Source organism: Ceratotherium simum, chromosome 25, assembly GCF_057802395.1.
Source record: "Ceratotherium simum simum isolate JZ-2026a chromosome 25, ASM5780239v1, whole genome shotgun sequence".
NCBI lineage: Eukaryota > Metazoa > Chordata > Mammalia > Perissodactyla > Rhinocerotidae > Ceratotherium > Ceratotherium simum.
The window spans coordinates 6,168,662-6,286,949 of NC_141924.1; the positions used below are offsets into that span (position 1 = coordinate 6,168,662).

Consider the following 118,288-nt stretch of genomic DNA (forward strand, 5'->3'; position numbering starts at 1 on the left):
TCTTCCTCAGCAAAAAAGAGGAGGATTAGCACGGATGTTAGCTCAGGGCTGATCTTCCTCAAAAAAAAAAAAAAACCCACCAACAGCTTCCAATAGCTCTTAAAATAATGCCCAGCCTGCCCGGCCCAGCCGGTAAGTCCCGATGTGACCTGCCGGCTACGTCTCCATCCTCATCTCCTAACCTCTCCTGCCTTCATGTCCTCCCACGTACACTGACCGCCTTTCTGTTCCCTGGAAGTGCCACCTGCCTTCCTGACTCACTGTTCCCTCTGCCTAGAAGCCCCTGCCCCAGCTTTTAAAATGGCTCAGTCCTCATCCTTATCATTGGCTTAAATGCCTCCTCCATCAGGAAGCCTTCCCTAACTGCCTTATCTAAAGTAGATCCTCTCTATGATACTTTACCACAGGCCCTGAAGGTTTCCTTTGTCCCAGTGCCTAGAACAATGCCTGGCACAAAGTGAGCTCAATAGATAAATGTTGATGGCTGTTGTTGCCCAGGAGATCAGGAAGTTTCTCCAGAGAAGTGGGCTTTGATGGGTGAATAGGAGTTTGCCAGTTGAAGAAGATGGGTGAGTACATTCCAGGTGGAGGGAACAGCCTGTGCAAAGGCCTAGAGGAGTTCAAGAAGGAGCGACCGCAGGACAGCAGGATGGTCACAGAACATCTCAGACCCAAGCTGGTCTCTGAAGCTCGAATCTTCATGAGCCCGGCTGAAACTGATTTTTCGTAGCAACAGGTGACAGTGCTGGGTGACCAGGAAGCTAACCACCTTTCTGTGCTGACAGATCAGGCAGGAAAGGGGCCAGGGCAGGTGGGAAGCAGGAACAAGGGGTGTGTGCCAGCGGGCAAGTGCGGTTGTTCACGGGAAGCTGTGAAAATGACAAAAAGCATTACTGATATTACTGCTAACATTTATTAACTGATGAGGAAGCAAACATAATTTTAAGGGCTTCAATTCTACTGGAACCCGGGCTCTCAGGCAGGTACTATTATCTCCCCACGTACAGAGGGAGATACAGAGGCACGTGGTGTGGTCTCTGCCATTTGGACACCCCGTGCAGGACTGGGGTTTATGCCGAAGTGGACGAGGAGCAGCTGTGCCCGGATCTCCGTTTTGCTGGGGGCGGTGTGCGAGCACGGCTCTGGAGCCCGTGGTTCTGGGGGCGGCTTCTGCACCCCGGGCCGCAGCCGAGCAGGTGCATCGCCCGGAGTCCCGGCAGCAAGGGATGGCACCCTCAAATGCAGAAGCTGAAGAGCGTTTAATAAAGGGACCAGCGGGGCAGGGCTAAGGGGGCCTGGAAGAGACGGTGCTGCCCTCCGAGGCTGGCGACACGCAGGGGCTGTCGCAACCCCAAAGCCTAGAGGGGCAGAGGGGGAGCAGATTCCAGAGCCCAGGAAGAGGATGACCGAAGCTCTGAGACGGACCACGGCTGGGGGCTGTGGCTGCTGGTAAGGGACTCAGCCACGGTGGCCCCACAGAGGGGCAGAGCCGGAGGAGTAAAGACCCTGACCCCGCTCTCCTCCACACTCCTTTTTCCCGCCCGGGCCTCCTCTTGGCGGAATCCGAATGGACGCCAGAGGCAAGCAAGCCCGTTTGCAGTCCACAGAGGTCAGGATGGAAAACTGGGAGAGTGGATCTAAAGAGGTGAATGAAAATATCGTGCCCAAAATTTATGCTTCTGGAGCCACAGTCATTCAGCAGCTCTGCGGACGTGGCGGAGGCAGCCAGCCCCGCAGTGTTAGTCTGAGAGTCGTGGCTGGAGGACCCATGTCCAGCCTGCTCTCCAGGCTTCCCATGGCTCCGTGATCACCTAATTTCCTGTGTCAGGTTCCTTTCTGCTTCAGCAACTGAAGTGGTTCCAGTTATTTGCAACTGAATCCCGATTAATATAGGGTTTGTTACTAGACATCATTGCGGGCGACATATCCTTAAGGATGGGAAGCTGGGATTGGTTACGTGTCCTGGTTGGCTTAAAGGCAGCAAGGATCTAGTAATCACTCGAGAATGGAATTCAAGTGGACCCTGGTGCATGGTGGCAAAGCAATGACCTGTGACCACCCAGAACCAAGTCCCTGTTAAATCCCCAGCTTTGTAGACTGAGCCGTGGCTTCCACACACGGTGTGAGGAGCCTGGTTTATTCCAGGGCTCCGGCTGAGTTTGCTTTTTATTGTCGCACCAAAGAGTTTTGAAAAGAAAAGAACAGTCTCCGGGCTTTCGATCCTCCGTTCAAGGTACGTTAGAGTTCCAGGGAGTTCCTGTGGTGGCCCTAAAAGAACCCCTCATCTCTTGGGGCTGCAGGGCTGACAGAGCTGCTGTTGATGCAGAATCTAATCCTGTGTGATGCAGAATTACAACACAGACTAAACCCACAGCCTCACCAGGTTTCCCATGGGAAAGGCAGGGCCTCGTCTGGGGGAAGAGAGGGATCTAAGAAAGGAATAGCAGATAAGACCAAGTACCCCAAGCCCCGGTGTGAGTCCTGGCAGCAGAAGCAGCCCTGCCCGCCACGTCTGACGGGAGAGGCTCTCCCCTGCCAGGGCACACTGGAGTGACCTCATCCGACGTGTCTGCCTTGCAAATGCATCCAATTCCTCTCATTCCCCTCCCCATCACCCCTCCTGACCCCCAGATGTGTAATGAAATTGGAGGAAGAGAGTTATAAATACAGTTACAGGCTCGTGACCCGTCGCAGAAACAAGACCTGTAATAATTACCCATCTTTTCTTCCTTGCTGAGGTACGTACATGTACATACAAACATGCACATACATACGTGGACATGCAATTGCACATACATGTATACATATCCTCAGAACATCTCCTGGGTTCATATTTTGCTTGTAACACCTCAGTTTTTAATACCCAAACTCACAGAACGCATATATCTCTAATACAATGTTTTTTTTATTCAAAGTTTATATAGGAAACTATATATTACATAACTATATTATAGTTATATATCAGAGTTTAATTATATTTACATAACTATATAAAGTGTGTAAATTATATTTACATCCCAAAATCTCAATACAGGTTTGTTTGTTTGTTTAACATTTTCCCACATTTGCTTTCTCTCTCACTCTTGCTCTGAACCATTTAAAAACAAAGTGCAGGGATCATATCGCCTCATCTCTGAACACTTCAGAAGGTATCTCCTAGAAACAAGGACATTCTTCTACATAACATAGTCCCATTATGATGCCCAAGGCAATTAACACTGATATGATATTTTCTAATATTTCATCCATATTCAAATTTCCCCGACTATTATTATGCTATTTACAGCTTTTGTTTGTTTTATTTTTTTACTTTGAGACCCAATCAGGATCATATATTCCACCTGGTTGCATTTGGCTGTCATGTCTTTTTAGAGTCCTTTAATCTAGAACAGTCTTCCATGACATTAACATTTTTAAAGAGCCCAGGTCAGTTGTCTTGTAGAACGCTGATTCCATCATCTCTGTCATTCCTGGGTGTGTTTCTATTGGCTGATTTTTCTCCTGACTATGGGTCACATTTTTCTGCCCTAGATGCCTAGTAACTTTTTCTTGAATGCTAGAGATTATGGATTTTATATTGTTGGCCGAATTTTGTTGCATTCCTTTAAAGAGTGTTGACATTTTTCTGGCAGGGAGTTAATTGTGGATTACTCTGATCCTTTTGAAGTTTGTTTTTAACCTTAACCTCCTCAAACTCTGATCTCTGTCTCCCCAATTAAGTCAGACCACTGGGCTCTATGTGAGCTCCCCCTACCTGCCCCCTAGGCCAGGATTCATGTCCAGGTAGAAAGCCTAGACAATGGCAGGGCTTACCTTTTGTGTGTGTGTGTGTCTGTGTGTGTCTGTGTGTGTGTGTGTGTGTGTGTGTGTGTGTGTGTGTGAGGAGGACTAGCCCTGAGCTAACATCCGATACCAACCCTCCTCTTTTTTGTTGAGGAAGACTGGCCCTCGGCTAACATCCATGCCCATCTTCCTCTACTTTATATGGAACACCGCCACAGCATGGCTTGACAAGCGGTGCATCGGTGCTCGCCTGGGATCCGAACCTGCGAACCCTGGGCCGCCAAAGTGGAGCCCGTGCACTTAACTGCCGTGCCACCGGGCCAGCCCTGGGGGCTTACCTTTTTTTTAAGAATCACAGACCCGCCCTGACTCTTGTCTGATGTCTGAAATAGTTGCTTCCTATATTTTGCCCAGTTTCCTAGTTATTTGTGGTGGAAAGGTGACTCCAAACACAGAAATCCTTTCCCTATGAGATACTTATTAATTACAAGGAAGAGTTAACATTTTCAGTGGACAAAATGATAAACATCCTCTTAACTAAGTGATCAAAATTAATATCCCAAGAAATGGGGCAAATCAACATGATATGTCTGCTGATAAGATGAGCTAGAAGAACACACAGCTTCTGCCAAAAATGCACAAGCTGAATCTAATCAGGAGGAAAACGCCAGACAAATGCCAGCTGAGAGACACTGTAGAAAACAACTGCCTGTGTTCTTCAGCGTCAGAGTCATGGAGCATAGACAAAGATTGAAGAACTGTTCCAGATTAAAGGAGGCTGGAGAGACGTGACGAGATTGCAATGCATTTCTTTTGGTAAAAGGACATCATTGGGACAACTGGAAAAATATAATTAAGGTCTGTAGATTAGACAATGCTATTGTATTAATGTCATTTCCCGGTAATGACACTTGTGCTGAGATTATGTAAAAGAATGTTCTTCTCTTTAGGAAACACACACTGAAGTATTCAGAGATAAAAGAGCATGATGGGGGCCAGCCCCGTGGCTTAGCGGTTAAGTGCGTGCGCTCCGCTGCTGGCGGCCCGGGGTTCGGATCCCAGGCGCGCACCGACGCACCACTTCTCCGGCCATGCTGAGGCCGCGTCCCACAACAGCAACTAGAAGGATGTGCAGCTATGACATAGAACTATCTACGGGGGCTTTGGGGGAAAAAAAGGAGGAGGATGGGCAATAGATGTTAGCTCAGGGCTGATCTTCCTCACCAAAAAAAAAAAAAAAAACAAAGAGCATGATGTATGCAACTTACTCTCGAAGACTCAGGAAAGACAGCGAGAGAGAGAGAGAGAGAGAGAGAGAGAGAGATACTTCATCCCCGCAGGCAGATCGATCTCTATTTACATGTATAGAGAGAGATCAATCTAATGGATCGATCTATACCTCTCCATACAGAGAAAGTAGAAAAGATAAAGGAAACGTGGTAAAAGGTTAACATTTATGGAATCTGGGTAAATATAGGAACTCTGTGCTACTCTTGCAACTTTTCTCCAAGTCTGAAATTATATAAATATAAAATGTTATAAGAAAAAAGAGGTCCTCAACTCCATCCTTGTGTAGAATCACTACAAACACATGGATACTTTGAACTCGACGTGCTCTTCTTGTCACGCTCCAGCTGTCCACGATACGCACGCCCTTTAAGAAAGTTCCTGTGTCCTTTTCACGCGTCCCCACCATTCTTTGCACACTTCTTCCCGGCATCTGGCACAATGTTTCCGGCCCAGCTTGTGAGGACGCTTAACAACTGATGTGGGAAAATTCTAGAGCTACATTCCAGATACGTCTGGTCGGACATCAGAACGCCGTGGAGGTGTTTGGAAGAGCACGCCGCGTGTGGACAAAGGAGACGGGGACTTAAATGTGGCGACGTGACTTAAATGTCGTACTTTTGTGATGCTGTCACCACGGCTCACAGCCCATTGCTGGAGTGAGCCCCGGGCCCTCCTAAGTCCGAGGGGACAGAGGGCTGTGTGAACCGTGGGTCTCAGCTCAAATCCCTCCAGTCTCCCCACACGCCTCCAGTTCACTAGCACATCATGGTCTTATTTTCTCTCCAGAACTTGCCGTCTGCATTTCTCTCGTCCACCTTACCGTGTTCTCTCTCTGCCCCTCCACTCTCCAGTTCCCGAGGCAGCGCTGTGTCTGCCTTGCTCCTGGCGGCATCCCTGGACCTAGCCTGGCACACAGTAGGCCCTCAGCAAGTATTTACTAAACGAATGTCCAGGTTCCTACTGCGTTGGGCTCAGGGGAGTCCCCACACCCCCACCCCAGGGCAAAGCCTAACCCTGCAGCCGGTGAGGATAATAACAATTTATTGAATCAAATCATACCCCAAAGAGTAGATTTCCACTTAAAAGGAAACCCAACAAAATCTGAGATTCCCAACCGCAAGACGCTGTCCTTGCCGAAGGAGAAGCGAGTCCCCGCCCCTGCAGTGGCCGTGGCCCCCTGTGAGCGCCACGCTGGCTCCTCCCTGGGAAGGCTGAAACGGAATGACCTCAGAAATTCTCAGATTCTGCCAATTCTGCTGAGGGCAAGTGGCCATGTAATGTCACAGCTCCCCAGAGACCGGCCGCGAGGAAGGGACACTGACCGAAGCAGAGATGCCCCGCGCCCAGCAGAGGCGCAGGGGAGGGATGGCTGAATCTGGGGGCTTTCCTGAGGGCGTGCCGCTCACACCGGGGGGGACAGTCGCTCACATGGGGGGTTTCAACAGGAAGAATGGAGACAAAGCAAATTTTATAAAGTCCCAGGATTGGAGCGCGCAGGGCCGGCCTCGCCCTCCGTGTCCACCTGAAGCACTCGTTCTCATTCCTTCTCCAGAAGGCCCTGGTCCCTCCCCAGACAGCTTTAACCTCTCCGTCACACCCTGGACCCGTCCTTCATTCTAGTTCTCCCTGGGAATTATCTACATGCTTCTCTCTCTCCACGGCTCACGGGCAGTGGCCGGGCTGTGCCACCAGCCACTTGGACGAACCAGACCCTCACTGAACATCCCCTGAACAGGACCAACCAGAAGACCCTGGGAGCTTAGGCACCACGGCTGGCCTGAAAGAACGGACGTCACAGGGGACGATGCTTTCTTCTCATCAATATTAACGGACAATCTCGCCCAACGAAACCACAGGCTGAGACAGGCTGGTCAAGAACTGGCGATTACAGCAGCGCTTCTCGACCTCAGCACAGTGGACGTTTGCGGCCGGGGGGTTCTTGGTTCAGGGAGGGGAGCCTGTCCTGTGTACCGTGGGATCTTAGCAGCCACCCAGGACTCCCCATCTCCGTGCCAGCAGCACCCCCTCCCCCGTGGGACAACCCAAACCATCTCCCGACAATGCCCAATGTGTGGGGGCGGGGGGGCAGAACCACCCCTGTCGAGGACGGCTGATTTTAAGGGAGGGATGAATCTGGTGAGGGGTCACTGGAAAGTGTGGGTTCATTAACTCACCAGCAGTCACACGAGAACAGAGCACGATTTGAACCCACGCATTTCTCCAAAGCGCAGGTTTTTTCCAGCAAGTTTGTAATTTTTGGTATTTTTTTTTTTATAGCATTGTTGCCTTGCTCTCCAGGCCAGCCATATTTTAATAATCACAATCTCAACATTTCGTAGAGAAAAGTTCGATACACCTGAAGCATCCCATGACTTCTGCAAGGAAGGTCTACAGCAGGGCCAGCACGGAGCGTGGAGATTTGGCCACCATCGAGGGCCACCTAGGGGTCCCTTGGCCCCAAAGTGTAAGGAGGGGACCATCTGGCTGTGGCAGCACCAGCTCGTGCTGCTGGCCCGCCGGTGTCTCCCCGTTCTGGTCTGGAATCAGGCGAGTGGGCTGACTCGTCCTGCTCTGGTCTTTATTCCTCGCCCTCAGCTGTGGCTCCTGCCTACGAAACCCTCAGCCTCAGCCCATCCGGGGCCCCATTCCCACACAGGCCCGAGAGCTGGCTCCTTCGCCGCCTCCTCATCCGACTGGCAGCTCCTGGGGAGCAGGGCTGTTCTCGAGTCATGTGGCCCCAGCACCGAGCGCTGGGCTGGCACAACCAATGACCGCCAAACGCACGACAGAAGAAACAGCAGCCAAACAGAGGCCGCAGACAGCTGAATGCTCATGAGTTCTTTATTGCAATAAATAACAGCACACTGTTCACACCACACGGTATCTTCCTAACTCGAGGCCCCAGCTTAGGCAACGTCCGGTCTGCAGCACAGCATGCTAGCCCACAGCACACGGGAACAGTGTCACCTTCCCGCCGTCAGCAGGGCGGCTGGGACAACAACACGGCCAGGGTTTTAGTGGCTTTTATTCAATAGCCATAAATCCAAAGTAAACACTGCTTAAAACGATTAAAAAGACAATATAATACTGGCACACGAAGCGGGTGGAAGAAGGATTCAGTTGCTTTAAAACAACACAACTCTTTGTCACATCCAATTAGGACAACAGGATACACGGGGCTCTGGGCTCAGCGCTTGCATAACAACCTGCGGTTGTTAAAGAGGAACCAGGGCTGCAAGCAGGTTCCCCAAGGCCAGTGGGGGGCAGGGGGCTTCAACGACGTGCCACACGGAGAAGCACACAAGGAAGTCAACATCTCCCGCCCTCGCCCAGGCGTCCACGCAGGCCTCGCAGACCCCGAGGCTTCCGTGCGCCAGGCCCGGGGCTGCATGGGCGCAAATGATCCTGCTTTCATTTAGTTCCTGTAGATGAGGGTCCTTCTTCAGGGAAGGACAATTCACTGAAAATGTGGGTCAGTTGAGGGAAGAGGGTTCCAGAACTTTCCTCAATTAAGGACTAACTGGGAAGTGCTTACATTCCAAGGAGCCCCCAGTGAGCGTCAAAGGAAAGTTGTCTCTGCTGCCCAAGCGGCCCCAAGAAGATGCCCCAGCACGCGGCACCCTACAGAGGAGACATCCCAGACCCTGAGACTCATGTCCAGAGAATCATTGTCCCCAAGACAGTGGGGACGATGGGTTCATCACAAGAGGAGGAATCATCGCCCACAGCAGAGCTCATCCTGACTTCTGCCTTGGAAATGGCCCATCGATGGATCCGTCCAGGCCATGCTTCAAATTCTGATTCAAACTGGACAGGGCGGAGTGGGGGGGGGAATGAGATGCATACAGCCTGAGGGGGAGGCAGAAGTGCCCGAGTACAGTTTCCGTGTATCTTATTATTCCTTTAACTCTCCTGCTGGAAACACAGAGGGCTTGAAGTGGGCTCGCTGCCTGAGGAAGCTGAGCCCCCCCTCTCCCCATAACCACTTCCTCCCCTTGTTGGCAGGGAACTGTGGCGGCTGCCCGCCCGCGCTGAAAACCCCCAGGCTGTGCTCTTTCCAAATCCCGACCTCACGTCCTTTGTCCCCCCGTGGCCCCCAGGGAGCCACATCGCTCTCGCCCAGCCCACCTGTGAGCGAGGCAGGTGGACGGGCCCCCGCTGGCTCCGCTGGCTGTGATTCTGTGCGTGTAATGAAGGCGGCACAGAACGTTCCAGCCCCAGCTGTTCTGTCACCGTGGTTCTGTAATGTCACTGCATCCCGCAGGAGACACTGTAATGCCGTTTTAATTATTTCTTTCGCCTGCTGGGAAACCACCTCCTTCAGAACGGCTATTCTGAACCCATCCCCAGGCTGGGAGCAGCCGGAGCTGAGACAGAATATTAAACTGTTTTCTAAATCTTAAACGTTGGTATTCAATTTAATATCAACGACGCACTCAACAGCTCTGATCTACGGCAGGAAGGCGGAAATCAAAGAGATGAGAAAGGCTCTTCTTGCTACCATGGTGAATGCTGAGGAGGAGGAAGGAGGCTGACTTGCAGGGGGCTCCCGAGGGGGTTGGCGTGTCATAAACCCCAGCCCAGGAGGCGGGGGGTTGTAACACAGTGCAGGACCCGCCTGAGACCCAGCCGACGGATCCCCATTTCCCTCCTGAGCCACGGTGAGTGGGGGGTGAGCAGCACGTACATGAAGAGTCAGCATTTCCTTTTACAGGGCTCCCCAAGGAGAGAGCCAACAGGGCTCCAGAAAGCTAGCACTCCAGGAGGAGTGAGAGGAACACTTCATATCCCCTGTTATGGGCTGGATTGTGCCCCCCTGAAATTCATAAATTGAAGTTCTAACCCCCAGGACCTCAGAACGTGACTGTATCTGGAGACAGTCTTTAAAGAGGTACTCAAGTTAAAATGAGGTCATCGGGGTGGCCCTAACCCAATATGACTGGCGTTCTTATAAGAAGAGGACATTTGGACATGGGTACAGAGGAATGACCACGTGAAGACACAGGGAGATGACGGCCACCTACAAGCCAAGGAGAGAGGCCGCAGGGGAAATAACCCTGCCCACACCTTGATCTTGGACCTCCAGCCTCCAGGACTGTGAGAACACAAATTTCTGTTTAAGCCCCCAAGGCTGTGGCACTTTGTCATAGCAGCCCTAGCAGACTAATACACCCCCGTTATTAACTTCTAAAAATGCATCCATTCCCAAACAGGGCCTCTGGGATGGAAAGTTCTGGCCCGACTGTCTCAAGCAGCATTTCGGAGCCGGCCCCCGACCCAGCCCACTCGGCCGGAGCAAGAAATAAAGAAATGCCCTCAGCAAATCCTTCCTTCCTTCGGCCAGGTCAGCCAGGTCATCCGGGTCACAGATGTTTGTGCAAAACCCAAATGAAAAAAAAACTGAGAGGGCAAGAAATAAAAGGAACGAGGGGTGGACACTCTGGTCGCATCAAAAGCTTCTGGGACTTCAGAGGGAAGTTTTTAAAACTGCAAAATGCTTTTTACTAAAAACGCCTCACTTGGAGGAGAGCCCCGCCCAGGAGATTCCCCCAGAACAGCAGAGCTGACAGCGTTTCTGATCGCCTGTGATCGCTAATTGCTCCATCACACGGCACGCAGGGCACCCCTCCCACGGGCTGAGGAGTTGGAGTCTGGCTTTTCTTTTTCATCTTCTGATCAAGGCGGACGACGGACTCAGCACCCTGCAGACCCCCAGGTGAAGCAATGGTGTTTGAACCCTGCATTTCGAAGGATCCCGCCCACTGTAGAGGGAGGGGGGCTGGGAGCGGTCGGGGGGGGTAACCACGTGCTCGGAGGGGAAGTGAGGGCGCCTCTGGCCAGGGCAGCACACAGGGCCGCCGGCCGCTGTCTCCGCGCTCCCCGCCGTCACTCCAGGTTCTTGTACTTGGTGAACAGGTTGTAAAGCACCCGCAGAGTAGATTTGAGGTCCAGGTTCACCACATCTGCAGAAGGAAACAGAGATGCTGTTGGCGGGATGAGGGCAGCCCGCGCCCTGGTGCCGACCCTCGGGAGACAGGGGCGACGTCTGCCGTGTCCACAGCAGGGTGGTTCGGTTTAAAGAATGACGGCCACACACCCAGCACGCTCTGGCAGTGCCACCCCCGGGCCACCACCCACGGGAGGAGCACCTGGGATGGCCAGGACAAGGCTGCTCCTTCATCCCGTCTGGGATTTGCATCGGGACAAGTCCGGGGACCGACACTGTCTGCGTGGTGTGGGGTCTACGACAGTCAGGGACATTTACTGGGGGCCAAACACCCACAAGCCAACCTGTGCAGGGCTGATGACCCACAGCCTGGCCGGGCCTCCTGGGCAGGGCAGGGTGAGAGCTGCTGCTCCGTGCTGCCCCCTCAAGGTCGGGCACCAGCTACTCGGTGCGGCCCACAGCAGGACATTCACGGGACCCGACAGCTCCCTCAGGGCCCCCTAAGTCCAGGCTGCCTTTTTTGGTGGGAAGGGGACCTGTCCTCCTGGGAGTCGGGCCCCCAGGTCTTCTCACTTGCCCTGTGACCTCAGACAAGTGAGTTCCCTGCTCTGCGCCTCAGTCTCTTCATCCGTAAAATGGGCCTGTTGGACCAGCTGATGCTAAAGGCCCTTTGAGCTCTGACTCCCTGGGGTTCAAAGGCGGCCACAGGATGATCACCTCACTTTCCCCCTTCAGGTAATTAATCACAGAGCAAGAACTGGCATCTCTTAGGGAGGAACGCGGGCTGAGTGGCTGCCATGAATCAGCAGCTGTCTTTATAACCGCTCCACGTTCCTCAGCTTGTCGGGCGGGCAAGAAGCAGAGAGCTGGCACAAAGCTCTCTTCTGCCTCCCTATTTTGCAATGGAGGAGACCAAGGCTCACAGAGGAGAAATGGCTGGCCCACCAGCTCACCATCAGAGGCAAAATCAAGTTGGCGGGCTCACGCACACACCCAGGGCTCTCAGGGGCTCCCAGGGGCTCCCCGGCCTGAGGTGTGGGCCCCAGCTCCCGGGCAGGCCAACACAGCAGTGGGAGGCAGAGGTCAGAGCAACCGAGCTGGAGGCGGCAAACAGACCTCGTACCCTCTGCGGATGGGCAGGTCTGCAGGGGCTGAGCCAGGCCTGCCCCTGGTCCCCAGACTCCCAGCTCTGGCAATCACCTCCGTTCCCTGGAGGACGGGCCTGGGAGAGACTCTAGTGGAGGTCCCCTGACACCTGCCCTGCAGGAGGGCCCTCCGCTGGGAGACAGCTGGGCAGGTAACTCGAAGGTCATGGAGCTCAGTGCCAGAGCCAGATGGCAGGCAGGGGTTTGGGGAGCACAGAGGGGCACCCAGGGCATGTGGGGAGGGACTGAGGTTCACGGGTTACAGGATGGAATTCCTGCCCCTGGATGGGCCTGAAACGGTGGCCGCTGAGCCTCCCAGGTTGTGTGTGTGGAGGGTAATAGAGACATCCCGCCCGGAATTCATGCTGTCGCTGTAGGGCAGTGATTCTCAAAGAGGGGTCCCTGGACCAGAAGCATCAGCATCACCAGGAAACTTGTTAGAAACAGGAATTGTCGTCCCATCCCACAGCCTCTGAAGCAGAGTCTGTGCTTTAAGAAGCCCTCCGGGGACCCTGGTGCTCATCCCGGCTAGAGATCCTGATGTAGATCGTCTAACACGGGAGCCAGGTAGGGATGGTGAAGTGGCCCCTCGCCCCCGCTCCCTGGCCTCCTCACTGTCGCTCAGACCCACAGGGGCACGAACGTGCCGTGTCCCTGCTCGCGAGCATCGCCCTTCACTGGGCATCAGGGACATCAGCCCGACAGTCATTAAATTGCAAGAAGCCTTTACTATCCTTTCAAGGCACGAAACAGCATCTCCTGCCTGAGCGCTGGCACCTGGAGAGGAACTTAATCCTGAGGCCGCGGGCAGAGGCCACATCCTCCAAGTCAACTGGTTACTAAAGAACTGGCATTGTGGCTCTGCCAGCATGGTCTTCCTGGTCCCCGAAACCAGGAGCACAGGGGCGGGGGGCACAGGGAGCTGGGGCACGGGGAGCTGGAGTCGGCAGAGCCCGGCCTGCAAGCCGCACAGTCGGGGCCTAATCGAGAGAGACACGTCGGCCTTCCAGCCACTTCTAAGACCTGTCTTACTTCCCTTCCGTGCCCCTGACTCTTCCCGAGGGCACCTGGGCAGGGCATTACCTTCAGGGCGAGCCTTGGGTTTCTTGAGCCCTCCATCCAGCATCAGCTCGAAGGCAAACGCCACATTGTGGACCTGCCAAGGAAGCAAGAGTGAGCGCCGGGGCCCGCAGCTGTTCCCAGGCCGGCCCGCCGCGCACTGCTCTCCTTCTGCAAGGACGGGATGGGAGCAAGTGTGGACAGAATGAGCCTCTGGAATTACTATATCCACAGGAGCCGGCGCACCCAGGGCAGGGCCTGGGGTGGGCAGAGGGAGGGCGAAGACGTCTGCTGAGGGCATCACACATTCACTAGATGGTCCTCACCCCCTCCCCAGTGATCTGGGGGTGGCTGGGAGAGGCAGGGCTGAAGGCACAAAGCCTGACCTAGAGGGCTCAGTCCCCAAGTACCCTCCCTGCCCCCGGCCCTGGCACAGCCACACGATGAGAAGTGACAGTGACCCATTTTACAGATGAGGAAACTGAGGCTCAAAGAGGATGAGTCACCTCCCAAAGGCACCCAGCCCTGTGCACCATCCCCACCACAGAGCTGCTGGAAGGGCCTCAAAGAGCTGAGTGTGCAAGCCGTGTTCTCGGCAGGACACGGTGCTCCGGGGGCAGAGGCGGCCTGGGCACCGGGCAGGCACCGTGGACCCTGCTGGCACTGAAGTCAGACCCCTGGTGGCTGCAAGTGTCAGGCAGCAGGTCCGTGGTCCCAGCCCTCGAACTGCTAGATGCCACAGAAAGGCAGACACCTCCCTGCCCCACACGACTTCTCCCTGAAATGAAAGGGTCTGGTACACTCGGCCCACAAGGATGCTTGAGGCTTGTGCTCTGCTAATGACCGCCAAAGAGGTCTCACATAAAGCCTTCTCTGTGCGTTTCAAGTCCATCTGAATCACAGGGAGGCAGGGCGATCAGCCAAATCACAGCCAGCAGGCATCTGCTGCCAGCAAAGGCTGTCAGGGGTGGGCTGGGGGGGCACAAAAATAAAATAAATAATCAGAGATGTCAGAGCTAGAAAGGACCCTAGGGCTCTTAGTAATCCAATGCCCTTCAAACAATAATATTTTCATGACTTCAGTGTAAATGAATCAGAAACATGATCATTTTACTTGCGATGCAGTTTAACAATTAACCAGGAAAAAGACGTTTGACAAAACAACCCTCAGTTAGTGAAACCCACTACAGCTTGGGTACTGTGGAGAAGCTTCCAGGGCCCACAGCGGCCCCGGGCAGGGGCGCTCGGAGAAGCAAAGGAGGCAACCGTCTGCCAGGCAGCAACCAGGAGCACAGGGGCGATAGACCACTGTGGGGACAAGCCATTCACACCCAGGGCTGGGCGGGGCTGCAAATGACCAGATGAGGCCACCTTGGAAAATACCAAATGGGAACACGAGGCAGGGAGTCAGCTACCCAGCCCGGAGTGGGCCTGAAGGAAGGGCCATGGGGAGGGCTGCACCTGGGCTGGGCCTAGGAGGTGGGACCAACACAGGAAACGGAGAGGATGGTCTGTAATCTCCCCCTTTACAGAGGAGGCCCCAGGGCTGAGACGGGTCAGGATGTCTGTGCCAAGCAAGGTGCGGGGCTCGAAGAGACGGCACCAGGATTCAACCCACTCACGTCTGGATCCTGTCCCTTTCTCCAAGAGCATCCGCCTCCCCAGCCGACAGCTGACCGCCTTCCAGGTCACCTAACTCACACGCACACAACAGGCTCTGAGTCAAGATGGAGACAGGACGGCAAGGAGGGAGAAACAGGAAGAAGACTCAGGTTGAGAAGACCTTCCCGACGTAAAACTCGATCAGCCCAACCTGGGGAGAATTCTCAGTGCCTCCAGGCCTCAAAGATCCCCCCCTGGCACAGACAGGGCATCAGCGGGAGGAATGTCTGTGTTTGACACACAGCGAGATTGCGCCCGAGACCCTCAGAGGAGAGATAGTTCCTCGAAACAGCTCGGTGCTGAGCGTGGTCAAGTTCACAAAACCCCACCCTTGCTCTGGTGCAGAGAACAGCTCGGGGGGTCACTCCCTTCCAAGCCCCACTTCTCTGCAGCACTCAACACTGACGGGTTTCGAAGCAAGATTTCCCTTCTGCTTCTTCTCAGTCTGAGGAAGCTGCCAGACAGGAAATTACCACCACCCTCCGACTGTTATCCCTCAGGGTCATGCAGTTGCCCCCATAACGTTTCATGCACTAGCAGAGAAGCTTCTCCTGAGCCCGGGCCCCCCGACAGATTAGACAGAACAGCAAACAGCTCCTGATGAGGCTTTGGGACCACGCTCCCTGACCATGACCATTGAGTGTGACCTCCAGGTCTGTGGGGACCAGGCCACACACCGTGCCCCAGAGCCCCACGCTGCCACTGGCAGCCAGACACACAGGCAGGACACCAGAAGTCCTTTTTCTCCGCAATTCAAAGGATTTTTGAAAACCTGGCCAGGTGACAGAATAGAGGGTTCCGGAAAAGCAGTGGGCTCTTCTGGCTCTGCCCTGCTGACTCTGACCTTGGGCTGTCTCTCAGCCTCCTGAGATTCCGTTTCCTCGTCGGGGAGAGGGAATCATGAGGGGAGAGAGGGGAAGGCACCCTGACACTGCAAAGTCCTTTGTGGTATTTGCTTCTAGGAACAACCTCCAAGTCTCCAGGACACGGTCCACTCCACAGAGAGAGGGACGCTGTGGAATCTTCCAGAAAGATGATTGACAGGCACAAGTACTCAGCAAAGTGGCCAGCACAGAGTAAGACTCAAACGGTGGCTCTAAAACAAGAAGCCGTGGGTGGTGCCTGTGCCTCTGAGATAGTTCAAAGGGCACCGTTCATTTGATGGAAGGAACCTACGGGTCTGAGCTCTCCAGTCTCATTTTCTTAAATCCCACGCAATTGTTTAAAAACACAAGCCCAAGATGCCTCTCCGATTTTGCTCACTGAACCTTAGTCTCCTCCTCCAGGAAATGCAGAGCTGCTGCAAAGATTCCCGGTGCCAGAGCAAAGGCGCCTCGCAGAGTTTGGGCCCCAGGAAATGCTGAGCGAGTGGTCCCTCTGTGCCGTGTCACCACCACCCTGCCACATCTGCACACAGTGCCTGAGAGCTCGCGTTCAGGTCTACACAGTGGAGAAACACCACCAGCTGCCCTTGTAGCCGCCACCAGAGATTCCCCTTCACGAGGGTGGATGGACCAACAGTGTGCTGGACGCTGTCCCCCAGAACAGCCCTCCCTTCATGGCTCCCATGCAGAGGTGAAGGCGGGTTGAACAGCCTCACCCCTCCCAGGCCAGGGCAGCGACTGAAGAAGACTCACGCCCGTCTCAAAGGGAAGAAGGCCGGGGCCAGGGAGATGGCGCCCCTGCCATGTGCACACAGCCTCGTCTCAGAAAGAAACCCAGCTCCAGAAGGGCTAAATTCACCCTTCTCGCCAGTTCTTATTAACTTGAACAAAGAAAAGATCTCTCCAAAACAATGCCTCTGCAGCCAGCCACGTCGGGCCTGGAGCTGCACAAGCCTCTTCACCAGACTGTCTTCTTCTCGTTTCCAGAAGGAGAGCACAGGCACCCTCGTGTCCTGACCGGCCCCACGCAGCCTCGCTCCTTCCTCTGCTCGCGCTTGCTCGCACTCGCCACTCACCATGGACGCCGGCGGGCCAGGACCTCTCTAATCTGCTCGGATTCTGTCTCAGCAGGCCAGACGGGGACGACATTTGGCCACAAGCAAACAGCCTGCCGGGTGCCAGAAGTGGGCAGACTGATAAACATTGGCCCCGTTTCCGGATGGTTCTCTGGCTGCCACCTCCTGCCTGCATTGTCTGCCTCTCTGACTCGTGGGTCTAGCACTTTGGGAAAATAAAACCACAGGCACCCGTGAGTCCACAGCAGCACGGACAGTCCATACGCCAAGTTTCTAAAGGCGACGCACTAAATACGGCCGGGACGGCTTAACTCCGGGAAGCCCTGGGCAGAGACGAGCCCAGTCACAAAGGTGGTGGCAGTGAAACCATCAACCCACATTTAAAGGTCAAGCCCTTTGACCCAAACAATCCCATTTGAGGAATTTTCCTAGAAAACAATCCATAGAAATGAAAAGTATACATATTCAAGAAGCTGTCCTATTGTTTTTTTAATAGGAAAAAAAATAGAAACGAGTTGATTGCCCCAGAACAGGAAGAGGGCGACACCGGGGCCAGAGCCTCCCCATGGACTCTGTGAACATGGCATTTGGGAAACTCGTGAAGCAGCAAAGAAAACCAGACGTGCCGTCCACGTGGCATCGACAGGGGAAGGATCTGCAATCCTACTCACATTTGACCACAATTATTAAAAGCAATACTGTCCCAGGGAAAGACCCCGCAGAGAACCCAGCACACAACCCTTGGACATGTCAGGTACTGCCGACAGGTTGTTTTTTTTTTTTACTGAAGGTTATGTCTAATTGCAATACCATTTCTTGGGCAGTTTTCATTTTTTGAAGACTGCAGCTAGACCCCAGAAAGAGGGGTTGGGGAGTATCCTACGCCGTGCGCGCCCATGAGCACGTCTGGGGCTCTCAGAGGATGGAGACCACGCACGTACCTTCTGATCGAAGCTCTCAGGGGTCAGGTAGAAGTTGTGCAGGGGGACGAAGTAGTCTTCCAGGAGGCCCATGAGCAGGACCAGGTACACACCATCTGCAAACTATAGAGAAACACTCGTGACGTTCCTGGGCCTCGCACAGAGCAGGCGAATGCTCTGCATCCACTCAAAAGGGGCAAATGTTTTAAGGTGAAATAACCCGTCCTTCGTTCAGGCACGAGAACAGCAATCAGGCGAAGGGCCCGGTGCAGAGCGCCGTGCTCGGGACCCGATGTGACTAAGTGCGTGTCTGGAGCTGGGGCGCAGCCGCGTGGACAGGACCACAGCCCTGGGACCAGACACAAGGCCTGTCCCCCCACTACTGACCTTGGGGTAACACTGGCTCCCATCTCTCAGGGTTGGTGTGAGGATCCAGCGAGAGGGTGGGCAGGGAGCACCGAGCACACAGTGAGCGCTCCATTGGTGTCAGCTGCTGGCATGACTAACCCATAACTGGAGGGTGCCCTATGCCTGGGTTTGGGGTTTGCTTGCTCACTTTGTCAGCTGCCTGAGTGCCTTCCTCTAGCTGTGCTCTTGGTGAAGGACAAGACTTCCCTGTGCTCCAGCCTTGGTGACATGAGCCTTTGGGTGTACCCCACACGTAGTGTCCATCTCGGCCGGCACCGGCGGAAAGCCCTGCAGACTGCAGCCCCAGCCCAGCACCGCCTCCCACCCACGGAGGGCGACCTAGGATCTAGAACAAAAGACTCTGCTCTTTGGCAGACAGCACCCCTCCCCCCAGCCGAGTAAGCCAGGCCAGGGAGCAATCACCCTTTTAGAGATAAAGCAGTGAGGACCAGCGAGGGCAGAACAACTCGCCCGAGGGGAAGAGAGAACCAAGGGTCAGGAGGCACCACCCCGCCTCGAGGGCACGGACCAGCTGAGGGAAGGCAGGCCTCGCCCACCCTCACAGGGGACAGCGATGGCGTCTCTGAGGGGCCGAGACCGACCGGCTTGGTCCCCCGCAGAGCGTGTACGTGTGAGGCCCCCAGCCTGCAGATGTCTGGAGCTGTGCTGTCCACTACGGTAGCCACTGGCACGTGCACCCACAGAAATTAAAATCTTCTTTGTTTGAATGTTGCTGACTTACTCTTTTTAAGTGCAGAAAAATATACATAATGTGAAATTTACCATTTTAACCATTTTTAAGTATATATACAGTTCAGCGGCATTAAGTCCTTTCACACTGTTGTACAACCATCACTCCATCCATCTCCAGGACATTTTCATCTTGCAAAACGGAAACTCCAGGCCCATCACACACTAACTCCCTCCGATCCTCCAGCCCCAGCACCCACCATCCTGCTTGCTGCCTCTGTGAATTTGACTCCTCTAGGAATCTCATGTAAGAGAAACCACACAATATCTGTCCTTTTGCGACGGGCTTATGCTTTTTTTTTAAAGTTTAATTGTGATAAATTTTATGTTGTGTATATTTTACCATATTAACCATTTTTAAGTGTACAGTTCAGTCTTGCTAAGTACATTCACCCTACTGTGCAACCAATCTCTAGAACTCTGAAATTTTAAATTTTTTTTAATTAATTAAAACATAGAATTCAGCTCCTGAGTCACACCGGCCACATTTCAAGTGCTCGACAGCCACACGTGGCCAGTGGCTACTATACCCGACGGTGCAGAGACAGAACATTTCCATCATTAAAGAAAGTTCTATTGGTCAGCACTGGCCTAGACAACTGTCATGCAGGACAAGTAGACGGCTGTGAGGAGCTGGACACCCAGGAGGCCTTCAGCTTTATCAACTTGAAATGAGTCAAATGAGAACTTGCAGAAGGGAGGATGTTTTTATTTAAAACCAACGACAGCTCCCTGCACCATCCTGGGCAGGCCGCCAAGGCCCCCAACTTGAAGATCAAAATCACCAACATCCACTACCAGGAAACCTGTCCTTCGGAGGGAGAAGTGGAAGCTAAGAGACCAGCTCAGGGCAGAGGGACGTGATCAGCAACGGGGGAACGGGCACGGTCCTTCCAGAGGCGAGCATTCCGGGGGCCGGTTCAAAGCGATCTGACTGATAAATGACCCTTTGCCTGAGTGTCACAAGTCTCCTGCTTCCACACCGTGAAGAAATCGCTTACTCATCTCCTTAAGGAGATCAGAAGGGTTTTTTTTTTTTTAAAAACGTCCGTGCACCTCGATGCCACAGCTTCTGCCGACAGCGCTCTGCTGAAGGCGCTGGCAGCTTCCCCCAGCGACACCAAGCCAGCACGCCCCAAGACGCCGGCCCTCTCCTCAGCACTGACCCACTTCCAGGCAAACAGAAGCTGTCTGTGAAGGAAGATACCTGCCCGGGGGCGCAGGGAGCGCGTGCTGCTGCGCCCACAGCCTGGACAGGCAGGGTCCTCGCTTACTTCCACGGCATCTCCTAACCCCTGCCTGGCCCCCGAGTCCCAGGAAGCTGGGAGAGATAACCGCAGAAGGAAAGCACGGGAAGGGAAAGGGGCACCTAGGAGGTGACAGCCAGGCACGGCACGGCATGGCAGCTTATCAGCAAATGGGTGGGACCCTCTGTTTTCACATCCCCAGAGCAGGGAGCCTGAAGTGGGGTGTGCCCTAGCTCAAAAATACACCACGCATCTCTGCAGGGAATGGAAATCCCCACGGACACCCCAAGATACCATCATCGCTGTCTTCGTGTCTTCATCATCACTACCAACCTTTCAAGTGCATTATCTCCATTAGCCTCACGGTATCTACTGTCTGCAGTTGAAACTTATGGAGAGAAGCTCAGAGAGGCTGAGTAACGGGCTCAATATCACAGAGCTAGGAAGCAGCCCACAATAGAAAAGTGGCTTTAGGGCCGGCCCTGTGGCTTAGCGGTTAAGTGCGCGCGCTCTGCTGCTGGCGGCCCGGGTTCGGATCCCGGGCGCGCACCGAGGCACCGCTTCTCCGGCCATGCTGAGGCCGCGTCCCACATACAGCAACTAGAAGGACGTGCAACTATGACGTACAACTATCTACTGGGGCTTTGGCGGGGGGGGAAGGAGGAGGATTGGCAATAGATGTTAGCTCAGAGCTGGTCTTCTTCAGCAAAAAGGAAGATTAGCATGGATATTAGCTCAGGGCTGATCTTTCTCACAAAAAAAAAAAAAGGAAAAGTGGCTTTAAAACGGACGGGGAAACACACACATACACACACACGCACACCCTGAGCAGGAATTTGAACCCGTCTCTCTGACTCCCGGGGCATCCAGACTTTAATGATGAACGTATTTATGAAAGTATTCAGATTCTTTTCCAATAAAAGAGAAAAGTTCTTGGCATCTCTGTGGCCAGCGATCTTTCCTGGTGGACCAGTGGTTAAAAATATTTTTAAAATATTACTTTATACAGTGTGGTGACAGAAAAAAAATGGAGATATTGAGCAAATAAAGATCAATGAAAATTTAAGTTTAGAATCTTAGTCTAAGATGTCTGGCTACTAATATTGGCGTGCAGGCCCATCCGGGCAGTGACAGTCGGGAACCACTGACAAGGGTGTGGGAAAAGGAGTTCTCACCATTGCCGATGAGAGTTTTAGGTGGTCAAACCTCCCTGGGCCCTAGTGTTACCACCTCTGGTCTAACGATTCCATTTCTAGGAGTTTGTCCTGAGGAAACAGACGAGGGCACACAAGGCTGTATGCAAAGATGCTCACTGTACTGCTATTTGCAAGAGCAGGAAACGCCCCATTGTAAGGGACTGGTTTAATGAAGTGCAGCAAAGACTTAGAAGGGAATAGAAGGCAGCTATTAAAGATGACGAATATAAACAGACCAGGCAACAGAGAAAAGATTCGACAGAAACACAGGCACTCACATAAAAAGATGCCCATAATAGATTTAGTAACAAAACACACATGACAAACAGCTACACAGTACAGTATGCTCCACTGTCATCTAAAAAATACATTTATGGGGCCAGCCTGGTGGCATAGCAGTTAAGCTCACATGTTCTGCTTCAGTGGCCCGGGGTTCACTGGTTCAGATCCTGGGCACGGACCTACTCACCGCTCATCAAGCTATGCTGAGGCGGCATCCCACATAGAAGAATTAGAAGGACCTACAACTAGAATATACAACATGTACTGGGGCTTTGGGGAGAAAAAAGAAAAAAGAGGAAGATTGGCAACAGATGTTAGCTCAGGGCCAATCTTCCTCAAAAAAAAAAAATCTATGCATATAAAATATCTAGAAAAATACACATCCTACCATTAACTGTAGTTGGTTACCTCTGGAGAGGATGATGGGGAGGGAGAAAGGAGGATTTTGGCTTTTCAATTAGGCTACTTCTGGACTGCTAATATACCAAACAGCAAATAATCAGAGGCTGAGTGCACAATATTAGTGAACTGCTAACAATAATGAATGTATTTGCAAACAATGCACAAATAAATATACCCATTGAAGACGGACCGTTCGGCTTTCAAATACAGACCCACGCTGTCCACGATTAGCTCGCCACGTAGAGAAAGCGTCTGGAACAAAAACCCTCAGCGCAGTTATCTCTGGTGATGGGATTATGAATCATTTTTATTTGTTTTACTTATCTGCATTTTCAGACATTTCTACAATGAACCTGAATTACTTTTTTAATTAGAAAAGCAAATGAGAAAAGTTAAAGAAAGAGAAAGGAACGGATGCAATCACCCGGGGGTTTAAGAAGGATCAGCTGTGCGTTAGAGAAATCTGCACCAAGAACTCAAAAGACTCCAGATTCGAGCACCCAGCTAATCCTGGGAAAATTATATTTTGTCTTTAATCCTGCCGAGTGCTCAAAACATATTTTTTCACGAAGCTACTTTAGCTCTGAGTAGGGGTGGGGGAATATGCTTTACATACTTACTGTGCGTATTCATCAGAGGGATATTTAACGGGCATTAGCTCAGGGCCAGCCACAGCACCAAGTGGGAGAACAGCGACGGAGAGAGGCAGAGGGGGTAGAACATTCTAGAACATCTAGACTGAGGGACCTGCACATGCAGAGGCCCTTTGGTGGGGCTGGTGTGGCACCTTGGAGTGTGTTAGGAGTTAAATTGTGTCCCCCAAAAAAGATGTGTTGGAGTCCTAACCCCAGCACTTGTGAGTGCGACCTTATTTGGAAATAGGGTCTTCACTGAAGTGATCAGGTTAAGATGAGGTCAGTAGGGTGGGCCCTAACCCACATGACTGCCATTTTTACAAAGAGGGGAGATGTGGACACAGACATGCACACGGGAGAACATCATATGAGGATGAAGGCAGAGATCGGAGTGATGCATCTACAAGCCAGTGACACCAAAGATCCCAGGAAACCACCAGAAGCTGGGGAAGGTCTGGCACAGATCCCCCCTCTCAGCCTCAGAAGGAACCAGCCCTGCCAACACCTTATCTGGGACTTCCGGCCTCCAGAACTGTGAGGACATCAATTTCTGTTGTGGAGGCCAGTCAGTTTGTGGTCCGTTGTTCCGCCGGCCCCAGGAAACCAGGACAGGGGGTCTGAGGGAAGGCCGGAGCGGCTGGACTGGAGCTGTTTCGGGGGCAGGATGGGCATCCTTGTTACACCAACAAGACGGCGCCTGCTTTGCTCGCACGCCCGCCTGGGATCAGAAGGCTGGCTGACGACACAGGACGAAGGACCTGTCAACCCAGAGCCCCGCCTACCTGCGTCTCCAGTTCCGTCACCTCCAGATTCAGCTTGTTCAGATGCTTGTTCACAAACGTGATGAGAGACTGTCAAGGCAAAGAGACACGGACCACATGAGTGAGGGATTCGGCCCCCAGCTGCTGGGAGGGAGTCGACAACTGCCATCAGGGACTGTGTGAAACGCTTCCAGAATCTCCTGTCTGCTAAAATAAAAGCCTCCTGTTTAAAATGAAACGTTCTGACAGTAACCCTTCGTTTTAATGGGATAATGCCTAAATCTACTCCAGCTGGAGAAGAAAACACATCTCCATTCACCAACCCATGTGCACACGTGCTTATTCACACATGGGTACCGTATTTAACAATCCTACAGAAGAATGATCAGTGCCCTTAAGGACAAAACTGTCGGGAAGACAATTAAATTTTTAAATGTATCCTAGATGTAACCTTGAACGACAAAGGCTGCCTCGGGCCACACCCGTCACAGTTCCAGTAAATGGAGAGATTCCACGCAGGGCTTTCTCTCAGGGAAGCTGGGGTTTTCTGAGCCCTGTTACGTACACAGCAAAAGCCACTGGCTTCTCCTCTCGAGCAAAAGTTTAAAACTTGTCACCTGTAGCTTTTCCCAGCGATCAAACCCAACTTCAATGGAAACTCACTACCAGCCCCAGCCCTCCCTACCCCTGGACATGCTGTCACTTCCTTGTTCATTCTACCCAAATTTAGGGAGCAGCTGCTATCTATGAGCCAGGCACCCTGCTTGGTGCTGGAGCCATGAAGACAGTAGGACAGAGCCCCAGCCTGGAGAGCCTGCGGCATAATTCTCCATACACACACCTAGTGGAGGCGGCAGAGAAATCAAGAGATACAGTGAAGCATGTGAAACGTGGAACAGAGGGAGGTTTGATGAGTGCACAAGGGGAGGTGTGCGGGCCCCTGGAAGATGTCGAGGGAGGGAGCGTTTGAGCTGGCCCTGGGGGTGGGCCAAGTGGGAGATGGGCAGGGGGGGAAGCGGCCAGAGAGGCACCCAGGCCACGTACATGTGTATGATCCCTTTGGGATCTTCCAGCTGTGGCTGGGTGTGGGTGGGGAGGGAGAGAGTAGGAGGGGTGACCCAGGAGAGACCTGGAGAGGTGGTGGGCAGGGGCCCCCTTTTCTTCTGGGGTCTGGGGAGCCACTAACACAGCAACTCTCAATGTGGGGTGGGGAAGGGCCAGGCTGGAAGCAGGACGCTGTCAGGCAAACAGAAGGACTGTGTCCTGTTCATTGCTGGGGTCCCCAGTCCCAAAATACGTTTTTTCAAAGAATGAATTAACATCATATCCACTGAAAGACAAAAGCTAACCTTACGCCATCATATTCAACACTCTCTGGTGACCACGTGCTGCGTGCTGGGCCTTTGCACAGACGTGACTGCATTTTACTCTCACAGCATCCCTGAGAGGTGGGGACTGCCTCTGTCCCTCCTTGACAGATGGGGAAACTGAGGCAGTGGTTATAATCTGCCTCAGGTCACACAGCTGGTAAGTGGGAAGCAGGATTTGAATCTCCTTGTGCATCCACCAAACGGGTTCTGTCAGGGTCCCTGGGGGCCAGATGTGGCCGGGGTGGGGGTGGAGGACAGGGCTTTGATGCTTTGATGCTCCAGGGTGTCACTCATGACCAAGGATGCTAAGAAGGCTCTGCCCCAGAGGGACCATTGGGATGGTTCCACCGGCCCTTTGCAACGTGCCTCCAAGAACTAACAATCTCATTGTCCCAGCCTGGACCAGCATCTTCCAAATGCAGGGTCTATGGGAATTCAATGTATTCCAACCCAAAATAGATAAACAAATCAATCTCATTATCGACAAACAAGTTTGGAAAACGCTTCCTACTAAGCCCCCTCTTGGAGAATTACAACGCGTGTCTGAATCTTAACGGCTCTGAGAAGTCCTGCGTTATGAAACCTGTATGGGAAAATTATCTTAGACAGAGAACTCTCTCCCCCAGGTCACGGGCAGAAATGATCGCTCCTCCGATTCTACAGGAGGGTGGGAAGCACACCCATCCCACCGCTGCCTCCCCAAATGGGAGGCCTGCAGGCACTCAGATAAACTCGATGTGCAGTGAGGGAAGGCTCAATTCCCTCTGGGGGGCAATAAGCCTTTCCGGCAGATCCCCCTGGAAGCTCATCACTCCCCAGCCCCTGACTCAAGAGCTTCGGGTGCACACGGGTTTTTCCATCCATAGATTAGCCAGCAGGCCGCCTGGGCCGCGATGAAGAGCTGGCTTTTGTGCTCCTGTCTGGAGGGGAAATGGTCCAAATGCACGCACGGAACAGCTCTGCTGGCAAAGCCCTGTTTGCCGGGCAGGTTGTGAATGCGCTTCGTGGTGATGAGGCCGGCAGGAGCCAGCAGGTTGACACGCTTAAAAACATTTCCACATTAAAAAAAAAGACCTTCAGTGGGAATGAACCGCCATGCGCGCGCTGGCTGGCTAATTCACTCAACGGGAGCGGGCGGGCGGGCTGGCGGATACCCAGGGAGCGGAGATGTCGAGTTAAAAGGTGCTAATTTTATGCACTGCAGTTATGTTTTTGACTATAATTACACTTCAATCCAGGTGGCAAACATTTCAGAGATTTTAAACATCTCCCACCTTCTTCCCAGCACGGAGTTCAGGCTGTGAAAAAGCCCGGAGACGAGGGACACACAATCCGATCGAGCGCTTACCTTCTTCACCACGCTGAGCTTGTCTGGGGCGTGGTCGAAGAGGGTGTCGAAGGCGTCCCGTTCTGCGTGGACACGGGGAGACACGGGGAGAAAGAGGGGTTTATGGAGACACACGGTGCGGCTCTAGTCCCCGCCCATCCCGAGGAGGAGGCAGCTTCTGCTCCCTCGGGATGCTCAGCCCTCCTGGAATCCTTTTAATTCCTGCCAGAACCCGAAGGGCGGGCGCTGACGAGGAGCCAAACCAGGAAAGGAGGCTTCTAGACTCCTTCTAACTCAGCTTCTATCTTTTAACGGGAAATACAGGGGTAGCACACGGACAGCTGCCCCAGCGCATCCTAGGACTCGAAGTGTCCCTGCCTCTCCATCTTCCGCGCTCCCTATCCACAAGTGGATCTTGTCGGTATACCCGACCACCTCTCTCGCCCGTCACGGCTGCAGCCCCCATTCAGGCCCCATCGCCCCTCACCTGGGGGCAGCTACAGCCTCCTGCTTAATCCGTCTCCCTCCTCCACTCCCGGCCCCTCCGATCCATTCTCCCTAGCAGGCAAAGTGAGCCCTTTAAAGTGTAAACTGGATCATTTCTTCCCCCCTCCCCATCCCTGCCCTGACTAAAACTCTCGGACAGCTTCTCATCATTCAGAACAAAATGTATTCTCTCTCCCGGGGGGATCCAACGGGCTCAGAGTGATCCGCCAACACCCTCACTCTCCCTGACTTCCCCCCACCAACCAGCTTCCCAGCTGCTCCTTCACCACACGCTCACCACAGGGGCTTTGCACCTGCTGTTCACCGGCCTCACTTCCTTCAGGTTGCTATCAGATGTCACCTCCTCTGAGGGGCCTTCCATGACCATCCCCGTCTCAAAGAGCAACCCACCCGCTCCCACTCTGTCTTCTTATCCTGGTGCACTTTTCATAGCACTTAATCACTACTCGAGTATTTTGTGTGTATATGATTTTGTGTGTATATGCCTGCTGTGTATTATCTGCTGGGGTGTCAGCTCCTCCAGGCCTGAGACCGCTGTCTCCCTTGATCCCTGCACCGTCTCTGGCTCCCAGAGCAGTGAAGGGTCCACGGCTCGTGCTCAGAATGAATGAACGAACTAGAAGACCCTGTGCCAGAATCTCTACAGCAATTCTCTCGGGAGTGTCCGCCTCTGTGGGAACACCCGCAGCCCGTTCCCGCCGTGTCCCATCCGTCTTCCTCTCCCAGGCGAGCCCTAACCCGCTCTAACTGCCACTCCTGGGCCCCACCGTGCCCTCCAAATTAACACAGAATCAATCTTTTCCCTCTCCAACGAGGGGCCCCCCGGAGGCCAAGTCAACACGGCTCTCGGTGGACAAGAACGGAGCAGGGCTGGGGGGCCTGGCGCCTGGTTCTAGCCTGATGCTGCCGTGGCCACATGGAGGCAGGACAGAGCCTGCTGCAGCCTGGACCCCAGGCAGGAGGGCTGAGGCTGCCAGGGTGGACACAGGGCTGTGGGGAGTCGCTGCCAGGGCAGAGGGGAGGGGAGGAGGGCACCTGGAAGGTCCTGGGCCCCGACTCCTGTCCTCAAGGAGCCACTCACGCCCCCAAGATTCCCAGGGGCAGTGTATGACCCTGGCCAGCAGAGACGGCTTGTGCCAACCCCCAACGTGGAGCCCTGGGGGGCTGGGGAGCCCAGTCAGATGTGGGGAGATGGGGGTAGGATGTCTCCTCCACTTGTCTGGAGATGGCCGGGAACCCACAACCAGAGCCGACCAAGGGGCTGCTTCAGGACAGCCAGGCCTGACCCAGGGAGGAGGAGGGAGGCAGCAACGAGAAAGAAGGCAGGACCCCTCCTCGCTGGCCCGCCTGGTCCCGAAAGGAAGGTTCTCCGGGTTCACTGACAGGGCCCCAGAGGCAGCTCACACCCTCAGCCCAGCCCAGCCCAGCCCAGGTAGCCTCCTCCTTGGCCCTGGTGGTGGGGGAGGGAAGGAAGGTGAGAGGCAGAGAGGAAGCGAGAGGAGGACTGGGTGTGCGTGTGTGTGTGTGTACATACAAGTGCACATGCGGGGCGGGGGGGGGGGGTGCGTGTGTGTGTGTGTGTGTGTCTGGGGGGAGGGCCGCCCCACTTCATTCACCTGAAGTCCACCAGGGACCCAAAAGCCCAGCCCGTGGAATACCCTTCTCCAGCCTTTCTACCGCGGCAGCTGTAAATTGTTTTTATAGTCATCTAAGAGCGCTCTCGATGAGACAGTCTGCTACAGGAAAAAAGCTAAATCTTTACAAAGCAAAATACGAACTTGAAATGCAGCTTGAGAAGAACTCCAGGAGCAGAGGAGCGCCTGACGTCAGCGGGTATATTTAGCCAGGCCACCGCTGGGCTGCAGGCACGGGGACGGGGGCAGTGTCACCCGCCCGGGCAAGCCTTCGCCGCGCCCCTGCCGTGCCGGCCTCGGGGATGAAAACAGATCCGGGTTCAAATCCCGGCTGTGCCACTTCAAAGTCCCACAGAGTAAAAATAGTCCCCACCTCGCCGTTGGTGTAGGAATTAAAGCAACGGTGTACAGGGACGAGAGAGCGCACGGCCTGGCAGCCTGTCGTGGGCGCTCCGCGCACTAGGCGTCCTCTCTCCTGCCCCCACCCCAATCTCCCTCCCAGCTCTGGGGACGGTCCCCGAGATAACCAGGGAGCAGCCCTGCCCCGGGGAGGGGACAGGCTGGGGAAGCGGATGGGTAAACCGAGGTGGTACAAGAGGTCAGGTGACAAAAAAGGCCAGAAAGGATGCAGAAGAGGGCCGAGTGAACCAGGGCGCCAGTGTCGGCCGCGATCAGCCTTCAGAGATGGTAAGTCTAGCACGTATAAAGTTGTTTTTGTTTGAGTCTACATTTTTTAAATTGGAAGATTTGTCTAAAAGTTCTGAGTTTCCGGCTTCTCTGAAGAACCGGAAGCTGTGGCCACAGTGAGCCTACATGCCCCCTGGTGTCAACGTGCCTCCCAGGGAGTGGGGTACGGACTCTCCAGTTTGCCCCAGGCCCCACCACTCCCCACTGCCACCCCACACAGAGGCTGAGGGGCAGCTGCTGTTTGATATTCCAGCCCCTTCCCTCTTTCACGTTACCAGCCTGGTCCCTGCAGACACCCGAGTCTGCGGCCCATGGACAGAGGGCGGGCGGACGAGGAAAGCCTCACGTGCAGAGCCTTGACGTCTGAGTCAGGGCCTGATGGGGCAAGAAGAGGAGGAAGGGCATTCCAGGCAGAGGGAACAGAAAGCACAGAGAGGCACAAGAAAGTCAGAGTGGGTCCAGACACTGTGGCCTGTGAGGGGGGCTAAGTGGGGGTGGGTCCAGCAGGGTGAGGAGCCATGGAGGGTGGCGACCACGAGCGGTGTGATCCAGCTGCAGTGTTCAAACAAGCTCTGTTGGCACAAAGAGGGAGACGTGCGTGGGAGAGCCCGGGGTTATAAGGAGACCAGGAGGGGAAGAGGAGGAAAGCTTCTCCCTTCTCCCCCACGGCCAGTCGAAGCCCAGGGAGGGGGAGGCGCCGCCTGCAGAGCAGAGGCAGCCAGCAAACCCGTTGCCATGGAGACCAGGCTGCCGCTCTCCAGCTACCCTGGGGAGAGAGGGGCCTCCATTACACCTGGGCCAGGACAGTGATGCCCTGGGGGGGTGAGGGGGCAGGTAGGGGAGGCCCCTGGAGGGGGCAGGGTGGGTCCCTCCCTTCCCGGCTCAGACTGCTCATGGGAGAAACCGCAGCTGAGAACACAGCTCCCTGTGAATCCCGGCGGGCAGACATTAGCCAAGGAGGGTCTGCCTGGTATTCTGGAAGCTCCTGGAATGTCTGTGGCCCAGGGCTGGCTGCTGCAGGGGATGCAGGCTGAGGAAGACACGGTCTAGCCCACAGGACGCTTACAGTTCAAGAAATCATGTGTGAAGGGAAAGAGGGCCGGGCCAGGGTCCCTGGATTGACCCGCACCCTGCGTCTGCCAGGCACGTGGCCAGGCAGGTGGCAGAGAGGGCCTCCCTAACAAGTGATGTTTGAGTGAGTACTGGAGGAGCTGAGAGTGAGCCATGGGGGATTCTAGAGGGAGAGCATTTCGGGCTGAGGGTACTACAAGTGCAGAAGCTGGAGGGGGGGCGTCTGGGGTGCTCTCAGAGCAGCGAGGGAGCCACAGGCGGGGCCAGACATGCAGGGGGAGTGAGGAGGCCAGAGAGGAGGGCAGGGGCCTCCAGAGGGGTGGTCTGAGAGGGCCTTGGAGGCCACTGTGGCTTTAGCTTAAACCAAGGTGGAGAGGGGTGTGAGGAGAAGAGTAGGGGGCTCGGGGTGCTCGAGGAAGCCTGACCCCCACAACGTGCAGAGGAACCAACTCGAGGGGTGAGCCAGGGACCAGCGCCCAGGGAGGTAACAAAGTCTGACCTCGGTGGGGCCGTGGGGCGGTGGGGACCAATGGCTCCCCCGGGGAGAAGGGCCGGCAGCAGCCCCACGGTACCCAGGCTGCCAGGTGGGGTCAGCAGGACCTGGCAGCTGCGTCAGCAGGGGCGCTGGGGGCAGAGGTCATTGCCTGTCACCCACTAATAGCCTGTTTGCATTTCACGAGTGTGGGGCAGCCAATACAGGAGGAAGAACAACCCCACCGGCTTCTCGGGGTTCCAGGGCCCCCACCCCCGAATGCTCAACCATCTCCCGTGTTCACCAGCACGGTGGCTGAGTCCATTTTCCAAACTGCGACAACTGATCTCCCCAGGGAGTCACCACCCCGGACACGAGACCCTAAAGGCCCGCTCACACGGCTGCTGGGGGCTCCTGCCTCTGCCACCGGGTGCCGCATACAGCCCCCAGCTGAACCCATTCTCCCTGAGTTCCCCAAACCCCAGACTAGGCCCATCCCAAACACAGGAGTGACAACTCCCAGAAAACCACAGGCCACACTTAACAGTGCTCCAAGGGCCCCACTCTCGTCACCTCTGCGCGTCCACAATCCCATGGGGGTCAGAGCCCCTCCGTGCAGAAAGGACAGGACAGAAGGGTGCACTGCACCCCCAAATGGGCCTCCACCCAGACCCAGGGTGGGGCCAGGCTGCCCACACGCAGGTCCACTCAGGGCGCCCACCTGGCCCTGTGAGCCGCACCCCCACTGCTATTCTGCGCCCTCACCAACTCCACACGGGAGGGTTCCCATTTCTCTCCTATTTTTTTTTTAATAAAAAAGACAAAAAAAAGTAGCTGAATGGCTACTTAAAAAAAAAAAAAAAAGTTTAGGGGCTGGCCCGGTGGCGCAAGCGGTTAAGTGCGCGCACTCCACTGCGGCGGCCTGGGGTTCGCCGGTTCGGATCCCGGGCATGCACCGACCCACCGCTTGTCAGGCCATGCTGTAGCGGCGTCGCATATAAAGTGGAGGAAGATGGGCACGGATGTTAGCCCAGGGCCAGTCTTCCTCGGCAAAAAAAGAGGAGGATTGGCAGATGTTAGCACAGGGCTGATCTCCTCATAAAAAAAAAAAAAATAGTGAAGACTGAATTTCCCCAGCACAGCTTAAGAAAGCTAAGCATATATAATTGCTGCATTTTCTCTCGTCCAAGACCTTTGAGAATTTAAGCGCCACCTCCCTTCTTCACACAAGCAGCAGTGTGCCATGGGTCCCCAGATAACCCTGAGGTTACAGAGCCCTGTGGCAAAGCCCGTGGACAACTCCCCCGTAGCTATAGAACCAGCTCTGGGCCCGCAGCCTTGCAAGGCATGCAGGGAAACTTCTATATGGTCCCCACTTTTCCTTCTAACAGCTCTGCCCTGCTCACTGGAGAACGTGATATTTGGGGGTCCAGGGCTTTCTGGTTTGAAAAACAGCCCCCCAAGCAGTGAGCCTGGCTCAGGCTGCCTCTGGCTGCGGGTGAGAGCTGGGGGCTTCCCATCCCTGAGGGTTTAAAGGCTGCCACAGCTGTCCCTTTATCTGCCATCCTCCCTGAGACGAAGATGGGGTCCTGAGGCTGTAGCGGGGCAGGGAACAGCTCTTTGGGAACAGCCACCAAAAACTAACAGTAACAACCACCCAACAGAAAGAGAGCCGGGCCCTGGGCCAAGCAGAGCGCACATTTACTATCTCACGCTATCCTCTCAGCAACCCCGAGGTCCCATTTCACAGATGAGGCACAGGGAGGTGAAGGAGCAGGCCAGAGGTCGCCAGTTGGGACCAGAGCCAAGGCTGCCTGACTCTAGGGAGGTCGGCCAGGCTGGAGATTTTAAGGTGGAAAAACTATAAATGAAAGTACATCCCGTAAGGAAGCTCTCTCCCGGCTGGCTAACTATGCTCTGTACTCAAGCCGACACCTCCGTCCTCCTGTGTATCCTGGTTCCACCGCCTGCTCCAGGCCCCGCCGGAGGGAGCCCGCGCCACGTCCCAGACACTTCCCCAGTCCCCTGCTTCACGCCAGCCTCCCACCACACTCTCCTTGTCACCACCCGGCCTCTCGCAGCTCTGAGAAGCAGGGCCCACGGGGGAACTGCACACTTTCTCTAAGATTCCAGAACTGCTGGGAGCAGAGAAACCCACCCACGGTCCTGCTGCCCCTGCATGACTGCGTGAACCCTGGGAGCTTCTGGGACAGCCCCAGAGCACCCCACGGCCTCAGACCCCCCATCCCCACCCCCGGGGTTACTTACCAAACCGACCCATCATCATCCTGCAAACAAGAACAGAGAGGGAGCCATGAGATGGGTCGCTCAGAGCACAGTTTAACTGTCAGCATGAGGGGGGGCACTGGAGGGAACCCAAGAGTCAGAGCCCCAAACTGCCCAGTTGAGGGGCTTTGTATAAAAATGTAAGTCACATTTTGATAAATTCTGCCCCGCTCTAATTACAGACTAGAAGTGCTCCTGGATACTAAATGCTTGCACAAGATACGCAGCAAATCACCATCTCTATTTAAACCACCCCTTTAATGCCATTTGGGGGGTATTTAAATCATGGGCTAACATGGAAAACATTCCAGCAGAAAACGGGTCTTCCGTCAGCCGCTGAATGGTGAACTTTAAAATGCAAGGGTGCAGATTACCCAAGGGTCACATTTCGGCGAGTAAGCACGATGCACATTCAGGGAATCAGGAAACTAAAGGATCCTGAAGAACCACAGGCTGGGCCCCGATTGCAAGCTGGCGAAAGCTGAACTCATGCAGGACAGAGGGCAGTTCCTCCTTGAGGACCTCAAGGGCACGAGCGCACAGTTCCTCTCCGCACGCTCCCTTCCTGAGAGGCTGGGAGATCTTCCCTTCGTCCCCCGATCCCTCTAGACTCAAGTCCTCTGGCTCCATCTTATTTAACAAACATTCTCTTGAGTACCTACTATGCGCAGGCTGTGGAGACGCAGAAATCAATACCCTATGGCCCTGTCCTCCTGACAGCCAGCGGTGAGAGAAATCCATAAGCCCCCATTTCCACCCACCCCAAAGCGGACAAGCAGGAGATGTCACGGGAACTGAAAGGAAGCCAGCCACTCCTGCTTGGCAAACAGGGAGGGCTTCCTGGAGGAGGTGACCTCAGAGCTGCCTCTAGAAAGAGAGAAATGGGAGGATGTTGAGGCTAGACGGGAGGCAGGGAGGACACCTTAAGAAACTAGAGGTGGATCATCAGTACCGCAGAAGGGCGAGCTGCGAGGGGACTGAGGTCAGATGGAGCCGGAAGGCAGGGGGGCAGCACTATGTGGTCTTTGGCAGACATCTGATGATTTAGACACTCTATCCGATCCACTGGGACACGCAGAGGGGAAGGAACAGGAGAGAGCAAACCCAGAGTCAAGGAGACTGGGCAGGAGGCTGGGCGGCCTTTCTGGAAGTCTCTCCCCACCCTGATGTGGGGCACTCCCTTCCTCCTGAAAGTCCCTTATGGCCACAGAGCACTTCCCAGGAGCTCCTGGGCTGGCTTTCTCATTTCTACAGACATGTCCGTTCTCGCCAGCTAGACCCCCAGCCCTGGAGGAGAGGAACCATGTGCGAAACACCTCTCAGCCCCTCGGTGCCCCACACGGTGCCCGGCGCAGAGTAGGCCCTCTGTGAGCTGGTCACCACTGTGAACTGTTGGGGCCATTTCCCCACCCGCCAGCTCTGACCACAGAGCTCCCAGCTCCCCCTGTGGCCCTCTCCCAGGTCCCCCTCACACCGGGGCGACTGGAAAAGACAGCCCAGCTTCTTCCCACTGCCGCACGCCCACCCACAGCCATGCGCCTGGCTGCTCCTCCCGTGGGCAGGGAACCTGTCTCCCCCCCGATCCAGGATGACACTGAGACTCTGACCCTCAGAATGCGAGGACACAGCGTGCGGGGGCTCAAGGGGCCTGCGGCTGCCCTCTCATTCTCTTGGAACCCTGAGGACACCCTGGGGGGACGCCCGGCTCAGCGAGGATGAGAGACACGTGGAGGGACAGAGGCCCATCCCCGGCCAGCACCAACCACCAGACCAGCGGAGAGCCGCCCGGCCGAGGCCGGCCCAGACCTCTGGCCCACAGGACTGTGAGCGAATAAAGCGGCTGTCGTACGGCCACTGGGCTTTGGGTGGTGTGTTACACAATAATGGATAACCGAGACACTACCCCACTCCTAATCCCTCTCACGCTGCCCTCCTCCTGCTCCTGAGCAGGCCCAGCAGGCTCCAAGGCCCCGGGCCAGGCTCAGCACCCGTCCCTCGTGCTCCCTCCCCACTCTCCCGCCCCGATTCCCCCCACGGGCTGGAACAGCCGTTCACACACATCAGCGCCTCTCCGCTTCACCTGACAGCTCCCGCGCCGGGAGTGGTTCCTGTGTCCGCCCCGATTTCTGAAAGACCATACACGGATGCATGACACAGTAATTAATCACTCCGCGACCCGAGCGGTGGGTTAGCTGAGACGATCGATTTTTAAATGTTCTGTTTCATCCGAAACAGATTTAGTCGAGAGGCACAAATGCCATGAATTTTAAAGATCCTTAACAGGGCGTCGTACAGCTCCTACAAACCGTACGCGAGATATACCATTTGATTTGCTATTTTTCGTAGATTTGAAGCCTTTTAGACTTCTTAAAAATTTCTCTCTGGCTTTCTCTAAGAGACCACAGTGCCTCAGCATTGCCAAAGGAAAGTTCTAGTTTAGACGCGTGGCTCCCTCCCTCTACGGATGGATAAATGAACCAGGACAACGGGCCCCTCTGAACACCTCCTCTGTCTCAACATTCCTAAAGGTTGCCTTCTAAAACAAGGAATGAAAAGTCCAAAGGCTTTGGAAAATAGCTCAGTTCTAACCTTACAAGCTTTGAAGAAAGTGGGTTTTTGAAGGAAAGAGAGGGCGGACGCTCGCATGAAAATCGCATCCTAGGGTTAAGGGATCTCGAGTGGAAATCGGCCCCCACGTATGTCCGGGTGCCTGGCTGAAGCAGCCTGGGGCCCGGCTCACGCAGAGGGACGGGGCAGGGCGGCAGGTCCACTTACTCTGTGGTTGTGGTCAGCTCCTCCGTGACGTGGCTGGAATGCAGCAGGCCTTCCCTCTTCTGAAACCCCAAAATGAACAAATCAATACGTACACCTCTGGGCCGGCAGAGAGGACAGGAGGAAGGACGTCACTGTGGGGGGGGTGAAGCCGGGGGCAGGTGGCCCCAGGGCCAGGAGACCACCTCAGGAACAACAAAAGAATGGAGTGATGCCCGGGTGGGTGGGCCGCACGTGACCACAGGGGGTGACCCTTTTGGTGGCTGGAACCTGCCCCCAGCCTTCCCCCCACCCTCTCTTCTCCACATCGCTCGGCGAGCTGGCAGCTGTGGGGTCTCAGGAGAAACACCCAGCTCCCCAAGGATCCTCTGCGGCCTGCAGTGGAGAGCGAGGAGCACGAAGGAACATAACCACAGGGAGCTCCCAGTGAAGAGACCACGTACACTGGGCTGAATAGGGTCCCCCAGAAGTCAGGTCCATTCAGAACCTCAGAATGTGACCCTACTTGGAAACAGGGTCTTTGCAGGTATAATTAGATAAGATGAGGCCATGATGGATTAGGGTGTGTCCTATATCCAATAGGACCGGTGTCCTTACACGAAGAGAAAATAGAGACACAGAAACACAGAAATAGGGCACAGGGGGAAGAGGCCACGTGACAAGGAGGCAGAGACTGGAGGGATGTGTCTACAAGCCAAGGACTGCCGGCAGCCGCCAGAAGCCAGAAGAGGGAAGGAAGGATTTCCCGTAGAGCCTTTGGAGGAAGCGAGGCCCTGCCAACTCCTTGAACCCAACTCCCTCCCTCCTCCGTAATTATGAGGAAATAAATGCCTGTCGCTTTAAGCCACCCAGTTTGTGATATTTTGTTACAGCAGCCTCAGGACATTACATGGTATGTGGCACGTCTCCCAGAGCCTGGCAGGTACGAAGAGGCCACACGGTGGGGGAAGGGGAGTGGGGTGGTGGCGGCGGTGCTGGGGGCAGCCTGTATGTCCCAGGACCTCAGGGTGGAGCTCAGTGGTCAGCTAACCCAATCACCACCGCCAGCCCCAACTTGAACCCCTCGAGGGACGGCGAACTCACTTCCTGTTGGGCAGCCCTCTGTGGACACCTCTCGAGATCCGAGCTTCCCCACCTCTCCTCAGCTAGGCCTCTGCTGGTTCTTGTGAATGAAGAGTAACCACCGTCGGTGGGAGACAAGCAACTTTCTGAGTGATTCTCAGGAGAGCCCACTGAGGGAGGCCCAGAGACATCATATGCACTTATCACACAGCAAATGTGCATCAGGCACCTCCTGGGTGCTGGGCCCAGGGCTCGGTATTGACATACAAAGCTGAATATTTTCAAGGTTTGCAGTATAATCTCAATTTTATGGGGACATCATTGCAGCTGGGATCAATAAGTGATGTCCCAAGGCCTCACTGGTAGGTGGCAAATGGGGCCCGTGCCCTCATTCCTTCCCTCCATGAACTGCCACAGTCCTTGCATCTCCCCGTCTCAGACTGGAAAACTGGAGGCAGGGGGAGAGGCCAGGGGCCCACGGGGAAGGCAGGGGCAGCTCTAAGGTCTGGGAGGAGGGCTTTGAGGCCTGAGGCCGGCCAGGTCCCGGGACCTCCTCTCCCCGATTCATTCCACCATGGCTGTGGCCCCAAGAATCCTTCTGTGACCCTGCTCAAGGCAGGCAGCGCCAGCAAGGGCTGGCCCCAAAAGATTTTCCTGGACCGAAGTGCAGGCCTGAAAGGAAATACCCTGATTATCAAGCTGCACGGGGCTCAGGGGGCCCCGAGGCTGACGTCCATGGTTTGGGAACCACGTTTCCACGTGTCCTCAGGAAGGCTGGCTGCCTCAAGTGAGCATCCAAGACCAGGGCGGCAGGAACGGTCCCTTGTCCCCATCACCACTGCTGCCAACCACAAACATTCCTCCTTAGGAAGCAAATGAGCCAAAGGGCAGGTACCCCTCACCCGGTGCCAGAAAGGGGCACTCCTGCCCGTCGGGCCAAGGCCGAGCTCCCGGGGTAATGGAGGGGTCAGACGGCTTCGGAAAACGCAGGATCAGCCAGACCCTGTGGACCGCAGAGACCACGGGGCTGATAAGTTTAAAAACCAGAGGAGAGGGTGGACCTGGCCGTCTCAAGTCAGACAAGCACGCGAGACATCAGTCCAAGAGTCACCTCAACGCTCTGGCAGGAGCAGCTGCTCCTTCCAGACCCCAGTGTGTTTTCTTCATTAGTGTCCCCAGGGCCAGTGCTGAGTGCCAAGTACACAGTAGGTGCTTAATACACGTTTACCGGACAAAGCCACAAACAGAAAGCCAGGGCAGGGTCTGTCCCCATCAATGCAGGGGAAACGGCCAGGAAAGGCTGCCCCACCTCCCACAGAAGGACCCCAGCTCCTGGTTACATTTCTCCAAGCGCAGCCAGAGAAACGTCCCTAAGAAAGCAATCATGAGGAATGATGGCTATAATGCGGAGCAAAGTCAGGGAAGCTGTAATTGGGGTATCTGTTTCCTACCGCCGGACTCAACCCTCTCCAGTGAGCAATCAGCTCATTCAAGAGGACTGAATTCCAACTACTTGGCTTTGCAGAGAAATGAATGTTCTTTTCAAAAATGTGGAAAATTAAACCTCAACTCCCTCACGCCTTTGAAACCGCCTCTCTTCCAATCAATGCCATTGTTCCCACTCCAATCGTTTATCTCGAAGCCAGGGCGAGGCGCACATCTTGTCAAGAGGGAAAAAGAGAAGGTAGCCACTTGGGGAGGAAAAAAAAAAGAAACAAGCAAGAAAACCACAGGAGGAAAAAGTCCCGGTGTGTCTCTCGCAGAGTCACGAGCAGGCCGACAGCTCGGGGTACTCACCCGCACGACCACCACTTGCACGGAGACATGCTCTGGGAGGCGGATCGGGGCCCGGAAGTGCACGGCCAGGGACACGAGGAGGTGGAGGATGGCCACCAGGTTCTTCCCGTGAATCGCTTGTCGAGGAGGGAAGAGGGAGCCGCTTTAGATCAGGTGGTGTAGGAACCCCGAGCCCACGTCCGAAAGGCAATAAAGATACTGCGTCTAAATGAGACCTCAGAGAAAAACCACGGAAAAAACCACAGGCCACGGAAAAATGAAGAGAGTTGATGAGCATCCTGTGCGAATTTAGTTCTAGTTTCTGTCTTTCCTGTTGGCCCAAGGTGACTTGCGCAACCACTTTCAAAAGCAGGATGTTTTTAAAAGGAGTAAATTGGGTGGTGACAGGAGAAAGAACGGGCAGGAGGGGAAAATTAGCATGAGAAGGGAAAAGATGGTGAAAAATGGGTCATCCTGGCCACTCACCCACCACAATCCTGCACATTACTCTCTCTCGCTCTTAAAAAGTTTTCCCTCTGTGCACTCAGCTGGCTCCAGAGAGCAGGCTCTCAAGAGCAAACGGTGCTTTGGGGATGTTGGACGTGATGCCTGCTCTGCCTGAGTCGCAGGTTGCCATCACCAACTCCACTAGCTCTTCTCCAGTACACGGACCAAGGTGTGGTTATCATCACCACTTCTGTGCGGGGCTTTACAGTTTATAGAGCACTGGATTCCCCACCCACAGCCCCGCAGCCCATGAGGTAGGCGTGGGTCTGTCCTAGGTCTCGAGGCCTGGAAACCAGGGGCGAATCTCACCACAGCCGCAGCCAAGGGCTGTCTCACCAAAGCACAGGGGCCTCTCCTGGCCCTGACTGCCCGTCGGTCAGGATGAGGGCTGGGGGGAGGGGCGGCGGGAACAGAGAACTTCCCAGCTTCCCTGGTTTAGTTCTGCACCTTTCCGGCGTCATGTCTTTGCTGGAAATACTGTGCTATCACGTATTCCCAATGCCAGCGCGCTCTGAGACGTGTTCCAGAGGCCGGCATGAATGTTTCTGAGGCCCTGCTTTGGTGGGTCATCAGTAAAACAGCTCATTTGGGCACTGGTGCTATGAGTACCTGGGTAAAGGCAGAGCTGCTTCTGTCTTATAATCCAAACTCCCACCCTTCCTCTGGAAGTCTCCCTTGATCCACCCAACCAGAAACAACGCCTCTCTCCTCTGAAGCATGGGAAAAACAGAGAACGGTGGGCGTGACTTAGTCCCTTCTCTAACAGCTCCCGAGAGTGGGGGACTGGCTTTCTCCTCTCCCAGCTGCCTCTCACCGAGCAGGAGCAGGAACCAGTTTTAAAAATGCAAGGCCGCATGTGATGACGAGAGTGACAGCGTGTGGAGAGCCGAGAGGACCGGCTCCCTCTCCCCAGCGGCTACTCACAGTCCACGTTCCACTGGAGCGCCCGGCCGTGGAGCCGCAGCACGTCGTGCACCGCTTCCAGAACCGTCTGCAGCTTCTGCTTCTGCCCAATTTCGGACTGTGTCACCTCGGCCACATTCAGCTTGCAGCCCGCCAGTTTTTCTGCGACGAGAAGGACAAGAGCCAGAGGCAGAGTGAGGAAGAGCTGGAGGGACTCGGGCTGCCTGGCCAACCGGCTGCAAAGAGCTCCCTCCCCCGCCAGGTCTGAGGGGGAGCAGATCTTCATGCGACAACGGCGAGTTTTCAGGATGCTGAGCCACAGAACTCTGAACTGTCGAGTCATTCACATTCCTTAGAAAAATGCTCCAGCATGAAAAGAGAGAGGGGGGTTCAAGGACGAACCGTGGGCAGCCCACCTGGGAACATTCTATGCACATGAAATGGACAAAATGATTCAAGGTGCAGTTGGGAGGCAGAGAGGTGCCCTGCAGGGACGGGCGGAGGTGAGGAAGCTGTGCCCGTGGTCGTTCCCAGAGGGAAGGGGACTTGGATAAGAAAATAAAACAGGTCTCGGATGCTGCCTTCTGCCTCCCTGCACTCCTACGCTCCCATCCTAGTTTCTCTAACCTTTGGACACCACGTTAAGACGGTTTATTAGATATTCACAGATACCTGCGACTATTTTATCACCAAGAGCAGGCAGGAAGCAATCTGCAGGAGCCAGACAGGACTGTCACACCTGCTCAAGATTCAATTACTGAGACCAAGACCCAGCCACGGCCCGTGCACCTTCATCTCCCTCCCGAGCGGAGCAGTAGCTGATGCCTGACCCCACACCTGCTAAGGGGCAAGGAAGGTTCCCCAAGTTTCCCTCCTATTCATTTATTCCAAGATTCGGGTGTTTCCTGATAGATCTCCTCTGAAAAACAACAGAAGCACATCGCAGGATGCTGCGAGATCATTAACCGAGGGTGATTACAAAGCGCTGGCCCCAGAGCCTGACCTGCTGGGAGCCTTCAGCACAGAGCTGCTGTCCGCGCGGTTGGTGGGCGGGAGACCACAGAGGCAGTCGAGGCCAGGCTGCTCACAAGTGGGGTTTCCATTTGGCAAGTGGTCCCCAGCAAAGTTCTGTTTAAGGCATTTTCGCTGGAGGCCCCTGTTACTTAAATATTCTCTCCCCACATCCTCTCCTCCCTCGATTAGAACAACACGCAGTTCTGATATTCCCATCAGGGTAATGTAATTATTCAGCAATGCCTGCTGGGCTCAGGATACTCATTCATTCATTCATTCACTCACTCGGTCACAAAATAGTTACTGAGCACCTACTGTGGGCCAGGCACCGTCCTAGGGCTGGACGCAGCACAGACAAGAGAGGTCTCGAGTGGGAAGACAGCCATACCTAAATAACATCGAGTCGGGGAGCGGTGAGTGACGGGGGCTAAACAAAGCAGCTCAAAGAGATGCATTCTGCAGGGGATGGAAATGATTCCCGTTTATACATTTTGATTTCCCTCCATCTCCATTTAATGGGTCCTAGCTGAATAATCCACAGCTGTCTGTCTATACGAACACCTGAAAATACACAGCAGGTACCCAGGTGCTCAACAACCAGGGACAGGGCAGAGCAGGGGCCCCTGGGGAAGGAAGGAGGGTCACGGAGAGCTGGGTGGTCCGAGAGCCTCGCCCACTGAGAGATGGGGAGCCCAGCACGCCTCTGCGGTCCCCCTCCACCAGCCAACCTGCAGACTGAACGTGGCCGTGATAGCCGGGGTGGAGGAGGAGGAGTCGATGGAGGAGGGAAGGAAGCTGCTGGGGCTGCAGTAACACATACCGCAGACGGGGGCTTCAACAATGGAAATTCACTTCCTCCCAGTCCTGGAGGCCAGAAGTGCGAGATCAAGGTGTCAGTAGGGTTGGTTTCTCCTGAGGCCTCTCTCCTTGGCTTGCAGACTTCCATCTTCTCCCTGTGTCCTCACATGGTCTTCCCTCTGGGTGTCTGTCTTAACCTCTTCTTATAAGGACATCAGTCCTATTGGTTTAGGGTCCACCCATACGACCTCATTTTAACTTAATCACCTCTTTAAAGACCGTATCTCCAAATGCAGTCACATTCTGAGGTCCTAGCAGTGAGACTTCAACAAAGGAATTTTAAGGGGACACAATTCACTCCGCAAACGAAGCCAAGGTGCCACCTGAGGGGTCTTGGGTGACTCCCGTGTGGAAGAGGATCAGGTCCTTGGCTGCCCGCATTACCAGGCATCACTCTGTCCGCTGATGAGGCTGCAGGAGCAACTCAGGGCTTTGCCATGGCCGGGACCCCCAACTTCCCAGCACTGACAGAGTCAGAGGAAGACGGGGCGGATTCGCAGGCGTGGCAGGCAAACACGGGTGATGGCGAATGTGGGGCTGTGAACACTTACTATGCGAGGAAGGGCCTGACTTTTGTGAGGGGCAGGGTGTGCCGTGAGTTGGAAGAAGACAACAGCCAGCTGGGGAGCCCTCTGCACTCCAGCGTGGGCACTCTCCTCGTGTCCACAAACGGTCTACCTCGAGAGTAACAGACCCACAGGACCCGCCGCGGGAGAGTCCAGCAGCTGCTTCTGGAATCTGCTGTCACGAAGGGACACATCCGGGGTCTGGATGGTGACTCACTCGGCAACGCCACACGGCCAAATCCAGAGGTCCATTCTCGGTCCTCATCTCCCTCCCTCCTGCCTCCTGGAACACCTTCTCCTCTCTCCCTCCCGAGTGCAGCGCTCCCCCGGCTCCTCGCCCTCACGGCTGAAGCCTTCAGACTCCTCCGCCGGCTCGTCCTCTTCCTGAACACCAATGGCTGACGGCACAGGGCCCAGTCCTCAGACCTCTTCTCTCTACAGAAGTCAGCTTCGGCCTTGGCATTCAGCCAAATCGCCTACCTGACTTGGGCTTCTGCCTTTGGAAAGTCAAGAGCCGAATGCCTACATTGGTGTCATTCCCGGCATCCCGGGGCCCAGGAGCACGTGATCACAGAGGCCACTACTGCATCTCATCAGTGTAACCACATGGCTGAAACACCAGGCGAGACATTCTGATGTTCTGCTAATGCCTGAATATTCTCCTCCATTGTTCTTTTCTTCAGTCAAACAGAGTGTGTGTCAAACCACTTGACGTACAGGAGACGCTGGGCTCGCCTCATCAAGTACTGACGCAAGATCTTCAAACAGCAGGGGACCGCGGCCACTCCGCAATAAAAACGCCTCACGCTGCACTTCGCAGGCAACAGAACTGACGCAGCAGCACTCGCTGACGACCATGGCGGCTTCGAGGTGCTGCGTTTGCTGAAGCCCAGAGAGGGAACAAAAGGATTTCCCTGAGCAGGCAAGGGTTTCTTACGGGATACCCGCCCTAAAGACGCCCGTCACTACTTCAGGGAGGGCGCTGGCATCATTCACCAGCAGCCAAGGCTGAGATGCAGAGGCAAATTCAGAGCCTGTCCTGTGATCCTGGCGCCAGGTAGAGTCCCATGCACACGCTGCTCGATCTAAGGCTAGGGACACGATTTACACGATTTTTCCAAGTGACTGGGTGGGTGAAGCCACAGGTGCACGCAAAAGAACTGGAAAGAAAATAATGGAAGTGGGCGCAACACTCAAGTTTGCTTCTGAAAATATGAGAAAGTCCCTCCTTCAGGCAGTGAGCAAGGCACCAGTTCAAGGGACGGTTTCAGTAAAAGAGCATTGTCACCAACAGCCAACTCTTCAAGTCCAAGAGTCAGAGGGGAGCTGGGTCCTTGCCATGGAGAAGGAGGGACGCTGATAACCCGGGGCAGCTTCCCCAGCAGTAGAGTCCTCGCAGACAGCCTCAGCCTCAGACCACACGCTCCTCTATCCTTCTCTGTCGAAAGTGAGTGTCTGTCACCGCAAATGTCTGGTGTCATGACCCCAAGAGCTGGCATGACTCCAGAACCTGACAGTGTGAGAACGACTATACCAACACCACCATATAAAACACTCAAACTCTATCCGACATGTTGATAATAAAATTGTGATAACATTAAACAATCTTGGTACATTTCAGATTTATTCCTGGATCAGGGAAGCTCATTCTAAGACGGGGGTCCTCGGCTTAGCCAAACAGAGATGCTAATTCTTGGCCATTCGGCATTCAGCCAGATAACGAATTTGGAACACCCTCTCCAAGTGAGGCCACCCAGGGCCCCTGGCGTTAAACGTTCCCTCTGCGCTGCTCCAGCCTCCCCAACCCCAACGCTACTCCCAAGGGCTTCCCTGTTCACCAGCTGCTCGGGCCACAAACCCGGCCGCCAGCCTTGATGCCTCCGGCAGCTTTAACCTCCAAAATATCTTGCCAGGTCTGACTTCCATCCCAGTCAGAGCCACTTCATCTGATGCCTGGGCTGCTATGACAGCATCCTGCCTGACCTTTCCACTCCAACTCCTGCCCGCCTCCCCCTCTGCTCTGCACCCAGAAGCCCAAGTGAACTTTTAAAACTCTAACTCAGATCATGTCACAGCCCTGCTCAAAACCTATAGTGGCTTCCTGTCACTTGGAATAAAAGACTTTGTCTGCCAGGTCTGGACGTGATCTGACCCCGTCTGTCTTCCCAGCCTCCTCTCTCTCTCTCTTACTGTCCACTCCCACCTCTTCAGAATCTCAGCCTGGAAGGCTCTTCCGATACTAACTGTGCAGATGTCCCCTCCCCAGAGTGGCCGGCCCTGGCCACCCAGCCTGTCCACCCAACACAGGTGCTCTCTACCTCAAACCCTCTCTGATTCTCTTCCTAGCACTTGTCACTCTCTGCAAGCATCTATCTGTGTTTTGGGTTGAACCACCCCATAATACTTCTCTTTCTTCCCTCTGCCAGAATGGGGGGGGGGGGGGGGACGGGACTCTCCTTCTGTGACCACTGCGTCTCCAGAGCCTAGATCCACACCTGCCACACAGCAGGCCAATGAATATTCATTCAACAAACAGAGGAATGACTAAAACAAACACAAACTTTTGTCCCTCCAAATGTATGTTTTGAGGATTGGCTGAAGAAGAACAAGACGATGTGTGAGCCACCCCTCACCGAGTGCTCAGAGCAAGTTACGTGACACTGCCCCTCCCCACGAGCTCGGCACGTTTCCCTCTGAGATCAGAGGGTCTGTAAGAGCCACTGTGCAGTGTGCAAACCCCACCCGAGGGACAAGGGTCCGAGCAAGGATGCAGATGCTGAGCTGGAGCAGGAGGACCACAGTCTGTGCTGCGCCCCGGGTTCCGGGATCAGCCCTCACTGCACAGTGCCCCTCTCCCGCCCCCGCCCCTCCTGTCTGCTTTCCCTCAGTAGCTCCCTCTCCTGAACAGAGTCCTCCAAAACCCCAGGTCCCTGACTCAGTGCCCCCAACTCAGCTCACCCACCCCCATTATAACTACGTTATAACTATGGAGGAAAACATGATCCTACCCATCACTGGCCCTGCCCCCGAAGGAGTGACCCTCGGGGTGGTGTGCTGGGGAGACCTTCAGGAGGTGTGTCATCCTAATGTACAAGGCGACAGAGTCCTCGAGGCCACCCCTGCAAGGCATTTGGGGACCCTGAAAATATATCAGAGCTTCTTGGGGACTGAGACTGTTCAGCAAACAGCTCGCCCCTTCTGGAGTCTTTGGATGGGGCCGAAGTCCAACAGATCTGGATAAATACTGGTTTCGTCTCCTGTAGAAGGAGCCCATGGTCCTTGTAGGTAATGAAACCGCAGGGCCCTGTTCACAGACTCGGTCAACATGTACCGACCGTGCGCCCGTTACTCAGGAACCGTTACTCAGGGGAACTCGACAGCCCCTCATCTTACTCATCATTTCCTTGTCTTTTTTTTAACTACCACTTACTGACTCCAGACCATGAGCCGGGCCCCGGGCCAAGTGCTCTGCACACATCAGCTCAGCGAGGAGCTCTGGTTGTCCCCAAACGACAGACATAAGAAGAGCCGTCTGCGATCACAGTCTCCACTGCTCGCCTCTCCTCCCCAGCCCAAATCATGCCCTTCAGCGCACAGCTCACTCATAACATATCCACCAGGGGCCGGCCCCCTCCTGCCACCTCCCGCCCTGAATGAGCCAGCACAGGCCTGAATGTGCTCACGGTCACCCAGGGCACAAGGCCGGCAGGGAGGGCCGACCCAGAGAGGCAATGGTGCCCTGTTCACACCCCATCTCTGAGCTCCCCTTGGGCGTGTGCTCACAACGGCACAGAAGCTGCAGGCAGTTCTGGAAGCTGTGTGTGACCGGTTGCAGCCCCGTGGGGGGACGCTCAGCAGGGGCGCCCACTGGAGAAACGATGAGACGACCAGGGACCTGAAGCCCAGAGCCCGAGGAAGGCACCTGGGAGCTGGGGGCTCAGGGCTGTGGCTCTAAGTCTACTCTCAGGACAAGTGACCGATGTCACCATGCAGAGAATCATGTGGTCCGGCCCCGGGGCCGGGGGAGCCGCGCCTCCTGTCCACTCACCCAAGAGCTTCTGCAGCACCTGGCCGTCATACAGGTCCTCCTCCAGCTGCTTCACGATGATCCTCTCCTCCACCAGGACGTCGTTGATCCAGTCAATGAGAACCTGGGGGGGAGGCGGGCGTTACGGCCTCGCTCAGCAGCGCCACGAGGACCAAGGCAATGACCAGAGCAAGCGCAGGAACGGAAAGCTGCTGGCCCCGGAGACGCCCGCTGGACAGCAGCCCGGCCAGCCAGGAGGGGAAGGCAAGCTTCTCCAGCCGACGGGGCGGGCGGGAGGGCGCTCACCCACCCCCGCGCTGCCGGGACTGCCCGGGGGAATTCAGAGAAGCGGCGGACAGACACACGGTGACACTGGGCCTCCTCCTAGCAGGAGGGGCAGGCTCAGATGCTGTCACCACAGGGAATGACACCTGTTCACCCGGGCAGAGAGGAGGGGGCTCAATGATAAATGTTAGGAGCAGTGCCCCGCACGGCCCCAGGCAGTACAGACCCTCCATCCCCTCCCGCCCATAAGGTCTGTACGGTCACCCAGAGCCTAAAGCTGTAGAGAGAAGGGGATCCATGTGGTCTGTTACTGACGAGCTCTTTATAACAGCTTTGTGGAGACAGAATTCACACACCACACAATTCACCCTCTAAAGTGTACAATTCGGTGGTTTTGGTATACTCACAGAGTTGTGCAACCATCACCATAATCAACCGAAGAACATTTTCATCACCCCAAAAAGAAACCCCGTACCTATCAGCAGTCACTTCCCCTTCCCCAGCTCCTTCCAACCATTAAACCACTTTCTGTGTCTCTGGATTTGCCTATTCTGGATATTTCATATAAAGGGAATCATACAAAACGGTATCTTTTGTGTCTGGGTTCTTTCACCGAGCATCATGTTTTCAAGGTTCATCCAGGTTGTGGCAGGTGTCTGCACTTCATTCCTTCTCACGGCTGACTCACATTCCATCGAGGGGATGGCCCACACTCTGCTTATCCACTCAGCAGGTGACGGGCAGGTGGGCTGTCAGCACTTCTCAGCTATCGTGAACAATGCTGCTGTGAGCGTGGGTGGACACGGGTTTACGTGGACTCCTGTGTTCATTTCTCCAGGCCAGCCTTCTCCTTAAGCCTTTTCTCAACAAGATTTTCATCCAGTTCACTGGGTGATACATGACAAAAGAAGATGGCTTCAATTGTGAAAATATCGGTGCAGAAATAGGATTCCCACGGAACAGAATTCCATTTGCCCAATCCTGCGTAAGGCACTTCACAAAATAAAACGGACGCCTGAACAGACTTGATCAAAAATATACGGAGTGCGTGATTTTTTTGTGCAAGCAAAACTAAGCTACTTAATTGGTCCCAGCAACCTCCTGGAAATGGGAGGGTAGTGCCCCCTCAGAGACAGACAAAAGTCACAAATCCAGACTCTAGCGTTCTCTGTCACTCTGAAACCGATGCGACCTGCAGAATTGGCCACAAAGCAAATTTCTGCAAATTCTATTTTCCCACTAACTCAAAAATATTAAATCAGACACACAGCCCCATGAAAAACAGAAGTAAAAATAAACTAAAGGGAGGTTGGAGGAAGAAAGAGGTAAGCAGCCCCGTGGCATTCTGGTTTTGTCACAGCCATCCCCGGTCCCACCGCTCCAGCCCTCCTCCTGCCCCTCCCTGGAGACAGCACCGGCCTGGGAGTCTGGGAGCTGGACCTGACCACCCTGGCCCCTCCAGTGACTCCCAGCCCAGCTGCCTCCCCTCCCATCTTCCAGCTCTCCCGTCACCCACAGACCCCCAAGATTGCCCGGCTTCTGCCCCCCTCTCGGACCACCCTTCCAATTTCCTTGGGGGGGTCCTCCTTGGCACCTCCCCATCCTCCTAACTTTTTTTCTTTTTTTTTGTTGAGGAAGATCTGCCCTGAGCTAACATCTGTGCCAGTCTTCCTCTACTTTGTATGTGGGTCGCTGCCACAGCACGGCCGCTGCTGAGTGGTGTAGGTCCGCGCCCTGGAACCGAACCTGGGCCACCGAAGCGGAGCGCACTGAACTTAACCACCAGACCACAGGGTCGGCCCCCACCTGACCTTTAAAGAGCACATTCCTGAGGCCTCACCCTGGACGACTCCTCTTCTCGCTCTCCACTCTCTTCCGGCTTATGCCCCCCTCCCCACAACTTCTAATGTCATCTCTATCCCAGAAACCCCTAAACGTACAGCCCCACCTCTGCACTATCCTTCTGCTCGGGTGTTCCATGAGCACCTCTAACTGAACTCGTCACCCCCCAAATCTGCTCCTTTTCTGAGAAGGAAACAGGACAGCACTCACCAGTTTCAGGAGCCTGGACTCCATCCCCTTACCCCATTTGTGCCCACTTCTTCACTGGGTCCACTTCTGACCCTCTCCTCTCCCACCACCCTCATCCAAACCACCTCCCTGGGCCATGGCTACAGCCCCAAGTGAGCACCCTGCCCCCTTGCTGATGTTCTTCAAATACCCCAAGCTCTTCTCTGCCTCAGGGCCTTTGCACATGCTCTTCCTTCCACCCTGAACACATCCTCCTCCCCCACCGCCTGGCAGGCTCTCACTCATCCTTCAGGTCTCAAGCTCCCGTATCATTCTCTGACCACCCACCCCACCCAGGCCACATCCCCCCACCATGGCTCTCACCACACCCAAGTGTCTTTCCCGACACTGTTCACATTTGCAATAGGAGCACATCTTTGTTTGTAATGATTTCCCCTAGGAGACTTTAAGCTCTGTGAGGGCAGGGACTCTGATCTTGTTTGTGGCTCTGTCCCTAGCGCTTGCTGCCTGGCACTGGAGCTCTATAAGCAGCATCGAGTCAAAAAATTAACTTACTAAGCACCACTATGGAAATAAAGAGGATAGATGAGGCCTCGGCCCTGAGGCCCTGACATTCTAATCAGACACTAAAACGCAAACAAACACACACACTTCCACGTTGTGATCGATGTTATGAAGAAAAATAAGGCAGAGTTTAGTGGAGAAACCCAACAAACCACCTCAGTCGGGTGATCGAGGTCAACATCAATGTCCCCTGGTGGGATGTGACGAGAAGGGCACCTCACCTCATGGTCTCCCTCCCCAACCCAGAACCCCAATCTAATCCCGAGAAAAACAGCAGACATGTCCCAATAGAGGGGCATCCTACAAAATTCCTGAGCAACACTCCTCAAAACCATCAGTCATCAAAAACAAGGAAAGTCTGAGAAACTGTCACTCCAAGAGGAGCCTAAGGAGACACGACGACTAAAGGGCATGTGGGGTCCTGGATGGGGCCCTAGGGCAGAGAAAGCACAGTAGGTACAAACTAAGGAAACCTGGATAAAGGGTGGACTTTAGTTACTAATAGTGTATTAATGTTTGTTATTCATATAACAAATGTACCGTGCCGATGAAAGATGTTAATAATAGGGGAGCCTGGGTGTGGGTACACGAGAACTCTCCGTACTGTCTTTGCTATTTTTCTGTAAATCAAAAACTGTTCTAAAAAATAAAGTCTATTGAAAAAATAAGGCAGAGTTTGGGGATAGAGAGGGCAGAGGGGCCACCGGGGAATCAGGGGGTTGGGGGGCCTCTTGGAGGAAGTGGCATGTGAGCAGAGACGGGAAGGAGGTGCAGATGAGCCGTGTGGCCACCTGGAACAGCCTAGGAGGGGCCAGGGCAGGAGCTGGGGTCCGTGGGCACCAAGAGGGGCAGGTAGGGGTGGGGGGCAGAGCCGGCCCTGGACTCTCAGGGGCTGGGAGGGGAGGGGCCATGAAGCCTCTTGGGGCAGCGGATGAGAGAGTGGGCGCTAGCGGGAGTGGGGCTGGACACGGAGACCACGGAGGGTCCCAGTTGGACAGAAATAAGGTTCGGCGATGAGGGTGGGAACAGGCAGGTGAGGCCGGGCATGAGGAGATGGAGGAAGGAGCGGCCGGGTGGTGACTGGGGCGTCCCCGGGGATGAAGTCCCAGGAATGGTGGGCGGAGAGGAAGCCCTCACCAGGGGCTGGAGGTACCAGTGTAGGAAGAGGGAACAAGGGGGTGTGAGGGGGGCGTCGACAGTAGAGGGGGGAGGGGTAAGGCCTGGAAGCAGCACTGAGGAGCTGGGAGGAACCTGCCCCCTCCAAGCCCCCAGACCCTCCCTCCCCTCACGGAGCCGACCGGACCCGTCACCCGCCCTCCCCGGCCTCGGTGACACAGCCGCAGACGGTGGCTTCAGGGACCACAGACAGACGTGCCCCACACCTTTATCTCCCCGAACGCCAGCCTTGGCTCCTCTCGGGGACGCCCTGATCCTCGGATCCCTAATCCTACAAAGCTCCAGGAATCTGCTACCCTCGTCCTTTCATCAGGGATTTTACAGGGATTATTGGAGCCGAGCGGCAGTATTACATTCAGCTCAACAGCTATTACAGAGCACCTTCCTCCTGCCAGGCCGTGGGGGCAAAGGCGACCGGGTGAGTCCACGCTCCGGCAAAGAGAGAGGAATTATGAGCAAGAGCGAGAAGAACTCTTCACAAAGAATTATTAGAGGAGGGAACACGCAGCCCAAGAAGCCGAGGAAGCCCACAGAGTCGGAGCTGGCTGGGCAGCGTCCGAGGACAGGGCAGGACACGGCTCAGCCCCGGTGGGGTGCGCAGCGGGACGGGGGCAGGCAGGCACAGGAAATGGCAAGATCCAGGCCACAGAGGGGAGAACGTGTGCCCCCGACGTCCCGGGGACGGCGGAGGCGTTCGGAAGGTGAACCCGCAGCAGGAGGTCAGGACGGGCCGGGTGCCCCGTCGGAGGACGGAGCTGCGGGACTCACGGAGAAACACTTCTTCCCAGAGCGGCCATCGGTCCAGGGGCCCAACCCCGCATCCCACACTTCCTCAGAACGGAGGACCGATGCTTCTCCTCCCAGAACAAGAGACCTGGAATGTCTCCTGTGGTGGCTCTGAGGGCGGCCCAGCACCCGGACCCCCAAATCCTCTCGCACAGCCACGGAACAAAGCCCCCCGTGCATATGCCCCCATGGGGGCCTGTTCTGGCCACTTGATGAGATTTTATTGGTTTGTACTTTTTTGCAAATTTTGTGAAATTTAAACTTAAGAGACAAAAATAAGTGCGGAGATAGAAGGCCCAGCAATCCTAACCCCCGTTTTGGTCTTCAAAGCTCCCCCATCTGGTTCCACTCTTTCCTAGCCTGATTCCCCACCAGGTTCCCACAACCCCCCCAGCCCGCCCTGCTGACCTGTCTGCTGGCCCCCTTCTCACCTGCGGACCCCCTACCCCAGCCCCTCCCCTCCCCCTTGACCACTCAGCCCTCCCTCGGGTCCTCATCCACCCCGGTCTGCCATCCCACACCTCACAGCTGTCCCCAGAGACTGGCCCTTGACCCCCAGGCCGACTGAGAGCCCCCTGAGGCCAGGGACCATGCCTGCTGCTTCATCCACCCCACAGCACCCAGAAGACGCCACACATGCCAGATGAGTGACTACCAATAATGCTCCTGATGTCGTTATGATTTTTGGCTAATGGCTTTAAACAGTTTTGTAGGCAGAATGTTAAAATGCCCCTAAGATCTCGGGGTCCAGGCCCACATAATCCCTGAGACCGGGAAGACAATGGGATTACACCCCACGATTAGGTTATCACGGGACACGGCTGACCTCAAGAAAGAGGGACTCTCCAGGTGGGCCTGACCTACTCACGTGAACCCTTTGGACTGGATCTAGAAGTCAGACACCAAGAAGACAGAGAGAAGGGAAGCAGGAGGGGGATCCAATGAAGGAGACATTCTCCACTGCTGGCTCTGAAGACGGAGGGGCCCACGTGGAGAGGAACGTGGGTGGCCTCTAGCAGTGGAGAGCCAATTCTCCTCAGAGCCTCCAGAAAGGAACTCAGCCCAGTGACACCTTGATTTCAGCCTCGGGAGATCCTGAGCAGAGAGCCCAGCCCCACCACGCTGGACCTGTGACCCACAGAACTGTGAGCCAATACACAGAACCTGGTTAAGCTGCTGAAGTGGTCATTAGTTACCCAGCAATAGAAAACTAACACAAACAGCATTCTGCTATCACAAATTCCAAGCATCAGCCTCATACACGAGGTACCACTACCACCACATACAACACAGTGTGCTGCTGGTCCCTAGGACCTGCGCTTGAGACCCAGCTCCACCAGGGTTTTAGCCGTGTGACATTGAGCCGGTCACTTAGCCTCTCTGGTTCTCAGAGTCATCATTAAAAAAGGAAGACAAATCACTTCCTCTCCCTGTGTACGCTATGTGACCCAGCAATCCCCGCTCCAGGAGTCTACCCCAAGGTACGAATCTAAACGTGCCCCCGGACATTTACTAACTCCAGAATGATTCCAAATTTTGTGTAGGAAAAGCTAAATACACAAAAGAAAAAGCTGGAAAGGACATAAATTACAAAAAAAATTACCACTGCCTTCTGTTTGATTTTTCTGTCTTTCAGGTTTTCAGCAGTCTATATTACTTTGGTAGTTAGAAAAAATAATAATAAATGCCATTTAGAAAAATTAATCACTATCCAGATGGCTTCTTTGCAGAAATTGACAAGCAGATCCTAAAATGCATATGGAAATTCAAGGGATCCCAAGGAGCCAAAACAGTCTTGAAAAAGAAGAACAAAGTTGGAGAACTCACACTTCCTGATTTCAAACCTTACTGCAAAGCTACAGTAATCGCAATGTGTGGTGCTGGCGTGACAACAGACATGAGACGAACCGAATAGAACTGAGAGGCCAGAACAAACCTCACATCACAGTCAACTGATACCAACAAGAGTGTCAAGACCCTTCAACGGGGAAAGAACAGTCTTTTCAGCAAATGGTACTCGGACAACTGGACAGCCACGTGCAAAAGAATAAAGTTGGACCCTTACTTTACACCATATGCAGAAATTAACTCAAAATGAATCAAAGACCTCAGTGCAAGAACTAAAACTATAAAACTCTTAGAAAACATGGAGGTAAATCTTCAGGACCTTGGATTAGATAAGGATTTCTTAGATACGACACCAAAAGCACAAGCAACAACAAAAAAAAATGGATAAACGGGATTTAAAACTAAGAACTTCTGTATTTCAAAAGTTACTATCAAGAAAGTGAAAAGACAACCCATAGAATGGGAGAAGATTTTGCAAATCATATATCTGATAAGGAATTTGTATCTAGAAAATACAAAGCACACTTACAACTCAATGATAAAAAGACAACCAATTAAAAAATGGGCAAAGATCTGAATAGACATTTCTCCAAAGAAGATAAACAAATTGACAATAAGCCATGAAAAGATGCTTAACATCATTAGCAATTAGCAAAATGCAAATCAAAACCACAATGGGATACATTTCATACCCAGTAGGGTAGCTATGATCAAAAAGACGGACAACAAAAAGTATTGACAAGGATGTGGAGAAATTGGAACCCTCAGACACTGCTGAAAGGATGCAAAATGGTGCAGCCACCTGGGAAAACAGTCTGGCAGTTACTCGAAAGATTAAACATAGAATTATCATAGGACTCAGCAACTCCACTCCCAGGTGTATATGAAGGAGAACTGAAACCACACGTCCACACAAAATCTCGTACACTGATGTTCACAGCAGCACAATAGCTACAAGGTGGAAACAACCCAAATGTCCATCAACAGAAGAACGGACAAACACATGTGATCTATCCATACGATGGAGAATTATTTAGCAATGAAAAGGAATGAAGTATTGATAGAGGCTACAACATGGACGAATCTTTAAAACATGATGCTAAGGGAAAGAAGCCAGACACAAAAGGCCACACATTGTATGATTCCACTTATATGAAATATCCAGAATAGGCAAATCTAGGGACAGAATAATTCTACAGAAACAGAGTTGTTTCCAGGGGCTAGAGGAGTGGGGAATAGGGACTGACTGCTGATGGGTCTGGGGTTTCTTTTGGGGGTGATGAAAATGTTCTTCAATTGACTGAAGTGATGGTTGAACAACTCTGGGAGTATACTAATAACCTCTGAATTCTATGGAACGTAAAGTCTATCTCAACAAAGTTGCCATTAAAAAATTACTCTCTGGAATGCAGGTGTTAATATCTACTCCTGCAGGGCTGTTGTGAGGATTTGGTGAGATGGTCCAGTTGGTGGTCCTTATCAATTACAACAATCTACACAGAGGACAGCACTACCATCCCTGGGGTTCTCTGCATGTCAAAACCCCCTCTGATGTACTTAGCTCAACCAGAAGCACCTAGTACATGCCAGACACCACCCTAGGCACTGGAGACATAAAGAAACGTGATCTAGTGTCTGCCCAGGTGGGGCAGTTAAGGTGTCACAGCTGCTATGCTGGGAAGGGCACCCACATGAAGGGGGGCACAGGGGAGGACACAGGAGCCTGGCCACCTTGTCCTCCCACGGCTACAAGAAGGAGCCGGGCCCCACCCCACTGAGAGTCAAACACCACTGCGCACCCTGCCACCTCTCTGATCTTATCTCCGACCACTCTCCTCCTTGCTCACCAGGCTCCAGCCACACCGCCCTCCTCGCTGGCCCTCGCACACGCCAGGCACGCACACTCCACAGGACCTCTGCCCTGCTGCCGCCTCGGCCAAGTGCGCTCTGCCCCCGGTACCGACAGAGAGGCAGGTGTCTGCTCGCCCCCTGACCACCTGCCTAAACCAAGCAGAGGAAGTCATCCTGCTTCTTGTCTCAGTATATCCTCCAGCCCTCGGGGCCGCCTCATCACACAGTCATCCCTCCCTCCACATGTCCGTCTCCCCAGCTGCACTGTCCGCCCCACGCAGGCTGGGCCTTTGTTCTGTCCAGTGCCATGTTGCCCAGGGGTTAAAACAGGAGCAGACCCACAGAGGATGCTCAAACTGCAGAACTGCCCACAGACCTTCCGGAAAGGTCTCTCGGCCACACAGACATCTGGTTCCAGAGGCTGCCTTGCCCGGAGCACAGTCCTATTGGGAAACACACAAGAGACAACGCCTCTGCCAGGAAGAAACTAAAACGTAAAAAATCCCATCGGACCTGGTCAAAGACCAAACACGAGAACCACAAACAGAAAGGGAGGAGGATCAAATTCCACGCCCCGGGCCTCAGGGTTCGGCTCTGGGAAGCAGAAGCAACCCAGCGCCCCACTGCACAGCCACCCCAGGGGAGGTGCATCTGTTATTCCTGGACACCACAAATCACCCTGTCGGTGTCCCTCCCAGGCCATCTGTCTTCATCCTCCGTTTCACAAAAGCCTTCTCGAAGATGGCACCAGTCATTATTTTTAGGGACGTATTCATGTGCAAACCCCAAATCCTGTGGGCAAATGTCAAAGACATATATTAACGATGCCCGTGGCACGCCGCTCTTTGCACGTATGTTTTATGAGCTTGCTTTAACCAGAATAAAAAATTACTTTTCCTTTAGTTCCTTCTGAATGATAATCAGGGTCTGCAGCCTGTCTGCCCCAAAGCTATGACAGTTATGTTTTAATCACTTCCAAACAGGCCCCTCGCTGCTTCATCCACTGAGGACGCGGGCTTATTGCAACAGGCAGGAAGCCATCCCGGCCGAGGGCAGTGCCAGAACGTGTCACAGGGGCGTCTCCACACGGCTCTAATAGCACCGTCTTCCGCCCAGAGGATCGTTTTTATGCAGCTAATTTTTTTCAGAGGGACAAAGAGAGGAAGGAAACAGAACTTAACAACCAGGAAGAGTCTTGTCCAATAAACTGGGAAATGAGATGTGAAATTGGCTGGTGGGGAGAAATGCGCACCCTGGGGGTGACACGGTCAGCTTGCCGTGGACAAACACGCTGACAAGTGCAGAGGCCTTTCTCTGCCTGTGGAGAGGGTGAGAATTGCCACTCTTTCTTTCAAGGATCATTAAAAATATGAAGTATCTCATCTATAAACTGCTATCTGCCTGGGCAGAGCAAGCTGTTCACTCTCTAAGTAATTGAGGGCGCTTCTGGAGGATGCTAGAGAAAATGACTGCAGGATGAAACACCAGCAAAGACGACGTTAGGGTGAGTCTTTCAGGATCTTGAATCCACAGGACACTCGTGCCCATGTCTAAATTCATACGACAGATCTGCCCATTCACCTCCTCCAGGCGCTGCCCTGCGCATGCTCATGTTCCAGCTCCCAGCACAGCGCCTGCCAGGCAGCAATAACGTGGAATCGTGTGTACAGTCTCACGTTATCCCCACAACGATGTCTGGAGTAGGCGCTATTCTCCTACTTTCACCTGAGTCGGATTTGAACCCAGGAAGCTGGACTGCAGAGCCCACCGCGCCCCTTCACCCCAGAACACTACATTATACACAACAGATGCTCAGAGAATTTCTGAATGGACGGCCTCACTCTTAATGCCTGGCGTACCCAGAGGCAGGGGTTTCTTAAGGAAGCAGAGGGCAGCTCACAGTCTTTTAAACAGAGGCAGTGCTGAGGCCGCGGGGAAGGGGGTAAGTCTACAGAGGAGACAGGACAAAGCCCAAGACAAAAGGTAAAAAGTGCAGATGACAGAAAACAAGGCCACTGACAGGCGTCCTCAGAAGGGTCCCGCTGGTCCCAAGACTGAGGCGTGGCCGGCGGGTCAGGCTGTCAGCCAGACCTGACCCCTGGCTGCTCAGGCCTGCACGTGGTCCACGCTCCGCACTAGAAACAGCTGTTTCTGGGCCGAATCCCTCTGAAGATTCGGGTGGCGAATCTTTGCTGAAGCCCACTCAGGTTTAATCACCCAGAAGCTTGAATAATCAGTTTACAGCACAGGACGGATATTCTAAAAAGCAGTAAGGATCGTGCAGGGGAAGTAGATGGAGGTGTTTTGTCTGAACCATCAAGACTGGCCCCCGGGACCACCCGCATCAGCGTCCAATTCACAAGTCCCCCCAAGCCTCGCCCCTCCTCCCAGAGCCCCCTTTCCCAAGATGCGGATCCTGTAGGTCTGGGGTGGGGCAAAAGACCAGCCTCGTCTTGAGGCTGCATGCTCTCCCGGGGGGTTCTGATGCTCAACCTCGTGTGGGCACTGCTAACCCACCTCCCTCGTTCCTTCACTACCCATCCAGCAAGGACCAGTCAGCGTCGCTGTGTGCAGGCACGCCGCCAGGCCCTGGGGACTCAGCTGGGGCAAAATGCTGAGTCCCTGACTGCATGGGGATTACGTTCTAGAGGGAGAGAAAGACCAAAACCAAAGAAGTAAACATTCTGGATGGAGGGAAGTCGAGGGGAGAAAACCAGCCGGGCAAGGAGGTGGGGTGATGGGGCAACGCGAGTCGGGGGAAGGGGCCAGAGAACGTGTCTCTGCGGAGGAAACATCAACAGAAAACCGAGACGTGGAGAAGAATGCTCCAGGCAGGGGGCTGCAGGGGCTAATCCAGGACGCAGTCAGGATCTAACCTCGCCCAAACAGCCGTCTGGCCTGTGCCTCGGACCCTGGGAGGGGACCTCTAAGCCCCCGGAACACCTTGCCGGATAAAAGCATCTTGGTTTATGTGGGAGCCTTGGATGAGCCAGAGAGGACCAGCGGGGCTTGGGGTGCGGGATTTGAGTCACACTCTATGCGTCACGTCCGGGAGGGCTGGAGATGGGTCAGCCGCCAGCGCAGCCAGCCACCCCTATAAGATGGCGCCCCAATAAAAAGTCTGGACCACGAGGCTCAGGAGCTCCTCCAGCCGGCGACGCTCTGCACACATCGTCACGTCGTTGCCAGTACGTGACACCATCCACAACTCCCTGGGGAGAGGACAACTAGGAAGCCTGGCGTTCGGGGCCCTCCTGGGCCTGCCCCGCGCCCCGCCCCCCTCGGCTGATTTCAACCTGTGTCCTTCACCGTAATAACCCATAACTGCGAGCCTAACAGCTTTCAGTGAGTTCTGGGAACCCCTCTAGTGAATTACCAAACCTACAGGTCATCTTGGGGACCCCAAACTTGCAACTGGTGTCAGAAGTGAGGGTGGGCTTGGGGGACCAGCCTCTCTAACCTCACACTTGGGTGGGCAAGTGCTCAGCTTGCTCCAGAAGAGCAAGGGGCCTGTGGACTGGAGCACAGCGAGTGAGGAGGGGAGACAGCAAGTGATGTGGGCAGGGCTGCCGACTCAGAGCACATCTGAGGGTGCCCGGCTCGGCAGCACCCGAGGGACAGGCCACCGTGCTGGCCTCTGGCTCTGGGAGCAGCTGGCGGGCTGACCCTCTCAGCTCACTCCTCCTAACTGCATGCATGCTGCTCTGGCCATGGGACCAGCTCCTCCCTGAGCCAGGGAAAGGAGGTGCTGACCGTCTGCGGACACGAGCGAACCCCGACTCAGGGGCACACCAAGGCCTCACACACAGCCCCCCACATGCCTGGCAAACAAGAACAGACCGAGGACAGCCGAGGCTCAGCACAGGCGCCTCCCACACCACCCACAGGCGTCTCTGTTTAAAAAGCCTATAATTGGCGAGAACTAATATTTTACATACATCTCCTCCACGCTGCCACTACGGCAACTAACAAGCCACAGACAGCCAACCCGATGCTGCTCTCCTGTTTGCTGTATTTATGCTTATTTTGGAAAATACTCGATAAAGTGAAAAATATGCCAGCAGCTTGCCTTGAGACGCGACCTGCAGTCTGACAACAGGCAGAACCTTCCAGAAATCGCCCATTTCCAGGCATATGCGCTCCTGACCACGGGAGCAGACGTGCAAGTGTCCGGCAGCTGGCCCTTCCAGGACACTGGCAAGGGAGCAAAGCCCGCCCTGCCCGACCCCAGTGGACAGGGGACCGGTCAGCTGCAGCCAGGGAGGCAGCAGTTGGGGGAAGGGAGGCCACACAGCCTGGTGTATTAGTTTCCTATGCCGGCTGTAACAAACTGCCATAAATTTGGTGGCTTCCAACAGCACCAGCGTATCCTCTTAACGGTCCTGGAGGTCAGAAGTCCAAAATCAGTTTCCCTGGGCTAGAGGTCAGAAGTCCAAAATCAGTTTCCCTGGGCTAATGTCAAGGCGTTGGAGGGCTGGTTCCTTCTGGAGGCTCTAGGGGAGAATCTGTTTCCTTGCCTTTTCCGGCTTCTAGAGGCGCCCACGTTCCTTGGCACGCAGCCCCTTGCTCCATCTTCAAAGCCATGCTGCTTCCATCGTCACATTGCCATCTTTGCCTACGGTCAAATCTCCCTCTGCCTCTCTCTTGTAAGGACACTTGTGATGACAGTGGGCCCACCGGCTAATCCAGGATCATCTCCCCTCCCAAGATCCCTAACTTAATGACATCTGCAAAGTCCTTTTTGCCATATAAGGAGGTGACATTCACAGGTTCCAGGGCTTAGGACGTGGACATCTTTGGCAGCCATGATTCAGCCCGGCACACCTGGGTTCCCCAGGAAAGAGAGGCTGCTCTGCTCACGGCTGCTGCTTTTGGGGGTACCGCAGACCAGCAAGAGCGAGGGGAGAGGGAAGCGAGGCAGGTGCGTCCCTGAGCTGACTGCAGCTTCGGAAGAAAACCCAGCCCGGGCTCTGCCACTTGCTCATTGGGGAAGCGAGGGAGAGGCATTCACTCGCAGCCTCCTCCCGGTCATTAGACCTGTTTTGTCCCACAGGGCGTTAATTTCTTAGGAATTCCAGCCCCTCCAGTCAGCACACCTCGTGCCCCGCATGGCCCTCCGTCTGAATCCGGAATCTGGAAGAAGTGGAGGAGCCAGAGCCTCCACGGGTCCCGTCAGGCTGGCCCTGCATGCGGAGATGCTGGGGTCCCCTCTGTGTGGGCTGATGAAGGACGTGCAGCCGACCAGCCCTCAGCCCCTGGAGGCAGAAACAGCCTGCCGTCTTAGGAGGCAAAGTGGCAAAGCAGAGGTGGGTGGGGCCAAGTGAATCCGGGAGGAGCAGACCCCGTGCAGGAGGGAGGTGCCCTGTCCATCTCGCCAGCCTCAGAGCCCGGGGAGGTACCCAGCGCTCAACCGGGGCTCAGCCAATGAGCTGAGCTGTCGGCCAACTCATTCAGGACCGGCCACTCCACTGATTCACAGTGTAACCTGGGGGTGGAGTTACTTCTCCTTGCTGAGTCCCCATGTGAAAGTGAGGATGACATCAGCTCCCTGGGGTTGTCTCAAGGAGACGATGCCTGTGAACTCAGGCACTGCTCAAATGTGGAAGAAGAAAACATCAGAACGGGGCGGGTGATGTTTAATTTTAAGTGTCAGCTTGACCAGGCCGTGGGATACCCAGATATCTGACTAAGCGTTCTTTCTGGGTGTATCTGTGAGGGTGTTCCGGAAAAGATCAGCATTTGAACTGATGGGCTGCGTAAAGCAGGGACCTCGCCAAGGTGGGTGGGCATCATACGATCCATTGAGGGCTTGAATACAACAAAAAGGTGGCGGAAGGCTGGACTCGCCCTCTCCCTGCCTGACTGCTGAGCTGGGACACGGCCCCATGTCCTCGGCTGTCAGACTTGTGAGCTGCACCACCAGCTCTCCTGGGTCTCCAGCTTGCAAGTGGCAGATCTTGGGACTTCTCAGCCTCTACAATCACGAGAGCCAATTCCTTATAACAGTCTCTATAGATAGATCGATTGATCACACCCTCTCGGTTCTGTTTCCCTGGAGGACCCTGACGGATACAGCGCATCCTCCTTCTGCCACTTCAATGTGCCCCTGAACACCATTTTGGAGGCTGAAAGCAGGGTCACCTTCCTTACCCACATTCTTCTGTTCAGAATAACAAAGTGGTATTCAGGAAAAAAAAAATCTTAATAAAATAAACTAGGTAATTTACATCGTTAAGATCAACATCTTTGGGTGGGCCCTAAAACTGACATTTTCAATTTCAGTTTTGAAAAGGATACAACTTGCAAAGGTTTTATTTATCGTGAGTCAGCCCTTGCGTAAACACCACTGGGCACCACATCAGGTCCAACAGCGGTGGTTAAGGTGGAGAAACTTGTAAAAAGCACTTTTAATAGAATACATCTGTTTGCGGCACTCACTGCCATCAACAACAGCGTTTTCAAAGCCCCGGGGTCACCAGAGTTGCTGGGCTGCGGAAGCAAAACACCTCCCCGGCTGCCACTTGGGAGCTGGCGTTGGCTCTGACAGGGTGAGGACGCTGGCAGAGCCCGGAGCCTTGCTCGCTGGGGGATTACCTTCTGATGCCCTATTGTGGTTCAGATCAGGGCGATCAAAACTGTAATCCTCGCTTAGACACGGACAAACACCACAAATAGAGCCTCACGGCCGAGCCGGAGCTCGAGAAACCAGCCGGGGAGAGAGAAGCTGCCACTGCCGCGGCGAAGAAGCCACAGAGCCACCAGCCCTCCCCGTCACTGCCTCCTTGACTTTTGGGAACAAAGTAACATCTTCTGGTCTAGCCGGTGTCCGCACTTCCCGACGGGGCAGAAACGGACCGTCCGCCCAGTGCAGGGGTGCCGGTCTCGGACGGTTCCTCAGCAGGAGTGGCCAGAGGGGTCACACGTGTCCACTCTTCAGAGCCACCTGTGAATCCCCCCATCATGCTCCGGAAAGAGTCTGAACCCACTGATGTGCTGTGTGAGTCCACTCCAGCTGCTCCTTCCAAATCTTACAAACGGCCTCCGCAGTCTGCCCAGCAGCGTGCAAGGAGCGGTCTCAGAGCCGGGCACCTGGCAGGTGCCCCACGCTGCGAGCCTGACCCCCGCCCTCTACAGCTCTGCTCAGCCTCCTCTACCCACACATCCCTCTGCCCAACACAGCATTAGGGCCCTTTCACCAGCCCCCAGGATTTGCTCCTGTTGCCCACGAGAGCCTGAACCCCAAAATATTTGCCCTAACAGGATCCTTCTAACCCAGACACCCCTCCTTACCTTGACCAGCTCCTTGAATTTGGGGTCATCCTTGGAGGTGGGGTCGATCATCGTGCGCTCCTCGTTCTCCTCTGCCGGGACAAAGGAGAGGCAGAGTCAGCATTAGCGGGAGTGGCAGGGATGCAGGGGGCGGCCGACGCCCCTCGCACAAATCGGGGTGACATGGACTGAGAGCAGAGAACCCCATCATTTTCTCAGTGAGGACGAGCCAAATGGCCCTGCGTCGGCCGCGCATCACACAGCCCAGGGCGGGCGGCCGCCTGCGGGGAACGGCCTTCCGGAAGGCGGATGGGGCGTCCTCACGCCTTGCCTCTTCCTGAAAGGGATGCGGTCATGCTCCCTCAGCCTGCCGGGCCTCGGCCCTCATCAACGCCACCGCAACCACTCCCATCTTTTCAGGAGAAACCACGGGAGGAGGGCACGCACACAGGCAGGAGTCGGATCCGTGGGAAGAGCTCCCACAGCCACTACTAACCACGGGGAAGAGTTGTCGCTCACGGAGAGAGCTCGCCGCCACGTAAGACAGTACAGCAAAAAAGAGTACAGAGAAATGGCAAATCAAAACAAAGATGTTTCGCAGCCAACTGTGTTCATCCATATTCTGTTTCTGTTTATTTATCTGTCTGTTTTTCCCTCCACGTTCTGGCCTTGATCCATGGACAACAGGGACCAGCGAGTGTGTTACAGAAGGAGTAACACGGTGATAACGAAGAAGTGGGACTGCAGAGGGAAAGACCCACAGACACGATGAAGAACAAGACTGCCCCCGGAAATTAAAGGAAATAAGAGAGTGGGCCGGCCCCGTGGCTTGGCGGTTGGGTGCGTGCGCTTCGCTGCTGGCGGCCCGGGTTCGGATCCCGGGTGCGCACTGAGGCACCGCTCCTCCGGCCATGCTGAGGCCGCGTCCCACATACAGCAACTGGAAGGATGTGCAGCTATGACAGACAACTATGTACTGGGGCTTTGGGGGAAAAATAAATAAATAAAATCTTTAAAGGAAATAAGAGAGAACGGGGGCTCCAGGCAGGGCCAGGGCCCACAGGACACGCAGGTGGAGATGAGCCGGAGGCGGGGGCCCAGACAGGCTTCCATGGAGCTGGGGACCCTGTCTGCATCGGTGGAAATGAAATGGCTTTGAGTGGCAGTGGCTTCACAGCAGCAAATTTTAAAACCTGACAAAGTGGAAAAACTATTTTTGGAGTTGTGCAGATCTGACGCTTCAGAGGGATGCTCTGGGTAACATGGAGGGGATCACACAGGGGTCCCTTGTGACGTCCCTGCTAAGGCCCTCAGCAGCCTCCCACTACTCCTGGGATCAAGGCCAGCACCTCCACGTGGCCTCCGAGGCCCTCTGCAGCCTTGTCTCCCCAGCTCTCCCACACAGGCTCCACTCCAGCCCTTCCGGCCTTCCTTTGCTCCTCAGTAAGCCTCAGCACCACTGCCCCAGGGCCTTGGCATATGCTGCTCCCCGTTCAACACCCCCCCCCACTTCACATCCCCTTCACCCTTCAGATCTCAGCTCCAGGTCCTCATCAAGGTCACGTGAGCTTCAGGGGCCAGCAGAACCGTACGGAGCAAGCTCAAGAACACCCGCTCCCAGGCCCAAGAGCAGCTATTCGCAGAGATGGTGAGACGAGAAGGGTCAGGGCCCAGGGAGAGGCAGGTTCAAGGCATTACTGACAAAACAACAGCCTGCCACGCATTCAAGATAAATCTATTTTCTAGCACTCCTGCTGATGTAAAGCAGGTTTCTCAAGCAGGAGCGACTGTGTCCCCCCACCACTGGGGACATGCAGGAGTGTCTGGAGACATTTTGGTTGTCCCCCCTAGCGGGGGGAATGCTCCTGGCATCCAGTGGGTAGACGCCAGGGACGCTGATCAAACCCCACAACACACAGGACAGCCCCCAGGATAAAGAATTATCCAGTGCCCACCACCCACAGTGCCGAGGGGGAGAGACCTTGTTCTAAATCGTGCTAACTCTCACACCCACAGGCTGGTCCCCAATTTCCCCTCGGAGAGAGGCCCCAGGAGCAGCCTCCTGGACGGCAACATCAGCCAGACTGGAGACCATCCACAATGGCACCCTGAAGAGCTACGCTCCTCCAGGATGTGGAGGACCCACAGCGGACCCCAGTGGGACCTCAGGAGCTCGCCCAGCACTTGGCTGCAGGCCGGCGGGCTGAACCTGGGTTTGCATTTCTTATCCGCAAGCTCTTGCTGGCCTGGCCTTGGGGTGGAAACCACAAAAGAGAAATCAACAGGACTTCCCTTTGAGCCAGGGTTTGGAAATACGTGGAATGTTCCACGACTGCCTTCCAGATTGATTGGATCCCAAAACATGCTTTAAAGAAAACATGTCCCAGCCGTCACCTCATTAGTGCTGGGCTGTGACATGGTCCCAAGAAATGGGTGCAGGGGCCTTGGACACTTGGCAGGTCCCCCCTCGCAAGCCCCAGGCCTTGGGGCAGCTCCAGCTTGCACAGAGAGGGGGGTATATTAACCATGTTTCTCATTTTCCATATTTTCTGATGCTTTGACATCCTGGAGCCTTGTGGACTTAGAGAGATTGCCCCTCCCAGAGTTAGCTAATTCTCAATTTAGCAAACAACTCCCCTGAGAGTACCTTTCATGTGCAAACCAACCAACCCAGAGCCCACACCCCCAGGCCCTCTTTTCCTGGGCTCTCACGGGGCTCTCACACTGCCGGCCAATACCTCTGCCCTACTCACCCCGGGACCAGGTACAGACAACTCAGGACAGCCCCTACCCCCACAAGCCCACTGAAATCATTCCAATCAGGCTATCCTAAGCCTACTCACCCGGCCTCACCCATTCCTCGCCATGAAAACCATAATAAAGGCTTTTTCCCATGTCTTTCCCTCCCTCCTGTCTCCTGCCTGATCCTGGTGCCCCCCGTGTGGCCCTGCCTGGCACAGCGTCCCCCTCATTTAGGAACCATGAGTAAAACACACTATATCTTCAGTGGCAGTCATCTCCATATCTGCTGGCCTCACCGATGCATAAATAATAATAAAACTTACATTTCAAATCAGAGAGGCAAAAATCTACTGGCATTTTCCTACAGACTTTTCTAAACATGACCTTGAGCTAAGAGCCTAGACTCTCACATGTGGCCTGGTGTGATGTCTGATCCAGAGGCCAGAACTAACAGGCTCCTCTGCGGCCTCACCAACACCAGCTGCACACCGTGGAAGCTCAACTATCTCACGACAGGGAGCTGGCGGAACCGACGGTACCTAGCTGGGTGTCTTCAGGGCGAATATCCACCAAGGCAGGGGACATCGGAGAGTTGATGGCTTTTTTGCCTTCTTCCTGCAGGTCACTCACTGTCGAGCAGAAAGAGAGAGGAAAACAAAGGGTTAGTATAAATGAAATACCATGGTCTCACATGTTGGCAGTGGAAACAGAGCAAAATCTCTTGTTTTTTAAGATTTAACAAACACTCCTAAATGGCGGGATGCCCAGAGAGAGTCCGAGGAAAAAGGCTCTGAACCAAGAATACATTCTGCAATTCTTCCCCCTCGCCAAATATTTCCCCAATCCCACCAAGCCCTGCCAGTCTGTTTTAACTGCTCTTTGGAATACATGACTAAGACACGGAAGCTTCTGGATGCTTCCAGATCTGCCCAAGGCTGCTGAGACGGACAAAGTTTGGATAAAAAGGCGAGGTCCCTCCCATCCTCTCCCTGGACAGCTGTGTCCTACGCTGGACTCCGAGTGTGAAGGCCCCTTCCCGCACACGCATAGGCGAGTCCAGAATTTAACAGCCGTGCTATTGTCAACGGCCTCGTTCATGGGGACGAATCCTGATGGTCTGATGGGAGGTAATGCCAGGGTCGGGACCACTAGAACACGCAACAGAATCTAAAAAACCGGGTCCAGAGGCTTCGAGTTGGAGGCACCACGACCTCCTCTCCAGAGAGCACCAGTTGCGCGCGTGTTGGCTGCAGGGAGTACTGAATGGTCTCAGGGTCCAAGGGGCTACATGACTAGAGGGGCAGCATAGACCCCATGGTGGCAGAAAGGATCCCTCACTCCCTGCACTAGAGAGACCCTCCAGGAAAATGCCTGGAGTCACATCTGCCAGGGAACATCACCAAGACCCCGGGGACTAACACCCTCGACTTTTAACACCGTGTTTCTCCCACTGGCCAGACCCAGCTGCTCGCCAGATTCCAGACTCCAGCCCCAAGATGTGATTAGATCAGTGCAGGGTGGGGCCTGGGCACCTGCCACATTTTACAGCCCTGGCTGAGAACCACTGGGCAATGGTCTCCGATCAGAGGCCACAAAGCCAGTTCTCTCCATCATGGTCTCAGTGACAAGTGCCAGGCCTTGCCCAGGCTTCTCCTCTTCGATGACATGTTCTTAGAGGTGAACGCCTGTTTCCTTTTTCAATACTTCAGTCACCTCAAACCTTTAACGGCTCCAAATCCGGGCACCTGAAGTGACAGGTGATAGATAAAGTGACGGCATGACAGCTTTGGAGCAGCAGACCACGGTGGTACCCCCCTTGCTGGTGGCTCCACCCCAGGCAAGCCTCGTTACCCTCTCTGAGTCTGTTTCCTCAAAGCATCAGGGCCCCCAGAAGGACTGAAGGAAAGGATGAACGTCAGGTCCCAAGCCCCAAGCTGGGCACACGGTGGGCTCTCCGGGCTCGGCTGTAGTGTTTAATGGAGACAGACTTTCAGTTTTGCAAGATGAAAAGAGTTCTGGAGGTGGATGGTGTGATGGTTGCACAACATTGTGAATGCAGCTAATAGCACTGAACTGTACACCTAAAAAGGGTTAAAATGGTAAATTTTATGTTACGTATATTTTACCAGAATTAAAAAGAAAAGAAAAGAAAAAGTGGACCGTCTCCCAACAACATTCCAGTCTGGAAGTCAGCCCTGCCGCTGGAGGCACGCACTTCGTCTTAATCCCACCCCACGGGAGCATCCTGAGAGCAGACTCCACGCACAGCCATCCTCTTATCCCCCAAATCCTGAGCTTCACTCCACGCAAGAAGCAGACAAATGTTAAATACCTTCGGAAGTAAGTGATTAACATGTAGATTTCCGAGACCCCCTCCGCCCTGCTCCCCTAAAAACATTCCAAAGATCCCCACCCGGACCAGTTGAGCAAACACAGACCAAATGTCAGCGATTATTTTTACTACATAATGAGTTACAAAGAGTATTTTAACCAGCAAAGAGCTTTCAAAGGCAGAAAAGGGAGGGAGGAAAAGGGATATTTCACGAAAGTCCTCACGTATACAACAGGTGTACACGTGCACTGGTGAACTGGGCATACGCAGAAGACCATCGCCCCCAAGTCCCATCTCCTGGGCCGACATCACTGAAGGAGGACAGAGAGGCAGGGCGGTCCCTTCCGGTCGAGGCCCTCTGCGATGGTTATGTTCGCAGCCGAGCAAGAACACAAGACCCTGGTTGCATATAAGCAGAGGGTCCTCCAGGTGGGCTTCAGGGCACAGGTGAGCCACACAGGTGAGTCACAACAATTAGCCCCAGAGCTGCCACATGGGCCATCCACTCACCTGGACACGGGACATGTGCCAGGGCAACTGACGGAGGCTCAAGGCGGCCCTGCTGCCTGATCTCGAAAACAGAGGGAGGGGGGAGGAGAGAGGGAACAGCATTTTCAAAGCACAGAAATTGGGTCACGTGAAAACAGAAATTTCCACACCGCCCTTGAACATCAAAGATAACACTAAACAGGGCCCAGGATTTGGCGATCTTAACAAACGAGAAATGCTCTCAAGGCTCTGGTTCAACAGCGCATTCCAGAGGGGCTTGTTATGCACAGAGCCCTGAGGAAAACAGGGCAGGGCCAGCAGTTACGCCCGGGTCTGTGGCCACAGAGCCCCAGGTTCGAATCTCACTTTGCCACGTGAGATTGGCATGTGGCCTCAAGCAAGTCCCCTCACCTTGCTAAGCCTCAGTTTCCCGTCTGTAAGGTTGCGGGAGAGTGGCAGCAGTACCTGCTTCCCAGGAAGGCTTCCTGGAGGAGGCAGCAATTGAACACAGCCTTGAAAGACAGCAAGAATCTGGAAAAGGGACTTTGGGACTCTGCGCAAAGCATATGGGTGACAGATCAGAGCCGGGATTCCAGAAGCCCAACGTGGCAGCACATGGATGCTGAACCACGGGAGGGTTCGACAGATGCCTTCTCGGGACTCTGCGATTTTTCACGGCCTGGGTTCTCTAAGGGGCACTTTGCTGAGGAGCGCTGGGTCTCAATCTTACCATCATCTTCCGAGGGTCAGCCTGCCATTTGGAAGGAGGGGCGCCCCTTGAACCACGCCTTTTCCCCCAGCACCTCACTCTGCCAGCTTAGTGGCTTTCCATTAATCCCAGGAATGTTCTGGTTTTCAAAGTACTGGTCCATTTGCCAGAAAGTCAAACATTTCAAAGACACGAAATGCCAGCTGTCTAGAGTCATGGAGAAAGATCGGCTGGCATCTGGTGCACACTATGGGTGGGGGCGTTCAAAGGCACTGGGGCTTGGTCACGAGGCCAGGATTAATTGCTTTCCTAAATGCCTGCCATTGCTTTGAGATGAATGCCCTTGTGCACACTAAACCTGACAGACAACCACGAGGGAATGGATGCCATCATGCTCCCACTGCACCAAAGTTCACCTCGCAGCAGTGACACCCCAGGCCGTGGGCCACACAGAGGACATGGGGCTGGGGGATGCCGGGAGGGTGAGGGAGAGAGGATGGAGGCCAGGTCGGAGGAAAGCCGAGGGAGAGCGTTTGCTAGCACGAGTGCCCCTCTGGGGACAGCTACTCCTCGCTCAGCCCAGGGAGCAGAGGGAAACGTGCACACTGCAGTCACAGGATCTTACGAGCTTTCAAAAAAAAAGCTGGAAATACGGGGTTTAGTGTGGAATCTCCAAACTTATAAATGTGAGCAAATAATTCAAATTCTATGGGCCAGCCGGGGGCCACCAGTTTGCAACCTTAGGTTGCCGTAAATGTCCAGCATGTTCCTGCCTGTCAGTGGGAGGGGGAGAGGGCCACTAATGTTTCCTGAGGACCTACTATGTGCCGGGCACCTTTCGCGCTGTCCACTCATCTCATCTCCTAGCAAGTCTGTGAGAGAGCGGCTGTGTCCTGCTGAGCCAGCCTCTGTTAGAGGTGAAGGCACCTGACGTACACCTCCAGTAAGCCCCCGAGTCCGGACTGAACCCCATTCTACCTGATCTTGCACCTCGCTGTGCCCAGCTAAATCCTACCCACCTTCAAGCCTCAGCTTACTGGCCACCTCCTCCAGGAAGCCCTCCTGGGTGCTCCCCTCCCATCCCAGGCTCCCCTCTGCCCAGTTCACATCACACAGCCTTGTAACCATCTCTTTTCTGGACCATCTGTCCACTCCAGTACTGAGCTCCTGCACATAGTAGGTCTTCATATTTGAGGAACAGCACCATGAAGGGCTTAGAACCCTGGAGCCAGTCTGCTGGTTTCGGATCCCAGCTGGGCCACCGGGAAGCTGGGTGATCCCGGGCACGCTACTTAACTGCTCTGTGCCTCAGTCTCCATCTGTGAATGAGGCCTGCTACACCTCAAAGAGAAGTTACAAAGATTAAATGGGATGAGCCCTCAGAACAATCGCTGGCATGCAGGAAGCGCTCAATAAATGCTAGCTTTCGGCATCTGTTGAATGGATGAATACATGTGTTTCCAAAGCCCACTCTCTTTCCTTCACTCCACCCAAAGACTGGGCAAGGTTTTAAAAAAACCACCTCTCCTGATTGGAATTACAAGCGCATAAAAAGGAGGAAAGAGAATCAGAAACTAAGCCCTCGCCACTTAAAAGCATCTAATAAAGAGCCGGCCATTTATACCCGGAGCCAAATGCAAAGGTTCCGTCTTTGATATATATTTTTTCATCTTTCTCTTTGTATGGGTTTCATTTATTTATTTATTTATACCCAGGCTCTTTCCAAAAAAAAAAAAGGCTTTTAGGCGGCTTTTTTTTTTTCCTTTTGACATTATTAGGAAAACACAACTTTGAAAGCAGGCTGGCTTACAGAGCAAGGTTACGGCAAGGGAAGCATCAATGTAAAAACACAAAGCTTCTGGGCTTCTCCTTCCACGAGGGGGTGCTGGGGCGGGGGGGGGACATGACGCACCCCTGCAAAGATGGGGTGCAGGAAGCCCAGTGGGGGCTGACCTGTGGGGGCTTCAGCGAGGATAAAGAGTGCTCACGGGGGGGCAGGTGAGCCACGGTCCTCGGAGGCTGAAGTGGTGACAACTCCATCGTCTGACATTTTTCTAAATGTGTCATTTCAACACAGCAGAGATGCTCTGCCACTGGTGGGGGCTTTCCACTCCATATATACACATCCTGGTTTCAGAGAGAACAAAAGATCAGGAGGAGCATTTTCAGCGGGGCCTGTGTGAACCAGGATCAAAGAGAAAACGCCAACAAAAACGGCCGCTCTTCACCCGATCCACGCCTAAAAGAAGAACCTGAAAATGGCAGGAGAGCTGCCTTCATTATGGACACTCAACCGGCCCTTTGCAAGACAGACTCACTTCCACTTACAACTGATCCTACCCAAAGACACTGAGTGGTCCCTGATCAGAGTTGCCAGGAAAAATCAGGAGGATAAAACGGCATCTCCGCGTCGGTTGCCCACCCCCAGTCCTCTCCCGGGCTGGGGAGGGGGAACCGGGGATTAACGTCCGTGTGTTTAAGTAGGAACCCGACGAAATCTCTGCTAAATGAGGCTTCCTGGGCCTCCGCCAGAGAAATGAGAGCTTTCCATGAATTCTCCAGCATCCATCTGCGCTCGGAGGGGTTGTTTCTTTGCAGAAGTTATAATTTATCAGAATAACTAAATGCATCAGCCATGAAGGTCTTAACAGAGCGGTTCTTCTAAAAATAAATCAAATGGGACTTCATGTGAAGATTTCACAGCTCAGTGGAGTTAAAACAAGGCCCAAATAAGATCCAAACAAGAACAATGACACCCACAAACTCAACAGCTGGGGGTGACGCTGCAGGGCAACGCTTTCTGACATCCAAGGATCCGGCATCAGAAGCAGCTCCCGAGCAGAATTCAAACGGTGAGCTGCGTCCAGCCATCAGGCTTGTCAAGGCCTTGAAACGTGAGACGCAGCCCCTCCCGGGAGGTTAAGAACTTCAGGCTCAATCTCCAGGCTTCTCAAGATTACAATGGAGGGATGACAGTCTTGCAGGGTAAAGGCAGTGAGAGCCAGCGCCCGGGGGAGAGCAGCTGCCCTTCCTGACCCAGATGTGGGAAAAGAGCGAAATTACCTTCAGCGATACGCGCAGCAAAACGCAGAAGAAAGAGCTCTTAACCTGTAAAGTGGCAGCTCTGGTTTGTTTTCCCTGAGGAGTGGATTCTGGCCTTGGCTCGAGGACGCCGGCCCATCTAACGAGCTCGGGGTATTTATGCACGTGTAACACGCTGCAATTTCTCAGCAGAGGGTGAGTTTCCGGACCGTGCGGACAAGACCTCGGGAATAAGAGAGCACCGTGACTGCGGCTCAGACCATAAGGACCGCGCAGCCTGAACATCTGATTTATGGGGTCTGCTCTGCGGGGCACGAGCTTCCATCCCATTTCTCAAGCTAAAATAAACGCGTGAGCATTTCAATAAGGCAACATCCAAAGGAGGCCAACAGGCGTTACTGACTCCACATCAAGAGCTCGCAGCTGAAGATCGGTCCTGCTCAGGTAGCCGCAAGCCCCGGGTTTACAGCCCGCAGATCTAACAGACACTGGTCGAGGGCCAACAGGGCCTGCCTTCGTGCTGGGAGAGCCTGGTGCAGGCAGCAGACACAGGGGAAGGACTGTCCTGGCCACTTCCACCCCAATAGCTAGCCTAGCCCCTGGCACAGAGAAGGCTCTTAAGGAACAAACATACAATTAATTAAGTGCAGTCCTTAGCACGGTGTTGAGTTTTAAAAAGCAGGTTTCAAAACAATGCAGCACAATATTTATGTAAACAATACAATCAGAAAACTCAAAACTATATATTTCTATGTGTACACATCTAAATTCATAGAAAAAGGAATGAAAGGATACGCTCCAAAATGACAAGAATAGCATTACCTTTGGAAGGTACGAGTGAGGGAAGGAAAGGAGGAGATTGGGGGAGGCTTTGCCACGACTATGTTCACGTTACTTGTGAAATAAAAATAAAGTTAAAAGAACGGACAACAAACAGACTCTCCGACAGGGGCATGTGCAGAGTACAGTGGGGGCCCAAAGGAGGGGGCAGCCAATTCAACAGGGAAGGAGCCCAGAGAGGGGAGGAGGTGAGGCTGCCTGCCTGTCCTGAGGGGCTCAGCCCCAGACAAGGGTTGGTTAATAAAGGCAGAGATAGGGGACTCAGAACCCAGGCTGTAGAGCCGTCCGGGCCTGCACGGGGTCCCCATCTGCCTTAGGTGAAGCCTTGGCCTGGAGGCCTCAGACCCTGAGCTTCCGTGTGGGAGGGTCTCAGGGAGAGAGCCCGTGTCTGCTGCACAGCCCCCTGAGTAAGCCACAGAGGGCCACACGGCCTTTCATGTGGGCGTCAAGAGAGAAGCCCTAATGTGGGGGGTGGAGTAACTTAGCTGACCCAGGCAATTCCGTCACCACCTCCAGGCTCCGGGAACACCTTATGCTGATGCAGGGGCAGCTATGCAGCTCAGAACCTCGGAATCACCTCTCCTCAGGACCAGTTTAAACACATCTGCCTGCTCCTCCGTGCGCTTATAGAACAGATCCATCCACAGCATCTGTCTCCGGTGACGCTGGGGAAATGCAGTGCTGCCTGGGTTTGCCTGGGCAAGGTGTGCGAGGGGAGCCGAGGGGCTGCGTCCTCGGGGAACCCAGCCAGGAGATCTGCAGGCTGAAAAGGACCAGCTCTGAGACAACACCCCTGAATGGCCCGTCACCGTCGGGATCTCCCGTCATCCCCCCTCCCATCAGCAGCCAGAGCCTGCCCGGGGGCCTCTGCCACCACTTAGCCCCCAGGCTCCCAAACTTCGCTGCACTCAGAATCCCCTGGGCTAAGAGGCAGATTCTGATCCAGCAGGTCTGGGACAGGGTCCAAGTCTTGGCGTCCATCGCTAACCAGCTCCCAGGTCATGTTGCTGATGCTGGTCCTCGGACCACACCTGGAGAGGCAAGAACATAGAAGGCACTACCACGTCCTGGCTGCTCCTGAAATCCAAACCAGCCAGTGACACTCTGTGCTCCTTTCAGAGATGAACACAGGGGCCACGTTTCTACAGCTTTCTACCTGGCCAGTAGCGGCCGCAGCCCCGGGCATTCAGGAAGGAAGGAGACCCAGCTCACACACTCTATCCTGCTAAGCTCCCATTACAGACGAGGTTGCTGAAGGACTGAGTCACACCAGAGGTGGCCCAGCTGGTTAGGGACCGATCTGACCCACCCAAGGCCCTCAGGACCCCAAAACCACAAAATCTCCCAGCTTTCAGTAGATCAAAGGGAAGCACAGAGGCTTTCCTGCCTGTGGGCAGCACCCAGCATTTCACTCGTCCTCGGTGAATCCCTGTTACGGATCCTGAGCCAAATGCAGAGCAGCTGTCTCGGCAGCAATAATGAAGGAGTCACCCGCCACCCTGGCTTCTCCCAGACCCTCGATTTCAAAGGGCTGGTTCCACATCCCAGTAAAATGGTTCAACAGCAGGAATGGCTCTGGGATGCAGGGGAGACTCAGGATGTTCCTGGCACCACTGCCAGCCTCTGGGGACACAGCAATGATCTACAGGGAGAGAGAACGGGGAGGGGGATCCACACGCACAGCCCCGACCACACAAAACGAGTGACTGACAACCTGACTCTGGGGTCGTGACTGAAGGCAAAAGGCCCCAACACGTGCACAAGTGCAAAGGACAGAGAGGTGGGGACCACGATGCGGGACTAGATCACCCCCCGCAGATTCTGCACCCCATGTCCTGTCCTTGGGGCGACCGGGGGCACCTCTCAGCAGGACGGCCACTCAGCCTCCCACAGGCCCTGCCTTGGCCCCTTCCCACCCCAAGCCAGCCTCTCCCCCTCTGCAGGTGACCCTCCTGGACTCTGCTGTTTCTCCTCCCCAGCATCCATTAGCCCTTCTTCTGATCAAACAGGACCCAGCCTTCCCCTGGGGGGACCCATCCCCTCCAGCCACCATTCTCAGGCCTTATATTCCAGGTGGGGCCCCAACTCCCAGCCCCAGGGTGGAACAGGCATCCCAGATCGAAGCCAATGGGCACATTGCACTCCCCAGAACACAGTTATCAAGTCAGAGATGGGCTTGGCCCAATTAGAGTCGACAGCTACAAGGAGACTTTACTATGAATGCAGAATGAGACAGGCACTCTTTCCCACTGGCTTCGATCCAGGAAAGACGCAGGTGGAAGCTGCCCCATCATCTTACCACCACACAGCACCTGGAAGTGAAGGCACTGGGGCATTAGAGCTGAGAGAAGAGAGTTTAGTGACGCTGTCTGTCTGCTGGATCAAGCCTTACCCGAGGCCAGCCACCTCTGGTCCTTTCTGTCAAATGCAATAATGAATTTCATTTTGTTCTTAATTCACTTTGAGTTGGGTTTTCCGTCATTTGCACACTGAGTCCTGTCTCATGCAGCAGATCCTCCAACACACTGGTGGTCACTCCCCGGCATAGAGCTCCCCAGAGCTCCCCCTGGCTCCAGGGTAAAACCCAAACCCTTCGTAGCGCTACCAGAAGACTCTTGAGGAGCAGACCCCGCCTCCCATGGACCCAGATGCAGCTCCCACACTTCCGTACACACCTTCCAACGAGGCCATTCCAAACCACGTGCGTCTGTCACCCTTTGCCCCAACTGTCCCCACCGCCTGGAACGGCCCCTTCACTTTGTATCTGGCTAAGTCCACCCCATCCCCCAGATCCGTCAGGAAAGCGTCCTCTGTGCACACAAACCCCCCCTCCAGAGCCAGGTCCATCCTCGGGGTTCCCACAGCTCCCTGAGCACGTGATAACCACAAGCCCTTGTCCCCCATCGTGTAGCTGTGGGTGTGCCGCCTCCCTGCCCCCAGCGAGGAGTGCAGAGAAGCCGATGCTGCTCACGACCACGGCACCGCGTCCTGCATGAAACCTGACACACGGTAAGCATTCAGTACATACTCGTAGGATGAAAGGACGACTACAAATGTGTTTACATAGGCTAAACGGGGCTAACCAGAGAATTTAGGTTAGAGACAAAGTCAGAAGAACTGGGAAAAGACTGTTCTTGCAAAACATTCCACCTCCAGCCACTTAATTGGGTGGAAAAAGAGAGTTTCCATTAAGGCTTACATTAGCCTGGCAGTCGTGGGTCACCAAGAACCCAATTACCACGATGCGGCCGTGCGGAGGGTGAGGACCCAGGGGGAGAATTCTGCTCTGCAATTAGGGGCTTATTGGGAAAGCTGCCTCTGGAGCAGCATTCCCAGCCCTCGCCCGCGGGGGTGTGCGTTCAGACCAGCCACCTGCCGCAGGCATCCGACACAGGGACCACCGAGAACAGAGCAATCCATCCGTTTCCAAGAAAGTAGGTCTTCTGAACCCAAAAGTTGCTTAAGTCTAGATATAAAAAAAGCTGGAGTCAGAAGCCGATGTCAGATAGCTCCCTCTGCCCAGAAACAGTCCTTTTCTTCCCTTCCCCCGGGGTGATCAGAAGGAAGGGAGAAGCACAGAAAAGCCCATTGTCTGCGGGAAGAATGGGAAGAAGGGCTCCCAGGTGGACGTCAGTGTCAGGTCTACCACACACACCACCCGGCGAGCAGAAACCGGGACGCGAGAGCCTTCTGGCTCACAAAGGACGCCTGAGCCTTCAAGGACAAGTGACAATGTGGTTGGTTTTTCAGACGGAAAGCAAGTGGGTCAGCTTGTTCAAGCCGCCTCTCCGAACGCAGCAGCTAGAACCCTCAGGGGCTCGAAACTGACGGAGGCGGGAAGGCCGCGGCGTCCGCGCTGGCCTCTGCGGGTCTCAGGCTCCTGGTTCTTTCCCTCCTCTTCCAATCCCCCTCCACGGTGTCTCAAGACTTCATCCCCAGAGCACAGACCATCAGGTCACTCCTCTGCCCACAGACCATCCCGGTCCTCCAGTGCACTCCCCATAGCATCTGCCCCCTCCACTGAAGGGCTCAGGGCACCTCCACACCTTTGCTGGGGCCGTGCCCCCTCCAGGAGCACCAGATCCTGCAGCTGAGCCAGGTGGCCCAACACACTGCACTTTTAAAGACCACTGCAAACGTCCCCTCTTCCATGGCCCTGTTCAGAAGGCATCTGGCCCTCCTCCAAACCCCCCAGCCCAGGGTCTGTGCCGGTGCCGACAGAATTTGGAGGTCCATCACAGAATCGCCACGTGACCTTGGGCACGTGCGTTAACTCCTTCTATTTTTATGGTCTCTCCACTGCAGAGGGATAATCACCAGACCCAACCACACGGTTGTCGTGACCACTAATTTAACCAGGTAACAGGGAGCATTTAGCGTCGTCTAGAGCCATCCACTCTGCACGTGCGCCCAGCGGCCAGGGCTGCAAGGTCCAGCCGTGCGCTCATGGAAGCCCCTGATATCCCGGAGTCTACGATCCAGGGATGTGTGGACAACTCGCTGGTGGATTACAAACTCCTAGAAGGCACAGGTCAGGTCCAATCACCCCTGTGCCCCCAGAGGTGGGCCCAGCACACAGAGGAGACCCCACAAACGTGTGCTTGCCTGAACGGACCCAAATGAAACCGAATCCCAAAAGCCTCAGTCATCTCCAGTGTCAAGGCGTGGAAGAGCCACATTAAGTAACCGTTCGGATGACCCGAGGGGCCACGTACCCGCAGGTCACCAAGTCTCAAAGAATCCAGAAGTTGAAACGTCCACTTCACCGCAAACCAGGCATGATCTAATCTCGAAGACGCTGAATTTACTGCTCTGGCATCACCACGAACATCTTTATACGGTCGCCGAGCATTGAAAAGAGATGCTAATGAGGCTGAATTATAACAGGACTTCAGCTCTACATAAAACATCAGGATGGCAGCTCAACGGTGCCAGCAACACAGCCGACCCAGCATGCCAACTCGGAAAAGCGCAAAGTACCTCCCAGAGGCCGCCAGCAGCAAGCCGGGGCCAGCCACCGTTGACGGTGACGGGTGACCAGGAGAAGAAAGCCGCAGAGCCGGCAGGAGGCTCGGACACTTTGCTCAAGTGACTCGGGTGAAATTCGAACATGGCCTCACGCCAGAGGCAAAGGACGGCTGAGCGGGCCTGCCCGGCGTGACTGTCTGGGCAGGCGCAGGAGCACTGGCTTTCCTGGGGACCTCTGCTGCGGGCTGGGGGGCCACCATCATTTAGTGCACACTCCTTTGGAGCTCTCAGGCACATGTCCAGTTACGCCGCCCCTCTGGCGAACAGCTGGACCCACATCCCCAAGGCCAGCCTCCCTGACCCCAGAAGGGCCATCCTGCTTTGCCTCCCATTCCCTCGGCCCCCGCAGCTCAAGTGTCTGGCAATCACTGAATCCTGGCGGCATCCATCCTAACCTGATGGCAAATCCTTTGATGTGAGTGCCATTTCCTTGATTTCAGAATGGTGCATTTGTCACATTTCTACCAACCAATCTGGTGTTTAGGGAGTACTTGAAAGCGATTTCAATCACGGTCATGAAAATCTGTCATTAGTTAACGATAAGAGAAAACGAGCCTAGAGGAAGCAGAGGGTGGGAGCAGGGAGTGAAACCCAAAGAAACTCAGAATTATCCAAAAAGCGACACCGACATCTCCCTTCGTCGGCCATGGTCAGGCCCCTCGGAGCCGAGCTGGGGGACGTGCCCCCCAAGGCAGGGAGGTGACGAAAATCGGCGATAATTTCCAGCAGACGGACGAGCCCAGGGACATTAACACACGATGGGAGAAACTGCTTCATAAAGAGAAAACAGAAATGGCAGTGGAAAAAATTAAAAATATAAAATATTTTTCATAAAAACTAAAAAGCCTGGTGGAGCAAGTTCTGCTGGTCCCTGTGCTGCAAAACTTGTATTAATTAATCTGATCAGTAATGTCCCAGTGTATCCAGGGAAGCCCGAAGTGTGCTCTGCTGAGAAAATAAGAAGATTAAATCATTAAGTCATTAAAAAAAAAAAAAAAGACTCTACGCACACCTGCCACAGAAACGCTCAGTGGGGAGAGAACCTGGGCAGAGGCGGCAGAAAACGCCGGAAGGACGGTGCCCTCTAGCGGCCCATCTCCACCTGCAGAAGCGAGACAAGACACAATCCCCAGAGGTTTCATCTCAACAAGAGAATCCGGCCTGCTGGGCACACGGGGGCACCTCCCAAAAGCAGGCGGCTTTTGGGGGGTGCCCCAGATGCTCAGGGGGCCAACGTGGCACTACAGCCGGCAAGCCCGGGCACGGACAGCTCCACCCACCCGTGAACACATGTGACACTCTAGACAACAAAGGCGGGAGGCTCTCCTGGAGACAGGGCCCCGGGAGGGAAAGCCCCAAAGGAGCAGCTGGGAGTGGAGAGGCCCTCCCTGCCACCTCACAGAAGAGCAGGTTCCCATGGCGCCCGCCCCGTTCCCCTCCTCTCGCGCACTGTCACGGTGTGAGGTATCCACGTGCATCTGCGTTGCAGGATTCATGTCCGTGGCGCCCTAAGGCACATGCCCGGCCTGCCAGGCTCCCAGCTCTGCACACAGGGCCGGGCCCAGAGGGGGCGCCCCACACGCTTGGCGAGTGAATGGTGAATTCACGAATGAGTGAATGAACGAATGAATGTTTCAGGACTCGGACACTCCTTTCTGGCATTTGTTTCTGGCACTCACGGGAGCTATCTTCTACTCCTTCCGTTCGGGTCTCTATGGCAGGGGAATAATGCCCCCCATCCCCCAAAGATGTCCACATCCTAATGCCCAGAACCTGTGGCCTTACAAGGAAAAGGGACTTCACAGATGTGATTAAGTTAAGCTCCTTGAGATGGGGAGATGATTCTGGATTATCCAGTGGGCCCAGTGTCATCACACAGTTCATTATAAGAGGGAGGCAGGTGCATCAGAGCGAGAAAAAGGCAGCGTGACCACGGAAGCAGAGGGAGACTGGAAGGTGCCACATTGCTGGCTCTGAAGATGGAGGGAGGGGCCACAGGCCAAGGAGTGTGGGCACCTCTAGAAGCTGGAAAAGTCAAGGAAACAGATTCGCTCCTGGAGCTTCCAGAAGGAACCAGCCCTGCCCCCACCTCACAGGGTCCTCGTGTGGCTTAAACTCATCCTAGCTGTCCTGTACTCTGCAAACCATAAGAGCCAACTAAGTGTACAGTGTGGGCATCCTTCAGCCTACAGGACGAAGGTGGGGCAGGGTCCTGCCTCCAGACCCTTCAGGAGAAAGGCTCCTGCCTGCTGCCACCCAGCCCCCCACCTCCCGCCCCAGGGAGCCCACAGGGCACAGAGGGACAGCCTGGACTCCTCTGTCCCTCTGCTTTCTTGCCCAGTGAGGACATGCGGTGGGGGCCCGAGGGCAGCGGGGAGCTCTGCAGCAGAGTCCATCCATCTTTGTTATCACGCTGTGTGCCCGGCACTCAGCCAGACTCTGATGGCCCACAAGCCCTCACCAGCCCGGCCAGGGGCTGCAGCAGGCAGCTGGGAGGGCGCAGGGAGGAGGCAGTGAGAGATGTTATCACGCCCCCATCCCGTACCCCCATGCTTCCTAGGGGGTGAGGTGCTAGCAGGGGTCCTCCACTGTTCCGCCCCAAAGGCCAGGATCGGCCCACCTGGTCCTCAGCCACTTGCCCGAGGCCCTGGCCTCCCACCTCTGGTTGCCCTGGCAACCGGGCACTCTCCATCCCAAGGAAGCCACTGGGTTCCGGCAGAGTGAGTGCTCTGGACACTGGTGACAGCTGGGGCCAGGCAGGGATGGCCGGACCAGCCAAGTGTGCAGCCAACACCCTGTGCGTTCTGGACAGCTGCTGCCCAGAGGCTCCAGTGACCCGAGCCCAGGGTCACAGCACTAAGGGACCTTCTCCTGTCGGCCTTGCTCACCCAGGCAGCCATGCAGCAACAGAATGGACTGTGGGGCTCAAAACCGCAGGGCTTGTTCCAACACGGCCAGGCTTCCTTCCATCATCTGCCAGAAGCCTCACCCCAGCTTTAGACCACCGGCCCCTTCTCATGCTTCCAGAGAGCCCTTCCCAGACACCCCCCAAAGTCCCCTGGGGTGACCAGCACAGCACCCCACTTTGTCCCTACCCCAAAGTCATCATGCTATGTTATTATTTTATATTTTAATAAATTGTCCATCTCCAGCTTGAGCAGACACTCCCTGAGTGCAGGCTCCTTTGTCTGGACCCTCAAAGCCCAGCACGGGTGCTGGCACATAGTAGGCCCTCAACAGATGTCAGCTGAATAACTGAGTAAAATACGCCGTCAGGATCATGGACTCAGTGAGAGAACGTGTGGCAGCGCCCAGCGAGCTCGGTCCTCAGCAGATGCTCAGCAGATGAGTGTGAGGGCCTACTGTGTGCGGCTGGTCACCGGGCGCGGCTGGAGGGGAAGGAGGCGGGCCCTGAGCCTGTCCCGGGAAGGCAGGTGGGTGATCCCCCCGTACCTCCTGAGGCCCACTTGCCTCCTCCCTCTCAGAGCGATGTTCCCTCCCAGGCCTCCTCTGTGCCTTCCACAAGCGATGAATGTTTCTGCTCAAGTCCACCCCAAATTTCAAAGGCCTGTCCTGTTTCCACAGCAGCACAGAAACTTCTGTGTTTGGAGAAAATAACCGAGGGTCACAGTCCACCCCTTGGTTCTCTTTATCTGTAGGTGGTGTTTAGAGGTTTAAGAGTCCGGGACTGGGAAAAGGAGGAATGCTCTAGTAATTCACTTTTAACTGTAAATTTCCTCCACTTAGCAGAAGTCTGGCTTTTCACACACATTTTATAGTACCACCACGATGGGAGTTGCCTCAGTTTGCATCTGCTCATTCGTCATCCAACAACCACTCAGTGGACGTCCAGTAACACCAGGCCTAGTGCCGTGCGGGCTGGCAAGGACTCAGACACAGGCCCCACCCGGAGGGCCTCAGCGTCCAGAAGAAAAATAATAGAAGTGTGTGAGAATGCTGGGGACCTGGGAGGGAATGAGTGGCAGTCCAGGCAGGCTTCCTGGTGGAGGTAACCTTGGAGTCGAGTCCTGAAGGAGCCTGGCAGGCAGGGCGAAGGGTGAGGGTACCCTTCCTCCATCCCCACGTTCCCAGTAGACAGGGGAGGCGTGTGCTCTTGCTGTGGGTCGTCCTGTAGCAGGAGGATGAACAGGGTGTCTCTGAAGTCCTGATCAGCAAATTGCCAGCTCTTCACTCTCAAGTTCCCTTCTCTGCCCCATTTCATGCCCAACTTGAAATCCCCCAACCGGAAAGGGCAGGGAGAGATGGCCTGAGGGTGGGGACAGAGACGACCGGACCCGGAGCCACAGAGGAAGGAAGTCTGCCTCTATCGAGGGCCCGCCCGCCCCACACCCTCTAATGAGCTCACTCGCTCCCGACAGCTGGGGACGGGGTGCCACCACAGACCAGGAACGGAGGCTCGGCAGGCAGGTGACCGGCGAGGAGGGGCCACTAAGCGCTGACACTCATCCTGGAACCACATCTACCCAACCACAAAGTCCTCGCCACAAAAGAACAGACGGGGGAAGTCACGGACATTCGAGAAATCTAGAAAGTTCTTCCGGTCTTGGATCCCCATGGGGGGTAACAGGTAGGGAGGAGGGAGGGGCAGGCGCACAGAGGAAGCGGCAACAGCTGCTCCACTTTCCGGGGCGCTTGCCCTGCGCCGGGCGAGGATGGGGTCCTCAGCGCAGTGAGTGGGCGCCCTCCGTTGTCACCATTTTACTGGCAAGGAGCAGCTCAGGGAAGTTAAGGAAATCGCCCAAGGTCCCACGACGACTAAGAAGTGAGCAAGGATCCCGCCCACCCGACTAGCTGAGCATCCAGAATAAACACACATCCATTAACTTGAGCCCAATCATAACTTCCGTGTCCTCGCACGCAGCGGACGTCAAGCCTGGCAGGAGACGACAAACACACCGAGACGAGAGCTGTTCCAGAAGAGACCTCCGGGTGCAGAGCAGAGCGAGTGGGGGGCCGGTCACTGGGCTGCGGGGCGGGGCAGGAGCCCACGGAGCCTCAATGGAGGGGGCGCTCTCAGCTCCGGTCCTCGAGCTTTCGGAACCTGGAGACGCCTTTTCTAGCAGAAAATTTAACAGGCCTCCTCCGGGCATCAGCAGTTGTGCTTTTCAGACAGAGAAAACACATTTGGCACGGCTTTTTAATTAGTTTTTTGAAGTCCATCGGGACCTGAGAAAAACTGGAAAACAGCAGTCCGTATACAAGCAAGATACCTATTTGGTCTCCATCACCATGTCCTCAGGGAGTTCCACAGACACGGACGTTCTGGGCTCTTGTACGAGTTAAGCCAGGGTCAAGGAGGGGGAGGAAACAATGGGTGAAGCGGAGCCAAACAGACGTCTTTCTCTGCAGGACTTCTCAGAGCCTTGACTCTGCTCATGGACCTTGTGATTCTCCCAGGGGAGGGTAGAGAACTCAGTAATCCAGCCCCTCGGTTAGAGAGAGCAACATGAACAAAAGCCATCACAGCCCAGGAGTGTGGGCAGGACTGCCCCTCCAGCAGCTCCCAAGCCCTTTAGGCTGCCACCCCGTCCCTGCACTGCACTCCCTCCCCCACCGCCCCGCTTCCGCGCTGCCCCCCTCCCTGCGCTGCCCGCCTCCTGCATTGCACCCCCTCCCGCACTGCACCAGAAGGGCCCCCTGCCCAGTTCCATCACTGTCTGCCTTTATCGTAAGGTCTATTGCCTCTGAAGAGCTGCCCTGGAGAGTGAGCTGAGAGCCTGCCTGCATTCAATTCCCTTAAGCCCCTCCTTCAACTGTTCTAGAATAGTCCCCACACACCCACAAAAATCCTGCTCGAAAGAACAGGAACCACCAAGCAAACATCAGCCTGAGACCTCCTTGAGGGAAGGGCTCCTCTCCTGGTCACCAGCGTCCATTTCTCTAAGGATCTACCAGGCAGAGCCCAGGACAGAATGTGTGTCTTTATTCCACCAGAGAGGGGAAGGAGCGTCTATGGGGAGCTCTCTCGGTGTGAGAAGCACAGAGATCTGAATAACCACCATCTCACTCAGCCCCCAGCAGGTCCCAGGGAGACGACGGCCTTCAGGCCCAGGTGAAGAGCTTCAACTAAACTCCAGACTCCTGTTCCCATTTGCTGTGTGACCTTGGGCAGGCTAGTTAGCCTCTCTGGGCTTTGGTTTCCTCAACTGTAAAATAAAGTTGTTATGAGGATTGCACGAGACAAAGCTCGTTAAGAGACTAGGACAGTCCCTGAGGCCCAGAAAGTTCAGCACACATCAGCTGCACCATTACCCCCATCTCACAGGCAGGAAGACCAAGCATCAGAGTGACTGTGCCAACCGCCATGACTGGGGCTAATAACAGCAGAGCTGAGCTTGCCCAGACTGCCCAACACAAAGCTCCTTCCACTGACCACTGCCTCCCGAAGGAAAGAGAATGAATCTCTCATCCAGTGGTGACGAGAAGAGCCCGATGAGGCCAAGAACGGCCAGTTAAAAGGAAAAGACGAACCCAAAAGATCATTCAAGAGAAACCCATGGCAACCAGATACCCCTAAAAAAATCCTGAATGTGTTCCCAACACCGTTCTTCCAGGCCCAAAGACCCACGTGACCCACAGAGTGATGGAGACTCCCCAGCAGGCTTCGTTCCACCCATCAGGCCCCCATCCATCTGGGCCGAGGCTGGACATCCAGGGGCCTCCCTTTCCCCACCGTCCTCACACCAATGTCCCCATCAAATGGCCTGCCCAGGGTCCACTCCTGTCTAAACCACATACCCCATAAAGCAGAGAGGGAATAAGGGTTTAGCTTCTGCTGAAAATGATGGGAAAGAAAACAGGAGGGACTCACTGGTGAAGAGAGTGCGGCCGGAGGAGGCGTTGGAGATGCAGACGAGCGGGAGGCCGGCGGGCACTCGGGGAGACAGGAGGCACCCCGAGTTCACATATGGACGTGGGCGGGCAGGCAGGCCACCGTGACTTGCAAGTCGAGGACAAGGCCCTTTTAGGGAGACTTCGAGAAAGGCCACACAGGATCAAGCTGTGGGGAGGCCTGGGTTGTTTTTCAATGATAGAACTCGGCTAACCACAAAATATTATTGCTATCTTGACTGCCAACGGCTTCGTGGGCGAGCACACTGCTCCCCAGGAAAACGAGCCCCCAAGGCACAAAGGAGGAAGGAAGGGAGTATCCAGGCCTGTGGTGTGACTTAAGACACGTTTCCCCGGGCTCAGTGAGAAAGCAGACCACAGGCTCCGGCCTCCGATAAGCCTTCAGTCTTGGCCGGGGCCTGGAGAGCCGGCTCCAGGGCGGGGTGGACGGAGGGTCCTGAGCTGGCACACATCTGGCTCTCCGTCAGAGCCCTGAACACACACGACATCACGGCCGGCCCGCGTCACCCCAGCTGCATCTCTGGTCACAGGCCAGAGGACCAGCACTAATGAGGAACACTTGTCACCCCGTTTCCAGGACAACAAAAATCAAATACCAGGAGCAAAGCCTAAGCCAGAGCTGAGGCCACCAAACTGCAGAGGCCAGCAGATTCGCTTTCGGAAGCGCTCACTCCTCGGGGTGGAGGGACCGAGGAAGATCCTGGAATGGGGCAGGGAGGGGGCAGAAGCAGAACTATATCAACCTTTGCCGGAAACTCCTCCCCGCTTTGGCCGCTGGACACATGGCCTGGTTTCAAAGCCAGGTAGCCACCCACCAGCTGGGTGACCTGGACAGGCCACCTGTCTGTACCTGGTTTCCTCTTGTGTAAAAAGGGCTTAATAATAATAACTGACCTCACGGGGTTGCCATGGGGAAGAAGTTTAGATGGCGCTGGCACCGGGAAGCACTATTAGCTCTTCTGTATGATAATTATTAGCAACCCCCCAACTCCCATCGTGAACGAATTCTTCTTGTAGGCGTTCCCTGCTTACGCCACCAATTCCCGGGTCTGCTTAAGCAGGGAGTGTGTGAGCCCAACAGAGGCCCGGCCCTCCCACTGGCACGGTGTGAGGAAGGGGCTTCGGGGCAGGGACCTGTGGTCCCTGGTGCCCCACCCAACCCCAGGCAAAGGGATCAGCAGCACGGGATCCCCCCTCCCAGACACCCCTGCCCACCCCACACCCCACTCCTACTAGACTTGATACAAACCAAGGGTCCTCCAGAGTCGAGACCAGGGACCTGTGGCCACAACGATGAGAGACCCAAGGCCTTGGTTTACTATCTCTCGTTTGGGTGACCTGATGGAGGACCCTGTTATGGTTAATAGTGTCCCCCCAAAAATCCATATGCTGGAGTTGTAACCCCAGGACCTCAGAATGTGACTGTATTTGGAGACAGAGCCTTTTAAAGACATGATTAAGTTAAAATGAGGTCATATGTGTGGGCCCTAAACCAATGTGACTGGCGTCCTTATAGGGAGGGGAGATGAGGACAGACACACACAGAGGGGTGGCCATGTGAGGACACAGGGAGAGGACGGCATCAGCAAGCCCAGGAGAGAGATCAAGCCTGAGGGCACCTGCATCTTGGGCTTCCAGCCTCCAGAACCGTGAGCGAGTTAAGTGTCTGTGGTTTAAGCCCCCAGCCTGTGCTATTTGTTATGGCGGCCCTGGCAGACCAAAACTAACACGAGGCCAGGACAGTAGGCGGCACTGGTGCCCGAGGAGACGCTTCTTCAGCGGGAGCAGAGCGAGGGCGTCCTGTGGGTGCTCAGAAAGGAAGGCCCTCGCCAGCCCGCGAGCAGAACGGCTGTGATCCGAGAGCACGGCGCTCCAGGAGACCAGCCTTCCGCTCTGCACAAAGGACAGCTGGGGAGAGGGAGTCACCTCAGCACCCCTGTGTCTGCCAAGTGGGCCAGCAGATCCTCGGGGGGCAAAGACAACAGAGGGTCAGTCAGGAAAGGAGGGGCAGCCCGGCTCTAAAGAGGAAACCCCACTGCGCGCTTGGAAAACCATCAAGGAATCAGGAGCCCCACGGCGTCGTCCTAAAAAGTCAGGTTCGGCGGCCGGCCCCGTGGCTTAGCGGTTAAGTGCGTGCGCTCCGCTACTGGCGGCCCGGGTTCGGGTCCCGGGCACAAACCGACGCACGGCTTCTCCAGCCATGCTGAGGCCGTGTCCCACATACAGCAACTAGAAGGATGTGCAGCTATGACATACAACTACCTACTGGGGCTTTGGGGGAAAAAAAAGGAGGAGGATTGGCAATGGATGTTAGCTCAGAGCCAGTCTTCCTCAGCAAAAAGAGGAGGATTGGCATGGATGTTAGCTCAGGGCTGATCTCCCTCACACACACACAAAAAAGAGTCAGGTTTGGGCAACGTTAATTTAACGGCAGCTAACACTTCATTCATCCACCATATTCTCCTCAAGTGCCTCCCACCCACCGGGTGCTGGGGATTCGTGAAGCCAGCTCCGTATGAGCCATTCTTAGAATAAATTAGGGATTGCACCTCCATGATTCCAGTGGACCCTCACCACAGCCCCCAAAGGCAGCAGAGGAAGAATGCTTTTCATCCCCCACTTAACGGATGGGAAAACTGAGGCTATGAGGCCCACTCAGGGTTCAGACCCCAGCCCAGGTGTGTGTTCTGTACCCACTGTGCGCCAGGCATCCCCCAAGCCCAGGGACAGCAGGGGAAGGCCCCACCTTCCAGAGGCCTGTACCAAAGTGGGAGAAAAGTCAGTAAGTGAGTAAATACAGTATTTCAGAGGCTGACGTGCACTATGAAAACAAGGTGAGGGGATGGAGGGTGGCTAAAAAGTTCCAAAAAACAAAGCACTATGTTGAAGGGCAAAATATTTCAGAAAAAAGGGTAACCAGGGTGGCAGGTGTAAATAAGGAGCAGATTCCACGGGAGCCACCTACCTGGTAAACAGCAGGCACTTAATAAGTGTTTGCTGTCTCACATTTTCATTTCTTTTTAGCAATCCTAGTGAGGATGGGGCATCAGACGGGTGTCTCGGGGGCCCCTTCTGGTGTGCTAGCAGCACAGCCTGGGCTCACCCCACATGTGCTCTGAGGGCTGCCCGTGACAGCAGCTCCTAGGGCCCTACCCAGAGCCACCCAAGGAAAAGCCCCAATCAATGCCACTCTCTTTCCTCCACAGAAGCCCCCATCAGTTTACAATCAATCAAACAGGGAAATCAATGGAAACAGTAACCTGCAAAGTCCCTCCAGCTCTGAGCCCTGATTCCAGGACTGGCTGAGGGATGTTTTACAGCCTTACGCACGTCTCAAAGCCAGGGACCCCTCCCAGCCCTGCAGGTGAGGTCTGCCCCTCTTCAAGGGCACACCCCTCAACCTCTGGGGGTGTCTGGATCTGAAGCCCTAGAATGCTCCTGAACACCAACCCCGGCCTCTGGGAGACTCGGCTGGACCTTCCAACAAATCAAGTCCACAGACTTCTCCTGCACCGTCGACCTGAGCTTCTTCAAGCTCCTTTAACACTACCTCCCTCCGGGCACTGCTGGTTCCAGGCCACGCGTTCCTCTCCTCCACAAAACACGTCGGAGGAGCAGCCACCCGGGACGACTCACGCCCGGACAAAGCTCGGCTCCGGCCTGACTCTCACCAAGCGACGAGGAGGTCCAGTGCTGTGCACTCGGGGGCTGGCAGGTCCAGCGGAAGGAAGAGTGTGCTGACGTAGCACATGATCCCCGGGAGGCTTAACAGAGGAATATCCCGTGCCCCAATCCCAGCACCACCCCATCCAGCCCCCTGCCCTTCCATGGCAGGGCATGAGCAGGAGACAGTGAGAACACCCACCAGAGCCCAGGAAAACCACCCCAGGCCTGTCCATCGACGACGGTGCCACGCCCCCCGGAGACCATGAGCTGGTCCACTGAACATCTCCCCCCAGGACCAGGGAGCAGGGGAAGGCCTGGGAAGGGAAGAGACCGTGGTAAGAGAGACCACATCGGCTCGGCCGGAATTGGGGAATCTGAGCTGGCTTGGATGATGGGAGCTTATGCCAGCTGCCTCTCGACTCATCTGGACAAGGAGCAGCTGACTGCCGGACCCTCAAGAGCAGAGACCGTGTCCGGCTCCCCAGCACAGAGCAGCCACGGATGAGCGAATGGACCAGAGGCCAGCTGTGACCGCGTTGGGCCACCACACACACCCGTGGGCGGGGCCCGACCCTGGGGACTGCCGAGCCCCAGAGAGCTTTCCCCAACCCAACCATCCCTATCCGCACCCCTGTATACCACGATGCCGAGGGCCGGGGTCAGAGGAAACACCGGGGGCGCCCAAAAAACACTTGTCAAACAAAGTAGACTCCACCCTCATTACTCGTGGATTCTGTATTCTCGAATTCAGCTACTCACTAAAATTTATGCGTAACCCCCAAATCAGTACTCGCGGCACTCAAGGTTATTTGTAGACATGCGCAGAGCGGGGAAAAATCTAAACCGCCCAGGTGCACGCTCCCAGCTGAGGTCAAACGAGGTGACGCTCTGCCCTGTTTCAGCTCACGCTGCAAACAAGTGTCCTTTTCACAGTCTATTTAGTGTCACGCTTTGCACATTTTTGTGCTTTTTGTTGGTGATTTCCTGTTTAAAATGGTCCCAAGCATAGCGAGTACTGTCTCGTGCTCCCAAGTGCAAGAAGGCTGTGACTTGCCGTATGGAGAGAATACGTGTGTTAGATCAGCTTCGTTCAGGCATGAGTCATAGTGCTGGTGGCCGTGAGTTCAATGTTAATGAATCAATAATATATTAAATATGGTGTCTTTAAACAGAAACACACATAAAACAAGGTTATATATTGATCCGCTGATGACAATGTTGTGACCAGAGGCTCATGGGACCCTAATCTTGTACTTCCCCTAGAGGCACAGCTCAGCATGGGCTACAGTGTTTGTGGTGACTTGACAGAACAAAAACACCGTGAATAAGAGACCAGACTGTATTTATTTATTTATTTATTTTTTTAAAGATTTTATTTATTTATGTTTTCCCCCCAAAGCCCCAGTAGATAGTTGTACGTCATAGTTGCACAGCCTTCTAGTTGCTGTATGTGGGACGCAGCCTCAGCATGGCGGGAGAAGCGGTGCGTCGGTGCGCGCCCGGGATCCGAACCCGGGCCGCCAGCAGCGGAGCACGCGCGCACTTAACCGCCAAGCCATGGGACCGGCCCTTGAGACCGCACTGTATTTAAGAAGGCATGAACTGAATCAGGCCCCTCACTCTGTCCCGGCTCAGGACACCTCTTTTGTCTTCCACTGCTCCAATCTTCTTTTTTTTGTTGTTTTTCTTTGCTGAGGAAGATTCGCCCTGAGCTAACATCTGTGCCAATCTTCCTCTATTCTGCGTGTGGGTTGCCGCCACAGCATGGCTGACGAGTGGTGTAGGTCTGCACCTGGGATCTGAAGCTGCGAACCCAGGCTGCCGAAGTGGAGTGCGCTGAACTGAACCACTACGCCACAGGGCCAGCCCCCTACTGCTTCTCTTCTTGAGTGACATCAAACTCTGTCTCCCTGGCCTGTGCTCAAAGAACCCAGGCTTATTCCAACTTTGCTCTAAGTATTGACAGCTAATACAGCCGTGCTATCAGATGACATTTACCTGGAAAGTCCCATGGGTGTAACTCACATGAAACTCCAGCTTCCCCACACCCACACCCCAAACACTGGGATTTCCGGACCCCCTTTCTCAACACTGATTTCTTTCGATTATGGCTCAGCCCAAGTTTCTCCTGCTCAAATGTTTACAAGTTTCCTGTTGAAAGCAGTTCCTCTCTCCCCACACATTGCAGATAAAGATGCCCCGTGACAATCAGCCACAAAATTCTCACGCGAGAAGCCACCTTCCATTTCTGAATCCCTTCTACCTTCTCAGAACATAAGAAGAAAGTTTCCTCTGATGACAGGTAGAGAAAGCATCACAGCAGAGGAAGAGGCGACCTGGGACATCACGCCCACCCTCCGTTAAGCTAAGAAAACACACCACAAGGAGAGTGACAAGTACTATTTAAAACCAAATGACAGCAGTCTTTGCATCTGTTTCATAACACATCCTCTGCACCTGCCAAACAAGTCAAGTGAGACTTTTTAAAGGAAAGGATGTACGACATCTGTCTTTCGGCCAAGACAATCGACACGGAGTATGTGATATTCCGAATTTACACCCTACATTTTGTGGCAATGGCCACCCCTTCTCCCCCAAGAATGAGACTAAGACACTATACCAGCTCATTAAGTTTCCCAAGGTGACAGTGAGTGGCATTTATTTTAAAGGAGTATATGTCAGAAAAATTGCTGTTTATCTTATGGCTGAAAAATTGTATAGAATGGAATTGTGGAGCAGAAGTTAATCTAGAAGCGCTTATCAATTTGTAAGCTGTGGGCATTGTGCACACAGAAGCCTCACAGTCTCTTTCAAATGAAAAGAGAAAGACCAACCCTCCTCCTCCCTTTTCCCTTCAAAACCAAGAACAGCCTTCAAGGCGAACCAGAGAGTGTGCTGAATCAAGATACAACACGACCAACCAATGTGTTTACCATTTATCCCCATCACTCCCTCATCTATGAACATCATAATAACAGTAATAACAATAGCTCATGGGTTTTAGGCCTAAGCACAGGGTACCGTGGGTTGAATAGTGTTCCCCCAAAATTCATGTCCACCTGGAACCTGTGGGTGTGACCTTATTTGTAGATAGGGTCTTTGTAGATGTGATCAAGTTAAGATGAGGTTCCACTGGATTAGGGTGAGCCCAACTGGAATCCTTCCAGAACGGGGGAAATTTGGACACAGACACACACAGAGGGAGGAAGGCCATGTGATGACAGAGGCAGAGATGGGAGTGAGGTGTCTACAAGCCAAGGACACAAGGACTGCCAGACCACCAGAAACTAGGAAAAGGCAAAGACGGATCCCCCACTCGCAGCCCCCCAGGTACCGAAGGCTGAGACACAGGGTCCCAGCTGCACTTCGAACACACTATACACCTTGGAGCGGGCATTCCGTTCTAGGCGCTGGTCTGAGCTTCGCTAAGGCAGGCGCACCCCCAAGACAGGTCTACTCAGGGTGCTGATAAATTCAGGCTTCAGCCCTCTCACAAAGGCCCCCTTGGACACCTCCCCAGACACAGCACGCCAGGCTCTCTCTGGGCTCTGCTCTCGGCTGAAATCCAGTACGAGCATCTTCTCTCATCTTTGGATTTTTTACAAACCCATTAATTTTAGCAGCCGTTACTGCTCTACAGTCACTTCATTAGTTTCAGAACCAAATAATCTCATTACATATGACTTGACTGGCTCATAAAATTATCCTTTGTTCCAAAAAATATTTATTGAGCAAGCCTCCATGTGCTTTATCCTGCTTGGTACATTACTTTTTCAAGGAATAATTTACTTAGCTAATGATCACAAATCCCCTAATTTAATTTACTCTTAAATATGTTTAATCTTCCCACAAATGGAACTACAAGCTTACAAGCCGAGCATTTTTGCCAAGTTGAAACAAGCAACTGAGAAAATGAGAAGAGAAACCGTCCACATCAGAGCCCATCTCGCAAGGACTCCGCCACCAGCTCCCACCCACCTGCCTTTCTGAGCACCTCACAGGTGCCATTTGTGGGCATTCTATATAGTTGCCCTCACGGCCTGGTGCCGTCCCCATCACCAGATTGGAAAGTGGGGCACAGAGAGCAGGGTGGGTGACTTGCCCAGCCAGATTCTGGAGGTAGGGAATGCCTGGGCAGAACTGGAAGCCAGGCAATCCGGCCTCAGAGCCAGCTCCCTTTGCCGCCCGCTCTCCTGCCTCTAAATCAAAACTCAGCCGGAGGAAGTCCACGTCAGCCCAGGCACTCGCCGATCACCCTCCCCGGAGTCTGAAAGGGACAGCGCTCCCGACGCGGGATCTGACACACTGGGGCAAAGGCAGGCGGCAGGCACGGCTGCACCGCGGAGCTGAGCTGTGCTGCTGGGCAACCTGGAGAGCGGCAGGGGATGCACACAGTGTGGCTCCAGGCTCGTCGCGTTCAAAGTCAGGCAAAGCCAAACAACATATGGGAGAGCATACATGTGGTAACACCAGAGGGAAAGGCAGACAGGTGCTATGTGCACAATCAAGGTGGGGGTGGGTCACCTCTGGTGGGGGGAGAGGGCCCCGAGGTGGGTGGGGACATAGGGGCTCAGGGTACAAGTGGTAGGACCGTGGGTACTTTTTAAATTATGTACACTCTTTTGTATGTGTCACATATTTCACAATATTTTTTCAGTTTTTAAAAGTTGTGGTAAGGGCCGGCCCCGTGGCTTAGCGGTTAAGTGCACGCACTCCGCTACTGGCCGCCCAGGTTCAGATCCCGGGCGCGCACCGACGCACCGCTTCTCCGGCCATGCTGAGGCCGCGTCCCACATACAGCAACCAGAAGGATGTGCAACGGTGACACGCAACTATCTACTGGGGCTTTGGGGAAAAGAAAAGGGGAGGAGAATTGGCAACAGATGTTAGCTCAGAGCCGGTCTTCCTCAGCAAAAAGAGGAGGATTAGCATGGATGTTAGCTCAGGGCTGATCTTCCTCACAAAAAAAAAAAGTTGTGGTAAAATATACATAACATTAAATTCACCATTTTCACCATTTTTAAGCATACAGCTCAGGGGCATAAAGTACACTCACAATGTTGTACAATCGTCACCACCATCCATCTCCAGAACACTTTCATCGTCTCAAACTGAAATTCTGTCCTCATTAAACACTAACTCCCCATCAGCCTCCCCCAGCCCCTGGCACCCACCATCCTACTTTCTGTCTCTATGGATTTGACTCTTTTAGGGACATCATACAAGTGAATTTTTGTGTCTGGCTTATTTTATTCGGCCTAACGTCCTCACGGTTCATCCGTGTTACAGCATGTGTCAGGATTTCCCTCCTTTTTAATTTCATGGTATGGATATACGACATTTTCTTTATCTATTTGTCCATAGATGGACACTTGGGTTGCTTCCAGCTTTTGGCGATTGTAAATCATGCTGCTATGTCACAATACGTATTTTCACGACTCAGTTCCCAAGGTGGGAGCGTGGTAGAAGACACACACGCAGAACCTCCTGGGTACCAGGCCCTCCTCAATCCTCTCACGTGGAAGGTAATCACAGACAGCGTATCCACACTGTCCAGTTGATGCTCTAATTCTCATTCCAGGGATCCCTGTAAAAGGCACAGGGAGCAATACAGACTACTTTAAATGGCCATCTCCCTGAGAACATTCTAGAAAGTAGAACATGTCATACAAATGTGGGTTGTTTTAATTATTAGTTTACACCAGGGATTGGCAAACTGCAGCCAGTGGGCTGAATCTGGCCCACTACGTATTTTTGTAAATGAGGTTTTAGCGGCACACAGCCACACCTATACATTTATGTATCATCCACGCTGCTTCACGCCACGATGGCAGAGCTGAGTCATTTCTATAGAGAGCAGATGGCTTGCAAAGTCTAAGATATGTACTCTTTGGACCTTTACAGAGAAAGACTGCCGACTTTTCAAGGACTAACAGAATTCATAACACGATTTTTAAGTATTTTCAAGGTGTGGGGTATTTAGGGTTGGGGGGATGGCAGGATTCTCAGCATCAGGTGAGGAGAGTGGGACTACAGTCCTTCGACTTCTCCTGGATCTATCAACCAACAACCTACCCAAGTCCAGCTTCTGCTGCTGGTCCACAGCATCCACACGCCTCTCGGGTGGCGGGACTCTCACGTGGCACTCCCAGCTAATTCCTTCAACCTGACCTCCACCTGCCACCTTCAAACGTCAGCCTCACCCTCACTGACTGGAGAACACCGGCTGCTGTAGCGAATGACCACAAACCGGGAGGCCTAAAACCGCAGACACCCGTTCTCTCACGGTCCGGAGGCCAGAAGTCTGAGCTCAAGGTGGGGGCAGGGCCGCGCTCTCTCTGTCATCTCCAGGGAGCCTCCTTCCTTGCCTCTTGCCGGGGTCTGAGGGTCCCGCCAGTCTCTGGCCTGTGACTGCATCACTTCAATCTCTGCCTCCGTCTTCACACGGCCTTCCCTCCTTGTGCTACCGTCTCTCTTCTCCTCCTCTTAACAGGGCCCCAGTCACACTGGATTAGGGGCCCACCCTACTCCAGGATGACCTCATCTTAACTTACATCTTAATCACATCTGCAAAGACCCTATTTCCAAATAAGGTCAGATTCACAGGCTCCAGGGACGAGGATTTGAACACATCTTTTGTGGCGGACACAATTCAACACATAAAAGAGACCCTCATCCCGTCTCTTTTCCCGGCCCCTTCCTGGACTGGTGCACAATATTCACATAAGCAAAACGCTTCCTGGCATGAGCTTCATTTATTAAGTGCCATGCCAACTACATAAAGGGCTTCTTCCATCGAGAGGGGATGTGGGTGGTTGCTTCTCTCCCTTTCCCTGCGGTGGCTAAGCTGGACACCAGCACAGCCTGGCCTGCTCGGTACCATCACCTGCTCACATGCTTGCTGAGACACGGAACCACTCACCTGGCACATGTCAAGACTGGGCCCACACGGCTTCCCTGGTGGCCAAAGGCCCAGGGCTGGAGTCACAGGCTATATACGGCTGCAGCTTAGCCAGCAGAACATTCTCCACTTTGTTATTAATCCCCTCGGTGCCTATAAACAGCCCGAGTGCTGCAAAAGCTCTTCCGGGCCCTCCCTCTCACTTCATAAGAATTATATATATTTTGCAGCAGGGAATTTGATTACGTGGCACCTGTCAAAGGAGACCTTTTCCACTAACCGGCAGGAGGACATTTATGGCTGCGTGGCTCGAGCGTCATGGAAGATTGATGTTCCTCCCCCCGTGGCTGTTCCTCAGCACTGATGCAGATCGGGAGCCGGCAGCGAAGAGGAGGAGCCTCCGGCCGCCAGGGACTTTATTCCACAGATTAGACAACAAGAGCCAGAGGCCCGCACTTGAAAGGGGTGCGTGCGCGGCACAGGTGGAGGTAAACACCTGGCCCGGCCCGGCCTCGGCTTCCGTCTTCACTTCTCTGCCCAGTTTTCTCCTCCATGCATGCACCTGCTGACGACCGTGTGCACACTTACGTGACACTTGAACTTCACAAGGCCCTTCCTCACACGCCATCACGTCTGATTCTTAAAGCAATCCTGGAGATGGCTAAGGGAGATGTTGCCATCAATCCCCTTGTTCAGCTCAATGTCACCGAGCTAAGAGGGGACAAGCGCCCCACGTCTTGTCTCTGCCCACCAGTCTGCAGCAGCAGAGTCTTAACGGGTGCAGAACATCATTGGGGGGGTTCGGTTGTTGGGAACAGTTTAAGACGACGGAAAGAAGACTAAAAACACACTTCAAATCTAGGGCGCAGAATCTATGCCATAGATCAGGGGTCAGCAAACCCCTGGGGGCCAAATCTGGCCCCTGGCCTGTTTTTGTAAATAAAGCTTTATTGGAACACAGCCGCACCCATCGTTTAGTATTTTCTGTGGCTGTTTGCGCACTACAGTGGCAGAATTGACTAGTTGCCACAGAGACTGAAATATTTACTATCTAGCCCTTTAAAGACAAGCTCGCAGACTCTTCTTGCTGGAGATGATGACTGAGAAGCGAGGAAGGAATTTGGGCAAATCCAGACACAGGCGCATTCCCAGGGGCCTTGCGTACCCACGATATGGAAACGGAAACTCAAAGCTGAAGCCTGTGTGGGGCTTGTTCACAGGGGAGCATCGCGATCCATTCCCAGCCAGAGACAAGACGGGGCTGAGTCTGAGGCCCGAACTGCTTGGACACTAAAATCCACTCACTCCGGGTTCTGGATGGCTGGGCCCCTCCTGGGCACACATCTCCCGCCTTGAATAGGAATGAAGCACCAATGTGGGTTTGATTTCCAGCTGGAATCTCCAGGGCCACGGCGGTCCCTAAAGTTCCTTGCAACGCGCTCAAGACATCATGCTTAAAATTGGATCCCTCCAACACCGAGGAAAATAAAAACTGATCAGTGGGGCCACCTCAGCGGTGGGGACGTGGCCTCAGAGGGCCTTTTACTGCTGGGGAAATCTAATCGACCTCAGAATGCCCCCTGCTTCGTGTGTGCCCTGCTCACATTTTCACTTGGCAAATACCTTTATACTGGTGAAAAAGTGTGGAACACCCAAATTTAATTAGACCAGAGCTAACCCTGAGAAACAGACCTTTGATTCTTGCCAAGAGCCCGAAATGAGAAAAGGGGGGAAGAAAGAATCCCTTCTTTGGTGACTGCCCACACCTGCGCGGTGGGCGTCATCTATTCTGACACCAACATACCCCGGGCTCAGAGAAGTCCGCCATGGGGACCTACGGTGAGAAGACCACTCAACAAGAGACCTGGCTTCCCACCCCCTCTGCAGCCTCAGTTTCCTCGTCTGCAAAATGAGACTCAATCTGCATTTCATTTCTCTTGGAAGGCAGCAGGGCCCTGGAGCCAGAGAGCCTGGCCCTGCAGCACCTCCCGCGGCCACACAGCTGGGAGACCCCAGTGCTGGAGTCACTCGATTTTAAGCACAGCTTGCTGCCCACCCCAGGCGAGGCCATGACTCGACGGGCCTGAGGGTGTACTCTGACCTGACCCGGACAATCCCTCTTCCCGGAGCTGATTTGGGGGAGGGGACAGGAAGGAGGGGGGCTCTCCACCCCCAACCCCTGCGATGCTGTAGGGATGTGAGCCACATGCACAGGGCAGGGTCACACCAGCTCCAGCTCCCTCTGCCTCCTCTAAGGCTTGCTCACCTAAGCTAAACCTTTTCTGCTTGAATAACCCAAGCTAGGTCTCTGTCACTAAACAGTCCCGACCTGGGCCTCTCCCGCTCAGAGCTGAGATGTTCCCTCCATGGGAAGTAGCCTCACCCCATTCAAAGGCAAGGCCCCACGCCCTGGCGTTTGTCTTGGTTTTGGGGGAGAATTTGGTTTTGTTTGTTGGGTTCCTGGCAATGGCTGCTCGCACGCATCTCCGGGTGGAAAGGGCCCCAAGTGCGTGCCGGGAGACGGACACCCACGACCAGGACCACACGCTGCCCAAACGGCGACCTTCAGCACTGAAGTCCCCCCAGATGAACAGCCCTGCTCCCCTCCCGTCACACTGCAGCAAAGCTGGTTGCTCCACTACTTTGCGATATCCTCTTTAAAAATAAATACACCTTGAAACAGGAGGCCGGCAAAGGAGCAGGCCTCCACGTGGCCCGAGGCCGGCCCTGGCGCTGGTCCTTGGCCCAACAGCACAGAGCCGCCCCTGCCACCGGGGGTCACGGCCAGAGAGGCCCCGATACCTGCCTCTGCGTGCCACGGCCTGCCTCACACACTCCCCAGCCCACACCCCTCCCTCCACCCTACGGCTGCCTTCTGTCCTGGGGCAGCCATAACCAAGTACCGCAGCCGGGGGCGTGCACAACAGAAGTTTACTTCCTCACAAGCCTGGAGGCCGGACATCGAAGATCAAGGTGTTGGCAGGGCTGGGTTCTCGGCTTGTCGTCGGCCGCCTTCTCCCTGTGTCCACACAGGGTCGTCCCTCTGTGTGTGGCTGGGTCCTGATCCCCCTTTTTATAAGGACACCATTCACATTGGACCCGGGCCCACCCCCACGACCTTATCTAACTTGCTGACGTCTGTAAAGACCCGACCTCCAAACAAGGTCACGCTCTGAGGTCCTGGCATTAGGACCGCACCACACGGATGTGGGGACACAACTCACGGCCTTCTCCCCCATCCCCCCCAGCCTTCCCGCAGGCTGGTCCCTCTGCCTAGAGCTCACCCTTCCCGCTAACTCTCAGTCATCCCCAGCTCGCAGCCCAAACACCGCCTCTGCAGGGGAGCCCTTCCGGACCCCAAGCCAGGGCTGGCCCCACAAGTGCTCTGAGGTTCCCTCATCCCTGGGGGTGTGGGGGGATCTGGGCTGCCTCCGGACTGTTCTGGAACCACCTGAGGACAGGGGCTGCACTGGGTACATTCCAGGCTCTATTCCCAAGGCCTGCCCAACAAGTGTTTGTTGAAGGAACAAAGGAGTGAATGAATGATTGAATGAATGAATCACCTACTCCATTTTCACATTATTCCTGAGAGAAGGCGGCCAGGGGGAACCACGGTCTGCCCCCGTCCTCTCGCTGCTACCCCCCAAAGAGCCTTACACCGTGTCCTGGAGAGGCCTTTGGGGGCCCCTGAACACCCTCCTGCACTTCCGAGGTATTGTCTGGAGTGAATCCTCCCAGTGAGTGTCTCAGGGGAGCAGGGCAGGCCTCCTCATGCCCATTTCACAGACGAGGAAACTGAGGCTGAGGGTGACAGTGACCCACGTAGAGTGACAAGGAAGAGTGCAGCCCGGGGGCTGGGGGCTCTGGCTCGCCATGGATAGCAGCTCCTCCTCGTACCAGCCGAGGGGCCCCCGGGCAGAACACTTCTCCTCTCCGTCCTTGAGGTTCCTCATCTGTGAAATGGGATCACAGCTGGCCCACCCCCCGGGGCTGCCATGAGGACGGATGGGTTAAGAGCACGCAGCACTGAGGGTAGTGCTGGCTCAGAGGGAGCACTCAGAACCAAGAAGGCAGACAACAGCACACCCGGCCCCGGGCCTTCCTGCCCCGGCCCTGTGCTCAGCCCTTCCGTGCAGTGCACAACCTCGCTTAATCCTCAGGACCACCAGTGATTAGGCTGCTGCCCCCACACTGATAAGTGCCTGAGGCTCTGGTCAGCAGACTCTGGCCTCAGCCTCCAGCTCCCCAGCGGCACCCTCCACGCCGTCCTGAACCAGTGAACCAATGAGCCGCTGCGAACACTTGTGGTCTCGCCCAGGATCCTGCAGAACCTTCGTGGTTAGTGCACCACACGGGCTAACACTACCAGGGCGATAAGCACCCTCTGCGCCTCTCTCCATCAGTATCCGGGGGAGCTGCGTCAGGAGATAACGTGTAATCAAGATGGCCTGCTGCAGCTTAACGATCGTCAACCACGGACCCCCGGCCTCTATCAGAGATGCCAGGTGGCCACTGGAGAGCCGACCTCGTCCACCTCCAGGCCGTGAGCTCCTCTCCCTCCTGCAGCCAGCCACCGCCCCACGGGCCAAGCCCAGCCAGAGGCTCGACCTCCCCACTGGTCGTCAGCGACATCCAACCATGAGGGTGAGACCCCAGCGAGGAAAAGTGTCAAGAACCAGGCAGATGGGCAAGAGAGGGGCCCTGCGGGCAGGAACCAGGCGCTGCCCGGGCTGCATGCTCAACAGACGCCGGGCATAGAAACAAGGCCGTTTACAACAGCATCCAAAGGGAGAGACCACCCAGGGATCAGTCCAACCACAGAGGCAAAGACTCCCACCCTGAGAATGGCAAAACAGCACTAAAGGAATGAAAGAAGACAGACCTACATAAATAGAACTCACCCCGCGCTCATGGACTGGAAGACTTAACGTTGTTAGGATAACGATACCACCCAAAGCAATCCTGAAATTCAATGCAATCTCTATCAAGATCCAAATGGCGATTTTTACAAAAATAGAAAAATCCACCCTAAAATTCATATGGAATCTCAAGGGACCCTCAATAGCCAAAAGAATCTTGAAAAAGAAGGACAAAGTGGGAGAAATTTCCTACGAAGCCGCAGTAATGAAGACAGTGTGGTGCTGGCACAGGATAGACAGACAGACGGATGGGATAGTATAGACGGCCCAGAAATAAACCCACAACTGACGGTCAACTGATTGTCAGCAAGGCGGCCAAGGTCATCTAACGGGGAATAAACAGAGGACGGCAAGAGCGAGGGCAGCGTCAACGGAGGGTCAGCCCATCAACGTCATGAGGGTCAGGCCCACTCCACTGGTCCCCAGTCCCCAGCCTGGTACCTGGTCTCAGGGGAGCTCAAATGTGTCAACGAATGACTGCAGGCCTGGAAGACTGAGTGATTAATGAATAACAATGAACAAATGAGACTGAGAAGCCAGGGTGGAATATCAGACACCAGAGCCAACAATAATATTCCTCAAAAGTACCTGGGCCCCTTAACATCCACTGACTCCTTTTCCCTCCCTGCATCTCTCAGAGCAGCATTTTTAAACTGTCGTCTTGAGCCAGTGGGTCATAAAATCAGGTTAGTAGGCTATGACCAGCACATTTCTCTAATGAAATGAAGCAGAATAGAAGAGGTCAATGTGCTTCACTTATAGGAAGATATTATTTCATGAAGCTTTTAAGTAAGATATACATTTATGGATATGGATAAACATATGTTTGAACTAGCACTTCTTACCGTGGGTCCAGGTCAAAATAAAAGTTTTACAGCCACTGTCTCAGCTCAGAGGTTCTTGAACATTGGTTGGCCCCATAAGAACCTGATCAAAGTCTCCCTTCTAGGCGCACAAGGTCTGGCAAAATCGTGCACACGATTTCCGGGGTCCCTATTCTCGCTCGCCCAATGAAGACAATATCACACCTGCCTCAAAAGCAACACAGTAGTGATCGGATAAGACCATCTGTGCACAGAGCAAGCCCAGCCCCCGGGCAGCAAGAGCCCCTGATACGGGACAGTTGACAGTGAAAAGATAAGGAGGAACACTCGACAACCCCATGTCTGTCCCGGATCTTTCATCCTCACCCCCAGGTTAAAGATCCCACCTTGGAAATACACAAGGATACTGATTTACAATTGGAGGAAAACCTGACAAGCTCTCAGCTCCAACTCTTGGCAGCATACTATTTTTTTAACAGTTTTATTGAGATAGAATTCACGTCCTTTACAATTCACCCTTTTAAAGTGTGCAATTCAATGATTTTTAGTATATTCACAGAATTTCACAACCATCACAACAAAGAACATTTTCATCACCCCAAAAAGAAACTCTGTACTCATTTGCAGTCACCCCCCATCTCTCTTCTCCCCAGCTCCTGTCAACCACTAATCTACTTCCTGTCTCTGTGGATTTGCCTATTCCAGACATTTCATGTAAATGGAATCGTGCAATCTGTGGCCTTTTCTGTCTGGATTCTTTCACTGAACAGCATGTTTTCAAGGCTGATCCGTGTTGTAGCATGTATTGGTACATCGTGCTTTTCTACTGCCGAATAGTATTCCACTGTAGGGACAGACCATATTGTGTTTCCCACCCACCTGTTGACGGACACTGCGTTGTTTCCACTTCATGGCAATTACGAATAATGAGCAGAGAGTGTTAGCATAAACCTTAAACACCAAGAAATCGCCTTCAGCGACGACACTCACTCTGGTTCTGATCCAGCTAGCTAAGTGCTTACAAAAAGGATCTTTTTTTCCAAGAGATCTTCTAAACAAGAAAATTAAGAGCAGCCTAAAAGCAGGACTCTAGGAAAGAAAAACTAAATAATTATGAAAATGTGTCCTTGCCATGAGGCCCAAGCAAAAAAATAATAAAATAAAAGCGAGGCCCAGCTGCACACAATAAGATTGAAATTCTGTGTGCTGCTCCAACAAAATTTCAAATCATTAAAATCTCATTATACTAATAATATGTTTTCTAGATAGACTTAACCAAAACACGCTCTTCCCTCACAAAGCGCAGACGTTCTCAGAAGCAGCAGAGTGCGGGATGTGTGAAGGCTCCCGGGCCCCACGTCTCCCCATCCCACCTCTGCGAACGCTCGCAGACCGGCCCTGATCAGGCGACAGGCAGAAACTACAACTGACTTGAGGGACGAGCCTCTGCGGCTTGAGCTCCCATCCTTTCACCTGAGCTCTTCTCCCTCAAGTTTTCTTCAACAGAAGCAACTGTCCAATATGTCACGATGGTCTCATTATATTTTATTATTTCTGCCCATTTACCACCAGCCACCCCCTGGTCCCCTCTTCCTGCACCTCTTCTGTATTTGATGGACAAAGTGGGAAGTGGCAGGAGTGGTCCTGATGATGACAATGAGACGCTAACGAGAATGACGGCTAATGCCTGTGGAGAAGGCTTACTACTTGCCTGGCCCAGGCATTTTCCCCAATGTTTTATTATGAAAATTCTCAAACATGTAGAAACCTATCAAGAATTTGACAGTGAATAGCTGTACAGCCCCTGCCTGGCATCTACCACTAACACTTTTCTGTAACTGTTTCACCAGGTATCCATCCATCCCTCTATCCATCCAGCAATCCATCTGTGTTCATCCCCTATTGCTGCCGAAACAAATTACCACAAATTTAGCGGCTTAAAAAAACACAAATTTATTATCTTATAGTTCTGGAGGTCAGAAGTCCAAAATGGGTTTCACTGGCTAAAATCAAGGTGTCAGCAGGACTGTGGTCTCTCTGGAGGCAATATGGAGAATCTGTTTCTTTGCTTTTCCAGCTTCTAGAGAGTCCACATCCTTGGCTTGGGGCCTCACATCACCCCAACCTCTGTTTCCACTGATACATCTCTTTCTCTCACACTAACCCTCCTGCCTCCCTCTTATAGGATCCTTGTGTCCACCCAGATAAACCAGGATTATCTCCCCCATCTCAAGATTTTTAACTTAACCATATCTGCAAAGTCCCTTTTACCAGGTAAGGCGATACGGTCACAGGGTCTGGGTATTGGGATGTGGACATCTTTGGGGGCCATTATTCGGCCGACCATACCATCTTCATTGGTATGCATTTCAAAGGAAGTTGCAGACCGGCATACTTCCCCCTAAGTATCCACATCATTAACTAGACTTCAGTGTTTATTTATAGCTCTTTATTTTTCTTTTGAGCTAAAATTTGCAAACAATGAAACGCACATTCTTAAGCGCATATGCAATAAGTTTTGACAAATGCATGCACCTGTGTATCTCAAACCCCGTCAGACAGAGGACATTTTCATCATAACAGAAAAGTCCCTCCTGCTCCTCCCCAGTCAACCCCCGCCCCCCACCCAGAGGCCCCCACCATAGATTAGTTTCATCCTTTGTAGAACTTCATATAAATGGAATCACAGCGCGTACTCATTGGGCTCTGGCTTCTTTTGCTCAGCACAGCGGTTTGGAGAGTCACCGGGTCGGTGCGTGAACTGGCACGTCGTTCCTTCTTCCGGCCCAGTAGTGTTCTGTCATGGGAATATGCCCCCGCCCACGTCTCCATTCTCCTAGAGCTGTTTCAGGTTTGGGCTGTTATGAAGAAAGCTGCTATGAGCATTCTTGAGCAGGTCTTCCTGTGGACACAGGCTTCCACTTCTCCTGAGTCAATATCTCAGATCGGAGTTACTGGGTCACGGGGGGATGTATATTTAGCTTGTAAAGAAACTACCCAACCGACTCCCTAAGTGACTACACCACTGTGGATGCCTTCTCCTGCGTGCACAAGAGTTCCAGCTACTCCACCCCCTCGCCACGGCTCGACGTGCTCACTCTAGGTAGATGTGGAGTGGATTCCCTCTGGTTCGAGTCTGTGGTTCATTTCCGGGTGACGAACGATGCTGAGGTCTGTTCCAGATGCATACTAGCCACACATCCTCTTTGGTGGAGTGTCTGCTCAAACCTTCTACCTATTCTTTTCTTGGATTGTTTGTCTTTTTATGATTGAGTTGTAGGAGTTCTTTACATATTCTGGACACCCGTCCTTTATAGACATGTGTTTTGGGAACTGTGATCATTGTAATTATAATAGGAAATATATATGTGGTCTTCCTCCCACTCCAGGCTCACAGCTCCTAAAACCCTTGCAACTTCCCAAGTGAAGAGAGGGACAAAGATGTCTTTTGCTATGTTAATGAGGCGGCTTTTGAACAGCCCCTAGGTCGCCTAAGGTTGGGCCTGGTTGCCATGGAGCCCATCTTGATTAGAGAATTGAAAATTTTCAGTCCCACCCTGGACCTCCGGGGAAGGGAGAGGGGCTGGAGATTGACTCAGTCATCAATGGCCCATGATTTGACCAATGCCTGTGTAATGAGGCCTCCATAGAAACCCAAAAGGATGGGGTTCAGAGAGCTTCCGAGCTGGTGAACACGTGGAGGCGCTGGGAGAGCGATGCGCTCCTTCCCTCACACCCTGCCCTGTGCATCTCTTCCATCTGGCTGTTTCCAAGTTATGTTCCTTTACTGGTCATCTAGGAAGTAAAATGTTTCTCTGAATTCTGTGAGCCCCTCTAGCAAATTAATCCAACCGAGGGGAGGTCGTGGGAACTTCTGATTTATAGCCAGTGGGTCAAAAGCACAGGTGACAACCTGGACTTGTGATTGGCATCTGAAGGGGGGGCAGTCTAGTGGGACTGAGCCCTTAATCCGTGGGATCTGATGCTATCTCTGGGTAGAACTGAGTTGAATTGTAGGACACCTAGCTGCTGTCAGAGAATTGCTTGGTGTGGGGGAAAACCCACTTGTTGGAATTGGTGTCAGAATCACAAGTTGGTGATCAGATGTGGAATTGGCCCCAGAATCATCAGAATATTTTCTCCCACTCTACAGGAGAAAATGAAATACAGCATTTCATTTAATAACTCACTTAATTCCCTAATAACCCTATGAGTTAAGTACTCTTTATAGAAGAGGAAACTGAGGCAGAGGGCAGGGAAGTACCTTCACCAAGGTCAAAGCCCCAGAGCACAGCAGGACCAGTTCAAACTCCAGGGTTGGGCCCCAAGATTAGTCAGAGGCCCTAACCACTGCCCCACACAGACTGCCTCTCGCTTTCTCAGCAAACACACAGAGATCACCTTAAATGGCCAAAGAGCATTTCCCATTGCCATCTCCCAAGACAAGAACACACCAGGCCGGGGCCCAGGCTGGCGGAAGACGGGCCCTGAGCCAACAATCTCTGGCAGGAGCGCAGGTCACGGTGCTGCAGGTGGGCAGGGGAAAGGCCCCGGAGCACAGAGAACAGCATATGTGAGGCCCTGAGCCAAGGAAGCCGGGAGGCCACCGGCCAAGAGCTGGGCCGACAACGGATGGCCGGCGAGGATCTGGACTCGGGCCTGGAGCAGCCGCCGGGGGTCTGTCTGCTTTCTGTAAACGCCAGCGAGTCCATTCAGCACAAAATGAATCTTATTTGTCTCCTCCGGAGCATCTTCCCACCGCTGGGGCTGAGCGCATCTCCATGCCAGGAATGATCACGGGTTCACTAGGAGCCAGCTGGGAAGATTAACCGCATCTGAATCGCTCCTCCAGTTCAGCGAGGTCGGCGGCAATTAAGAGCCAGCCTGCCAGGGTTTAATTCTCACCGGCCGGCCGTGGGACCAACGGGCTTCGCTTCTCTGAGCCTCTGTTTGCTCATCTGCAAGATGGGAACAACCACACAGGACCTACTTCCCAGCTCTGTGAGGACTAACGGAGGTAATGCAGGAAGCGAGCCCCGTGCCTGGGGCATCACAAGCCACTAACATGACTACCAGAGACTCCATTCTGGGTTTGTTTTTTTAATTCTTTTCGCTTTCTCCTTTACCTCTTCTCAGATGATCTATTAAGCTTGTATATATCAAGTATGGATTTGTTCATGTCTTACTTTGGAAGATAATACTAATTTTCAAAAAAAGAAAAAATAGAGGACGAAGACCCTTCAAATAAAGCTTTGGGAAAGATGCCCCTCAAATTCTATTTATACCAACAATAATTACGAGCACCCCAAGCACGGTGTTCCCCTCTCCCCAGGCTGCTCAGAGGACACTCCGTCCACAGATTGAAAGGGGCACCTGGAAGGTTCTACGGACTCCGCGTTGATGTGAGAAGCGTGAACACCGAGGGCGGCCGCGGTTCCATCCAGGCAGACAGCTGCTTCCGGAGCGTTCGAGTCAAGCAGGCTACGCCAGCGAGCCTGGGAGTCAGGGACCTGTCATACCCTCCTCAACTTGTCAGCAACTTAGGGTAAAACAGAGATCCTTTGGAATTGTAATTTTTCAAATGAAAGGAAGCACGAAGATGCATAACTTTTTAAAACAACAGGTGTACACCATTCAGATGGCCTTCCTTGGGGAAACCAACACTCCTGACTGATTCCGGGTGACCAGCAAGTAACAGGTCAAAGACCCAAACCAAGAAGATTGTTTCAAAATGTCCGAGCTTAAAGGAGCATACATTCAACTACTGACACACAGACATAAGAAATCGCACAGTTTGCCTGGCATTCTCTGATTCCTTAGGCTGGCAAGGAAGCGCCCCGGGGGACCGAGGTGGGCGAGGATGCCTCCTGAGGCCCCCCTGAGCTGGTCTCACCGTCCAGGCACGCAGCATCCCGGCTCAGAAACACTTGCTGCTCTGCAGACACAAGGAACGTGCCACTTCTCTGCAGCGCACACTTCAGTGAGCGTGCATAGTGCGTCCTGGTCACAGCGGGCCGGGGAAGAAGTGGGATACCAACATTCCTCAAATGCAAATATGTTAAAGGACTTATGTAACTTTGTTACCAACAACCAACTACCTGCTGCATGGAACACGATGAGAAAGCAGCAGCCAGAGCTGCTGGAATGACAGAGGACCAGAGTGAGAAGAGGCTTCCATTCTGGGGGTGACAATCACTCAGCAATGAACCCTCCCATAGACACTGCAGGCTTGACCAATTAGTCTCAGCATTCTTTCCCTCTGAGTCCAGACGCAGCCTCAGAATCCTTGTTAACACAGGGGCAGGCAGTCATTATTAATTGAGCTGAGTTTGCCCTCGGGTGGGAACTCTCGACCACTAACCAGCTCTGGAATCTGGTGCATGTGTCAAAACCCTCACTCATCAATGTTATCAATAGCTAACACTTAGTGGGTGCTCGCTCAATTGCTGATAAGACTTCACCTTCTTCATGGCATTTATCCTCACATCACCTAGGGGCAAGTGCTTCCATGATCCACGTGGGCCCCATCAGGAACAGAGGCTTAGCGAGAGGAAGCAACAGACCCACGGAGCAGGGATGTGAGCCGAGACCTGGCTCCAGCACCCTGCCGTGCAGCTCCCACAGGAATACGCTGCGTTTCCGAGAACCAGGGAGGACTCATCAGCTTGGAGACACAGAGCTGGTATCCCCGCCATGCTTCCCCACCTCACCAACGAGGAAGGGAGGCCCCAAAGCTTTAAAACTCAGAGGGTGAAACTCATAGCCTCCAAGAGGTCCCCCTGGCCCGGACACTCAGGGAGAAAATTAAAGTCTTCTCGGGCTTCCCAGGGCTGATCACATGTCTCCTCGGTGGCATGAGCCCCAGAGACCAGACGATGCCAGAACCTGCTGCTCAGCCCGTTTTTTCTTATAACCAGAAAGTCTCTGGTTTGAATATATGTCACCAAGAAGTATCTCAATGATGCAAAGGCCACCAAAACCTTCCAGAGTTGACTGCGTCCTATGTTCATGATCTCTTATCCCAATAGCAATTAGTGTAGACAAGCAGAGTAATACCACTGGGCCAACACATGTTTATAATATATTCTAAAGCTTATTAATGTTTTCAGCCTCTACAGAACATAATAAATAGCACACTCATTAGGAAGGAAACCAGCTTTTCCTCTGAAACCTAAAAAGTGAAGTGTACAGCTAATGCAAACAGAAAACACGCTGTCTTAGGGTGCATCATTTATGTGATGGAACCCCATATTTGAAAACCAGAAAATAGCTAGCTCAAGGTACCTGCCCTTTGCCAACCACGGCAGGAGGAAATCAATCAAACGGCGCGCTTAAAAACCGCACACAGCAGGCGCTTACCCACTTACATCTTATAAACATCCCTTAATTATTCTGACGACTGGACAGGGAGTGCGATGGTAAGCAACTTCAGGATGTGCCATAAATATTAATTTCAGGGAGTTGAGACAGGAATTCAAAGCAGATCTCCTCTAATGAGTGTGGGGTTGCCAAGGCAACCTGACTCCTCTGGGACCACAGAGGCATCACCAAGATGCTCAGGGGACCAGAGAGAGTTCGCTCTTCCTAAAAGAGGCTGCCTCAGCATGGAAAAGTGAGAAACACAGACAGCATCACTCTGGGCCCAGGACCACCGTCTCCGTCCTCCACTGAAGCTAAGTTTCCGAGAGATTGGGCTGCCAAGAAAAAAGCCCAGTGCAGCACAAGCTGACGTGCGTACGTGCTTCTCTCTTAAATGTCCCCCTCTGGACGACGGTGGAACAAACAATGAGAAATGCTGGGTCTGAAGATTATAATCAGAATAATAGTCAAAGGAAACTCGACAAAGCCACACCAAGCCCCCCTTGAAAGCCACTTCCTCTCAGCCAGAGAGAGGAAAAACAGAACAGTGATTCCCAGCCCCCCTCTCCAAGGAGTATGCTGCCATGCAGGAGCTGGACAAAGTCACAGATGACCCGACTGTCCCTTTCCTCTGGACCAAGAGCTGCCCCCACCGACAGAGGCAGCCCTGCTCCAAGAAGAGGCGTCTGGGTTTGGAGAAAGGGATGTGGAATTGTTTTTCTCTTTGTTAGCAGGGTCTGCAGAGAAACTCGCAGCCCAAAGGATCCATCAGGACCTACCCTGACTCCTCCCATAGAACATTCTAGAACTCATCATGTCCCTAACCCCGGTCCCTCACCTGCTTACATCCCTCCACATCTTACCAGCCACTCTCTTTCCCTTCTCAGGGGTTAGGAGTCCGACTAAGCTTAACCATGATCTGCGGTTAACTTTCTGAGGGTCTTGTATGTTGTCTGTGGGATCACACGAGCAGAGGGAGCCTGGAAGCGTGAAGAACTCTAAGAGCTCTCCCCTCCCCTGCCAAAGGAGACCAAACTCATTACAAATCCTTTTCCTATATCTCGCCACAAAGAAGGAGACTTTCCACTTTCATTTTTAAAGGTAAGTCGGAAGGGCTGTTGCGAGCTACTGTAAAACAGGACATAGAAATCACTTTAAAGTCGCTATTTGTCCCAATCAGGTCTCTATGCAAACATCCCGAATGGGCTGCAAACATCCCTAACAGGCTGCAAACTCCACCACCCACCCAGGGGCATCAGCCCAGTGAGGAAGAGGGGGCTGGGGACGGGGCCCTGGAGAACTGGGCCTCATCTAATCTGTTTTTACGCCAAATTCCTTAATTCTTAGAGCAGCCTCCAGCCTTGCCCCTGCATCACACCTGCACCTGCTCCCCGCTCCCTAGGTCTCAGGGATCCGGTTCTTGCCAGCCCCACCGCACGGCCCGGGGGAAGCCCACCTCTGCCTGCGCCCACATTCGCGCCCATCCTCATCGCTCACCCCACTCCCATCCATTCCACACTGCAGCCTCTGGACTTTCTAAAGTAACCGAGGTTGGTCACCCACACTGAGCCCTGGGAGGGCTCCCGCTGCACCCACGTGCCAGGGATGATTGGGCTGACCACGGCCCAGCCACTATGAACCGCCGGCACTCCGCACAAAGGGACAGCTGGAGTCTCCCCCAGGGCCCCTGGCAGGGAACCCTATACCCCCCCACCCCCCAACTTCTAGCCATCCTGTACAGACAACCAGGAGACCACTTCCTCCAGCCGGAACCCAGACCCCAAGTCCAGGCTGTGTATCCTCCATGGTCTCAGTTACCACACGGGCCTGCCCCGGCCCCCACCAGATGGCAGGCTGCTAAGGACAGGCCAGGGCCCGGTCACCGCCCACCACCAGCTCCCAGACTGCCAGGTGAGCGCCAGGTAAAGATTCTCTCCCCTGTGTCCTTGGGCCCTCTGAGCTCACGAGGCACCTCCCCCCTCTGCTGTCCTGGGACGGGGGGGGGGGGGGGGGGGGGGGGCACGACGACACACTATCCACCTTCGCCTCCCCCTTCCTGTCTAGGACTGCTGCAGTTCTGGAGGATTTGATCGCATTTCCTTTGAGCTTTCACAGGTTTCCATTTCTTCTCACATACCAGCCGTCTCCATCCAGACAGAGGGGGTCGGCCGAGGCCACACCCATCCTCCCATCTGGGAATATGCCCCCGCCAGGACCCTCGCTCACTAGGTGGCTCCTGTGTTCGTACCACACCTACCTGCACCTGGCTGGGCCAGCCACAGGTGCCTGGCCTGGGGGGCCACCTGGATTCTCCTCTCAAGAAACTGAACTGAGACCCCCAGACGCTGCGTACTGGGCCCAGGGTGGGTTCTCAGGGGGACCCTGGGGGGGCACTTTCAGACTCCACAGCTGAGGGCCCTGAGTGGCTTCCCCACCACTTGGCTGGTCAACCTTCTCTTGGAGTTCTCAGACACCTCAGGAAAGAAACACCAGGGTTTCTGCATCTCGGCACGATTATCTGACATTTGGGGCCACCTAATTGATTGTTATGTGTGGCCGACCTGTGCACTGTAGGATGTTTCCCAGCCTTTCTGGTCTCCGTCCACTTGATGCCAGTAGCACCCCCACCCCCATTTGTGACCATCCAAGGTGTCCGCAGGCACTGCCAATGTCCCCTGGGGCAGAATCACCCCCAGTTGATTTAAACTGGTTTAAACTACCGCGAAGTGTCTACTGGGTAAGGTTGTGTTTCCCCAACTATAACATTAGGGGAAAACTCCTACCTTGCAGGTAACTCGCAGGTAGGCAAAAATTCCTGCCTTGCAGGGCTAAATTACACAGCATCCGTGTCCAGGGATTCTTATTACAAAGCAGGGTTAAAGTGGGTTGGCGTTTGGGGGCGACACAGCGTCTACACAGCTGATGACTCTATAAAGACGGTGTGATCTAAAGGGAAGTTGCTGGGGTTAATGGCTGGTGGTTTAGGATTTTGAGATTTCTCTCCTGCAAGTTATTTAAAGTCCACAAAAAAGACTTAATACAGTCAACCTTCAGTTCAAGGTCACAGCCACCTAGTGTGATTTCTCTAGATCTAGTTCCTGAGGTCTCAATCGATATCTGGCTCATTTATCTCTGTTTCTGCATCAAACACTTAGAAGACAATCAGGGTCAAGAGAACCAGAAGACAAGCCACAGACAGGGAGAAAATATTGGCTAAGAACTTATCTGATAAAGGATTTGTATCCATAATATACAAAGAGCTCTTAAAATTCAACAATAAGAAATCAAACGACTCAATTCAAATACGGAGCCGAAGATCTGAACAGACACTTCACAGAAGCAGATATACAGATGGCACACAAGCATATGAAAGGATGCTCTACACCATAGGTCATTAGGAATGTGAACCTAAAACTGCTCTAAAAAATATATTTACCAAAAAAAAAAAAAAGGTAATCAAGGAATAGGAACTTCCTTAACGTTTTCTTTCCTCAGGAAACAAGGAGCGAAAGAACCCCGGGGTTTGGCTCTGGTGGTTCCGGCTCTCTGAACAGTCCGACACTGGTCACTGGTGTCTGGGCAGAGTGGTAGGGGCCTGAGCGCAGGCGGGGCCTCTCGTGGCAAATGGGTGCAGTGGACTCTCTCCAGCCTCTTCCATCCAGGGCCTCACGGGCCCCAGAGCTGGCCACCCACCTCTAAGGACTCTGCACGGCAGGCTGCTGGGGACCCCTCGTCCCCCCTCCCCTCCTGGCCGGCTGGCCCTATGGGGCCTCTCATTCCCGGCAGCAGGGGGACCTCGCCTGCAGAGTCTTTCATCTGCGCCTGCTCCCCGAGCTCCAGGAAAACCAAACCGGCTTCTAATAAGTTGCTCCTGAAAGTCCCCGGGCCTGCAACTGGGAGCTTGGGGGTTTTTTCCACTCTGCCCGACGCCCAGTTAGTCACAGTTCCGTTTTCAGAACCGGGCCTCCACATGACGTGACTCAGTTCCCTCCCTAGAACATCGGCCTTAACCACGCCGTGAATTCATCCACGGGCACTTCCTGATCGGTTCCTCCAACCCCAGTGCAGCACGTTTCCTACAACGATCTCCCGTGGAAGACAGGCCCCCAACACGTCCCCCGTGCCTTGTCCAACCACCAGCTCTGCCGGTCTGGGGGCATCAAGTGCTTACAGGCTCCCCGAACCTCTAACTCCCTCCCGGCATCCTCCCCCACCTCCCTTAGAGGGGGCCTCACCTCCAGCCACAATCTTGAATTCACCGGCGACTTTCTAACAAAGAAGGAAATGAAACCCACTGCGCAGCTGGCGGTGCCCCGGCAAACCCCTAAGCACCCTCTTCCAGATCGTTCCGTGGTAGGTAAATAAGCACCATCCCACAGGGGCCCCAAGTCTGGGCCAGGACCTGCTCCAGCTCAGGAACCGCACGAATGGCACAGAGGGCAAGTCGCCAAGGCAACAGGCCTGCAGGAATACTGGCAACTCCCCGCCACTCAGGACCTCATTATCCAGTCTTCGCACCTCGGCCTCCTGCTTCTGACTCCTTCCCCACTTCCCAGAAGACCAGACGGAAGCCACTGAGCCCTTCCAAGTCCAGCCCTCCCCTAATTCCTGCATCTGAGCCCAATTAGTGTTTTCGGCCTTCTGGCTTGTATGGGGGACCCCTTAGGGTGCCAGGCACCCCAAATCTGAGAACTGAGGCAGGGCACCCAGCTAATTCACACACAAAAACAACAGCAGCACCACCAGAAACCTCTCGCTCCATCTGCTGTTTTCATGCCTATTTTATTCATCGCAGGATGCTTCTGACTCTCAGGATTCTTCGTGCATTTACATTAAGCCAGATTGGCCCTCAATTTTCTAGGCACACACTGGTTCATAAGAGCAACGACAAGAAGCACTTCACTTTGCAACTTGGGATCAGTCCATTGCTTCAGGCACGTGTCCTTCCTATTACGAGGGCATAAAGGTCACCTGGAAAAAGCTGTAATCGTCCGGAACATTCTGCTTACTTGCTATTCTGTGAAAGATTTCTTTTGTAGGTTCCTTCTGGTCTCAACCCAAACATCACCTCCTTCGGGGCCCTCCCCAGGCACTCTGACTGCGCTATTACATTTTCTTCATGGCGCACCCTATTATAGTTCCGTTGGTCTCTTTATTGATTACGACTGACTCCTTGTTCCACGAAAGCAAGAGCCTTGTCTATCTTTTCCTCCTAGGCTGACGAACCGGGAGAGGGAACCTCATTTATGTCTACGATGGCTGTAAGGCATAAAGAAGAGCTGGAATGACTTTTGGTGAGGACGACGATGGCTGCAAGTGAGTGTAACCGTGGGCCCTCCAGGACCAGTTCAACCGACCCCATCCCTTATCAACAGAGTGATTAAGAATTGCCTTTCAGAAAATGTGGAAAGTCACACAGCCAGAGCATGCGCAGAAGAAGAAATCTTGACCTGAAATGACCACGGAACCAAAGATCCTCCTCCCCATGGAACCAAAGGACTGGGATATGGCCAGAACTGAAAGTTGGACTCTTATCAGAAGCGAGGATTCCCTTATCCAGGAAGATCTGGTGTTAAAGTTTGTTCCCGACCTCATCATAAACGTTTAGAACCCTATCATAAAAGTTTAGAACTCTGTCATAAATGTTTAAAACCTTACCATAAATGCTTGAAGCCCACCAATCAAAACCTGTCCTGCCAGCATTTCCAAGTGCCAGCCTATTCTCCCTAACCTCTTAAATTTTGCCCCAAATCCTGAACTGGGGAGACAGATCTGAGGGCACACGTCTCCTGTCTCCCTATAGATAGATCTCGCAGAATAAAGCTGATCTCTTTTCCCAAAGCCTGATGCTGAAATGAACTGGCTGTTTATGCACACTGGACAAGAGAACCCCAGTTGTGTGTGGTAACATGAGGATGCACATCAAAGAGGCAGCGGGAACGATAAAGAGCAGGTGACTGTCATGTATCATCTCATTTAGGACGCAGGACTTGATAAAGATTAATACAAGCCAGTTGGGGTCCCTAAACGCAAGGCTTGAGTGGGGAGTGGCCAGTTTGCTTGGAAATACTCTGGGAGGCGAGGGGACAAGGCACTGCCCTTAAGGAACTGAATAATCTAACAGGGGTCACCTGTCTCTTGCGAGTATGCATCCTTGGGGGGCATGTGTCCCAGGGGTACGCTCATCCCTGGAGGTACAGAGAGACTTTCTAGGGGGCAAGTAAGGCTCAGGAGATCTAAGGAAATCACTCTGCATCCCCTGACTCTCCTCCTGGTCCTTTCTTTCCCAAAGATCTGCCTGAGGCCAGCCCTGGGGCTTCTCCTCTCCCACCTGCCTTTTCACAGCCGCCCCTTCCATTCTTTCTAAGCACAACTCACCCTCATCCATCCGGAATCTGCCCCAGGGGAAGGATCTCCCAGCCTGAACAAAGGGAAAACTCAAGAATGCAGCCCTGGGAGAGGCCCTGGGAACAGCAGGGTATTTAAAGCACACACACACAAGCCGCCAGAAATTACACCCCGTGCAACTCTAAAATACTTAAAAATCTAAAAGGAGCTAAGTGGCTTTTCATAATTATTTCCGTGGGCACACGGAGTATAAAATGGGGGAGCTCTGTGGTCTCGCTGCAGGCCTCCCGGGCCTCTGGCCCGCTCGCTCTGCGCCCCTGTCCTTCCTTCCCCCTCCAGGGCACCGCACCAAGAACACCCACAGGGCCCCGGCTCCGGCCCATCCTGCAGGAAGTGTCAATAAATCCTCGTTGAATGAAGGATCCCCACGCACAGCTGGATGAAGGTGGCCTGCAGGCGGTGCTGCCCATGAACGGTGCTAAATAAATGGCGACCCAAGCAAGCGTGGGCGCGGGGCTGTCCTCCGCATACCAGGGGCTCTCCCGACCTTGGCTCGAAGTCATGCCCTCCGCAGGAGCCGGCAACGCGCCTTTAAATGACGCCGGGAGCCCCGCGGGAGGAGGGCAGCCGGGTTCGCCCTGGTTCCCGGCCAGCGTTTAAAGGTCTCGGGAGGAGGAAGGACTGAGCGTCACAGCCTGTCCCGAAGAGCGCGGCTGCGCGCTGCGCGGGCCCGGCGGGGCGCGGGCGCGGGCCGAGGAGCCAGCCGAGCGGGTGCCCGGGGCGCGTGGTCCCGGCGCGCCCGGCTGGGGAAGCGCACGCGGCGGCTGGGTCCCGGCGGAGCTCGGGGACGCGTGCGCGCGGGGCCCGGCAGGGGGAGCGGGCGCGGGCCGAGGAGCCAGCCGAGCGGGTGCCCGGGGCGCGTGGTCCCGGCGCGCCCGGCTGGGGAAGCGCACGCGGCGGCTGGGTCCCGGCGGAGCTCGGGGACGCGTGCGCGCGGGGCCCGGCAGGGGGAGCGGGCGCGGGCGGCTGGGTTCCGGGCCGATCTCGGGGCCGCGTGCGCGCGGGGACCGGCATGGGGAGCGGGCGCGGGCCGGGCAGCCACCGCCTGGGTCCCGGGGGCGCGTGCGCGGCTGGAGGCGGACGGGCGGCCGGCGCACTCACCCTCTTTGGCCTTCTTCTTCCTCGCCAGCGTGCCGCCCAGCTTGCCCAGGAACGACTCGTCCTTCTTCATCTTGTGGGGCCGCAGGGTGGGCGAGCGCAGCGGCGCGGAGGACATGGGCCGCGCGTGGGGGCCCGGTGGCCGGGCGCGGGCGCAGTGGGGAGAGGAGTAGCCCTAGTTGCCGCCGCCGCCGTCCGCTCGCCCCGGGGAGTGGCCGGGAGGGCGCGGCCCCGACGCCGGCCCCCGCCCCGCGCCCGCCCCCGACCCTGGAGCGCCCGCCGCCCGAGGTCGGCACCGTCCCGGGCTCTGCGGTCACCACTTCCAGCCCGCGGGCCGCCCGCGCACCATCGGCGGTTCCCACGCTGCGCGTCACGCTCGCTCTCCGAGAAGTGAAGAGATGGTTCGGCTCATAAGTGCCGCCGCTGGGGCAGATCCCTGGGCTCACTCTGCGTCCTTTTGTTCTACACGTCTGAGCCCTCGGCTCGGCCGGCTCTGGTGATGGGCCCCGGGCTCCAGCGGGGAGCGCGGCAGCGCTCCCATGCTCCATGTTTGCGCAGCCGATGTGCATCAAGTGACCGCACACATAAGTCATTTCACTCGTTGAGCTTCTTCCCAGAACCAGGCCTGGGGCTGAGGGACCCTTATGAACTGTGCCCGCCCTTAAGAAGCTTCGAGGATGGCAGGCGATGCTAGGGGATAGATACCCTCAGGGAACACCTTACTCTGTGCTGGGGGAGACGGGATGTTTCCTGAAAAGGGCGTGTGCAGCCACAGAGGAGAGCGCAGGCGCCGGAATTAGGGGCAGGTGTTCAGGCCAGGGAAGAGCAGGACCAGAGGGGACAGTGTGGGCTCCGGGAAGGGGACAGGGGAGAAGAGGGCGGGGCAGGCCTCGGAAGTACTCGAGGCTGAGGAAGGATTTTAAGGTCGAGGTGGGGTGACGGGATTTGGGTCTACAAAGTTGACTCTGGCTGATGTGTGACAGCGGGGGGGAGAGGGAGTAGGGCCAGAGGCAGGGACACCAGTTCCTAGGCCCATGGTGACTTAGGAGGCAAGTGAACAGATCCCAAGAGATGATAGGTGGAAGGAGCCCGGACGTGAAGGAGTGGAAGGAGTTAAGGCTGTTTCCTGCTGGGCCCAAGATGCTGGGAGGGGTCACGCACCCACAGATAGGGGCTATCAGAGGAGGCCCGGCTGGGGAGGAGCCCGCCCAGTCTAGGTCTGCGCTGTGGGATGAGGTTGTGTTTCCACCTCCCTCTGTGCTGGTTCAGTGCCTGGCAGCGCACCACAGCTCCTTCACTGCCATCCAGCCAACGTTTATGTTGGCCGAGTGGGTGCCAGGCCCTGTCCTCCCACTGGGGGTGCACAGACCACAGGGGCAGAGCCTCGCCCTCCAGAGGTTGTAATCCAGGAGAACGTGCATGACCTGCAGTGACACAGGATGCAGGGGTCACGCAGTTAGGAACCCAGCGAGGTGGGAGGGGAGCAGGAGGAAGAGGAGGGGGAGAGGAAGAGGGCTGGGGGGTAGGTGGCTTGTCAGAGAAGGGACAGCTGACCTGGGACGAGGATGAAATAGCCTTGGCCTTCATTCAGTAAAGGGAGAGGGGACTCAGCAGACAGAAGAGACAGGGATGGAGAGAGGATACTGAGTACAGACTCTCGGGCCTGGGCGATGTGACGGTGACGAGACGGGAAGGGCGGGGTGCCTGGTGTGGACTGAGTGTTTGGGGTGAAGAGAATGAGCTCACTAATCCTGTGCAAGGAACCTTGGGCCACTGAAAGGGTTTGAGCAGAGGTCGAACAAGTCGGATTGACGCAGAGGGTGGACTGAAGCAAAGTCCAGAGCCAGAGGCCGTTCGGAATCTCCTGAGCCGGGCCAGGCCAGAGCTGCCGAGGCAAGTACAAAGGCAGTGGCAGAGGGAAGGGAGAGATCAGAATGAACTGTCAGGGCTGCACACCACAACATGTGGAGGATAATCAGATGCTGGGCTTAGGGACAGCGAGTAGTCAGAGGTCTCTGAGGCTTCGCATGGCCCGATTTGGGGTGTCACTAGCCAAGCTGGGGAAAATGCAGAAAGGTGGTGAATTTGGTTATTGAGATCCCAGTGGAATCATGGCATAGTCAGGGCTAGACAGTGCTCTCGGAATGCTGGAGGGATGCTGTCGTCAAGGGCAGGGGTCTCTGGCCCCTTTGAGAATCTGATGCACGGTACAGACGGTTCACTCTAGAGAAACCCGCACACGAGATGTCGCGTACTGTCTTGGGAGGCCCACAGACACCCCCGCCCTCCCGCTGCCTGTGGCATACCCACAGACCCCAGGCAAACAGCCTGTGACCAGGAGAGAGTGAGTGGGAAAGCAGGCCTGGAAAGAAAAGGGAGCAGAGCCGTGCTCCTGGGCCACGGGAACCGGGAATCTGAGGGTGCAGTCCTGTGCAGGCGGTGAGTGCCAGTAAATCGTTAATTGTTTGAATATTTCATCAGTGGGCCCAGCTTCCCAGTGGAGGCACAGAGTTTACACTTTTCATTTAGTAACTGCTAATTTGAATACTGCAGAGACAGGTGGAATCCTACTTTAAAAAATCTCATGAGACCATGGAAGAATTTCTCTAGAAGATACCCAAGCCCGGACAACGGCCCACCTATTTCCAGCAGGACAACCCGCTGCAACCAGGTGATTCTTGGTTGTTAAAGGAACCGCCTTAGGCCTTACGTGATAGAAAGGTTCCTGGGATTTTGTAGACATCGTTTGTGCAAAAACATAATCATATCTTAAATGCAAGAGTGGTGCTGTTTACTAAAAAATCCACGCAAAGCAGCGTCTTCTCGGTAAAGCTTATGATTGTTCCCTTCCCTGGGGTGAGAGACGGCCTTTGCAGTCTCAGACTAAAAGCTCAAATCAGGACAATTTCTTGCAAAATGCAGCTTGGAAGATTTTTTTAAATGATTGTGTTACTTGTAATGG

General features: G+C 54.3%; 1 protein-coding gene across 2 annotated transcripts; it reads right to left on the reverse strand.

Annotated features, from left to right (window-relative positions):
- Positions 1-7,900: 7,900 nt before the first annotated feature.
- On the reverse strand, positions 7,901-115,498 carry PARVB (parvin beta). 2 transcript variants are annotated; one of them, XM_087448769.1, is made up of 13 exons: positions 115,330-115,498; positions 65,378-65,467; positions 62,118-62,188; positions 46,308-46,410; positions 39,843-39,983; positions 38,433-38,548; positions 35,577-35,635; positions 32,784-32,803; positions 26,166-26,227; positions 23,469-23,537; positions 17,788-17,889; positions 13,249-13,321; positions 7,901-11,036 (listed from the first exon to the last, which is right to left on the reverse strand). In XM_087448769.1, the coding sequence occupies exons 1-13, from the start codon at positions 115,442-115,444 to the stop codon at positions 10,960-10,962; spliced, it is 1,098 nt and encodes a 365-aa protein (XP_087304895.1). In that variant the 5' UTR covers positions 115,445-115,498; the 3' UTR covers positions 7,901-10,959. The 2 variants fall into 2 exon arrangements, with proteins under 2 accessions (XP_087304895.1, XP_087304896.1); XM_087448770.1 differs by lacking the exon at positions 115,330-115,498 and adding an exon at positions 66,690-66,906.
- Positions 115,499-118,288: the final 2,790 nt, after the last annotated feature.

Bases quoted from the DNA above. Each gene is read 5' to 3' on its own strand.
- PARVB (XM_087448769.1), bottom strand. From the start codon at position 115,444: ATGTCCTCCGCGCCGCTGCGCTCGCCCACCCTGCGGCCCCACAAGATG. The intron at 26,228-32,783 runs GTAAGTAACCCC...GTGTCCACGCAG, and splicing joins GATGATGATGGGTCGGTTTG to AACGGGACGCCTTCGACACC. The intron at 11,037-13,248 runs GTAATGCCCTGC...TTCCTTCTGCAG, and splicing joins ACCCAAGGCTCGCCCTGAAG to ATGTGGTGAACCTGGACCTC.